The following is a 141,697-nucleotide window of genomic DNA, read 5'->3' on the forward strand; positions in this document are numbered from 1 at the left end:
CAAGTCAACATTACTGCCTCTTGTTTCATACGCAGGTCACCTGTGACATCATAGTTTATGCCTGTGTTATGTTATACCTGCATTAGCCAATGAGTTGGTTGTCTGTAGCCAATAGCAATGTAAAAAGACGTCATTTTTTTCAGTCTTCATATCTGCTCACTTTATTTGTTTTTATGCCATGTAGGCCACAGTTGTGCAATTAGCCTACCTTACTGATTTTTCCAATAACAAACAGCAATAATCTGAGTTAAGTTAAAATTTACTTTCAAAATAATTCAATGGTTATATTTTACTTGTACTGTAGGTTTACTGAAGGATAAAAAAATTCTGAAGGAAAAAAATGATTAGTTGTCCTTCGTGAAAAGCAGCCCCGATGTAAAAGATTTAAGCAGCAAGGGTCAGAGCAAGATATAAAAAATTTAGTGCAAAGTGAGGATAAATAAACAAGGTATCTAAAAAATTCTTGATATCCAGAACTCAAAACACAGACGGTAATATACAAGAATACATGAACGACTTTACCAAAATATTTTTTTAAGCGCTGTTAAAAACGAAACTCTTAAAACATATTTTTTTATTTAAAACAATGAAAACTATCAATACTACAAAAAAGTGCTCAATGCTAAGCAAAAAAGCAAAGCAGAGCAAATTAAATCAAATATAGTTATTACTATCTGAAGCCTTTACAAATTGTTTCACCTAACGGATCATCAGAAGGTCTGCAAAAACATGCAAAAAAAGTAATGAATCGATAATTCCTGAAAAGATATTAAATATAAAAGATATTAAATGAAAAGGGTTGTAATATTTAATATCTTTTCAAGAAGTACAAGTTTAAAGGTTTTTTTTTGCAGATTAAATTACAGTTGTAATATTTAATATCTTTTCAGGAATTATCGATTCATTACTTTTTTTGCATGTTTTTGCAGACCTTCTGATGATCCGTTAGGTTAGGTGAAACAATTTGTAAAGGCTTCAGATAGTAATAACTATATTTGATTTTTTTTATTTATGTATTGATTCTTTTTTTTATAAAAAAGAGCCCATAATGCAGTGAAATAAAAACGTGTAGGTTTCAAATCGCTGGCAAAGTTGGTCCACCTAAGCATTGAAAACAAATCGAACTTCACTGTCCCAAGCAAGGCAACATTTGACAACAGCTTCAAGCCATCCCTTAACATGAGATTTTGTGTTTTTTTGTTAGGTTGCCATTTTGTCCCAGAATTGTGACTGCCCACCGAGACGCTCGACATACCTAACATTGCCATAGCATCAAGTTAGCATCAAGTAGTTTATGAATATTTCCAACATCAATTTAAACAAAATAATTACTTACGATTGCAAAAAACATTCTTGAAGTTACCAAATAGATTAAAAATAATAATAATACTTGTTTTTATATATGACAGAACGCGTTGCTCCCCGGCGCTTATGCGCCATGCAGCCGTAAAGAGGCGCAACTGAGTACATTATTACCCGAATCTATTCCATTGCTCAGTGCCAGGAATTAGATTCAGTACCATTTTTAAAAAGTCTTTGGTATGACCAGACAGGGTATCGAACCCATGTTTACCGATTCAGAGGTGGACGCCCGAACCACTAAGCCACCGAGCCGGTTTAAATGTTGTAATAAATTAAAAAGAAGTATTGTTTGAGCCTACAATAAAAAGTCTTTTCAATTGCTGGATTGTACAACGCAATAGCAAATATTATAACTTAATACCATGCTTAAAGCTAAACCTTTCTACTTTTTAGACAAGTGTAAATATACATCTATGTTTGCACTGGGTCAAGTAATAAATGGAAGCGGAAAAGACCCCAACATACGGAGAGATAGATTCTTCTTCTAGTTTCACCGTCGAATATCTCAAGTCTCGTGCAGGAATTCTTAAGATAATCGAAATATTGTTTGGATTAATCTGTTGGTCTCTGATCGCCGCGGCTGGTGGGTGTGATTTGTCGGTCTACCAGTTTGTTCTGTTTGTATCTGTGACGTCATGGCTGATGACAATGTAAGTTGACGGTGTAAATTGTAATGTTTTATTATTGTAATCTGTTTAGTCATAAAGGAAAAGTTCAGTAATAAATCGAATCAATTAAATAAAACTAAGAAAACTTTAAATTTATAACTTGAACTGTGCTTTACAGAATCAGCATTGGTATTTTTTTGTTTGGAATTCCATCTGGAGTTGGAGCTTCTTTACCCTGGCTGATCATTGAGTTTGGCTTCAACGCTTTTTGGGCTTTATTCTATTTCATAGCTGCTTGCGTACAATCTTCATATACTTGTAGAAGTTCATACCTTCTCGTTGCCTCAATATTTGCTTTCTTCACCACTTCCGCTTACATCAGTCACGCCAACTTGGCCTTCAGAGAGTGGAAAGGGCACTTCCCCTGGGACTCGTCTGGTAACTCTGGGACCAATGTGCCTGCATAACCGCGTCATCATCAAAAGGCCATATTAGGCTAACTTTTGCAAAGTTTGTTAGCCTATATTTTGAGTGCATGGCAACGTTTTTATAGGGGTAATGTAATTGGGTATTACTATTCGTAGCGTTTTAGCCTACATATGAAAACGACTAATATTCAATTCATTACTTTAGTTGTACCGGTCAGAATATAGACCAGTGGTTCTCAACCTGTTTGTCTTGGTAGACCCCTTTTGGTGCTTTCAAAGAGGTCGCGGACCCCTAAAAATTTATAAAGCCTCATGTAATGAATCGCAATGATGGCATCTCTTTTCCTGCTATCTACAAAAAACTATTGTAAGTGGTTATTTTACGTTTTTTAAATTGGTTTCACGCTGATTGTAAAACTGTGCAGTAGTGCGTTTTTTAAACTCGTTTCATCATGACTCATGCCGTTCATCCTCCTCTCTTGTCAGTATTTCAGTTTCTTCCCTGACAGCAGAATCCATCATTTTTACATTGATTCAACGTCTGCGGACGTTGGGTAGATGTGAAAATGACAAATTTTTGTCTGGGTTGTTAATTGTTAAAATTTAAATCTTTCCTTTTTTCTAACTTAATTCAAACTTTGCGCGCGATAATTTTGTCTAGAGTTGAATTTTCATTTTGCGTGTTTAGTTGGTTTCAACAACGTGGTCCTGTGTTTTGCCATGCTAGACAGGTAGTCACTACCTGATCTAGCCCCTGAAGAAGTCAGTCGTGTCTGATTGACGAAACGTCGGAAAAAAAGCAAATTGTCACTGTATACATCTTGTGATAGCTTAGCTCAATTTGCACCAGTAGAACATCTCCTATTATTTAATTTAATGCCTGGTGAACAGCCTCATTCAATTTTCAACACTTAGAAGAATTTGCTGAATTCGCAACGCACTTGACGATTGATGAAATTACCTTATGAGCTATGTTGGCACACGCCACACAGGATCAAACATCAGTAATCTATATGCTCATTTGATGTTTTTCTATAAATTTCATCAAAAGTTAATAGAATACTTGCGACCGTTACAAAGAATTTCTCCCTTTTTTAATTTGTAATCAATATTAATTCGTTATAATCGCAGTCATTGCAAAACTGTGAGTGGTGATAGACTGCTGACTAACGTTTGCATCTCTAAGTAAATCATTGATCGATAATCTGCTGTCTCAAAAGAATTAAGTTGTACATAGCCTTATTAAAGAGTTTAATTCATTTGTATGATATTTGTAGTTAAGAAACCAAACCTTTGTGCCATGTCCTTTGCAATTTTAAACGACGCACCAGTGCGTTGCAACGTACAGTTTGAGAATCACTGTAGGCTAATACATAAACAAAGCACAAACAATTTTTAAGTTTCGTAATTTATCAATCATGCTGAAAACTCGGAAACTTTCGCGGACCCCCTGAAATCGCTTCACGGACCCCTTGGGGTCCGCGGACCCCCGGTTGAGAACCACTGATATAGACTATACAAAGTTTGGAAAATATAATTTATTAAGAATCCTGTGATATCTTGGTTAGCCCTGAGTAGCCTACATGATGAAGTTGTGGGATGACTGTTCATATACGTATATATTGGTTCTGAGTGGTTCATACACGAAACAAAATCGACCTTCACTGACCAGCCTCACTACAAAATTAATTTTGAAAAGACGCAAATGTGCACCCCAGTTTGAAAAAACATTTTTATTTTTAGTGCAATAAAGCGTAAAGTGCATACATTATATTTTAGTTCAATGAACTTAACGTGTCAAAATGTGCAATATTCATAAAGATTTATAATTTAACCGCATTAGTTTTATTGTTAGCAAATATGTCGTGTACTTCCTGTTTAGTTTGCACTTTGATCTGAGGTAATAAAAATGATTCGTCTACTCTGAAAAACTCCGTTAACCTTGTACGCAAACTTGTTTTGATCATGCAGCAAAGTCAAGTATAGCCTGGTGATGCGTTAGCTAATGCTCCGGTGGTTTATTGCTTAATGGAGGATCGAGTAGAAAATGGTTAGGACAACAACTAGCTTTAGTTTCACAAAACAATGTTTGTAGAAAAGAGGGTATTATTACCCAAGTGCTGGGAACAAAAGATCAGGGGAAAGCCTGCAGATAAAATACTAAGTTTGAAACAGTGGGCCTATGTTAAACTTCAGAGTTAATCGAGACAAGCGCGGTCGAAAGGGCCCTGATCCAATATTTGCAACGGTACTTTTGAAAAAAATTTTAAGCAAAGAATGGTGTCCATTTCTACTCTTGCTTGCCAAAAAAAGAGCGGTTTTCCGACTGCCAAATTTCAAAGTTTGTGAAGTAAACATTAGAAGCAGCAGGCCATATGAATGCAAAATCTTTAGCTGTTTTCAATTGTCTGTTGGATACCATCTGTAATTCGTTATGCAATATATTGAAGAAGAATATTGGCCATTGAGAATAATACCCAGGGCCTGCACCAATCAATAATATCCCATACCCAGGGCCTGCACCAATAATATCCCATATCCAGGGTCTGCACCAATAATATCCTATACCCAGGGCGGTACCAATGAAATGTTCGGGCTCCAAATCAATACATTATATCCAAAAAATACGCGGTGGTTTTTCAAGTTTCCCGGCCCCTTGCAAAAGTTTCAGGCCTCTGAAATCATCTTGGGTCCAAAAGTACCTCCTGGACCCCCCGTCAACGCTACTAGCAACACCTTACTGTGTGTTATCAGGGTAGCAGCAAAATAAAATCATTCTTATTCTTGTTTCTCTTGTCAACTGCAGTCCAGTAGGGTTTTTATAATAGCGTTACTGCGTTTGTTAGGGTTAGGCCCTGAAAGCCTCGTCCATGAAGAGTTTACAGCCAAGATACTGTCTACAACGTATTGCTTCTGCATTATTTGATCAAAAAATTTGAGTTCCGACATTCAGTATAATTACCATTTAAAAGACTTAAATTATTTTATCCAACTCTCATAATTAGATATTCAAATGTAGTCCTGAATTGTTTCTAGTTAGGTTCCCAAACGAGACCATCAAGCAACATTACTAAAGCATTTATTGAGTTCCATTAAGGATAGGGGATCTCCTGACTACGAAGCAGCAGGCCAGCGATTCTCCATCAAGTATCAGTTCAGTATCTTTTATTAAAAATGCATGGAAAATCAGCAGAGCCCTATTTATGGCATATGCACTTCGACTGTAGAGCATCATTAGTGCCTTATTCAAATAGAATCTGAAGAATAGAATCTGAAATTTACTGAAGCAGCTATAAGTAAAGCATTTATACGCTAGCTAGAATCTTGAGCGATATGAAAATGATCAAATCAAGTTCTCTGCGATGCTACCATGGGTTTAATTACGTTGTCACAACGTACTATCAGGTAATCCAAGTACGAATCGTGAAGGAATCGTTTCAAGATGTTTCAGTTTCTATTGTTTATCCAGTAAAATTGTTGCTTTTTTGCATTGAATCAACGTCTGCAGATGTAGAATTGATACAAAATGACCTAATTTGCACCGAAATAATTTCCTGAGTATTTTTAGACTATTTAGACTGAGAAACCTTCTTTGAAAGCCTTATCCGGGCAGTCTTGCATACTTGTAGAACAGGGGTGGGCAAGCTTTTTGGAACACGGCCAAAAAACTTCTTAATCTTTGACAAGTGGCCATGTGAGTATATGAATGGATAAGAGTGTACTACAGTTTATTAACAACATTGCTTACATTAATTATTTAACAGATTTATTTCATAAACCTGTTAAAGATGTAGCCTAGTGATAAGCACATCTGAGATGGATCTAAATTACCAGAAATTAGATAGGCTACTAGCTTATTAAAATCACTCTTAGAAACCAAGAATCTTCAAGATCAAGCGGCGCTGGTTCGACTCTCGGGGCGTGCGCTTGAGCAACGCAAGTAAAGGACTGCTCTCCATTCAGCGGCACCTAATGGATGGAATAGTTGCCCGGCAACAAGACTTCAACAATCGGAAACTTCACTCTGTCAATCTCGGTGACCGGGCCTGTGTCAATGATTCAAAGCCTCTACAAGTGTGCGAAACTGCCAGGATTAAGCTCTGCAAGAAGATTTCCCAGTCCGAGGATAAAGAATCAACTAATCAATAACATGGCGGGAAACAGATTACATGAGCTGTAAAATACGAAGTTATTATATACACAATTACACATGACTAAACTAAATGAGTTGCTTTGTTTTGTTTGTCTATGTTTCAACCAGGTTCAACAAAGCAAACTCTCTACCAAAGCTTTGTAATTTACAAACCATCAAAGAAAATTTCTATGACAGTTAAGCATGATGAACTGCACTCGACAAATAAAGCTGGGGTGAGGATGTTGTTTTGGTTGTGTAAACTAACAGTAGCAAAATGGCCAGACTAAAGTTAAAAATTTGATGTTTTATTCTGTGTTCTTTCTTTACAGATTGTTATTTTCGAAATCGGCAACTCTAAAGTACTCTTTAAACTGCAAGTGAAATTTATATCAAGCTACCATGACAGAAATCAAAGATACGATATGTTAATAATTAACAAGGCTCTCTAGTCATAAGATGCTAACAGTCATGCCTTTAAATACATAGCTCCAAGTAGAACGCCATGTTTAACCTTAGTCTTGAAAATTATAATTTCGAAATTTGTAATTTTTAAGGACGTAAGTTACAGCATATAGGCTACGAATTTGGTATCAATCGAGTAACAACAAGTGGTTTAGGTTAACTGGGCTTCTAGTTATCAACTTGTGGAGACAGCGCGTAGTTTATATTTACCAAAGAGTACATTTTTGCCAGTGCTTGATTCAGAATAAGTTGTTTTTAGTTTATGTAAGCTGTTTTAAGACAACTCTAGCAGGTTTTGTTACGAAGGATGAAGATATTGTGCAAAGTGTTGGACAGCAGACTTGTCGTAGCCTATATATATCGTATAGAGTAGACGAAAAAGCACAAGTCAAACTATTTTTATGTTTAACCCAGGCTAAAGCTTGCTTATTTCTTAAGAAATCAGAAACAGTATTAATTTTTTGTAGCCTTCCTGTCATTATGGAAGAACAAAACACAACAAACGCATCAGCTGCGCCTTCCACTCCAGTCATGTTCAACTTCAGCTACTTCAAGACTCCATCTGGAATTCTCAAGCTTGTTGAAATAGTGTTTGGGGTTATTTGTTGGGGCCTGATTGCTTCAGCCTACTACTGCAACACATCTGCTTTCCAATTCGTCATGTTCGTTACTGTGACGTCATGGATTATGACACTGTATGTATTGGTATTGTTTATATACATATTTGTGTGTTGTATTTGAAAGCTTTAATAATATCAAGAAATTATTAACGATTTTCTGTGCTCAGGTCGTACTACAAACATAGTTTTAAATGTATGGGCGACATAAAGAAATCTTACTTTCAATATGCTAGTAGCTCAATGAAGCAATGTAGGTGTATGCTCATGCCCACATCAACACCGGGTTTGGCATCATTAAAACAGTTGCGTTTACAGTGGGAGCTGATGACCATAGAACAGTGGTTCCCAACCGGGGTGTCGCGGCACCCTGGGGTGCCATTTGCATTGCTCAAGGGTGCCGCGAGATATTGAGATATTGCAATACTGCGGCCCATTCTTTATTTTAACTTTAACCCGTTAAGTTGCGAAATTTATTTATTTATTTAAACTCTTCTTCGTCGTATGAGCTGTTCTTCCGGACTATATGTTTGGGCATGATGTCATCAGCCACTCGACAGTCTCGTCATCCAGGGCCTTCAGTCCAAGCGTTCCATGTGGTGGTTGATGGATTGGGCAGTCATGGACGACATGATCTACTGTCTGGTCTGTGGCGCCACACTCGCATCCCGGTGAGGGAGCCAGGCCCCATCTGCACATGTCTGAACGAAAGCGACCGACGCCGGTTCGTAGGCGGTAAAGCCGGACCCACGCAAGTCTTGCGAGGGACATTCCCGGAGGGTGGGGATCGACGTCGGGTAGGAAATCACGGAGTCGAGAGGTGTTGTTTTGCCACTCCATGTTCCATGTGTAGTTCGTCCAGTGTGCCGCACTTATTCCAAGATCTTCAACGTTGTTCAGAAGCTGTCGTGCGGCGGGCACAAATGGGCGTCTTGATTTCAGTCGCTGCTGTCCTCCAGGTAGACGCTGGAGTGTACTGTGGAGGAGGTGGTCGGGGTCCAGTGCGCGACGAGCAAGGGAAATCATGGCTCCTTTACGGCGAAGCTCAGCAGGTTGGATGCCTGCAAGGATGGGAAGGCAGTCCGTTGGAGTGGGACGCAGGCATCCAGTCACACTGCGTAGTGCATCATTGATGGCGGTGTCAATGTAGCGGGTGTGAGAGCTGCGGCACCACACTGGTGCGCAGTACTCAGCGGTAGAATGGACGAGGGCCAAGGTAGCTGTGCGAAGGGTTTTCGCATCAGTTCCCCAGCCGGAACCCGCCAGCCGCCTCAAAAGTGCAACGCGCGCCGATAGTTTTTTGCGCAGTGACTCCAGGTGTCGTCGGTACGTGAGTGACCTGTCCAGGGTTACGCCGAGGTAGGTGGGTTCGGCGCAGTAGGGGAGGTGTTCGTCATCGGTGGTAATGTTGATCTCACGTTTTGCTTCCTTTTAAACTCTGATCCGCGGTAAGCCTTTGTTTTCTCGCAAAGGAAAATCAGCGTGAAAGACATTTTGACTCGTTGCTGTTCTTTCCATAAAAACGCTTGAAACGCATCATTATTGCCAGGATTCATGATTTTATTTTGCATTTCACGGCGCACAAAGTCAATTTGCAGTGAAGGATTATCGGATTGTATGACCCAGCCCTATTGTAAAAATTGCACGATTGTTTGGGAACCATTATAAAATTGGAAACTTTTTTGGATAAAAATTTGACGAGTTCTGGATACAAATTCAAAATGAATATCCTTGCGTTGGAAAGAAAGTTATTGTGCTTTTGCTGCAGTTTTCCACGTCATACCTATGTGAGAGTGGATTTTCCGTAGTAACGAACATAAAAACTAAAAAAAAAACGAGAACGACTGCTTATAGTCGAGGACGAAATGCGGGTGGCTTGATCGAATTTTCCCCCAGATATTAAGAGACTCTGTGCAAGAAATCAAGTGAATTTCACACTGACTTTTGAATAAATACATTTATTTACGTGCGCTATACTGTACAACTCATTCTGTGTTATTTCAGACAGTATTTGAAATACAGAAACCTCATAAAATTGATCCAGTTTTGCCAGGGTGCCGCAAACTATTTATTTCTTTGATAGGGTGCCGCAAGGCTAAAAAGGTTGGGAACCACTGCCATAGAACCTTAAGCCAGGGGTACGCAAATACTTGTTGGCTCGACCCAAAAATCAATCGTTCTAAAGCTTCGCGACACAGACGTTTCGAAAGCATATAAATTTGCCCAAAATGTTTTGTAATTTAATATCAATTTCAATACGGTCGTCTCCGCTTATTAAGCCCACATCCGGACTGACAATTTTGGGCTTAGTACGCGAGGGAAGATTCTCTGTCACTCCTATACTTTCAGTAATTCCGGAAAGTACCAAATTGGGCTTAGTAAGCGGATGGATCTATTAACTGCGGGCTTAATAAGCGGCGACTAGGCTACTACCATTGAAAGTACAAATTTTCTTGTACAAAATTATATGAAACTTACCACATCACAGAGTAGGCCTATATGATTGTATTTATTTTTGCCAATCAAGTTGTATTGATGGTAAGTTTAAACTGTTTTGTGACCCACAGTAAATAGTCTCGCGATCCAAATTTGGGTCGCGACCCACTATTTGCGGACCCCTGCCTTAAGCCATCGAACACAATATATGACGTCATAGTTCCACGTATCATCAAAGTCACGTGCTCTGCTTTGTAGATTGTATTGTAAACAATTCAGGTATGAAAATCATAACTCGGGCGTCTTGGATCAAGAGTCAGGATTCATCAAAATTGTTTGTGATGCTCAACAGAGCCATCCGGGACCAGTAATTCTCCTCCTCCTCCGCAAAAATTGTATTTATAGTGAAAACCTTTCAAAGCACAAATTTACATCGGCCGTAGTAGGTGTGCTGTTGATATCACAGCAACAGTAACTTCTAACTTTTATTTTGTTTTTTTCAGAATCAGTATTTGCATCTTTGTGCTTGGAATCCCTTCAACGGTCGGAGCATCATTGCCCTGGTCAATTATCGAGTTTGCTTTCAATGTATTTTGGTCAATATTCTACTTCATAGCCGCCTGTGTGCAATCAACTTACACTTGCCCTGTCTATTTCAACCCTACGCATTCCTACTTGGTCGCTGCCTCTGTATTTGCTTTCTTTACAACAATAGCGTACGTCGCGAACACGATCGAAGCCTCCAAAGAGTGGCGGGGCGCTTACCCTTGGCAATCCGGCGGAGAGTCAGGGTTTACGGTCAAGACTTAATTTGTTGCTTGTTATAGGATTAAAAACTATTTGATATTATACGAAGCTTTCCAACGGATACTAAAGTATTGTTTAATCACACAAGAAACCGATCAAGTTGTGACGTAGCTAGAAAGAAAAATTTTGGGAGCAAAAGTAACTGTTGGGAGCAAAACGTCACCAACATGATTTATAACGGCTTTAAAATGTTGCAATAGTATTAAAGCATAATTTATTTGGGTGGCCAAATAAAATTTTGTAAGGCGATTGCCTCCCAAGCCTCCGTGGCTACGTCCCTGAAATTAAGTTGCCATTTCAAGGAGCTATTATTGCTAACAATGTTTCAATGGTCAAGTGTAGTTTAAAAAAATTATATTTTTGGAGGAAAATACTTTTTTTATAATTCTTATATTTTTTATATGTTTTGATTCATGTACAATCAGCTGCAATGAAAAATCTGGTTGAGATTAAACCGTTTGGTAAATTCGAATCTTTGGTACAGAAATTACTTCATTGTTGCCATGTGGCTTATGCACATGTACAATGTACATCATGTATCTTCATCATAGTCATCAAGTGCATTATCGCCGATGCGTCCTTTCATGAACTAAATGCTGAGATCGTAAATGTACGTACATACACACCCTGTACATATGTAGGCTAGACTGTACACTACAGCATAGTATGCTGTATGCTGAATTCTCAGCAAGCAAATTCCGTCTTTTTTATCACAGACGTTGAATCAATAAAAATGGACAGAGTTTGTTAGCAGGGTATCAACTATGGAAACTTCATCCGCTTTTGGCTTATCCGCAACACTAGAAGTGTTACGTTTTTTTTGTAATTTACAAAATATTGTACTTTTTATGGGTTATATAAGAAAAGTGAAGTTGGTTTTAAAGTAATTTAAGGTTTTTAGTTGAAATCAAGCCAGCAGTAAAGCGTAAAAAAATGTCAAATTACCAATTGACCCTTCTAATGTTGAAGGAACAACGGAGTTGCCCGTCCCGTAAGGTACCGTCCCTAGGTATCAACGCAAACGCCAAAGAAGCTTCAACGGAATGAGCTTTAACACATTGTATTAAACATGCCGCTCTCGTTTCATTCATCAAATGCTCGTTTCATCGATTTAATTTTTCTGTTACCATCAAATAAAGAAAATATTGTTATAAATTTATTATGAAATAAACATCTTTGAGAGCTTTTGGGTGATGATAATATTTGACGCTCAATTGCAATGAAAGCTACAAAGTAAACAATGAAAATTTGTTTGGTCATGTGTCGTGACAGGCTAATCACTTTTGGTACTAGCCTCGTGATACAGTGGTGTGATGTTATGACGAGAATATGGTCACTTGACTGATTGGTTTTCAGAGGAAACGCCCCAAAAACATTCAAGAATATCTATACAGTTTTGGAAGCTGTCTCCAGCATAAAAAAAAAACAATATTATCTTGCTTTAATTGCATAAAGTCGCTAAATTTATGCAAACGTGTTATGGCAAGAATGAAGCTTTCTGCAATTGGCCTTGTGACGTCATACGAATGTAAATGAATATAAAACAGATGAACAGTTGCAGCATGTTGCAATGTCTTAGTTTCTGCTTCAGCGTAACATCAATGCATTTGTTTGCAAAACTATCCATAACAAAGTAAGTGCAGCAAACCTAGGCATGTAAGTTTCTGAGATATTGCTTGCTAGTGCTCAATGTGAACATGCAAAGTTGAACTTTTTTCAAGGTAGCCTATGGCCTAGCCCTATACAATCAATTTTTTGAAACTGACCTTTCACCTTGGCTTTTTAAAGTCGTGTTCAAAATTTCCGAGACAAAATTTGACGCTGTTGACATAAAATCAAAAAGTAATTCTGTTCGATGTTTTGCCTGGACGCTTCTCTGCTTTTTGAGCAAAAGGAACTCCGCTTTTTCGGTTAAACGGTTTGCCTTTTGAGCTGACTTTGTGAGTCATGTGGCCAATGCCGGAAGCAACTGCTGCTTCATGAAAAATAAACAAAGTTTCGATTACAAGTTAACAAAGTTCAGCTTCCATTAGTTGATATGAAGCGCCAAAGAATAGTAGGCAGCAACTCATCTACGCGTGAAGCAGATTGCGCATCAACATGAGTTATCAGCAGCAACTACCTGGCAGCAAATCAATATTTTTTTACATTGATTCAACGTCTGCAGTCGTAAGGTAGAGCCTCGGTTTAGACAACGTTTGTATAAAATCAGCTTTTGACCGATCTTGCATTCATAAATCAGCACAAGTTTGTTTTCATATTTTGTTATTAACGAATATTAATGGATAGCGTGGGTCCATCAACAGCAATAAACAAACACATTTAAACGTAAAAAAAATTGATAATTTGTAATTAATTATTATGTGATAATATAATTAGTATCTCTGTATTCTGTAAGATGATGTAATTAGGCTAATGCATAATATTTAACAATAACAAGCTTTAAATAATTGGAGGGTGAAATGGAGAAAAGGGGTTAAAACAATTGCTGCGCGGAAACAATCGGCCACCCCCACTAGTGGGGCACAAACCGACGATGTATTATGATGATGATGAACAGGCTTTAATGTTTCTCGGCAGCCGATTGTAGCAAGGATTGACAGCGATAAACACCGTGTATCGCCCATGAGGCTGGGCTCGTCAGTATCGTACCACTAATTCTGCGACAAAAATATTCAACCTTCGCTTTTACTAGTGAGTGCTCAGCCTTGTGCTGATAGCCGGGAAGAACGCCCCTTTTTTCACAAACAGGCTTTAATTATATTAAACTATTCTGCAGCCACCAGTTTGGTGAGGATTAGTTTAAAATTTGTTAATTAACTTGCAACAAAGGCACTTCGCTTAAAGTCCACTATAGTCATCATTGACTTAAAACTTTTTAAACAAAATTGATTTTATGCAATGGATCAACCTCTTGGAAGTCAAATGCAATCTGAATCGGGCAATTTACATGTCTCTTCATCAACATCAAAGAAACTAAAGATTGCCGAAATATTGTGTGGAGGAGCGTGCGTTGGGGTCACAGCTCGTTATTTTCCTTTTTGGGCCTTCGGAGTAACAACCGCGGTTGGAGGAGTGATTTGGCTTACAGCATTGTGAGCTGATTAGGCTACAATTACTATTGTAACTGAATGTAATTAGTTACACATTTTTATGGAATTGTATTAAGTTATTGTAATTGAGACTTTGACTTTGTGTTGTTGTGTATTTGTAATGGTAGGCTAACTTTTAAAACATTTTAGTCCCAGTTACAATTAGACTCAGGGTTAACCTCAACAGTCAACATCAGTCCCAGCAGAAAGACCTTTTTAACAGCTGGTAACTTTTATACCACAAAAAAGAAACTTAGCCTACTGGGGTAGCTACAAATAATTTTTACAACTTAGGGGTGAATCCCATACTTGATTCAAGCATCGAGGGATGAGAAAATAAAGTCTTCATTATACTCAGCTGTCGGCACTAACGGGAGTAGGGTGGTCAGTTCTTTTCTCTCGGCCGCCTTTCCTTCAGCAACTACGCCCACCCAATTTATTTCACCCTGGGTTGAGGTGAGCGGTGTTTTTCAACAACCAGCTTTAAGCCGTGAGCCAAACCAGGATTGCATGATTGGAAAGCGAGCGCCTCGTACTAATATATATGGCACCATATCATCGTCAGATGGTTGAGCTCAGACAGCTAAGTGCCCAACTTTATGAACGAAGCTACAAAGGCTCGGTTCAATTAGGCAACATTATTATGCCAAGCTCTCATCCAGACAGACGTGTGCTTGAGAAGGTCTTGCGGTCCCAACACCGGACGTCTATTTATAAAGAAATGTCGATTAAACACAAAGTGCAAAATATAAATTAGTCTAATGATAGCCTTTGCTGTTCAGTAACTAATGTTAAAACGATGGTTCTCAAACTGTGAGAAGCTACGCGTTCCACAAGTGGTGCGCAAAAATTTTCCAGGTGGTCGCCTACGTTAGCAACTCGCTAACGTCAACCAGAGATGAAATAAAATTACAAAAAAAAATTCTGGAACTTTCATAAGTTATTACACAACGGACATTTTTGTGTGGTATTTATTTTCTTTCCGAAGAGTTCAAGCATTTGTGATGCAACAGGGGTTTTTGATAGCTACACTGCAAAAAAACTTCCGAATAGTACGCGAATCGAAAAATTCAGAGAATCACTGTTTTTAAACATGTTCTTGCTTTTTATTCAGGGCAACACTGATGTCGATGAGTTCATCGCGTTCCAATTGCCACTACAAGTTTGAGTTTTGGAGCAATACTATTGCGGCCGTCTTGTATTTCTGGCTGTCTGGGCTTCGCACATTTTACTTTTTCACCCAACCTGAGGTTATATCAGGCTTAGCACTTTCAATCGCAACAGCTTTCTTGTACTTTGGCCATAGTATTTATGCAGCCATGGAGTGGAAAGCGATGCAAATGATAAAGAAATCTAAATCCTCTGAGATTAACTTGTAGTTTGTTGGAATCAACGTTTGACTGTAAATATAGCCCAACACGGCCTTACCTTGTACCTATGGGCTAAATATATGTCTAGTCTCGCAATACTAAGATGTCCAACGATTTTCCTTGAAAACCTTTGCCCAGTCAATACGTGTAGGCTTGTATATAGATCTTTATCTTTTTTTTTTGCGCAACGCTCAGAGTTTAAGATGGATACCGCCACTTCACCTTGCAAATTTAAGCTACATTTTTTGCTCCATAGGAAAAGGTGTAGGCTAGGGGTACTTAATTGAATCTGATCACACCTACATCCATCCAGGCTCATTGTAAATGCCAGTTTATCATTACGTTTGAAGCTTAATTCTCGGACTGACACAAAGTCTCTGATAGGTCATTTCTGAGAGTTTCGCATACTTGTAGAGGCTTTGCACCACTGACGCAGGGTCGGTCACCGATATTGAAAGAGTGAAGTTTCCGATTGTTGTTGACTGTAAGTTATTCCATCCACTAGGTGCCGCTGAATAGAGGGAAGTCTTTAAAAGTGCGTTGCTTAAGGATACACTTCAAGAGTTGAACCGGCGACGCTTGATTTTGAAGTTCTTTTGTGCAGAAAGCCAAGCGCTAAACCACTGAACTATAGGAGCGGCTGGTGCACAGGAGTGCCACTGCTTAGGGGAACAATTGAAAACTTGCAAGAAAAACTGGTTCCGCGTTACTATAGCCTATTTAAATAATAGTCTAGTGACAGATGCAACGTTTGCAGTACAAGTATGGCTGGTGAGCTGCTTCAAGCTTTTTATGTTTGTCCAATCGCAATACTTCAATTAGTCTAAGTTGCTAACTATACCCGTTTAAAAATATCGTCATTTGTTGAAATATATCACACCACTTAGCCTAATTGTGATTACTACCTTGATTAGTTGTAGGCAGCTTATCTTCAAAACGGGAATAACGATTGTCAGCTTAATTCTTGCAGTTTGTGGAAGCTTTAAACTAGGCTGCATTGCCAAGTGGTGAGAGCTCTGGAACGACATTCGAAACCGTGCAGGAGCATGTGGCTGTGTCTTTGGTAAGACACTTAAAGGTATGCCTGAAGGTGGTCACGAAGATTGGCTTCCTTGCCTTCCCATCCACTTAATATAAATCTTCAGTCACCGGGCGTAAGCCTGGATACGACAAACAAACAAAAAACAAACCAGGATTGACACAAACTTGGTTCTGAATCCTTATCCTCGGCCTGACAAAGCCTTAATAGGTTATTCCTGATAGTTCTGCACCTACTTGAGGCTTTGAACTCGTGATGCAGGCCGGTTACCGAGATTGGCAGATTAAAGTTTCCGATAGTTGTTGAAGAGTTTTTACCGAGGAATGATTCCATGCCCTAGGTGCCGCTGAATGAAAAGTAGTCCTGCAAAATGCGTTGCTCAAGCGCACTCACTGAGAGCCGAACCAGCGCAGCTTGATCTTGAGTTCGACGCTTAACTGCTGCGCTGACCGATTGTTATAGCCTAACTGAGCTAACTTACAGTCTGTGACAAAAATTTAAAGACACTTTGCGTTGTTCAACAATTTTGTGTGCAAGCCACCATGATTTTTATTTCAGCCACTGCTTTCACATAATTCATTTGTTGTTGGTTTATCAGTTAGGCTACTTAGAGCAGGGGTCTGCAAATAGTGGGTCGCGACCCAAATAAATACAGTAGCCTATAACTTGCATGGCAAAAATAAATACAATCATATACTCTTTGATGTGCTGAGTTTCGTACAATTTTGTACAAGAAAAGTTCCCAGTCAGCAAGGGTTCGTGGGGCCCACGTGGGATTTCCATGGGCATTCGTGGGCTTGTGGGCTTAAGGTGAGTTTATCTGATGTTTCCGATTAGGCCCCAAGTGCGCGGCTTACTTCATATTTTTTCTTTACAACCGATTCCCGACATCTTTTATTGAATTTATCTTAATAATGTTATCATATCATGAAAATGTATCTGGGAATTTATTTTTATTTCTTGAAATAAACTTTCTGGGCTTTCTGTGGGCATGAAGTGGGCTACCCACCATGATGAAAAATTATAAAATATACGTTTGCACCGGTCCATTATGCTATATTAAAGTGCAATAATCATAAAAATTGAATATATACAACGATACAATGCGACGGCGGTTTACATTTTAATAATGGTTTCATGGTAGGCTGCCCACCCATTAGACGTAGGTGGGCTGCCCACTTGGGACATTTCTGCAAACCGTGGACACATAGGTACTGGGGCCCACGCAGTACAATGTGGGTAACCCATATGCAGCCCAAGTGGGCCCCACGAACCTTTGCTGACTGGGTTATAAGCTACGGTACTTCTGATTGTAGTACAGTAGTCCCCGCTTATTAAGCCCACGTGACAAAACCTAGAAGACACCTTGAGCCAGGACATAAAAACACTCTCAGCTTATCTCCAGAACTGGCGACTGAAACTCAGCGAAACCAAAACTGTGGCAGCAGCTTTCCACCTGCACAATCGGGAAGCTTATCGTGACATACATGTTCACAACAAAGGAAAACCTCTGTCCTTCTGCCCCGAACCAAGGTATCTGGGGGTGACAATAGACAGATCGCTCACATACCGCCACCGTTTGGTGTCACTGCGTAAGAAACTGACATCCTGCGCTGCGCTATTCAAGCGCCTGGCATGCTCCAGCTGGGAGGCGAGAGCTGACACTTTGTGTATAGAAGCCTTAGCCCTTGTCTACTCTTCAGCAGAGTACTGTGCACCTGTTTGGTGCCGCAGTGCTCACTGCCACGACATCGACACTGCCATAAACAGCGCCCTGCGCACAGTGACCGGGTGCCAGCGACACGACGACGATGCCAACGGTTTTCCACCCAGTTATTAAGGGCCAATTGGGTCTATTCCGAATTATTCAAGGTATAGGGGTGGTAGAAAATTGTCCCCTGTTAAGTAAGACCAAAATCGTCCGGTCCCGATGTGGGTTAATAAGCGGAGACGACCGTATTGAAATTGATATTAAATAGCAAAGTATTTTGCGCAAAATTATATGCTTCTGAAACGTTTGGGTCGCGAAGATTTCAAACGATTGATTTTTGGGTCGCGCCAACAAGTATTTACGGACCCCTGACTTAGAGTAGCCTATATAAACACACAACAAGCTTATTAGTAGAATTGAAAAAAGTTTACATTTATTAATAGCCTATTTTGTGTGACCGCCCTTGTTTTTGATCACGTGTTGCAAGCGACGTTTTATGCTGTCAGTATGTTTAGAGCAAAAATTTGAAGAGATTTCTTTCCTAAACTTCTTTTATTGCTGTTTGAAGTGCATCAAAGCTTCTCAGGGATGCTTTCTTGAACCTTTCTGTTTGATAAAGTTTCGTAAGTTTTCTATCGGATGCAAATCCGAAATTTTAGCTATCTGTGGCCACTCCAACATTTGAATACTTTTTGCTCCAAGATTTTCTTTACCACTTTGCTTCGATGGCATGGAGCACCTTCATTTATGAAAATCTTACAGTTATGGACTCTCATATGAAGTTCCAACTGCTCTTTAACAAATTGACATATTTTTATTATTCCTGGTAGTTCTTTGGTAGAAAAATAAAGTCCAGCTGTCCCAATGGAAAACATTGCTCTCCAAATCATTTAGCTAAGGGGGTGTTTTGCAGTTGGGTAGTGCACTTTTCTTCGTAGTGTACTCCAACAAGCCTCCAAAACCAAACCGATATCTTCGAAAAGATAACTGTGATACAGAACACTAGTCTGAAAAAACTAGGCTACCTATTTCCACATCTGTGGGCTATATCCTTTGTAGCATCTTTCTTGTCGTTCAGACGTTTCTTCTTCATTGCCTGAGTCCTGGTTTTCTGGCTGGCATGCACGATCGGAAACTAAATTCCAGAGACATCTGCGTTAAATCGTAGTGGTACTGACTACTGTGCCAGTTTCCATCCACTTCCACTGAATTTTTTGAATGAACTCATTGAAGAGCAAGTAACCATCCTACCCAAGATGCGGTCTTCTTTGCTGCTGGAAACCTTCGGTCTGACAGATCTTTCTCTGTCTTCGAAAATGTCTTCATTTTAGTATTTTATGATTACATTGTGAACAGCAGTACGGTAGCCTATTTCTAAATTTCACCTACTTTGCAAGTTGACGTAGGCTATAACAACGTTAAAATTGCAAAAGGTTACAATTTGAGCCGGTTTTTCATGCTGAGTGATGGTTTTTCGCCCATTTTTACGCCAATAAAATTTAACTTTGACTAAAATTCGCTCTTACAAGTAGCCTACTGTAACTTATTGAGCAGAAAATAAAACTACATCACAGAGATCTCAAAGATTCTACATCCACCCAGTAAAATAATTATGCATTGACATGAATACTGAAAATTTTGGATGTTTATCAGGACAATTATCGTTTCTAGCAATAGTTGCAACGTTCATCTGATGAAAGTGGCCAACCTTTAAAATAATGTGTGTTTCATTTTTTCTTGCCTTCAACCGTGCTGCAGTCGGGGCTGCAGTATATAACTTTGTAAATTTTATTTTTCATGTTATTCGCTCTGAAAATTGGTAGCCTAAGATCAGGATAGGATCTTTTACATTTCCAGAACCAGCGGATCAGGACAGGATTACAATTTTAGAAAAGGGACGTCCGAACATCTGTGGCATTTAGATGTTTTAAAAAAAATGTTAAAAGCCTTTTTATGGATCGATTAGGCTACGCCTAGTCCAGTAAAACTCTAAATTAAATGAGTAGCCTAATAAAATGAAGAGGTAGGCTACAATTACCAAAAAAGTGCCGCTACGCTTTTAGTAGCCTACTTGTAGCGGTAGCGGCGCTACATTTTTCTTGGAATAGCGGCTACAGTAGCGGCGCTACTTTTTTTAATGCAGCAGTAGCGGAAACGCGCTACATTTCTTTCAGTCGCACTCCCGCTACCGCCTACTTTCCAATTTAAAGTTTAAAGGCTCATTTTTGAAAACTTTCATAAACAATGAAGAATGCGTGGAAAACATCTAAGAAAAAATCATTCGCCTATTGCGGAAAACATCAAGCCATGTTGATACCGACAAGAGTGACACCAACACCAGTCACGACCCCGAGCATGCATTTTCCATCCCATGCATCGTCGGTACGAAAAGAAACGTCAATTGTGAAGGCTTTTTTTAAACAATTTTAACACAAATAGGCTACAACTCCCCGATTTGTCAATGCTGCGTAGAGAGACTTTTGTCTGTTGGAAAAAGGGTGCCGGAGCCAATGGAGGCAGGAATCAGCGACTCAACTTTGAAATGCTCGTGTTTTTGAAAGATGCGTTACCAGTGGCGATCCTCATAAGGGTCTGCGGGACTGCAGCCCCCCCAACATTTTTGTGCATATGTGAATTATACATATAGATAGTTTTGCCATGTTTTATTAAATTTATTTCGCTTGAAGAATTAAACAATTCTTAATATTATTTTTTTTTGTAGTAAAAAAAAATAGTATTACAAAAATTAATTGGCAACTCTGGGTCTGCAAATGTTGCAGATCCGGTGTTGGTAACGACTAGAACATCACACAACTAAGGCGAAAGAAAAAATTGAAAAAAGAAAACTAATCGGGAAAAATGATAGTTTGCGAAAATGAGAGAATTGAAAGTAATCAGTAGAACTCGGTTAATCCGGATTCGATTTGACCGGCGATTCCATCCGGATTAGGCGAAGCTCCGGATTAACCGATGACGGTTCTATCAATCCTGACTCATTTGTACTTCCAGTTTCATCCGGATTAGGCGAAGATCCGGATTAACCGAATCCGGATTAACCGAGTTCTACTTAGAGCCAAAAAACTCGAGAGTGCGATGTTTCAACTATTTCCCGATTAGTTTTTTTTTTTTCAATTTCCTCTTTCGCCTTAGTTGTGTGATGTTCTAGTAATAGTCGTTACCTCCGGTCAGAGGTGGGCAGTAGCGCGCTACTTTTGTAGCGGCGCTACTTTTTTGGTAAAAGTAGCGGTAGCGGCGCTACTTTTTAGTTGGAGTAGCGGCTGCAGTAGCGGCGCTATTTTTATTCCAAAGTAGCGGTAGCGGGAGAGGCGCTACTTTTTTTCAGTCACACTCCCGCTACCCGCTACTTTTTAATCTAAATTGAAAAAAATGCTTGTTTTTTTGCAATACTGGCGTGGTCAAGCAGCTATATAACACTGGTCAACAGCCATATAATCGGCTTGGTTGCAAAGTTTCGGTCTTTTCTAGCTGACGTCAACTTCTTCGGCGAATATCTCCGTGTGATGAAGCCTATCTGCCAGGCTTTAGACATTCTCCAAGGCGAGTCCAAAGCATATATTACGGAGTCTTGCTTCCAACCATCACAATTTGCGGAAAGAAGTTGACCAAGATCAGTGATCTTGTGACCTGTGAGGAGCTGAAAGTGAAAGTCCTTCCTTGAAGCGGTGAAGAAACGATTCAACAAGTGCTTCAACAACATGAAATGCGTTATGGCATCATGTCTTCATCCCTCCTTCAAGACGTCGTGGCTAAAATTTCTGCACTACATTTCCACGGATGATGCTGACGCACTGCGAGAAAAAGTCAAGACAGATGTAATTCGACTGTTGCGGGAGGCATCAAGCCTGGTTGATACCGAGTAGAGTGACACCAACACCAGTCATGACTCCGAGGATGTATTTTTGGAGTGTTTGCGCCATCCCGTGAAACGTCGGTGCAGAAGGAAGCAACAATTGTGGACGCCTGTTTTTCGGACAAGAGCAAGTCCTTGAGCTTTTCGAATACCTAAGTTAAAACATCAAAACAATGAAAACTATTAATACTACAAAAAGTGCTCAATGCCAAGCAAAAAGGCAAAGCAGAGCGAATTAAATCAAATGTAGTTATTACTATCTGAAGCCTTTACAAATTGTTTCACCTAACGGATCATCAGAAGGTCTTATTCAAATAGAATCTATTTGAATTTTGAATTTGGATTTTGAATTTGAATTTTGAATATTCTATTTGAATCTATTTGAATTTGGATTCTATTTGAATAAGACCTTCTGATGATCCGTTAGGTGAAACAATTTGTAAAGGCTTCAGATAGTAATAACTACATTTGATTTAAGTTAAAACATCTGTTCATTAAATACAACACCCCTATTCCTTCCAGTGCTGCGGTGGAGAGACTTTTCTCTGTTGGAAAAGATGTGCTTAAGCGAAAGCGAGCAGGACTTAATGACTCTCATTTTGAAATTCTCGTGTTTTTGAAAGATGCGTAACAATAAATTTTCCTTAGAATGTGTTTTCTATAACGACGTCAAAATGACAGCATAAACGAATGACAGTGACGATCGGTGAGGGAAAGCAGTGCTTACCTTAGCAAAAACTATGCAAAATATAATGACTTAGTTTTAGGTTTAACTTCTTATTATTTTTATCACGTCCATTTTAACTTGAAAATTACTGTATTCGTGACTAGAATTACTCGTAACGCTTGTGAGTAGTCCAAGTCCTCACCAAACCGCATGTCTTGCCTATAAATGCCAATTGACGCAAAAGCTTCTGTCAGAAACAATCACTGAGGCTCCAGGTAAGCAACTATCAAACTTGCTTTCCCAGATTCAAAAATGTCAAAAAACGCCTTCGTTTCATCCAATCCTTACTCGTTTTGCAAAACGTCACCAGCTGCTTAGCCAATCAGATGTGTTATGGTTATGGTAAGTTAGTTGTGCTTTCCCAGTGACGTCAATGCGTACATTCGCTAGAGCGACTAGACTAACTTGTCAGAATGGTCTCTCGTCACGGTACACGCACAGCATCATAATGGCGAAAAGCTCGTTGCTGTTTTTTGATGTCTCCTCGCCATGTAGCCTACTTTAGCCTACAGTACTAGCTTTCATAGCCACGCCTTTGCCCTTTTTACAGCGTTGATATAACGTTACTTCGCCAATGAACGTTCAGGTGCGGATGCAATATTTAGTTCGTTAAGCTTCTATACGCAGGAGGCAAACTTATCCAGCTTTTTGTACAAATTGCTTGCGGTTGTAATGTTTAGGCCTAAGTGTTAGTTTTTGTAGTGTAGGCCTAACTGAATATCTGAGAATGAACATTCATGACGAATTAAATATTTAGACAACTATTATTCCATGTCTAACACTGGATTTTGGTCCTGCAACGTTAAAATTAAGATTGTTCATGACTTCTAAACATTGAATGGATGTATGATCACGACTTAGGCGAAGCACAATTTGACAGATTTTTATTTTTGATTTGTATTGGAAATGCTCTCAGAGCGCACCAAATTGGAAGTGTTTTTCAAAAATTTCTGGGGGAGGCCCCCCAGACCTCCCGCTGGAAGTGTTGCCTTCGGGCTTCGCCCGACGGTTACTCCCTTCGTGCCTACTACCTTGCTGCAGCATATTACCAAGTTGCTTTCCCAACGGTTTAAGCCACCGAACGTCACTGACAAATGATAACATTCGTTTTCAAAGTCATTTTTGCGTCACTAGGGACTTGAGTGTTTCCTAGTGTTATTTTAGACAAAAGTAGCGGAAGAAGTAGCGGTAGCGCGCGCTACTTTGGCCCGAGTAGCGGTAGCGGGTAGCGCGCTCCTTTTGTAAATTGGTAGTGGGTAGCGGTAGCGCGCGCTACTTTGGCCCAAGTAGCGGTAGCGGGTAGCGCGCTACTTTAAAAGTAGCGGGTGCCCACCTCTGACTCCGGTGTTGCTTGTTCTTTTTTTATGACGTAGGTTTTTCAGAAAAAAGTTTTCTAGCATCACGGTAACAACTACAACATCACACAACTAAGGCGAAAGAGAAAGTTGAAAAAAGAAAACTAATCGGGAAATAGTTGAAACATCGCACTCTCGAGTTTTTTGGCGCTAAAAGTAACTACTTTCAATTCTCTCATTTTCGCAAACCATAACCATCATGAATTTTTTTACTTTTTGTGTTGCTGGAGCCTGGAACTGGAAGTTAATAGGATTCAGTATTCTGGATTCGATTCTGGATTCGGTTTAGTATTCCGGAATAATTCTGGAATAGTGAATTATTCTGAATTGCCCATCCCTATGCGTGATGGCAGTGTCTTATGTCTTAAAAACTATATATTTGTATTTTAGGCGAAATTGCTTTATTTAAGGTGTTTTAAATATCTGGTAAAATTTTAGTTACTTTTGGTGCCAAGCAGCTTCCAGCATCTGGCAACACTGCTCCCGTTTGACTGGCAGTTATTTAGAATGCCTTCATATGTTGCACTGCAACAAACATTTACTTTAATTGTGTTGCTTTTGTGTCTAAAATTGCAAATAAACATTGCATGAATTTTTTTACTTTTTGCGTTGCTGGAGCCTGGAAGTTAATAGGATTCGGTATTCTGGATTCGATTCTGGGTTCGATTTAGTATTCCGGAATAATTCTGGAATAGTGAATTATTCTGAATTGCCTATTCCTAGCTATATTTATCAACCTTGATAACGTTTAAACTGTGATGTTCTGCACACTGTGACATAGCAGTAACTTCAGGACTGCTGTAAGAGAAGTTGTCCTCTGTTACTTAGTTTTAAGCTAAATGTGAACAGACAAAACATAAAATATCATATGGTTTTGATTAAAAGCAATACAAAACATACAAATTAAACAGAGCCATATTTTATTTTCTGTTTCTCTTAGAGTGCATACCGTTTCGTACCACATGCAGAATGCTCATAGGTTACCGTAACTCTTACCGTAAGATGTTTCACTATGTAGGCAAAATTATATAACTATCCTAGTTACTTTAGTCAGATTTACACCAAAGTATTAAAATTCCTACTTCCCCATATAGGTTACACTTACACTAGGCCATCAGCCCATCACAATAGAAATGGTACACTGTCAATCCAATCTGTAAGCTCAGTGGTTAATGCCTGCCTTTGTACGTACATACTACAGTACACTTAGGCTACTCGATAGAATAATTTACAGACAACAAGTTTGCCAATCTCGGTAACTGGGATTGCGTCAGTGGTTCAAAGCCTCTGCATTGTCTGCAATTATGCAATAGTGACAAGAAAAATCTATCTCCCTAAGGAGTTTACAGTCTCTTATGACTTTTACTGAAAAATGGAAAAAATTGAGTGAGTCCCTGTTATTAATCAGCCCGGGAATTAATGGGTAGTATGTAAAATATCATAAGTTCAACAGTTTGTACCAGAATGTATACTACTTCTTCATTCGAGAAGCTATTTTTGAAAATTTTATGAATCAGCAAATACCCAGTGATGTATGAACACTTATGATACCGGTATATATATCATAACTGCTTTAAAAAATTTGGATTTTATTTTTTGACTACTGTGTTTGACTATTACATCCATTATCCTGTTGTAATATTTATTGGGCCTTAGTACTATTATATTGGATTTGCATTAACAGATGATTTTTTTTCATCTTTATATATATAAATATATATTCAATGTTTTTTTATTCTGTTTCTGATAGGTTAGGATACCTTACATGAATGGAACGACAGCTCAACTTATGCAAGTTACTCAGAATCTCAGATAATTTATTAGATCAATAAAGTTGGATGAAAGATAGCTGTAATGGCTTTCAGTTTTGCTGCATTCTGTTATATTCTAGCACTTGTATTTACAGCGCTTCTGATATTTTTTGCAATATGGCAGGTAATTGCTTGGCTTGTATTTGAAATTTTTATGGTTTATTTGTACTTGCAATGTGTGATTTTGTTAGTTTTCTTTATTACGTGTGTGATTTTTTCAACCGTAACTTGAATAGACAGGACAGGAGTAAAAAGACCCGTTATTAAAAATACCACCAACCTTGTTTTCTTCATGCAATACTTTAAACTGTTCAACAATCAACATCTTGGTGTTTAACAGATTTTTTTTTAGATTATTGCTTTCGATGAATTAAAAACCGACTACAAAAATCCTATTGATCAATGCAACAGCTTAAATCCTGTGAGTTCAAACTAGACCTTCATTAGAATGTGCTCGTGGTTAATGAGGGTGTCCGACGTTTTCTTTGTAAACAGTTCTTTGTAAACAATTCTTCATAAAATTAATTCTTTGTAAAACAATTCTTCCCAAAGCATTTCTTTGTGCGTGCAATTGAGATTTGATGTATATATATATATATATACGAAGAATTGTTTTACGGATTTCATTTTACGAACAACTGTTTACGAACAATTTGGCTATAACCGTTAATGAGTATACTACACTGATGAAAGATTCATAATCTGTTTATAGTAAAACTTTCTTTTTCTTTCCTTATGTTATCACTTAGTTGAAACAAGCTCAGAGACCTTTCAGGGTAATGACGATTCTTATCTATGATGCCTCTGGGGCAAAAGTTATTTCTTTTGTGCTCATAGTTATTGATGGGTGGTAGACTGGTAGTGATACAACATAGGCTAGCCATGTAGGGCTGCTACTATTCGGTGAGTCCGATTCGGTGAGTTCCTAATCCCTAATCCCTAACTCTAACTCCTAACCCCTAATCCTAAAACGGCAATGATAATTAGGCTACGGTACCCGATAATTTTTTAAAAAAATTGAAAAAATCCCCTGTCAAGGAATCAGACTCACCGAATCGGACTTACCGAAACGGGCCATTTCGAGCCATGTACCATACAGTTTTATATATAAATGGTTTAAATTGAATGTTTAATTGTACATCGAGTCATTATCATTCACTTTCAACATTTTTATTTTTACACTTTAAATCTTATGATATCAAAAGGTTAATTTATTAAAATAATGATTGCAATCTTTGAGATTGAGTGATATTTTTGATTTTGTGTCAATATTTTGATGTTGATGGAATTTTAATTTTGCTACTTGATCTTGCTACTTGTTTTCTATCTTGCAGCTGGTTTTACCTGAGTATGGTATTCTCATCTTTTTCAACCTCTTGTTCTTGTGGGCGTGGGAATGGCCTTCTGTTCTCTTAAACCTTCCATTAATGTGCTACAACATCTACAGGTTTGCTGCAGGCCAGTGATTGTATTGCGATTAGATGTGAATAAAATGGTGGTTGGACAAAAGTATTAAACTTTTCTAATAGATGTAATATCTACTGCCATAGATTTTTTTGGCTAAAAATACACAAAACATTGACATTATTCCAACAAACTGACAATGCCAAAATAAGTTTAAATATTCTGACAAGTTCTTATGTAACTTGTTAGTCCACTCTGGCACATTTACACTTTAACATTGGCTCTTATTTGTAGATACAGCAAGCGTCCTGTGATGAGTGCACCTGGTTTATATGACCCAACCACCATCATGAATGCCGACATTCTCTCATACTGCATGAAGGAGGGATGGATCAAGCTCGTATTCTTTCTGGTGTCCTTCTTCTACTATTTGTACAGGTATACATGACTTTGTCAGGTTAAGGATGATGTTCGATTGGTCTTTGTATCCATGCATTGCGATACATGACACCACACTTACGTTGTGCCACATTATATTTTTTCACTCATAAGTATGTAAAGGCGGTATATTAATTTTATTCTTAATTATAGTTTTATAACTATATATCATTATTTATAAAAATCGTATAAAAGTATGATAGTTGTTTTTGTTCTGCGTACCTCCTATGAGTCCCGGGGGCCAACTTGCTAGTGGCGACGTCACCAATGGTTCATCTTTCCAATTAAAGTGACGTTTACTTTCATCTGCAGGATGATCTACGTGCTGGTGACGTACTAGTGACGTGATGATGACGCTTTGTGGAATAAAAATGATAGAAAACAGATGATTTATGTAACAATAAAGTAGAAGGATAAACGGGATAAGCCTTTAATTTTGTGTCAATTCTATTTCCTCCAACGTTGCTTCGATGTTATGTACCAGTTGCCGTCCTGGGCGTTTCCTGTCTCTCGATGCGCCAGGAAATCTTCTCCCGAGATTGTTTTGGTAATTTACCAACCTCACGTAGATTTGAACCAATGATGCTAACCCTGTAATTGAGTTTGCTACTTTGAATTTTTGTCACACACGCGGTGGATGCTGTTCTTGATACTGTTTCATTATACAGATGACAATGTTGACAATAAAATCAAAGCTGGCTTGGCTTCGATCGGTGCGCTTTCTTCAATATTATTTGCAATTATTTGTGTAATTCCATGTATTTACTTCACTGTGTAGATTCTAACGATCTCGTATTTGTTACTACCAGTTGTACTGTACATGGATGTGTACTTTGATTTCAGTTATTTCGGTTTTGACATGTGACCCTTCTGCTGCAGTGCCACCTAGCCGGTGCAAAAACGCTTTTTATTGCCCGCCAATGACTTTGGTTGATCTTTTTGGTAATTGCTACAAAGTGCCGTGAGTTAGCTTATGAAAGCTCAGCAGCTATACAATTTATAATATCCGTTTATTGGGCTACAACGTTGCAAACGTGACGTTGTTTTACAAAATATTAACAAAAATGTAAAAAAGGATACTCTCAAATTATAAGTTTGAAGTTTTGACTCTCTTGAACGAATTAAATTAAACACGTCATAAAACATAGCTACCAAACTGAAATTGGGTCACTTCCCTAGATGCCTAAACCCTTTTTTACTCTGTGTAAACATAAGCCAAACACCCTTCCAACTAGAGATGTACCGATATATCGGCATCGGTATCGGTGATATCGGCCATTTTTTGAGTATCGGTATCGGCATCGGTATCGGCAAAATTTGGCCGATACTGTGGCCGATACTAAACATGTAAAAAAAGACGTTTTCTGCGGATTTTCTGCAGAAGCAAAGATATAGATTTTTTAAAGTAGTAACTAACGTCAATGTCGTCACATTGATGTAGAAAAATAACAACCTGATCAAATTTTTGATACCTCACACTCCCATGACTTCATGGGCGCACCTTTTGGCATTGTTTGCTTACAGTGATTCTTTCACTCAATCAAAACGTTTTGTTTTAGCAGTTTTGCGTTGTTCGATTCTTAAGTTGTGAAGGAGACTCAATTTCTCCAATGTTTATCATTTGTGTTTCTTTTTTACTCTCAGCAGAGGATAAAACCAGGCCAAGACTACCCAGTACCCAGGTGGCGGGAATGTGTAGTTTTGCATCGTGTTTGCATTGCTGGACGTTTGAGGGACCAGTGTGGCTTGGTTATTTTGGTGGGCTGGTTCTGTCAGTTTGTGATTTGGTTTCCGCCTTTCGTTGTGGTGGACTCACCAGGCTTGAACAATGTCGTGGTGGATTGGGTGGGCTCGGGGTGGGGGCGGTGGGACTGCGAATCCTCACTGAACTAATCAATAAGTGGTCTTGTTGCGCTTGGGATGACAGCCTCATTGTGGGGGGAAGTGTCCTTCCCTGCTGTCGGCACAGGGCTGGGCGCTTACTGGTGCGGCGGGCTGTTGCGATTCGCTGGCCATAACGGTGTAGCTTCCACACTAGGGTCATTCCATGCCAAATGAGCAAATGGGTTACACCACATGTCATAGATTTTTTTGAAATTTGGCATACTTGTAGATGTCAAAGAAATATGAAGAATACAAAAAAAAATTTTGAAAAAGTTTAAATATTAGCAGAGTTATGGTCATTAGTAAAATCACCATTTTTGCCTGTTCCGCTTCAGTGATGTTGTCCAATTTCCTATAGTATTTCTAATTTCTTAACCTATGATCAAACAAAATGGCTGAAAATTGCTAGACAGACATTTTAAGATCCAAGAAAACCAAAAATGTAAACTAAAAAGTTGACAGAGAACTTCTTGATATGATTATAAAGGTTTCAACTTGCTACATGCATTTTTCGGAGGCCAAACTTTGAGGGCCTATAAAAAAAATGGGTATAAAAATTAAGAACTGAAATTCACATGTATTGGACTTATACCAATACTCTTTCATGTCAAATAAAAAAATTGAATTAATTTTGATAACTACTATGATAAAAGCTAGATTTTCTGACTTGCAAATTTTGACCTTTTTTACACTCATTGTTCAAGATTTTTGTCTATGACATCACAATTTACATTATTGCTTGTGGATGACATCACAATGTACATATTGTTTGTCATAATGCAGCTCATAAATGAATTGAATATTGGTAATACACTAAGGTTTAACGTTGTAGGCCATGCACTATAGTAGTTATCATATTATTAGTATAATACTACATTAGTTTTACAATAACACAATTGTTATGGATTCATCACAGCATTATGACATTGGAAAAAAATAAGGTATTGTACCATAAAAATTCACTTTGCTAGAAGCATTGGGTTTTTGGACATTGGTGGACTTGCAGAAACAGATGAACATGTTTATTATGAACCTTGACATTTCTCTGCTTCAAGCAGGTAGACAGGCTTTGAACACTTGAACAGTGGGAAAAGTATCTTTTCTGGTTGCAAGATCTGTGGAGCATGTTAGGAATAATACATTGCTAATAGGACAACCTAAAATTGAAATCACAGTTAAAAGAGTAATTAACTCAATAACTCTACAAGTTACCACTACTATGGTGCATGGCCTACTGCACTAAACCTTAGTGTATTACCAGTATTCAATTCGGTCATGAGCTACATAACAATTGTCATGACAAACAATATGTAAATTGTGATGTCATCAACAAGCAATAATGTAAATTGTGATGTCATAGACAAAAATCTTGAACAATGAGTGTAAAAAAGGTCAAAATTTGCAAGTCAGAAAATCTAACTTTTATCATAGTAGTTATCAAAATTAATTCAATTTTTTTATTTGACATGAAAGTGTATTGGTATAAGTATAAAACATGTGAATTTCAGTTCTTAATTTTTATACCCATTTTTTTTATAGGCCCTCAAAGTTTGGCCTCCGAAAAATGCATGTAGCAAGTTGAAACCTTTATAATCATATCAAGAAGTTCTCTGTCAACTTTTTAGTTTACATTTTTGGATTCCTTGGATCTTAAAATGTCTGTTTAGCAATTTTCAGCCATATTGTATGATCATAGGATAAGAAATTAGAAATATGACAAGAAATTGGACAAAATCACTGAAGTGGAACAGGCAAAAATGGTGATTTTTCCAATGTCCATAACTCCACCAATGTTTAAATTTTTCAAAAATTTTTTTGCATTCTTCATATTTCTTTGACATCTACAAGTATGCCAAATTTCAATAAAATCTATGACATGTGGTGTAATTTTTCCAAAAAATTTGCTCATTTGGCATGGAATGACCCACTAGCCATTTAGACCATCCAATCAACTATATGTTTCTCGGCAGCCGTTTTGTAGCAAGAATTGACATCGACAAGAATTGAAATGGCTAGTGTGGAAGCTGCACCGTTGTGGTTGGCGAATCGCGGTAGCTCGCTGTGCTGGTGAGTGCTCAGCCTTGTGCTGGTGGCCGGGGGGGATGCTCCTTTCTTCGCAATGAGGTTGTCATCTTGGGCGCAACGGGACCATTTTGATTGGTTTTTTGAGGATTTGTGGCCCCATTGCTTTCTTTTTGGGCCTACTTATTCTGCTGTGACATTGTTTGGGCTTGGTGATTTTGTTGCGGCTAAGGGTGCAAGTTGAATTGCCGACTGGTGGAGCTGGCTTGCTGGGGGCAGCCGAGTTGCACAGGTTTTTTGAGCGTTTGGCGGGGTGGGAGCGATGCAGAATTGTGCATTTTTGCTACCTGGGTAGTCTTGGCCTGGCAAAAGCTTTTCAACCAAACGCCCTTAGGTTGCACATTACTTGTCGAGTAGTTTTTGTACGACTACACAAATCACTTGGTTTACATTTTACATCTTATTATCAATTATGATAGCCTTATTTGGAGAGTTTGCGCAAACATTTTATTAATTTTTCAGAAACCCCAATTATGATGTAATGTTTCTTCCCTTGTACCCCAATCCTCAATTACGGTGGCCTTTCATTACTAAAACCTACTATTATGACACAACAATGTGGTTGAGATTGGATTCTTGAATCTTTAATAAATTATGCCAACCCAAAGTTTTTTTTAATAGTTTTATGCAAATAAGGTAAAACTTAGCATTTGATATATTTCCTTGCAAATACCAAAATTGCTTCTTTTTGTAACACTAAAGTATCGGCCAAAATATCGGTATCAGTATCGGTATCGGCCTAAAAAAGTGATATCGGGATCGGTATCGGCCAAAATATTGGTATCGGTACATCTCTACTTCCAACCGTTAACCACGAAACACCAACATGTCCCGTTTGTGTTCACTTTATTCCTCGGAATATCCCTAACTCCCAATCATTCGATGCTTGATCTGACGAGCAACGAAGCTCTTCCATGTTTCCAATGTGCAGTGGACGCTTTTAATGATGTCGCCCAATTTCGTGTTTTTAAAAGTTTGCAATTTCATCGCTTGTTGTCTCACATGCTCATCCGCGAAAGCTTCTATGACGTCACATTGCCTTGAAGACAATTTGCAGGCATCCCGATGTTAGTTTTGAAGTTTCTCTCTTCGACGATTTGAGCTGATGTTGTTAATTACATTTTTACAACCAACCTCTCGGTGTATTATTACAAGAATCGTTTATATGACTTGGAGGAAAAGAAGGTTTGAACTACGAGGAAACATTTTGATAAATCTGTGGATATTCGAGTCAGTTATGCAGCTTGCACTGAAAGGAAAGGTTCGAACATCATATGACGTCTTGTGGTGGGAAGGGCAGCATGAGAATAGCATCGTCATGTAATCCTTAAACTGACTCAATGCGATAAAGCGTTTGTTAACTTTTTTACCTCAAAGTGCACCTGCAGACAGGGCGTAGCAACAAAGAACGTGGCCCCTTCCGAACATAAGTCCGGGGTCCCTTCCAACGCAGAAACTGGAATGTGGTATTTATTTTACACAACATGCAGGGTTCATATTATGTATACACAGTAGAGGGCATAGTTCCACTAATTAGCAAAGCGAACGCTTTGGTTAGCGGATTGGCATTTTCGCTAATAGTTAGAAATTTTAGCGGACTCGTTAGCGAAAGTAAATTTATTGGAAATCCGCTGATTTCTTTGTTGAAAGCTAACTTTTACATTAGCTGCGCCCACCACTGTGTATACACAGGTCTACAGTGAAAGTGTGGACATATATTCCATAATTACGCAAAGCGCTTCTTTCGAGCCTTGTTCTGCGCAAATTGTAATGGGTCATAGTCCAGGGGTTTGGGAAGCTTGTTTTCGATGGTAATTGCAAGAGCAGAAAGCCTGTCATCTACCATGGTTAAGCGCAGGATATTCTTGATCAGTTTTATTCTGCTGACGGTCCTTTCAGCACAGGCGACAGTAACTGGTGTGGTCGGTCAGAAGAATTCTGATGCTAATGCAAAGATTCGGATATAACCTATCTCCTGAAGGCTGTTCTTGTACATTAAAAAAATGCTTGCCGTGACAAGTCCTCTCTCTTTCTCGATGACATATAGGGCAGGCCTACAAAAACGATTCAATTCCATTATTAGTTCGTTGGCATCAATGTCTCCCATTTTTCTTTTAATTTTTTTGCAGTGATTGTCCAGTTCCATTGTCCGCCCCATTAGATCAGTGGTTACGTGCTCGCTCAAGACCACGCGGCGCAAGTTCAACTCTCGGGGTGTGCGCTTGAGCAATTCATTTCATTCAGGACTGCTCTCCATTCAGCTGCACCTAGTGAATGGAATTTTCATCGTAGGGCCGAGGGTCTATCCTTTTACCACCCTAAATATGCTCTCTCTGGCAGTAACTGGAGTGTAGTGTTGAGATTAGTCTCCTGTAAAGGATTAACGGGGATCGCCACGTGAAGGCTCTCAACATGATCCCCCAGGAGAGAAGAGAGTGGTGCTGCCTAAACAGAGCCCGCTGCGGAGTCGGGAGAAATAAAAGCAATCTTTTCCGATGGAAGATGACTCCTGACCCATTGTGTGATTGCGGCCTAGACAATCAGACGATGAAGCACATCCTCACCAACTGCCCCCTTAGCCTTCATGTGATGACAACGACCTCAAAAACATCACAAACAATGCTCTTACCTGGCTCCGACACTGGCGTGACAAGCTATGAATGAATGAAGTGAATGGAATAATTTCCTGTCAACAACACTTCACTAATCGGAAAACTTCACTCTGCCAATTTCGGTAACCGACCCTGCGTCAAGAGCCTATGCGAAACTACCAGGAATTACCAATCAAGGCTTTGTCAGTCCGAGGATAAAGATTCAAAACCAACCAACCCAACCATTTTCTCTGAGACACTTCTTCAGTCTGCTAGTGCTAGCGTTGTACAGAAATTCAAGCAACTTGTTCCACTCCACGAGTTGGTCCACCCCGATAGCTCAATTGGTTAGCGCGTCACTTCTGAAACGAAGAAGCTTCAAGATCAAGCGGCGCTGGTTCGACTCTCGGGGTGTGCGCTTGAGCAACGCACGTTAAGGACTGCTCTCCATTCAGCGGCATCTAATGGATGGAATAGTTCCCCGGCAACAAGACTTCAACAATCGGAAGCTTCAATCTCGATGACCGGGCCTGCGTCAGTGATTCGAAGCCTCTACAAGTATGCGAAACTGCCAGGATTAAGCTCTGCAAGAAGCTTTCCCAGTCCGAGGATAAAGATTCAATCAAGCAATCCACGAGTTGGTCAAAGCGCAAAGACACAGAGAAGACATGGCCTGATCAGTGAGAACAAGAAAAAATTGCGATTTGAATTTTTCTTCAGAAAGACGACTCGAATCACCAGCACATTCGTAACCAAACATTCTCTTCCAACGTCGCACCTTGTTTTTTGAAAACACCTGCTCAATGATACCAATAAGCTCTGCTATTTCGCGTGCGTTTGTGACCACGTGGTTATATCCTGTATTTCGATAGTCTTCCAAAAACTTCGGCGAAGGGGCCCTCATTCCTTGCGGGGCCTCCTCCGATCGGAGGGCGGTTGCTACGCCTCTGCCTGCAGACCTCTCTGAATATGTGGTGGCGCACCAGGCGAGCGAAAGTGATTGAAAAATTTTTTGGAATACCAAAAATTCTCTTGAATTGCTTGAAAGTTTTATTGCATAGGCCTCATATAGCTGTATTATCTATAAAGTAACTTAATACTCAGTGGTTAAGCGCCGGGCTCAAGATCACGCGGCGCTGGTTCGGCTCTCGGGGTGTGCGCTTGAGCAACGCATTTTAGGACTCTTTCCATTCAGCGTCACCTAGTGAATGGATTAATTTCCCGGCAGTAAAAAACGGAAGCTTCACTCTATTAATCTCGGTGACCGACCCTGCGTCAAAAACCTCTACAAGTATGCGAAACTACCAGGATTAACCTATCAAGGCTTTGTCAGTCCGAGGATAAAGACTCAAAACCAACGAAGTTATGAGAAATATTTTGTAATACTAATTCTAAATAATAAAAGTACACAGCACAACCTTTGATTTATTCTTTTTCATTTACCCTGCGGCGCACCTGATGGCATTCCATGGCACACCGGTTAAGAATCGCTATTGGAAGCTAAATTTTCTCAGCGTGTGGCGCATCTTCAGATGTGTGACAAGATTATGGTTTAGTGCAGCATTTTGAATTTCATATCTATCATTTACGACCTGAAGCTAGTTGGGATGAATGTGGACGGCTAGATTGGAATGGATGTATCTCTATTTGTCACTTACGGCCTGAAGCTAGTTGGGGCATATGAATGAACGCCGACCGGCACTGTGAACGAAGAAACTTCCAGCAACGATTGTTCAAGGAAATCTTTTCAATCAGCGACACCTAGTGGATGACATAGATGACAGACAACAAGCGGGAGCTTCAGTGGTCGATCTTAATAATTGAACCTGCGTCAGTGGTTCAAAGCCTCTGTAGGTATGCCAGACTACCAAGAATGTTTCTCACTACGAAGAAATAACAAAAGGGGCTCATACGCAAAGAGCATAATCTCGGAGAAAAACTTTTGACACGAAACCATCACAATTCGTTGACATGAGAAACAAACCAAGTTGAATCCGCTACTGACGAATAATTATGGACTTGAAAGTCAACAAGCTTCTAAGAGAAACGTTAACCTGAGGTGGATGATTGAAGGGATCTTTATGCTCGGAATGAGCTTCTTCGATAGGTTATTCCTGGCAGTTCCGCAATCCGCATACTTGTAAAAGCTCTGAACCACTAACGCAGGGCCACCGGTCACTGAGATTGGCAAAGTGAAGTTACTGCTTGTTTGTGAATTATTCCATCTACAAGGTGCCGGTTAATAGAGATCTATTTTTGAAATGCGTTGCTCAAGTGTTCACCCCGAGAGTCGAACCAGCAGCGCTGCTTGAGCTGCTTCTTCGGTTACAAAGTCGTGCGCTGTTTACAAACTGAGCTATCGGGCGGATAGAATACAAACATTAAGTTTATTCTATTAAAATAAACAACTTTACTTGAAATTACGTACAGAGAACGTCATTGTGATGCAACAAATAAAACAAAACGTGCTTACATGGCAGTGGAATAATAAGTCGGAATTTCATGAAAATAAATTGTTTCAAAGATTGTGGATTAAAAAATCAAACTACGCCTAATCAAAAAAAGAACCATTTTGAAAACACAGAATCACAAATCACTTGGTAATGAAAACTCTTCACGTTTCAACGCCATTAAAGAATAACCAAACACATTGACTGGTAAACTATCCCGGACCTCTATGGCCGTGACGTCACCGAGTGATGGAGCGAAACTTTCAAAATCATTGTCAGCATTTTGCTTGGAAAGTTTTTGTCTTAATTTCTCGTTATAGCGATATTCGCGAATGCGCTGAATGTCCCAACGTTTTCGACGCTTTTCAGAAATCTCTAATCTTCCGTGCCGCTTCGAATATGCCTCATCGTCGATAACTTCTTTGACCTCCTTTCCGTGCAGCTGATGGGACAATGGAGTGCATCTATGAACCCTCCATGTCGGGATATTCAAAGAGTCGTCTTTCCCAACCTGGCAGTCCAGATCGGTGAAACGATACGCGTCTTGGTCGCGCAAGTTATTATACACGTGATAATCATAGTCAGCTTCCATCAAGGTTGGGGCTTCTGAGGATGCTCCGGCTTCCATAGGAGGTTTTGTTGTTGCAAAATCATCATGTGACGATGTAGAAGCCACTTCGGGGCAAGGTTTAGCATTTGTAATGGTAACAATGTGCTCAGAGAGTGGCATAGATGCCTTCACCCCGGCTGCCATCACAGCACACTGAGGACAGTGCTCGCACACTTTAAGTGTTATAGATTTAGGAGAAACATAATCACGAATACAAGGTGTAGATAATGAAGAAACATCTTTGTTGTCTGGAGAGCTCAATGGGGCCAACTGATTATAACATCGATCTATGAAAGACATCGGTACAGGAACATACCCACTAGCCGCATATGCAGATTGTATTAGTGAAGTTGGTGAGGTGAACTCTAACTGGCTGGGAGACACTGCGTCATTATCATCAGGTAGTTTACGAGTCTTCGCATCACTTTTAGCTTCCGCAAGTGACATTTTTCGTTTATGGGGAGTTGGTGCAAAAGACAAGGTTTTTTCCTCACTTGAGCGACCACAAAGTTCAGAGCTGTCATTGAACACTTCAGTTTCTGTTGGTTGATTCGACTTTCCAGTTGCAGAGTTTGATGCAGTGTATTCTAACTTTGACTGTGTAACTGAACCAGAAATATCGCTATGACGTCGTGACAATATTATTCTTCTTTCCATCCTCTCTAACCGGCTTTTGTAAGATTGTGTAGTTGTTTTCAAGTGTAAAATTTCTTTATCTCTCAGTTTCAGCAAATCTTGTTGACGGCTAATAAGAGACACCTGTAGCATCATTAGCTCTTTTAGGCGAACAATCTCTTTAGCTGGATCTGAGCTTTCAGGAGAATGATTGACCATGTCATTCGCATTGACAGACAACCTTTCCAATGCATCTTGACTGGAAAGATTGTTCAATTCACTTTCCATTTTTTCAAGCAGTGATGGTGAACTACAAAATTTGTTATTGTTGTGTTTAGCTGTTGTCACCGACTTCCCAGCTTGTGAAACATTGTGTACAGACTCTGAAGATGTTTTCACATCATCCGATATTGCGTTCTCATGTGGAGTAGCAAGATGGTGTTTGGTTTGATTACGGAAATCTTGGGATTTTGATTTTCCAGGTAAAGTAACAGATCTTTTACTAGAGAGAACAGGACTTCCTGATATTCCAGCACGAATACGAGGCAAAGGCTTAGCAGCCATTTGCTCACAGTCAATCAGATATTCCAAACAAAACTAAGTGAACCTTGTTTTTAATCAAGCATTTTCATTAAAATCTTACAAATGTGAGCAATCACTCCATTCCTGTAAAATGAAATACATAATTTTAAAAACTCATGCAGCAAACTTGTAGTTTAACAAGAATCCTACTACAGCAGTTGAATAGCATAACCCAAAGTGCAATTTGCTCAGTTTCACCCTTCTAGCTTTTTTTACATAGGCAGTGGCTATCATCATCAACCAATTTTGATTATACAGGCCATGAATTAATCCCCATGTCGAGGGTGTGGCCTGTCTGTCGAGAACGAAGCCTTCCGCTCCACACCTCGCGATTTATTGGGTTGACAGAGTCCATGTTCAGGGCTACAAGGTCACGTTTTACAAGTTTTTCCCAAGAAAGCTATAGCTACAAAAAAGGCTAAATAGGCCTAGTGAAGTCACAAGAATCATACATTCCAGAACAGATTTGTTAGTAATAACAACTAGAGCTCGACCGATATATCGGTCAGCCGATATTTATCGGCCGATATTAGGAGCAGCTGATATATTGTATCGTATTTTTTGCCGATATTCATCGACCAGCAAAAGCACACTCAAAATCAGTCATACATGCCTTTAGAAGAAACACAAGTTGCTCAAACACAAATGTAGTAAACTCTCTCGTTATAATTACATGCAAGTGCAAGCGGCTGCACACAATCCATTTTTGCATGCAGCACGTGGGTATGCTTTTGAATGTCTTATTTTGTGCACATGGAAGGGCACTCTTATAGCTGCCTATTTAATTGGTGCTGCCTGGTTGTGCTTCTGTTTATCGTACTAGTGGCGGTGATACCGGTCTTTGTGCAAATCCTCGCAGAAACTCCTGTCGTGTTGGACTGATTTACGATGACTAAAGATGTTCTCTTCTTGGCATGAATGCTGAGAAACTATGTTTTTGAACTACAATTTGAAACTGTTGAACTTTGATTATTGAATTGAACACAAAACAGCATTGCATTTGGTTGTTTCTTTTCTGTTTGGTGTTTTTTTGTGGTTACTGTTAAGAATGATTTTTCCATTACAGCAACCAATGCATAAACTTTTTTGGACTGGTTTGTTGCTAAAAAACTTTGTTGGTAACATATTTTTCGTAGTTGATATATATCGGTTGAAATATATCGGTATCGGCCTAAAAATTTCATAAATATCGGCATCGGCCTGAAAAAGTGATATCGGTCAAGCTCTAATAACAACCACTTCCTTTGAAAACACACTTATTGCTTTTGTCATTTCGATCACTTACAGTGTCAAATCTTCTCCCATAAACCTAAACATAGTTTAGCTCGTTTTGGTTTGGCTAGTTGATTAAATACAGTTAATAAGATTCGTGACCAGAAAGAAAGAACAGTGAAAACTTTGCAAAACAGGATTTATTGAAACAAATTATTAAGCTTGTCGTAATATAGCCATAATAGCATTGCCAGAAAATGAATTCTGCTCTAATCTGAGAAAATTTAATCCTAATTCTGGCAACACTTATCACAAGCAACCATTGTTACAAGTGTGTAAAAATAGCCACTTCAAATTATTATGACAACCAAACATACACCCTTGCAATGCTTGCAATGCAAAATCCCAGCATAAATTTTGTGGATATCATGAAGCATTTTAAAATAAAATAATTTTCTGAAATGCATAACATTGAAACACTTTATCTTACATGAGTGCAATGTTCATCTCATGCAAACTAAGTTCCAATTGGTTAGGTATCCTATGTCTGCAAGCAGCAGTAGAACCAATAAACGCAGGCTGGCTGATTACATATTTTACTAACTATGGTTTATTGAAACTTTTGTTTAATCTTAGGCAGTATCATGCATACATGGATCTACTAGACCAATAAGATCATACCGGTATACGTAGATTCTAAAATTTTGCTAGGTTTGGTTTAGTTGCTGTACTTTTTTAATTTTCACATTATGAATCGGAAATTTAATTTCTCAAATAAGATGTGCCAGCCCAGTGCATTCAAGATAAAAAATTGTATGGAAATATCCGAAGCAATACATCTGGCATACGCCAAGATTGGGACATGTTTGTTGGACTACTGTCCATGAAAAAAAATGGTGATCAGAATTCAGAAAGCAGAACCTGGAAAATTTAAAAAATGCTAAATAGGCAACTGTGCGATAACAACCGCTGGCTTTTATTTGGAAAATTAGGCTATTTGCCTACACATAAAAATTGAAAGTTCACAGGCTAAGGCTACACCTTGATTTGTACTGTTGAGACTTGATTTGTGTAAGTGTTGCCAGATGCCTACAAGTCAATTCCTCACTGACTTGAACATGTTCTTTACCTCACCAGCTCTTTCTCATTGCACTGCTTCGATAAAAATACGTAAATTTACCCATTTTAAAATTCAGTTGTTTATTAAACTTTACGTGACCAAAAATGGTCTTTATTTTTACTTTGAGTGTTGTTAAAATTTATCTAATTTAGAGCTAGAACTGGTTATCTGGCTACACTGAATTGGTTTCCTTTAAACTAAGCATATAAAACTCTTTATCGCCAAATGTGTCCAATTTTATTTTAAATTACAAAGAAAACTATCTAACCAGAAAAGAAAAGCACTTTTGAGCAATATGAGCCTCGTTTTCTCTTAAACTTTATTTCGTTGGTGGTGACATGACCAGACAATACCTTGATGAGGTGAAAACAACTATTGAAAAACAATTTTTTGGTAAGCCAAAACAACACTATTGCACTAAACACTACAGTGTAGCAGGAACAAAACTGGTGTGGTGTTTTTTACAGCACTAATCTATATTTAGAAAAATAGCTTTTCCAAACCTAGTGTAAATATTTATGTCTATGTTGCTTGACAGACAGAATAACATTATTTAATAACACTTTTGCTCTCGTTCAACACGATATGCATGCCTGTTGCCTGCCTGAAGGTCAGAGAACTGTCGCATTTTCCCCTCTAAATCTTTCAATCTAGTTAATTTCAGCATAGCTTCACGCACAATAGCCTACATGGTAACTATTTATATAGCCTATTCTGGGCCTATTTAACATAAACTATACAACTTTTATTTAGCCTATGTGAAATCTAGCCTATCCAAGGGGCACCAAACAACACATATCGTCATGCCTTTACCAATCTAAATAAAATTCAATTGATAACTAAATAATAACTTTGCTTTGCCACAAATATCAAACACACACTAGAAAAAAATTACTGCAAAAACAAAACAAAATCCACACACAAAAGCATTCGCCTATACTCTCTCCAAATCCGGAACAACATTCTGAGGATGCAACTGGGGGCACTGAGAAGCCAAAAAGGTTATTTAATTCAGATAATCAGATGTTCCTCATAAGATGTGAATAGACAGCGCGTGGAAAATATCCACTGCAACATAGGCTACTTTACAAATTTTGAGAACTTGCAAGTTTGACAAATGATGAAGTCAAACAATTGAGCAGTGAGCACGCTTGAGCCCAGCCAAAAGTACATTAATTGTGGCAGGGTTGGCATACAAAGGGCACGTACATTGAAATTAATTGAATGGAATCGTGAGTACGCTTCCTCAACACTCGAAAGGGCGAAAGATCGATATCACTTCAGTCCAGAGCACACGGTTCTTTTTCGGAAAGACAGCGCCTAATGACATGCCAAGACTATGAGTTCAGTTAATTGTATAACGGCATATCTCTTCACTGCTCCGACTGCTATGTAGCATCTTTAATCGCAGAGTGGACTTCGGCAACTATGTCGTTGCAATGGGTTTAATATAGGCTAAGACTGTCAATATTTTTATCAGCCTCTCGACAAAACAACACGTCTGAAAGATTTGGTACTTCTATAATCAGATAGTTTATGCGGTGGAAAACCGTAAAATGTTTAAGGTCCAGAAAAGTTTTCATAGTCTGAGCATTGCTGTTTGTTTTTTTTTGCAAATGAATCATTGAAAGTTTCGTTGCCGTTGTTTTATGACTTTCAAAAAGCTTTTAACTGAATTGTGCTTCAACAACTCTTCCCATGCACCACCTACCGGAAAGTATCCGCATAAAATATTTACCGTACGTTGATGCACCGTTCGAGCGGTTTCAAATATCTTTGATTTTCTCTCCAAACCTTAAAGATTTTGATTTGGATATAAAACTTGAAGTTTGGCATAGTTTATCTCACACTGAAAGCATTTCTCTATGTACTTTTGAAGAATTAGGCTAACATCTGTAACCGTAACAAAATGTTTTTAAACCATAAAATGTTGTGTTTTCTTCCTCTCTCTTCGCTGTACCAACCTGTTTATTAATTTGTCTATTTTTGTGTCAACTATTTTTGTGCAACAACTACATTTTTGTGCAACTACAACGGTAACTTATATTTGCATAAAGTTACCGACAATTAAGCGATGTTAAACAGCATGTGACAGATGACATGATAGAAATCTATTCAAAGCATGACACCCAAACGGCTTACCACAATGTGATAGAAAGTTTTTCAAAAAAAAGTTTGTTTTTGATTCCCCGCCTGTAAACGTAACCTATAACTTGCCTGCAATCCAACCAAAGCCTACGAGAAGTAGCCTAATGATTGGATTATTGAATGATTGGATTATTTGAATAAGGCTCTCGGTAGAATTAGGTTATTTTCAAATATTTCAATCTCCATCAGTGGCAGATGCAAAAGGATGGTTGAGATGCTCTCTTTAACATTGTAAAATTAAAAAATGACTGATTTTGCTGTTTGGATAGGTAACATCTCATCAGTGTTGTACGTTGACGCCGTCAATTTGACGGCGTCATTTGACGGCGTCAACTTTTTGTTGACGCTGAGGCTAGCGCCGTCAAATTATTTTTCAGTTAACGGAAGTGATAGCGCCGTCAACTATTTTGCCGATTTTAAGCGTCAAGCGCTAAGCGTCATTTTTTGTTTTCATGGAAAATCTCGTTTCACAATAAGAGTTTCACAATGTATTCTGGCCAGCGCGACTCATCCGAATTACCGGCTTTTGCGTTGGTTGGAATGGCTCCCTGGAATACATGCGGAAGAACTTCGCCAAATGGTGATCACCCATGTATTGAGAACGAGGGATCAGAGACAGAAAGCGAAAAATCCATGAATGGCATCGCGGACGTTGAATATAGCCTACTTTATTTCAAGAGCTCTATGCCCCTGAAAAGAGCGATGTTGGTGCAGTGGACCTCGTTAAAAGATTTATGCATGCTAAACTATCACAGCACGCTTGGAACAGTGATACCTTTCCAACTAAACGTTTTCAACTTGTTTTTGAAATACAACACACCAATACCAACCAGCGCTGCTGTGGAACGCATGTTTTCACTTGGAAAGGACAATATGCGCAGGGGCGCCGGAAGCGGGGGGGAGCGAATGCCCCCCTGCCCTCAAATTTCTGTGGATGGGGAGGGAAGAGGGGGCAATGGTGCCCTTTTAAGGTCATGTAAGCTACTGCACACTTTGCATTATAACAATTTATGCTATTCGCTATTAGCCTAATTATAATGTTCTATTTTTGCCTCAAAATAATATTCACGACACAAAATTCTCCATCACAGTAAGTTATATTACATCATTATAAAACAGCATTATGCCCTTCCGCGCCATTGTTCTTTGTATAGCGGCCACTTGTATCATTACTCGACAATGAGCTGATAGATGAGCATTATCGCTAGGCTATATCTTATCTTAAAACTTACAAAAAAAATTGGCCTTTCAGCAACAAAAGTGCCCTTTTTTCATACTCCTGCCCATCCAGTCAAAAATCGCTCCGGCGCCCCTGAATATGCGTTCCGAACGCAGCAGATTGTCAGACAAACGTTTTAAAATGCTTGTTTTTCTGCAAGGAAATAACTAATAAGCTGAGCAGCTAATTACAATACAGTCTCAAAACATAATACCTGCTCTTTATTTATAGCTATTGTTAGGCTGAACTTGGTTGAAATATTTCCGTTTTATGAGACGCTGGCAAAAAATAGCGCTAGAAATTAGCGCTGACGCCGTCAATTTCTTTAAGAGCTTACGCAGTCCTTTACGCCGTAAAGTTTTTAGGCAATTCGCGCTGACGCTGACGCCGTCAAATTATTTCAATGACGCGTACAACACTGCATCTCATTTCCTATTTATTGCTACTAGTTTTTTGTTTCTTTTTTATTCTTCAAATGTGTTTGATTACTTTTTTAACGTAAGCAGAGTGTTGCGCCCTGAATGTTTAGATTTATTTTGCTTGGTTTCGTTGTAGTTGAAAGAACATTATTTCAACGTAAAAACTTGCTGTCCATGTCATCTCTTCTTGTAACAGAAAATTTGCTTCATTCCTCAAATTATGTGGATTTAATACCGAAACCATATGGAACAGAAAACAAACCGTTGAATTGTGTTCTTGTTGCAAATCTGGGCTACGTATTGTGATGAGGCGTTTCCTATTTCCTGATAGCAATTATTAAGAAATGTACGGGATGATCTACCGCGTTAATACAGTGAACTGGCTGTTATGAACCGTCGTCAGTTTAACTTGTTTTTATTTGTAATCGCCACAGTGAAAAAACTATGCATCCTACAAGGTCTAGAAAAAGGTAGAAGGGAAAAATCGATGTGGAGGCTCGCTAAACACCGAAATAAAACAATTAACTGTCACGATTGCAACAAATTCATCTTCTTCATAAGGTTTGTTACATGAACAATGTCAGAATCTTTTGTGTCAAACAATAAATGAGCGATCTGTGGGATTGCTTCTTTAAAGCTCAGTAGGTTACAGCAAAAGCATTGACACCATTTTGCACGAGACAAGCAGGCAGAATCGTAAACAAAGATATAATCTTGGTATCTGCGCTGTAGCCTATTGCTTTACAATGTAAGACTGCCATATTTAGTGTAGGCCATGTTACACAGATTGTCTAAAGATTCCAGACAGCAAATCAGTCGTTTGCAAACGTTGAATCAATGTAAAACACGACTGATATGTTGTTTGAGATGTGCATGGAATAGATTTAATTAGTATTAATGAATATAAAACGATTTAAATCTTTATATTAATTGTGTTTGGAAGACAGATCAGGTGCTTTTTAAAATGAAAGAAATCAAAACAGGAAACTGCTTCATATTGTATTCTTCAGCTTGTACGAACTCGTCATAATACGAAGACGCTGATTGACAATTGAATACCTACGTGAATTTAAGAAAGGCCCAATTCATACAAAGGTGTTTTTGAAATAAATACGTTAGTTTTGTAGTGGAATTTCGATGAAGATTAAATGCTTAGACATATAGGTAAGAAGTAATATGTCTGAAAATGTTACTCGGTGAAAATTCTGTGGAGAAACTATGGAAAAATTAAGGCCTAACTGCTGGAGTTGGATCTTTTTTAAAATCAATGAAAATATTGAGGGAGGTGTTTTTCATGTTTATAGGCTTGAAAAAATTGGCCTTCTTTCAGTTATCATTTAGAGGACACTGACAAGAATCGGAAAATCACAAAAAGTGAAATTTGAAAAAATAGAATTGGGCCCTTTTTGAATTCGTTCTTCTTCGTCGTATGAGCTGTTCTTCGGACTATATGTTTGGGCATGATGTCATCAGCCACTCGACAGTCTCGTCATCCAGGGCCTTCAGTCCAAGCGTTCCATGTGGTGGTTGATGGATTGGGCAGTCATGGACGACATGATCTACTGTCTGGTCTGTGGCGCCACACTCGCATCCCGGTGAGGGAGCCAGGCCCCATCTGCACATGTCTGAACGAAAGCGACCGACGCCGGTTCGTAGGCGGTTAAGCCGGACCCACGCGAGTCTTGCGAGGGACATTCCCGGAGGGTGGGGATCGACGTCGGGTAGGAAATCACGGAGTCGGGATGTGTTGTTTTGCCACTCCATGTTCCATGTGTAGTTCGTCCAGTGTGCCGCACTTATTCCAAGATCTTCAACGTTGTTCAGAAGCTGTCGTGCGGCGGGCACAAATGGGCGTCTTGATTTCAGTCGCTGCTGTCCTCCAGGTAGGCGCTGGAGTGTACTGTGGAGGAGGTGGTCGGGGTCCAGTGCGCGACGTGCAAGAGAAATCATGGCTCCTTTACGGCGAAGCTCAGCAGGATGGATGCCTGCAAGGATGGGAAGGTAGTCCGTTGGAGTGGGACGCAGGCATCCAGTCACAGTGCGTAGTGCGTCATTGATGGCGGTGTCAATGTGGCGGGTGTGAGAGCTGCGGCACCACACTGGTGCGCAGTACTCAGCGGTAGAATGAACGAGGGCCAAGGTAGCTGTGCGAAGGGTTTTCGCATCAGCTCCCCAGCCGGAACCCGCCAGCCGCCTCAAAAGTGCAACGCGCGCAGACAGTTTTTTGCGCAGTGACTCTAGGTGTCGTCGGTACGTGAGTGACCTGTCCAGGGTTACGCCGAGGTAGGTGGGTTCGGCGCAGTAGGGGAGGGGTTCGTCATCGGTGGTAATGTTGATCTCACGTTTTGCTTCCTTGTTGTTTAGATGGAAGGCCGCCGACACTGTCTTTGCCTTGCTGAGCTGTAGCTTCCATTTCTGGAGATATGTTGATATAGTTGACATGTCCTGGCTTAGGTTCCTCTCCATTGACTGCCAATCTCCGGCTGGATGCAGGAGAGCCAGATCGTCTGCGTAAGCATACTTCCTGGAGATGGTGTCAGGCAGGTCATAGATGTAAGTGTTAAAGAGGAGGGGAGCCAGGACAGAGCCCTGTGGGACGCCGTTCCTGAGTCGACGTAGTCTACTTCGTCGGCCGCTACCGGTGGAAAGGGTAAAGCTGCGGTTTTGCACAAGTTCCATAATCATATGGACCATGTGCCTGTCAGGAAGGAGACGAAGTAGTTTGCAGGTAAGGCCGCTGTGCCATACAGTGTCGTAGGCAGCCGTGAGATCGACAAACACGGCGCCAGCCTTCTTTTTTGCCGAGAAGCTGTCCTCGATGTCTTGGGTCATCAGAGTGACCTGGTCTACGGTTGATCTTCCGTGGCGAAAGCCGGCTTGTTCCCGAGGGAGCTGAGGGTCTATTATCGGTTCGACGCGGGCGTAGATAAGTCTCTCGAGTATCTTGAAGGGGATACAGAGCAGAGAGATGGGACGGTAGCTCTTCGGATCCCCTGGGGGCTTCTTCGGCTTTGGGACTGCAACCACTAGGGCTCTTCTCCAGATTCTTGGGATGCGCAGGTGACGCAGGCAGCAGGAAAGGAAGTCTTTTAACCAGGACCTCATAGAGGGGGCAGCATGGAGTATTAGTTCCGGGCATAGGTGGTCAAGGCCCGGGGATTTGCCTGGCTTTAGGTGCTGGAGGGCGGAGGCAAATTCTTCTGGGGTAAACTCACCAGAGATGTTGCCCTCGACAGGTGTTGGGACCTTCCAGAGGTCCGTCATTTCCTTGAGGACGGACTTGTCTGATTCACGGTCTCTCGTTCTGTGCACTCCATTTTTCACAAGTTGTGAGGCGATTGCATTTGCCGAAATGGGGCATTGGCGACGAGAGGCACGTGATCTGCCAGTGAGGTTGTTGAGTGTACTCCATGCTGTGCGGCTGGAGTGCGTGAAGTCGATTGAGTCTATGGCTTCTGTCCAGCGCTTCTTCCTCTTTGAATCCAATCTTGCCAGCAGGGCTGTTGCTGAGTTGGTGGTGGCGGTGCCCTGGGGGGAACGGAGGAAGTCGCGGTAGAGGCTGTCGCACTCCACATCCCAGCAAGGTATGTAGTTTTTCCGTCGACCTCGCGGGATGGAGTCTTTTGCCGCAGATATGATTGCATCACAGAAGTCCTGGTAGGCTTCATCCACTTTGATGGTGTGTGGAGATGGGAGGTACTGCGTAGCTTCGTTTGTGAGGAAGCTGTAGTATTCCCAATCGGCCTTTCTGAAGTTCCATCGCTTGACAGGCTTGCTCGGAATAGGTGTGGCAAGCAAGGGGGCCGTGATTAGCGAGGGTCGGTGTTGAGACCTTGGGAACTTCTCTAGCACACGTCTGTCCGGCTGGCGATCATCGGGGTCATCGCTTGCGAAAGCCAGGTCTGGGTTCGTGCCAGTGTTCCAACGACCGGAGTGGAAGCTCGGTGCGCCCTTAGGATCGTATAAGAGGGCGAGGTTGTTGTTGGTTGCCCAAGCGGCCAGACTTTCTCCGTCGTTGTTGATGGAGTTGTAGCCCCAGTCAGTGTGGTGGCAGTTAAAATCACCAGCGTAGAGGCTGGGGTGGGGGAACACTGGGATGGCTGTTGATGTTATCCGCGAAGGTGGGGGCTTGTAGACATTGACGATGTTGTAGCCTGCTACATCTACACAAAGCCACTCGATCTCCGATTGAGCTTGGGATTGGTCAACCAAGGACCAGCTCAGCCGGTCATGGACAAACGTGGCGAGGCCGTGTTTCCTGCTGCAGGTTGCGCCTGCGAGTGTGAAGTTGGTTATTACCAACTTTTCCACAGACGTACAGTGAGTCTCCTGGAGGAGGATGATGAGGGCTTGATGCTTGGTGGCCAGGTGCTCGATGATGTTGAGCTTGCTGGCCGTGATGCCCTCGGTGTTCAGCTGCAGTACGGTGGGTCGTCGGTACTTTTCGACAGTACGAGCACTGCCGTGCCCTGAAAAGGGCATTTCCCTACCCACCCTGTGCTGAACAGTCTCATTAGCTCTTGTTTGACAAGCTTCGTTTCGCATACGTATTTGTATAATTTCGTATGTTACTGACGGGGGGGACCACGTGAAGGTGCTTGTCTTCCTCCCCTTTGAATTCGTTTATTCGATTGTACGATCACAATTTATTATTTTTCAACCAATAGCCACCTTGACGGCATAATCTACATTATTGCAAGGTAATATGTCGACAGAACCAAACAATTCATTCAAAGAGCCAGAGCCCAGAGCATATGTACAGGTAGTAAAGCTACTATCATGATTCATTTTATCGATTTGTGTCTACATGAAAGAAATATTTAATTTAGGATTAAACAATAAATACTATTAATACTACAAAAAATGCTCAATGCCGAGCAAAAAGCCAAGCAGAGCGAATTAAATCAATGTAGTTATTACTCTCTAAACCCTTGACAGCCTGTTTCATCCTAAAAGGGATTCTATTTGAATAAGGACCTTCCGATGATCCTCCTTTTAGGATTAAACAGGCTGTCAAGGGTTTAGAGAGTAATAACAATATTTGATTTAATCTAGGATTAAATTTCTGATATATAAAAATCATCGGAATTGCAGCAACTAGTTGTAGAAATCTGGAGTCCAAAACGCAAATAATTTGGTTAAAAGAGTTTCTCATGTTCTTGATTGATTGCAGTATGATGAAATATGACTGCTGTTACAATTCTTTTAAATAATTTTTTTTGTAATTTTCACATCGTTTCGATGTAATCCTATCTGCATAAAAACAAGATGACGTCACACATCAATTATCTTTGGGAGACAATTTGGTGCCAAAAAGCAATATCGAAATTGATTGAAATCGAAAATGCCATGCGGCTGTCCTGCTAAAGCAATAAAGAGGGCGTAAGCGAGCTGTAAAAAGTTTTACTGATGTTAATTACATTCAAGTTATTTTTCACCCTCTCCGTTGAGAAATCAGTTTCATATGGAAAATCAAGTTTTCCTTATGTTCATTCAACATCTGCAGACGTTACATCAATGTTAAAACTATTTGTTGGCTAGGTGTTGTTTCCTTGATCATTCACTATATTTATGTCAGCGTCCAGTGAAGACTTTGCTTAATTACAGAGTTTTTTTTAGATTTGTGCCGTGGCACACTGGTGTGACGGGACCACAAAAAGAAGTATCGGCCCAGAAAGTTGAATCAGTTCAATTTTTAAAAGTGTCGCATTTGTCAAAATTTCAAAATTTTTAAATTTTACTTCTGTTTTGCCTTAATCGTTTTGCTCTTTGTTTAGATATGAGCTTTAGCTGCTTTCACACAAGGCCCTTTTATTCCTCTGAGATATGAACAATATATCGCAACAATGCACGAGTCAGGCGTATTGAAGGTTTGAATACAGTAGAGTTCGTGGAGTTGCGGTAGAAATAGCAATGGCTTTCGCCAAACGTTTTGGTACAAGAGTAATTTAAGTTTCAGCCTAGGATTTACTTCACAATCTTCACATACATCATATTAACATTGTATTGAAATACTGATAGGTCAATGAATCAGAAGTGCTCTTAAAAATGACTATTTTTAAGTATTTCACACTTAACAATGAAGCTATTACGAACGGCGTTCGTATTGTGCCACAGCCGTATATCAAAGTAATTCTTTTCAAATTTAAAAGTTAATTTCTGGCCGCATTACCAAAAAGCGCTACATTAATTTTTGTTGAATGATTGTTAGAGTAACGATAAGCCGTATACTTGTAGCATATCAACCTTTTCACGATTTTCAATAGATTACTGACAAAGCGAAAGATCCCAATTTAGCAAATCAGTCATTTCGTACATTAATTCAACGTCTGGAAATATTTAATCAATGTTAATAGGCTAATAACTAATTTGCCAACTAAGTTATCGTATATCCTAAGTTAGCCAACCGAGTCGCAATCCACAATTTTTTGATAATATAACAGCATATAAATCCTATACTAAAGCACATACTGAAAAATAACTGTCGATTGCTGGTGGTCCGATGCAATATTTCGTGTTTTTCAAGTTGATATTTATTTAATTTTACCACAAGATGACGGTGGGAATCAGAATACTTTAATTGTGATTGTGGCACAGATTTCCATACTGAGTTGTCACCGGTAACGCATCGAAAAGAAAACAAACACATTTCGTGTATCTTTTACAATATACTTTTCTTATATATATTACAATATACGTTATATTACAATATATTATTACAATATATATTACAATATATTACAATTTCTTATATCTTTTACAATATACGTATGTTACTTTTCAAATAAAACGTTAAAGCATCTTCGTTTTACAGGGCACATTGAATGCTTTGAGGATCGCAAACCGGTAATAATTCATTTTAATGTTTTCCTGAAAATAATTGACAAAGCTATAAATTTAACATGGAAGCTGAATCACATACAAACGGTTTAACAGGTTGAGGCATAGATCAACTGTCTGTGAGGTGCAACAAATCAGTCAAACGCTCGCTGTGAAGCACCTCGCTGTTCTAGTTTGTCTGGGTTACAATAAAGCACAAACACTACTTGAAATTTGGAAGTGAAAATGTATTAGCTATCTTTTCATATGGTAATAAATCTCAAAAGAAAAACGAGTTTGTAATATTAAGTCAACATTTCATAAGAGAGGGGTGTGGTTACAGCTCATTCTATCAACCTATATATCAAAATAATTCATACCAAGTGATAGGTTTATCATAGATAGGAGAATTTCCTCAAAACTGATTGGGTAAACACCACATGTGAGTTATAAATTCATAACGTTGCTTTATCGTTAGGAAATGTTTGTTAGCGTTGCATTATTATGACCAGCCTCTGAACACAAGGAGAGATTGATAAGATAAACGTTCACCAGGGTCGAAGCCGCTTTCCACTGCGTCACAGAAATGCACTCCCCGATCATTTATCTTTGGTCAGTTCTTCAAACATCTGCTGCTTCGATAAGATCTGTTTCCTGATTTACATGCTGCCACAGTCGGGGAAACTGCTTGTTTTCTATCTAACACAAGGTGTAAGTACAAAGTTGTAGTTAAACGAATAATTTGCCAGGGCACAGCAAAGACGTGTTCCACCACAAACCATCACAAGCGACGAAACTGATTCTTTGGGAGAGAACAGAATGAAAGGAGGAGATGGCGATGTCCGGTGTGTCACACATACTTATGACCTCATAAGACGTTATTATGATAAACGTGTTTTTACAAGATGCTTCAAATTGCATCCGAAACTTATTATTTTTTATAAACGATGCAACATTTTGTGAATCATAAAAAACTTAACCTTTTTAGTGTAGGGGCTAAGCCTAATGTGGATATAGTTTCAATTCCCATGAGGTGAAATGTCCAATCTTAAGCCTACTAACAACTTTTCCTAATTAAAGACAAGTCAGTCTATCTATCTTACTTGCAAGCGAAGTAAACCAGACAAAAACTACGACAGTTAAAAACTCATGTTTTTTGGGTTAAGAGAGCAGGGGGGAGAATTGTGATAAAACAGTAGCTGTAACCGAGTCACCTTAATGAGTGTTCTTGTTCGCCCTTCTGTGTGAGAATATAGCTCTTCTTGAAAAACTTCACTGTAGATTTATCAATGAACCATTACAGTGCAAACCCGGTCGTCATTGGGCAAATAACACGTAACTTAACTCAACAGTCGTGAGGACAAATATAGTCTTTTAGTTCGTTCTTCCAAGCCATAAGAATTTCGAAAGCAAACAACAGAAAAATGGTGAAGCACCACTTTCAATGTGCTTCAGCGCAGGATTACAGAGCAGAATGTTCTATTGTAAGCGAGTGACCGGCTCTATTGTTAGTTTACTGTGACATAGAATTTGTCCGTCTTTACATTCATTCAACGTCTGCAGACGTTGAGTTCTGATAGTGGTGGCTCTAAACCACCGATGAAGTTACTGAGCTTGAGAGTGTGCAATTTCCCCATGTTGTCGAAGTGTTGTCAGCTGTAAAGTAATTTGTGCACAGAAGGTACCGCTGAACAAAGAGTTGTTTCAAAATATATGAAGTGCACTATGCCACTGCACATCGCTGCTTGATCATGATAATGCTTAAGAAAACATCTTCGAATGCTACTTCGAAGGATTAGGAAGTAGAATGAAGACCAAATCCAATCCTATATTCATCCATTCTCGTCCTAACATCTCGAACCATCATCTGGTCTCTACCGAAAGAGGGTTTCAAATTCCTCTGCAGGAGTGCAGGGTAATCCGGCTTTTTCCACCCAACCGCGCACCAATGGGGAGTGATACCTTCCTCTTCCTGTGAGTGCATCTTCCTCTTAATATAAATATTACTTCACATTTTAATTTTTTCTAATATCACTAACGAGGAAAATCATCAAAGTCATTTTCCAATTTGCTCATCGACCATGAGAAGGTCTATCCCCGATTACCCTTCCAGCCCGCTCTGAGTCATTGTTGCGCCACAATGATACAGTTTTTGTGACGTAGTTTTGCTCACAAACAAAGTGCTTTGGCGCCGCGACTCACACCTCGTGGCAGACTCGTAAATGTCACTCCCTCTGGTAGGTCTGGGTTCGATTCCAGGCTGAGTCATAACCAAAGCTTTAAAAGTATAAGCTTCCCAGAAAACACAGTGAAAATAAGTCGATACAATTACGGATCGCATCGCAAACAGGATGCAGATTAAAAATATACAAATTTCAAACTTTTCATTTTTAGTACCGGTTTTCTATTTCATATTATTTCAATCCTAGCGATAAAATTAGTCCTTTTCTAGATTGAATTAATATCTGCAGAACGGAGTGATTGGCTGGGACAAACAAATACAAATCTTTGTTTGTTGTAGAGCAGTTGTACATAAACTATAAACATCATCATTATTCTAACATGATTCCGAGGTTCAACCAGAGGTTTAACCAAACCAGAAACAAATCTCTCACCAGCCTCACAAAGTTTGCATCGAAAAAAGCAAGTTGCTTTTTTTCTTTGTTGAATGAAATAGTTCCGCATTGATCAACGACGCCGCGGGTTGAAGGGAGAAAATCATTCACGAAAAAGAGTTTCGAAGTTCGTATCATGCGAGATTCTGCTTGGGTTAGTCACTACAAGTCAGGACATTCAGTTCTTGTACTCAGTTACGTTTACAATTGATAAAAAAGTTACTTTGTTGAGCCATGAGCTATTTTATGTTAAGTCGTGGTACGTTGTTGTTTAGTTTTGTTTGTTGAAAACGAGACAGAAAACAACGATCGCAGTGTAAGTAGCCTACTGTAATAACAAAAAGGGACTATCTCAAAGTATATCACACAATTGGATGCCTGGTGAAGTTTAAAAGCAAACAAGTAGCGAGGATGAGGCCTGAAAGCGACACCGCTTAGTAGTTTCGTGCCTCACCCGTACTTTATACTTGCTCATTGATTTCTGTGTTCGCGTTATTTTGAACCCTCCTAGTGAATTATAAGCCCTCCTAACTTTATGGGTTAAACGCGATGGACAGAATTGAAACTAATTTCATAATTTGTTTTGAAGAAACAGTTTTTAGTTTCGTATCTTTTGTGACGTCATGTTTATAAACTTTTCGATGACGTTGAAATAATTGTTTAGACAAAGTCACCGCTAATATCAAAAGCGTGGTATACTTCAAGGAGACGTCACACTGCTCTCGCCTGCCATGTTTCTTGGCTATTTTAATCAAGAAAACGAACTGATGGATTGATTTTGATCATTAAATCATCACGTCAAGTTACTTTTGTGCCAAATTCCAAGACCTTTGCTGTAATCGTCGTTTTGTTTAGAAACCCTTTGAAAAACCTTGCCCTTAAAAACGCTTGTGTACTTTACATTTATAATAACGAATAAATTTTAACAAATAAAATAACGGAAACATCGTGAATCTGGGGCGGTAAAAGGATAAACTCTCGGCCCCAGAGGCTCACACGACGAAGATTTAAACTAAGGTTTCATTGTGCTACAAAGTGTGGTCAATTTTAGCCAACCATAGAACTAACCTCAGGTCGTTCCTCATTTTGATTGGTCTCGTATTCTGAGTAACCGCGCGACCTGGGGATGAGAAACGCTCCGGTTTTATTACGTCACAAACTAATGTTTTGTTGTTAAATCAATGTCATGACACGTTGTTTTAACCTAAAACGCACAATTTGATGAGCACCGATTGTGACAAAACAGACAAGACACGATTCGTCTGCAAGGCTCTCGTCTGGCAAGTCACCTGCTTGTTTCACACTCGTCATAAGACGTGCTGGTGCACGCGCGGTTGTTCTGAGCCAATCGCTGTCAAACGGGGTCGTGTCTTTGTTGCTTCTGTCAAGGCCACAAGAGAATGGAAGATCGGAAACGGCAAATTAGATTTCCAACTTCTATTTTAGTTTTTATTCTAAAGAACGTTTCGCTTTTGTCATGACTTGCTCAGATGATTGTTGTCAAACTGCGGGGAATATTTTTATACTAAGTGCAGTCTCATAATGCTTTCTGTTGTAGCATAAAGTAAATATTTTCAAACAAATTACAGTATGGAAATATCAGAAAAGCAGTTTTAATTTGATTTTTTGTCTTTTTTATACAAAAAATATCTAAAGTTCAAACAACCAAAAAGCACAGTGAATTTTAAAAGTGTTGTTTTATAGAAACCTATTGCAACAAATTATTAAATACTTTATTGAGTTGGGCATCTGAACTGATATATTTCGTGTAAATTGTTGCTCTCCGAAATTTCCCACTCTGTTCTTTCTAACGTCACCCGTTTATTAAGTCACAAGCAACGTTTCATCGTCACAGTTCGTAGTCCACGGAGTCAAAATATAGGTTTCCAAAAATTAAAATCATTTGGAAAATGCTTTAGCATTGAAGGCAGGCCAATTCGGTGTGCCGGAAACTCTACCGGAAACGCAACTGAGCAATCATGTGCTGTAGTTATTATAGTTGTTCGACATTATATCTTAACTTTAAAATGGCATCCACTATTTTACTATGCACTGTCATTTGCATGGCCCTATGAGAGGTTAGCATGGGCCCAGTAGCGTTGACAAGGAAGTCCAGGGGTACTTTTCGACCCGGGCCCGGAAATATTTTAAGGGCCTGTAATCTTTCCAGGAGGCCCGGGATCTTGAAGGAACCACCTGGTATTCCTTGGATATATTGCGTTTGTCTTTAAAGTACCTTGATTTGTGCTCTGAGGATCTTATTGGTACTGGGCCCAAATTATCCTCTGCATGGGCCCGATATTGTCTCGACGCCAATGGGAACCCAAAGACCTCAAACAATTAAACTCCTAAGAATTCGCGGTGTTTTCTTCATTCCCGGCCCCTAGAAAGATTCCGAATCCTTAATATCATCCCCTGGCTGGGTCCAAGACCCCTTTACCCCTAGAGCCTTTTTTAAAGCTCATAGTTAGTTCTTAGAAGTTCAATATCTGTACATAGTAGAAGAAGTAGCCTACGTGTCAAGCAAAATGTGAGGTATTGCTTCCAAGTTTCGATGCTGCAGAAGCCGATGTTTGTCATCCTGTCGTTAGAATTCCTTCTTGGCGGTGAAGATGTTCTACGTCATTTTTATTTCCAACAAACAAATCTAAAGTTTAGCGCATGTTGTTCTATTTGTTGTGGTGCTGACAAAGTTTAGTTTAAATAAACTATTTTTTTTTCAGACGTGGCTTGTCTAACTTTTCACGTGACCGGAAGCGGGCTTTAAAAGTTAATTCTTTGTCTTGGCGTTAGCCCACAAAATATCGAATTCGGAGACTTCTTCAAACCTGTGATATTTGTGAATTATATTTTTCAAATCTGGACGTAGAAACAATCAAAGTGGCAGTCAAAAGGGCGCAAAGTGTGGCCCATTCTCCCAGATCCCCTTTGGAAACTTTTATTTGTTGCCCAAGGTGGACAGCCGTGAGACGACATAGCCTGACCAGCACTGGTATGGGATCAGACGAAGTGTCGAAGGTTATTTGCCAAAGCGTATTGGAGAAAAAGTGTGACCATAGGGTGATTCCCCTCGGTCCCACATGGAAGAGGAAATATTGCGTTTTGAGTGCGGATGCCTTAAGAATTTACAGAAACAAATCCAAGTTTGTTGGAGGCTTTTCACCACTTCGAACTATTCCCCTTTGTCACATCAACAGTGTTGCCAGGCTTTATGAAGACGACGAAAACAAAACGAACTATTTCAAATTAGCGATAGAGCAAGAAGAAACCTTATTGCTCCGATACAAAGGCGACATTGGATGGGTAGCTCAGATCCAAATACAACTAATACACTACAAGGTAAGCTCTATTTTATTTACCTATTTTAAACATTCTTGGTTATTTCTTTTACATCCTTTCTTTTTGAATTCTCTTTACCATGAAACTTATTTTGGTTGCGTGGTAACAGAGTGGACAATGAAATGTGTGTTGGTAATCATGACGTCATACGCTTACCCTGTTTCAAACCAAACAATTTTATCGCATTGCGCAATCGTTGGAAACAGTTGTCTTGTCCAATTTCCCTTGCTGACAGAGGTCCTTACAGTCAGAAAGAAAGCAATTTGTACTCAGCAACCGAAATTGTACTTGTGTGGTTTCGTCCATGGTTGGATTCGAGTTTTTGTTTTAATTGAAAGCAAACTGTTTGTAGTTCCAGTGTTTCACCTATGTATCTTTAGAGTGGAGATGACAGACTGGCACCAAAACATGCGAAAAACCTTCATCAAAGTTGTTTATTTTTGAAAGGATATGATTCTAAAACAAAGAGCCCAAATTGTAGTTGACAAACCCATGCTTAGCAAACGTTTCTGAAAACTAGACTGTTTTGATCTTCAGTACGATTGAATAAAAACAGTAAACGAGCTTAACGTGCGAAAGTCCCTTACGAAACTACAAGTAGCCTACTTTCATTTGTGATTCAAGGGAAAATGATTTAAAAGTTGAATTACTTGGTTGCATTAAAGTACGCATCGTAGCCTACCGCAAGCGAATGATCACCAACACAGGTTAGTAGATTTTCTTGTATCCGGGTTTACGCCCCGTGGTTGAAGATTTCAATTAAGTGGACGGGAAGACAAGGGTACCAATTTTCTTGTCTACTTTCAGGCATTAAATATCTTGCCTTGCCATAGACACAGCCACATGCTCTTGAGCGGTGTCGAACCAGCGCCCTTTTAAGTACCGCACTAAGGTTATGTGGACTCGGCTTCGCAGACGACTTTATAGAAATAATTGCACGTGACAGCTTTTTTTATGAAATAAATTGCAAATTTAAAATGAAAACTTGCTAGCAAGTGAACCAAACTGAGAATAGCCACTACAAGGTTGAATTGTTTGGAATCATAATATCACGACCTGAGGTTTGGGAGAATGTACCTCGAGATTGCAAAACAGGTTCTTGTTGTATCTGGTCAACAACTGCTTATGTTCTCATAGTAGTGGATTGTTTAAGCCTACACACAAGGTGTTGCAATTCAGGAGAATGGGGCTGATTTCTAACTTGATACAAGTTTGACTTATTGATGCAATAATGAGATAAAGATTTTGGTTCGATAGAATCTAAAGGTGCTAGAAATGAAAGTAGCTTGAAATGAAGTAAATTTTCACTTTTGCGCCAAATTTGACTTAGCTAGTTTGCACCTGATCTAACATCAAGGGTATCACGGCTGCTTGAAGGGGGCGTGATGGGATTCTATTGTGCACTGCCTGCCGATTTGTACGTGCTATATCTACTGTACCGGTACTTCTTGCTTTACAGCTAGTTGTGATTGCTTTTATTGATTGAGTTAAAAATGTCACGCTTGCAGTTTAGGAAAGGTAGGCTACTGCGTTTATTTGGGAACCTTCCTGGCAGTGAGGTTGCAAATGGCTTGAAGCAATGCTACATTGTTGCGTCATCAATCGAAGCGTTAATATACCCGCCTTGACTGTTGCAAGACGTTGATGCATCAATTGTTTAGTAGCAGACGGATGGATTCTATGATATGTGATCCATAGGCGCCTAACTATTTTTTTGGCCGTGGGGGCGAAAGCGTGTTTCACCAGCAGCAACGTAAATTCAGCGAAATGTCATGCAGATGGATGACGTAATTATGTCGTCACACTAGAATTGCTTTTATTGCCACACTCGGAGTTATCGCTACGTTCGACCTACCGTTAATTATTATAAACAAAACTCGACCAAAACACATGCTATGCGTCTGCGTTGGCTAGCGGTTGATGGACTGCAATTCTTTAAGCTAAGCACAACATAAAGTTTAGCAACGAACTAGATTTATTAGCATGAAACAAGAGACGAAAAGGTTTACTAAAAGGTATTGTCTGTAAATGGAATGAAAATACTAACTTGATCATACGCTTGAAAATATACCTGTTGAAAGCAAAACCATTCATGTTTACATCAATTCAACAGCGAACAGCACGTCACCTTGAATAAATTTAAAAGTTTCTGACATCCGTAAACAGCCCTTGAAAAATAGTTACGGAGAGACGTTTGATTAAGTTTTCGACTTGACATTGCTCCCTTTTCACTACAATATCGCAACTTATCGCAGACCTGCTTTCAAGTTTCAATTCGCTGTGATACGCCCGTTTTCGTGTTGCAGATGAAACAAAAGATGCGCATATTCCCCGCCTTTGATCGGGTTTCTATGGCAACGGTCGTGTGTGCGCCATGCAGTTTGCGCGAGTCCATTGTTGCGTTGATTATGCCACGTGTGCGCAATGCGGTTTGTACCAGCCCTTGTTACGTTGGTTAGTGGTTACCTCGGGCCGAGACTTCAAGTTCATTTTCACAGCAAGCGATTCACTGCCGCGACAATTCTCTGCAGAGGTTTCGACTTTCGAAAGCGACATCGAGTCTGTTTGCAAGCGCATAAAGCTAAACGCACGCTGCGTCAACGTAGCAAATTATGTTGCTTTTGGGTGCATTCAACATCTGATGACATTGAATCGACGCAATATGGTAGATTCTTGCTATATCTCAGGCAGCAAAATCAGTCATTTTACATTGATTCAACGTCTGCAGACGTTAAATCAATGTAAAAATGACAGATTTTTTTTGTTTGGTGTGGGATTGTAGCATCGCTACTCGTTCTAGTGATTATTTAGCGCGAAGCTGTTGCGGTTTGCATTTAAAAATGTTTTCCTGCTGCCGATCGCTAGTTCATCTATTGTTTTATGTATCAATGCAGCATAAAAAGTTGCTCCCACGCATAAATATGCGTGGGGGCCTGGCCCCCACGCCCCCACGGGTTAAGCGCCTATGATGTGATCTATTTTTTCTGTTTGATAACTAAACATCATTATCTTGGGGTTGTATTATCCAACCTCACAGAACCGTACAAGTTGCTGTACTGCGCAACTTTATGGGTTCACGAATAGCTCAACAGGAAAGCTCATATTGCTCGATTAGAAGAACATTTCCTCTGCTGTGAGCGTTCGTTGGATCTCCCGCCAAAAAAAGTTCGATCTTATTTCTCTTCTACTTCGTTAATTCTGGTCAAACCAGCACTACATGTGTTAGACATCCTCGAGATTAATGATTACGATACAATGCATCGCGATATTCGAGAAACATCTCGGGTTTCTAACTCGGAAACATATGCCAGTGTTCTTTGTACATCTTTAATCATTGGAACGCTTTGCAACAAAGAACTTGCTTTCAGAATTGAAAAACCTCATGGTTGTTTGTAAGCATTGATGAATTGAAAAACTTCTGCCAGGGTCCCAATTTTTACTTCTCGTTTTTCTGGGAAGGAAGTTATCTCCTATGTCTTGTTAAAGCTAGTAGCTTACAGGGGGGGTCCAGACTCCAGGGGGTTGTTGAAACGAGTCTCCTACAAGTCATCAGTTGTGAACTGAGAAAGTGACATTTGAGCAAGTGGGTGAAGTTGGTAAATGATGAAACTGAAACAGCTCTTTGCGCTTTAGATTGTTTACGTGACAATGAGAGCATTTATGAACAACCTTTTAATAATTTCTGAGCGCCTCGGTAGAGCAGAAAATGATGTTGAAAATATTTGATCGCATGTCTTCAAAAGTAAAATAGTTATTAAACAATGAATATATCTATAGCAAACCTGGCAACTCTGTGGCTAAGTATCTTTTCAGCATAAAGTTTTCTCGTTTATTGCTCACTTGATGCAGATATTGGCGGTGTTTTCCTATTCCATTCATATCGGCCCAAGAAACAAAATCGGTTCTTTATGCATTGATTTGACATTTTCGGACGTTGAGTTAATATGAAAAGAACCAATCTTGGTAGCTGGAAAGTTTATTCCATTGTCAGAACGTAGCTTTCCACTGAAGTGATCTAAGTTGGTTTGTTTGTGTTTTGTAACCGCAACAATTGGACCTCGCGATGCAATCGCTGGGCAGACAAGAAAGGATTACCACACCTCTCTTCCACATAAATATTTTTCAATAATTGCCGTCATTAAACGTATCATAACGTTAAATCAACGCAACCATCTAAAAATTGTTGAAATTGTGTTAATGGTGTTTAGTATCAAAGTCCACTGGCTGTGGTAACACCATTGCCTTCCATTTACTGCAAGAGGACTTTGACTGGTGGTGTCTTGGATAGGTTACGTTTCACGGGAGTTATACCTGAGTTTGGTTGGAACACCTCACGGCTTGAGAAATTCTTAAAATATTAAAATAACTTTGAGTTCACCTTGATCTGAGATCGCATAACAATCGTGTTCATAAAACAGAATATTTTAATGGAAAAATAATAAGTAATAGTGGGAAGTTTATTTCACACTCATTTGGAATTTCTCCTTTAAATGCGTTTGTTCGAAACGAATTACTCAAGTCGAAACGAAACGAGGTTTTGCTTCATGATCGTTCGAAACGAAACAGAATCAAGACAAACGAGATTTGGCTTCTCGTGATTACATTGTGACCGCTCTCGTTATGAATTACAGAGTGGGTTGTTATCTTTCAAGTTTCAACATTCTTGCGCATTTTATTTCCGATTTGACAAGTTTCGAAACCGAACGAAACTTTCCACTGAGATAATATTCCATTCCAGTTCCTTCTTGTTTTGTATAAAAAACTAGTTTGATTTTGAACATGGAGTTTCATATAAATTCTACTTGAATACGTACGCAACTAATAAACGTCTTGGAAGTGTCGCCGATTACTTCCCATTTTTCTGCCAAAAATCGCCTTTCAAAGGAGATAATTAATTGAAAAATAAAGATTTTATTTTCCCCACAAGTTTCGGTTTTTGGTGTTTAAAAAGTTGTTTCGAAAACAAAACTCGTAATATCACAAAACCCACAATCATGGTGAAACCGATGCTGTACTGCATTTCCTGAAAAGATTTGTCGGTTTTCCTGTTTTGTCCTCTCCAGCTTGAGTTGTCATTCCGCAAAATTCAGCCACATTTATCAAGTAGCCTACTAGGACTATACCGATCAGTTTGTTTTTGTTGATCGAAACGATTGATTGAAAACGCATTTGATCATTGAAGATATCGTTGATGATGGTGACATAAACACAGGGTCTTGTCGCATTCTTGCTTCATGAGCGAACAATGAAGTTGCGCGTCGTAAAAATTTATGAAGTAACAAAAGATGTTTTAATGTAACGATGTATGGGTTTGCAGACCTATGTATATTATTTGCATACCTCATAAAAGCTGTGCCGCAATAGTTGAGGGGGTTTTGGTAGATGCAAATCATTGTAGACCGCTATAGAATCTTCTAAGTTTTTTTTTTTTAATTTTTACTTTAAGAACAACGAAAGTGGCGTTTTCAGTCCAAACTATTTTTGGCAAATCAAGCACGCAATTACAAACTAATGCCAAAACAAACTCCTTGCAAGTCTGCATCTCATAACTTCTCACTCGATAGAATACGAAGCGCTTTGTAGATGTTTTACGTCACAAAATAACCTTCTCAACCAGTAAATCAGTCTGTAGACGTTGAATCAATGTTTTTAAACGGTCTTGTATGCCGGCTGGTGTGTTTCGCCTTTTGCAGACACTTGATGATCGGAAAGTTGGCAAATATTTTAAGTTTATTGAAAACTAAATATAGTTATTGCTTTTCGAGATATTAGCGGCTCGCCTGCTCAACAAACATACCTCGCCCCCTCCACAGCTGACCAGGCATTTGTGTTCACAGCGAACTAACGCGATGGGCATTCTTTTGCTTCTTTGTTGACGGCAAATGTGGAATGACTACTTTATTACGTCATGCATGGAACGTATAACGTGCTATAATAACAAAAAGGGTTTTCATTACAAATTTTAATTCTTACCTCACTTGCCGAGATATTTACATCTTAACGAAATACAGCTCGTTATAAAATCCTTAAACTCATTTTCAGCCATTTAACCCACGCAGCCTGTTGTAGATCCTTCACGGACACTAACAATTATGATATCATATTATATTGTGGATATTTATTATATTATTATTTTATTATATTGTCATAAAGTAATCATGATGATAATGATAACGACGATTATTTCATTATAATATATTAGAGATGATATCTTCATGAGACTAAAAATACGCTGATACTCTTGCAAATTACACCAATGCTTGAAAGGCATTTTCAGCTAAATGTTAAAAGAATGTTATGTTTATGACACTAGTTGTCGTATCGTTCTTGGTCGTCTATTTAGGGTTTAAGGAATTTCCGATTATTTCACATCATTGAAACATTTGAATATGAGAAATCATATTTCACATCTGTACCCAATGTGCCAGTGGTATGTGTCACCATGTCATTGGTGTGTGTCGTACGTGCCAGTGGTGTGTGTCAGTGGTGTGTGCCAGTGTGCAAGTGGTGCTGTGTCAGTGTGCCAGTGGTGTGTGTCAGTGTGCAAGTGGTGTGTGTCAGTGTGCCAGTGGTGTGTGTCAGTGTGCCAGTGGTGTGTGCCAGTGTGCAAGTGGTGTGTGTCAGTGTGCCAGTTGTGTGTGCCAGTGTGCAAGTGGTGTGTGTCAGTGTGCAAGTGGTGTGTGTTAGTGTGCCAGTGGTATGTGTCAGTGTGCCTGTGATGTGTACCAGTGGTGTGTGCCAGTGTGTAAGTGGTGTGTGTACTCCTTGCGGAAATGTCTTTCTGTTTTTCACTTCCTCATTTAATCAATAAAACTCTTCGAAGCAGAAATAACGCAGATTGTCAATGATGCTTGTAATTGCGCGTTATTAGTGTGACTTGTTTTTGAAATATTTTCCACCTGTCATTGTGATCTCACATTGTCTTTTTTGTTCACAAGAATCCACCGTCGTGTAGGATAACGTTAAGTTACGATTTACGCGTCACCAATTGTTGTCTGGTTGTTGCTATTGGTGATTGTTGGTATAATAACCAAACAATGCGAACAAAAGTATAAAGTTAAAAAAACTACTTAGAATTTATAGAATACATTTGAGATCTTAAGACCTCTCTACGTGGGCGGGACAAATGCCTCAAAACTGGGTTTTCAAAATGTTAAATGCCAACATAAACAGAGAGACAACAAGTGTAGCCTACGTTTTAGCTACGCCGGTTTAAGTGAGGACAAAAATGAGCAAAAGCCGTTTTTGGAAATGAAAAACTGGCATGAAAATTAAGTCGAAACTAACGCCTTTTTCACGTCACGGAAAACGTAGCTTTTGATTGATTGATTAGTTCGAGGTTTCAATGGCAATGGCTGAATTTTGTTAGCAGTGGCTACCGGCGCAAGCTGTTCAGAGAATTTCAGTTTATTACGTCACCAGTCTCGAAGTCACACCACGGAGGTTATTAAATCACAAACAACACAACATCGTAGTTGTTACATCACAATAGCCGATGGCCATTAAAGGATATGTCGGCTAACTTCGACTGAGAAACGTGGCATATGACTAACAGCAAAATAATGAAGTAATTTTATTATTAAATTAACGCTTTCAAAGACGTTTCTCATTGTCCACATCATGCCCATCTGTCAGTGGCTTAGAATGGGTTTCCAGCATCCGGGTCCACAACAATTTTGCACCCCCTGACAACCATGTATGATCTATTGTTGTGAGGCGAATCAGACGCCCCCTGCATCCGGGAACAGATCCCCCTTGCCTTTCCCTGCCCCTTTTTCTCCCAAAAAGAAAAAAGACTCAACTGAACAACTGAACGTTTTGCGAGAATTTTAGCTTTACCATTTTGAACGTTAATTAATTAACATCCAGTGATGGCCTGAAGGAAATGTTCCTGAGGCTGATCAAGACACGAGTGTTACTTTTACGTTGCATTTATAAAAAGTCAACTCACCTTTGAAATAACAAGCAAACAAAATCAGTCAGATTCGCAAACTTTTAGAAATTTTTTCACCTGACTATTTGCTTGTTATGTTTAATCGTTCGGTTGCATTCTATTGTAAATGAAGGATCCTTGTATAACTTTGTTGGTTGGTTGGTTTGGAATCTTTATCCTCGGACTGACAAAGCCTTGATAGGTTATTCCTGGTAGTTTTGCATAATTGTAATGGCTCTTGACGCAGAGCCGGTTACCGAGATTGACAGAGTGAAGTTTTCCGATTGTTGAAGTGTTGTTGCCAGTAAATTATTCCATTCACTAGGTGCCGCTGAATGGAGAGCAGTTCTTAGAATGCGTTGCTCAAGCGCACACACCGAGAGTCGAACTTGCGCTTGTTCATTGTTATTGAGAGACATCAGCGTCTATTTCTTACTTGACCTTTGAAAGTTCGCAATATTTTCCTTTGTTGTTACCCTGTTTTAGGATTGGTCTAAACACACTAATTTGGAGTGATGCTTTTTACAAAACAGTTGTTAAACATTTCCTTAAAACCATCTCATTTTGTTGGCTGAGATTCAAAGGTAACGTGATACGCATGCTTGCCTTCAGCGCGCATGAACTATGACGTCACTATGAGAATCGCGCTACAAATTCTAAAACAACAAATTATATGCAGACTTTTCCTTTCAAGGTAGTTCATGGCATGCTAAAAAAAACGTTTTAATCAAGGCGAAGATGTTAATTTTCTATGAGGATGTTTTAATTTCCATATTTGCTGCGTTTTCAACCCAATAAAACATGAAACAATCGCACAGGCTTCTATATAAGTATATCACGGGGTTTAATTTGAAAGTTGAGGTTTAAACCATGTAGATGTCACAGAAGTTGCACATGTTTAAAATCTTTCAAATCAAGGACGGTTAGTTAAATGAATTTGAGTTTTGACTAATCAATGTTGCAAATCCGAAACTTGGTGAAAAGGACAAGATGACAGGTCGTCTTGAAAGTTCTTTGAAATTAGAGAATGGTTTTTCTAATTATTTATTGACTTTTCAGAATCGCCAAGACATCTTGCGGTACAAACAACTCAACAACAGCATGGCTGCTGCGGAAAGCGCCATCCAGCGGCTACGTGCATCCAACCCCAACAACACTGACCTCAGTGCAATGAACTCACATAAAAGAAACCTTAGTTCCACCACTAGAGGGTGCAAAACAGTGGTACTGCCCATCCACAGGAACAGCGGCGTGGGTGAGACATAATTTCCAAAGTCGTTTCATTCGTTATCAATATGTTCCATACAAAGAAAAAAGAGCTGAGTCAAACACATACTTTAAGTGAGCGACGTAAGCCACGACAAAAACCTCAAGTAATAAATGAAAATGCTGCACAAAAATATCATACGTGTAGATTCTAAACAAAATATAACAAGTTTGCTTCAGTTTTTAACTTTAATATTTTACCATAAAACGTAACAATGCGCGTTCTGGAACTCTCAGGAGGCCTAGTGCAATGCACTGGCTGTTGCTACAATCTCTGTCAAGGAGTTTTGAATGCTTCGTGATTGGCTTTGATGTTTCTTTCATTGCAAGCTAAATAAGAAGTGTTGGTTTCAGCAATAGGTTATGTAGAGAATCAATTTTGCGTTATGATAAAAACAACAATAAGAGTTATTCTTGAAATATGATCTATCAGTATGGCTGCTATTATGACATCAATTGCAAAGATAAACAGCTCCAAAGGGTGGGTGGTCATCTACTGTATGTCTCGCCAAAACGATGTGTCGATCATTTTCGGTTGTGCACAGTGCACACTACACTTCGACTACACCTCCTGCGTGGTGCACAGGCAGAACAAGTTGTGGTAAAAGCCTTGTTGTAAAGCCTTGTTGTCTGAAGTAATTGTAAATTGCTTGGTCAACCTCGGTACAAATACACAGCCTGAAATTTCAGAAGCAAATCGAATACTTGCAAACAATTCAGAAACTAAACTGTTTTCAACTCTGTAGCGCAGGTGATGAAAACAGTTTCGTTTTGTTAACGTTTGCTAACGTAAGTTTAGATTCTGGATTTTGGACTTAGTATTATTTACTAAAATTGTTACCTGAGTTGCTGCCTTAAAACCAAGAAAACTAACCTCTAGCTCTGCATGTGTGATATATAATTATACATAACTAGAGCTAATATAATAACTTTCATTGCTATTGAATTTGCAGGCATTGGCATCACAGTGATACCTTTGTACGATGGAAGGATCGTCGTCAACCGCGTCTTGGAAGGTGGACCAGCAATGCAGCTCGGAGTGATTCAACCGCGTGACCAAATCATATCAGCTAATGGTCATCGAGTAACGAGTGTTGAAATGTTGTCCGAAATTGTCCGAACTTCTCCGGAAACTGTGACGTTGATGGTCAAGCCAAGGATAGCGAGATCGTAAGTTAGCTTAAGTGTGCAAGCTGGCTACAAAGTTGTCGTTTATATGTCGTTTCAACGTTTAGTATAGTTAAAGGTAAAGGTGGTCCCATACTTGATTCAAGTATGAGAAAATAAGATTTTCATTGTACTAAGCATTGGGCACTAAGGAGAGTGGCCAGTTCCTTTCTCTCGGCCGCCTTTTCTTGAGCAATCATGCCCACCCAATTTATTACACCATTGGTATAGTTAAGACGATGTAAAAAACAGCTGTGGTGGGCTGGTTGATCCTGGAGGGAAGTTGCGACTCCAAAAAATCGTGACTCAACAACATGGCTCGTTTCACTTTCATCGCGATGAAATGTGGGATTTTGTTCAAGTTCATATCTTTCGGAGTGGCAACTTTACTTCTCGCCAGGTTTCCACTGTTTTGACATGAGCTTCTGATGCTGTCAATCCTAATTGGAACTCGCAACGCGAGCCAAACGCTTTTTTGTTTACATTACTGCGTCGTGGTTCTCTTGATATACTGTAAACACATCCGTTTACTTTGACTTTCTTCAAGAATGAAATATTGTCTCATTTGCATACAGTTAATTGCACTTGAAAATTTGGGAGAAGGTCTTTTGAGCAAACCGATAACCAAAACCTGCTGTTTTCATGTAGTTACAACGCTTAGCGACACTGAGGCAATGTAAAAGTGCAGCTATTGCTACGTGGCAAAGCGCTCACGTTGTTGGATCCACCCTGTCTTCGCTGGCTGAATAAAATAAGCACTTTGCAACAAGATTTAAACGTTTCAATTGTTAGGCTGTTAGTTGAACATGGTAAAATAAATAACATGATGCGTTCTACTGGTGCAAATTAAGTTAAACTATCACAAGATGTATAAGATGATGTGATAATCTGCTTTCATTCCGACGTTTCATCAACTAGACACGATTGACTTCTTCAGGGGGCTAGATCAGGTAGTGACTACCTGTCTAGCATGGCAAAACACAGTTTAAGACAAATTATCCGGAAAAGTTATAATTGAGAATTATATGGGTCTTCGGGTAAACTACTGGCAATGGGTTGGGGTTTTAGCATTCCAATCAAAGCTCCAGTCCTCTTTGTATTAATCCCGCGTCCAATTCACTTTGCTAATCTGCCCCTGATGAGAACTGACCTTTCAAATCACCAACTTCGATGAGAAGCCGAACGGGCCAATGCTGAGGACCGGAAAACTCCACAAACATGAGAAACTGCCGTAATTGAGTACATACTATTTTTCACTCCGAGGGCAGATATCCATTCTATCGATGTCCATAAAAAGTATTGCATAAAGAATAATAAAGATCTACGATGAAAACCGAGATAATTAATTTACATGATACAAAACACACTTCTCATTTTTGTCTTTATCAGAAGCGACAATCAAGGATCATTTCTATTATTATCCCGACCATAAACATTATAAAGTTTTTGTTTCGTGGTATTTCCTCTATTTTAAGTTCGATTGACGTCATGACCTTTATCTTTGTGACATCACAGATCCTCGGATTTGGACGATCCAAAGAAACTACTGAAGCAGAACGACCATCTTCATCAAGAGTATATCAATACTGACAGTTCAGATGGAACTGCAATGCTTCTCAGCAAAGGTACAGGAAAAAAATACAAAACAATTCTTGCTGCTGTGTTAAAATGACATTTAAGTTTTCAATTAGGTAGTGCTGAGAATATCTGTCCATAGAGTGAAAAAAGGCTTAGTCCGGCAGTGTCGCAGACTTGTCGAAGGTTTTAACCACTGACTTATGCTCAACCACTGATAACGACAGTGAGGAATTCTGTTAGAAAAATGTGCTGTAACTAACAAATAAAGGAGCCCAAAATGTAGATACTAAACTGATGTTTAGACAACGTTTCGAAAGCTATACCGTCTTTATTTTCACTGCTGTAAATGATAGTGCTATAAAATAAACATTTATAACACTGAACATGAAGACAGTTTAGTTTTCGAAGTTCGAAGCGTTTGCTAAACATGAGTTTAAAATTTACATTTTTATTTTTTGATTAGATTAACTAGGCGCTCCACCATTTTGCTCCTGAGATGGACTCAATTTCACAAGGAATTGTTTATATCTATTAGTGTGTTTTCAAGTGACTTTGTATTTCGTGGCAACTGAATTGCTGGTGACGTGGATTTGATAAGAATTTTGTGATAAAGATTTTATCACATTATACTCTCCTCGGCGCTCTTCTAGTGTTTAAAGTGCTTTATACGAACATCGCCCTTACGTCTTCAACAGTGATAATGACGTGATAATGATAACATCACATAATGTATCGCCGTTCGGGCGAAAGGTGGCGCCAGTGACTTTCTCCTCGCTTTAATGTAGGTTCGCCTTGTCCGAAACATTCTTTCAAAAGGAAAAAACTCTTATATGTTGGTCACGTTATATTTGACCACGACATTAACGCACCTAGAAAAAAACAACAATACCAATGACAGTATGAGATACATCAGCACAATCAAAAATAAAAGTTGAAATATAAGATGATGGGGATACAGTCTCTATGATAACAACATAAAATGAAGAAGATAACAAAGATAACAAAATAATAACAGAAAATGGTTGTGAAAGGACAAAAACTTCAATTTTCCATAATACTAAATAACATTTTCACAATTTTAATTAAAACGTTTTGTTTTTCAGGGTTTGCAAAGCAGCGTTGTCGTTTGAGTCAATCTCCTAAGCATTTTAAATTTTCATAAGTTTTGCTCATGGACCCCATCTGGCGGTGCTGATTTTTGAGAAAATCCGTCGGTCATGATGAATTGATTCAAGATACGCTCAACCGCTGATAATGAAGCTTTGATTGTGACGTCACACAAGTATCATAGGATCGTCACACAATCCCTTGATGAGGCGCGTTTGAACTAAAGTCGAAGTTTCAAGTCTTTGTGTTATTTTTACTTTCGTTCAAGAAGCATTATGACGACAGAAAGCAGAGCTTTGTGGTGTTGTACACAAAGAACGAGTCGTTCAGACATCGACAATCATGTCTTGACCCTATGCTTTTGTGTGTAAGGATCTTTACTTCAAAATGCGATTTCTTACAAAAACTATTATTTAATCATAACGATACAACAGTCTGGTCACTGCGGAACCACAATGGGACAATTGTTTCCTCACTAATACTACGCGATTCCTGAAGTCATCCGAACAATCAAAAGATTTGTGAAAGTTTGTAGAGTGGAGAATGTTTTTAAAATCTCTCTTTAGAAGAAAATTGAGATCCTTGCAACCCACAAAGTCATCGAAGAAGAACTCAGTGTGTCTATGGTAGTTCAAAGCAGTCATTCTGTAATATTTCAATGTTTATGAAAGGAAATGTCAAACTATTTTCACATTTTAATAACAAATTCATGTGCAATTTCAGTGCTGCCATTGTATGTTAGGTTGTGCTTTTATGTTATGTGTGTCTTTCTGTTATAGTGTCTGATTTCATTGCTTGTGTACGCAATTCTGTTGTCTTTAAAAACTTTAGCAACTTTAGTTGTCTCTCTCCATCAAACGCTATCCATTACCAGACAACGCTCAATGGGAGGTTCTTGGATACGCAGTAACTTAATTGCTTTACATTGACGTAACGTTGCAAAACGTTTAATGAGAAGAATAGTGTTGTAGATTATTCTACAACACTCAATAGAACACTCAACAAGCTCAATAGATTCATCTTGACTGCTAAATGTGCGTTTTTATGTGAGTGAGACATGAAATCATTTTCGTAGTGTGCAAAACGCAATAGTAGAGATACACTCTTAAAGAAGTACACACGACATACATATTGCATATTAATAATGTCGAAAGCAGCAGGCATGTAGGCCTAAGTATTATCATCAACCAATTTTGTTTATACAGGCCATGGGTCCTCATGTTGGAGGCGTGGCTTGTTAAAGCAAAAGTAACACACACATCAAAATAGGACCAACGAAGTAAATGTGCTACCAAGTAAATGTGCTACTTCACTCTCTGGTATTTGATTGTTGGTGCTTTATAAAAAGATCAAGATATATTAGACATCTGGTTTACAAAGTTCATTGATGGTCCCCTGGAATATACTAACGGATGCTATTTACGTAAACGGTGTTTTTTAACCAGTGAAATTTATTTAAGTTATCCAAGTTTGTCACTTTAGTTTTTTCTATTACTATTAAGCTGCTGTGATATGTATTCCAGTTTTATATTCAGCAACACTTGCAAAAAGACAACAAGATGAAGCTTTTGATCTCAAAGTTCATGCTTTGAAATGCAATTGCAACTGTTATATTATGTGGAGCAGTCCATGAGTAGGCTACTGTAGATTAGAACTGATAATGTGCGACTTGATCAGACATAAGCTACATGTTTTTATGCATTGCTTGTTCAAATGTTCAATGTACACAATCGTATTTATTTCGTTTCTCATTTGTTGTTGTCTGTGTGTGAAAGTAAGTATGTCTAATAAATTATTGACAAGATAGATAGGCTACTGTAGGATATATATCATTTAGGCTACCATTTGCCAGGCTGTGAATCGGCCATGTGTGCTGATACGCCTACAAACAATCGAGTTTATTTTCCATGGCTGGCACAAGAAATAGCTCAGTTAATTAACCACGGTTTAAGAAAGTGAAATGTTTAGTAGCAGAAAATAAACTAAAGAAAAATATAAGTAGCAAGGAAAAGTCACTCTTATTTTCCTTACAGCTTAGGCTATTGCAGATTGGTTTTGAACTGGTTAGGCATTCATCTTATTTAGGCTACATCTGCTTAACATAATAGCCTAATTGTTTTCTTGACTCTTGTGAAAGTGGCCATACGTTTTTCCAACGTTCATTTGGTAAAACCTTGACAAATGCTGTATTCTAGCACTCAATTATATATTGGTGGTTGATATAAAATGTTGGTCGCTGGTCAATTTTTTTTCTTGGCTAATTTCTCAGTCTGAGGATGGAGATTCGAACCAACAACAGTTGTTTCTCAATGTCAGTGGTTAAGCCCCTTTTATACTTTGTCTGCACATTTAACACAATCTCGATAACCGGCCCTGCGTCAAGAGCAGATTGAGCTGTTTCGTGCCACACAAGCAGGGATATCTAGAGAAGGGGATATGAAGGCTCGCAGCGATTGCCTTATTCTCATGACACTACCAGGGCGGTTGTTGGTAGGCTAGTGCTTTAAACATGTGGTTCTTTTTAAAATCGTAGGAAGTTTTGTAGTGCAGCTGGTACAATGAGCTACAGAAGACAGTTAGCAAATGTTACGTAGAGTATATTTAAAGAATACTTGTTTACAAAGACAGTTGAAAAGTTACCAATAAGCTGTTTTTTATAACAAAGCCTTTGCAGGAGGCTAGATGTAAAGCAAGTACATGGGTAGTTGATTTAACAAGCAACCACGAGCATGCTGTGAATACCCAGGCCTGATGTTAATAGCGCAATGCAAGTTATCATAACAAGATTTATTAAACTACTATCGGTGCCAATTGTCATTTTACGATAAACACAGATTATTTACGATAAACAATAGCCCTTCTATTGTGAGATGTAATAAAAGCCTTCGTATCCCCTTCTTTAGATATCCTTGCACACAAGTATGCGAAACTACCAGGAATAATCTATCAAGGCTTTGTCGGTCCGAGGATAAAGATTTAAAAACCAACCATCTTATCCGACCAAATACTATTAGCATACCAAAGGCAAAATAAAAGACCAAATGTAGATCTAGCGCTTTGCTCATTGTTAGGTTGTCAAACTTTTCCGATATTGAAAAAAGTACAATCTTGAATGGTAAAAACCAAAAATTGATAGTGATACCAATTAGTACCAAATATTAGGCAGAGTACCAAATCATTTTTAGGGTTCCAATGCAACTAAAATAGTACCATTTTTTTTACTTTTTGGTACTCTGGAGTACCAATTGGCAACACTTCTTTTGATCAGGTTTCCAGTTGATTCAGTCAAGCAGAACATACAAAATGTAGGAAGCGTTGCTAGATGGATGTTTTTTTTCCAGATTTATAGAAACTATCAAACTAATAAAGTAATAATAATAATCATGCTTTTATTTGCGCCCATTACGATAACATACAGTACACTGCGATCACAGATGCGATACAACAGACGACAGGAAGCAGCAAAGTGACATTTCGTCTTCGAGTCAGCTGCTCCCTTTATTTCGGCTTGCCTTCAAGTGTCTTTCGCTGAGACACAGCCGCGTGCTCTCGAGCGGTGTCGAACCCACGTCCTTTCGAACGTCGCGCAGACGATCTCACCACTCGGCTACGCAGCAGACAAGAATTTAAAGCTCCTGCTTAAACTTGAACAATAAAATTGCGATTATATAAATTTGATAGTTTTTACCAAGGATTGTGGCCGAAGAAGCCAAGGAACGGATGAGCCTCTCTGAGCAAAAACACCATAGAATTGCCTAAGTACGGTACGGTACTCATTTGTTTAATCTGGGAGAAAGAATTTCTCCAATGGCTCCATAGTTATGAAAAACCACTAAGTAGTGGCCGAAATTATGGAAAACATACCAAGTTAAACAAATTTTAGAGCACTGCTAGGGAAATTCGCTGGTAAGTGGGCAAGGTTGTAACTGACTGATTGCTTTACCCTGACAAAAACTTTAAAAAAACAAGAACCAAATAAAAACATGATATTATATTGTTCTTTGTTCAGTTAAGCCGAGAAACATAATTATTATTATTAGCTGTGACATTTTGATGATTTCAATCTGGCTGCATTTCATGCAATGATTGTACACTGTACAGCATTGCCTGACAGTGGAAGTGTTCCGATTTTATGAATTGCATGCACAAACTGCACATAGTAAACTCTCAATAGATACTATTGGTCAGCTTCATTAATTTATTTTTAAAGGCATAGTGTCCCATGAAATTGAAAGATTTTGATTTTAAATAAAGTAATTGAGTCTAAGCAAATATAAGAAAAAGCAAGTTGGTGATATTGAATTTCAAGTTGACAACTTGACATGTTTATGAGGCATTGAGGCTACTTTAGTAGTACTGACTACTGTCGTAGAAGGGCTCCCAATATCAAAGTTCCTGCAGTTGGCTGAATAGCCAGGCTAGCTATGATGGATACAATGCAACATGTTTATTATTGTTGCAATGTTGAATTTGCAGTACCATACTTAATCTTTATAGGATATTAACAAATTTTTCTAAAAACCTAAAAGTTTTGCACAATTGTTGTGAATAACATGTTATGCAAGCTGCAAACATTCAACTTACTACCCAAACACTTTTTATCTAAACGTTTTTCACCTTTTCCATATTGACGTGTTGGTATATCGCTTGTAATAGCAAATGGTCTGCTGGCATTTTTGTTTCAAGTAAAATGACAAAAAATGAAATGATTAGGTGAAGAGATAATATTTTCATGCATGAAGTTAGAGTGGAAGATGCAAAACTGAAGATCAGAGAAACAATGCAAGTTGTGTTTAAAATTAGGCTAGACAATAATTTTCAGATTTATGATGACAAGAATAGAAAAATGTTTTTTGTATCTGAGGTTAGTCACATAAGTGTGAACGTCATTACCCAGAAAAATCCTCATTGCCATGTTGTATCTTTCTGTTCGATTAATTTGGACATTGAGTTAGTTCATCCTTGGCTTGGTTGGTTGTGATTAGCATGCCAACGTTGCAACTTGTTTAATAGTAAAGTTAGTTTTATTCTTTGATTGCAAGACAATAGTACATACTTACATGGCAAGATTTTTAAATGATATATATATACATGTTATTTCATATCACTTTATATTGTTGTAATTAAAGTTACAGGTTACTGCTTCTTCTCCCATACCTACTTTCAATACATTAAATCACACTAACATATTTATTACCAGGGTTAGAGTATGGTGTGTGTGTTTATTCCTATAGTGTTAGCTTATGTTTATGGATCATGGACTGGCAACTTGTCAAACAAAGGCTCAACAGGAAACTTTGTCCAAATAATGCCTTAAAGGAACAGATGACAAATTATTCAGGAACAACGTGAGTTACCATGGTAGGCCTATGCATTTGCAATAAGTATAAAAATTAAGTGTTATGTTTTATCACTCAGTGTTTAAGTGCTGTTCTTCTTTTTCGAATAAACCTTTTTTTGCCACTCCATTCCAAGGGTTGAAGGACTCTGCTTTTTACCACTCTTGAGCAGTGGCAGCAACTCGGTCTAGATATTCTGGCAGATTTAGAACAGCCACTAACTTGATTCAGCATCTAGTTTACACAGACCACCCACACCATTTGGTGCAGTTGCAGATGGTGTATTCCCCATGGCACACTCACAGATCACTGATGGAGCCATCCAAGCGCTGTTTTGTATATAATATTAACTGTTTCTTAAAGTTTTAAATTATGCTGGTGTCTCATTTTGCAATGCAGAGATGTGTAACTGCATATCATCATAAATCATATTTATTGGGCATATTTATAAATCATGTTTATTGGGCCACACACAGATCTATTTGGAACAGTTTTAATTACTCTGATAAATACGGTGACAAAGTAGCATTATTGAAACATTATGCAAAATTCCACAACAGTGAACTAAAAAAGAAACCAGCTCTGGCAGACTGCTTTGTCGTTATTTTCGCCGAACAACCCAGCAAACAATATTTAGACATAGCTGAAGATAAATGGCTACATAAAATTAAAGCCACCATTAACATACAAAAATTGATTCGACCAACCACTTAGGGCGGAATTCAGATTTGTGTCTCAAAATAAGTCAGGTTTACGCTTAAGTCGGACTTATATAGGCCAGGCTTATACGAGAAGCTTATTTGCGATGCAGAATCTCGACTTATGCGTGACTTATATAAGACCGCGCTAAGCCTCTCTTTTTTCGCGCGAAAGAGAAGTTGCTATAGCAACTCTTTGGTTGAGGTAATAAAGCGTAAAACTGAAGGCTGTTTCGCTGAGCTACATTCATGCTGAATCAACAAACAAGGCAATGTTGTGCTTTAAACTCCCAACTAGAAAAAAGTCCTTTTTTGTGATGTTGAAATACGTTATGATATAGTTGCATCAGCAAGTCGTTCGTTAACTAACGTAGATGCCAAGTAATCCATGACGCAACAGATCTGGCACAAAAAGTTCATTCACAAGCAAGGAATACTCATTTATATGCAATATTATGCAAAAATATACTGTGACCTAAGTATCAAACCAAAACCTGTGTCAATAACGCCATGTTTCAGAAGGATTTACTAACCCTAGCTTTTTCAGCTGATCTGTGATCCTTTCAGTGGAGCTGTTCGCGTTAAAAAGTTTAGTTAAATCATTCCACGCTTGATAACTTTTGGAAAGGCTTTTTATTAGTTTTATATTTATTTTCCACCACTGGAAAGTCTTTGATGAGGTCAATAAGCAGTTGGCGTTCAGAATCGTTGTATATAAATCCTCTTGGCATTTTTATTGAAATAAGAAATGATTATGCAAATTATTTCAAAGGGTTACAGGAATTTGTATAAACTATGTTTATCTAAATACGCAGTAAACTCGCTAATCTCGTTGCCCACTGAATTTAAAACAACAGTTTATATCTTAGCAATAATTATGGCGTCTGAAATTGCAGTACGATCAAAGTTCTTTTCAATAGCTCATTTAATAGGTGCGATATTTTGAAACTGCTAAGTAATTCTATCTATTAACGTATAAAAGTGACGCAAAGAAATGTTTGCGTATAGCTGAGCTATATTCATGCTGAATCAACAAATAATGCAATGCTGTGCTATATAAACCTACAACTAGAAAAAAGGTCCTTTTTGTGACGTTGAAATAGAAACGTTATAGTCACATCTAGAGATGTACCGATACCAATATTTTGGCCGATACCGATCCCGATACCGATATCACTTTTTTAGGCCGATACCGATACTGATACCGATATTTTGGCCGATACTTTGGTGCTACAAAAAGAAGCAATTTTGGTATTTGCAAGGAATTATATCAAATGCTAAGTTTTACCTTATTTGCGTAAAACTATTAAAAAAAGCTTTCAATTGGCATAATTTATTAAAGATTCAAGAATCCAATCTCAACCGCATTGTTGTGTCATAATAGTAGGTTTTTGTAATGAAAGGCCACCGTAATTGAGGAATGGGGTATAAGGGAAGAAACATTACATCATAATTAAGGTTTCTTGAAAATTAATAAAGTGTTTGCGCAAACTCTCCAAATAGGCTATCATAATTGATAAGATGTAAAATGTAAACCAAGTGATTTGTATAGTCGTACAAAAATTATTCGACAAGTAATGTGCAACCTAAGGGCGCTTGTCGTTTGGTTGAAAAGCTTTTGCCAGGCCAAGACCACCCAGGCAACAAAAATGTACAACTCTGCATCGCCCCCACACTGCCAAACGTCCAAAAAACCCATGCAACCCGGCTTCCCCCAGTAAGCCGGCACCACCAGTCCACGATCTAACTTCCACCCCTCGCCGCAACAAACCCACCAAGCCCAAACAATCTCATGGCAGAATAAGCAGGCTCAAAATGAAAGCAATGGGACCACGAATCCCCACCAAACCAATCAAAATGGTCCCACTGCGCCTAAGACGACAACCCCACCGCAAAGAAAGGAGCGCTCCCCCCGGCCACCAGCACAAGGCCGAGCACTCACCAGCACAGCGACTCGCCAACCACAACGGTGCAGCTTCCACACCAGCCACTTCAATTCTTGTCGATGTCAATTCTTGCTACAAAACGGCTGCTGAGAAACATATAGTTGATTGGATAGTGTAAATGGCTAGCGTGGAAGCCACACTGTTGTGGCCAGCGAACCGCAACAGCTCGCTGCACCAGTGAGTGCTCAGCCTCGCGCCGACAGCCCAGGCGCAACAAGACCATTTATTGATCAGCTCAGCGAGGACCCGCAGTCCCACCGCCCCCACCCCGAGCCCACCCACTCCGCCATGACATTGCCCAATAGGGTGGAGTGAATTTCACTTAATGTTTTGGATTTTGATTTAAGGTGTTGTAATGTTGTCTTCGGGCCTAAAAAATAATCCCGAACATAATTTTGGTTCTCCTACCCCTAAATTGACCCTCCTACCTGAGGTCAAAGGTCACGCGAGGTCAAAATTGCTCTATCTCCACTTCTACTGGTGCTAGAAATCTGTTTAATGGCTTAAAAGATTCATAAGACCCATATTTCTATCTGTTCTAAGAGAACTTTTTCTTCTATTGCTATTAGAATTTGACTAAACAGCAAAAATATAGTTTTGTGGTATTTTTGCTTATACAACATTACAGTTAACGAACTTCAACAGCCAAAATAGTCAATTTCAGCAATTGGTTGGATTGTTATTTGAGAATCACAAAGCTATCCACAAATCACTGGAAAATACCGACCTGCAGAACAATTTGCCAATTATAGGCTCAGATGGAACCGCAATTATGACAGGTAAACACCATTGCAGCATTGCCACATTAGAAGAGTTGCTGCAAAGATCTTCGCAATAGGTCATCTATCTCCTGCATACCAACGAACTACCTCTCAGGCATGTCTTTGAGCACTTGGATGGAGTCTCTTTATACTCCGGCTCGTTTTCAGGCCCAATTGGCAAAGAGCTAAATGGTTTAGTGTCTGATTGGCATGTGGTTAAGTTTAAGCCATTATCTTCTATTGAATTTCTTCAATTGCTAAAAGAAGTTATAAAAAGTTTGAGTTTCGATCAATTTTATGCATACCAAATTTGTTTGGCTGTCATTTCTGGAAAACTTGAGAATGACTTAGCACAGTTTGAAGTAGATGGCTTGTCACATGGATGTCGCATTTTGAGATAGCCTACTACACTTCCCAAACAAATCCGAGCAAAAATTTGAGAATTCTGGTAGAATTTTGTTTAAAAGTCTACTTCCTAAGTTGGTTTGATGTCAAGCTTAACTCTAAAATAAATAAAGTAGCTGTCAACTATTTTCGCATGCACAAACGAATCAACCAATTTCTCCAGAAGCAAGCAAGAGACATTGCATCAAAAACTTTGGTACGTAATGGCTTCTCAGCTCACCCCGAAAACATTTTTCTTACGATGATGGCTGACGATGATGATACAATTCGATCACAAGCTGTCAATATTGTGTTATTGCTACCCAGAAGCAAAGATGTTGAAATGACCCCAGATGATGAAAGTGCAAAGGCGAAATCTATTGCAGAGAGGAGAGTAACTTCAAAAATTTATCACACTGGAGATCAATATCAACGCCGAGTTCTCCCACTACAACATGGTCAATTTTGATGAAATTCATGTCACAGAACCTCCCGCAACCAAAGTCATAAATGATGATGCAATATAAAATTTCAAAACAAACAAGCTTGAACTTGATCACCCACACAAATGAACATGCCACAATCAAGCTGTAGAGCGTCATGTGAAGCTCGTAACAGAAACTTCCATGCATGTGGTTAGGTTCGAAAGATGCCTGGGATGGTGTGATCCGCAAAAAGATCAAATCCCGGAAGTTGATGACCTGTTTTAACACCAAAAAGCAATTTTACTGCAATAAAAACCACTTGTTTTTTCGTTATAGTTACCAGGGGCATAGCCGGGACGTAAATATGAGGGAGGCAATATGTTTTGTGACATTTTTGAGTGTCATTTTCAAGCATGGGATTTCCATTAGGTGCTGCTTGACTTGAAGACCTGTCGGTGGTCCCTTCGCAGCTTTCCCGTTGTTGCTGGTTAGTTCATGCTCAATTTAAATTTTGATTGTTTGTGTAATAATTTTATTATTGTGCGTAATGTGACTTGTTGGCAAAAAACTGTATCATAGTGTACGGTATCTCTCTCTCAATAATTGCATGCCTTTCAACCATTGAAATGTCATCTTAAATGCATCAAAACATTAATTACATACTTAGTTCAAACTTCAGTTCCTCATCAATACTACAGATAAGAATATTTCGATGTTCAATACACTTATTCTCGAACAACAATCCAACCAATTGCTGAAATTGACTATTTTAGCTGTTGAAGTTCGTTAACTGTAATGTTGTATAAGCAAAAATACCACAAAACTATATTTTTGCTGTTTAGTCAAATTCTACTAACAATAGAAGAAAAAGTTCTCTTAGAACAGATAGAAATATGGGTCTTCTGAATCTTTTAAGCCATTAAACAGATTTCTAGCACCAGTAGAAGTGGAGATAGAGTAATTTTGACCTCACGTGACCTTTGACCTCAAGTAGGAGGGTCAATTTAGGGGTAGGTGAACCAAAATTATGTTCGGGGTTATTTTTTAGGCCCGAAGACAACATTACAACACCTTAAATCAAAATCCAAAACATTAAGTGAAATTCACTCCACCCTATTGCCCAAGCCCGGCGAGTCCACCACAACAAAAGGTGGAAACCAAATCACAAACTGACAGAACCAGCCCACCAAAAACAACCAAGCCACATGGCTCCCTCAAACGCCCAGCAACGCAAAAACGATGCAAAATTATACATTTCTGCAACCTGGGTAGTATTGGCCTGGTTTTATCCTCTGCTTCTTCTTCTTCTTTCGTTTGAGACCAGATCAAATCAAATTTCAGGGCAGGTGATGGAGAGCCAGGTAAGTGTAGCTTCGTCCAGCGTTGCTATACCATGCGTTCCATTTGGTGCCTTATAGATCGGACATTCGAGAACGACATGGTCAGCAGTTTGTTCCTCCGCGCCGCATTTGCAGGCCGGTGAGGGAGCCAAACCCCACTTGTGCATGTTGGAATGGAAGCGACCGACTCCAGTTCGGATTCTGTTGAGCTTGACCCAAGTCGGCCGAGGCAGGTCCATACCAGGGGGGCGCGCCACCGGGTGAGGTATAAAACGATGTAGTTTCGTGTCGGTGGCACACCACGCTGCATTCCAATTGTCTTCCATGAAGTGTGCTGCGCTGATGGCATGATTGCTGAATGGATGTAGTAATTCAACAGCAGCTGGCACAAAGGGGTATCTTGACTTTAATTGCCGGGGAGATTCCTGAGGTGGGATGTTGAGTTTTGCATCAAGCAAGTGGTTAGGATCCCCCGCCCGGCGAGCCAGGTGTATAAGGGCTCCCTTTCGGCGAAGCTCAGCAGGTTGGATGCCGGCGAGGATTGGTAAATACTCTGTTGGAGTTGGGCGCAGGCATCCAGTTACAGTTCGCAATGCGTCGTTGATTGGGCTGTCGATGAGACGGGTGTGGGCACTGCGGCACCAGGCAGGGGCGCAGTATTCAGCAGTGGAGTGGACCAACGCCAGGGTTGCAGTGCGCAAGGTGTCAGCACCTGCACCCCAAGTTGTGCCTGCCAAACGTCTCAGCAGGGCGACGCGAGATGTAGGGATGGGCAAAATAGAATAATTAGCTATTCTAGAATATTCTAGAATACTGAAACCGAATATAGAATACAGATATCTATTCTAGAATAATTGACAGTTTTTACCATCGACACATTTTAATGATTTTACGACTTTACAAAAACAATGAACATCACAAAAATTGCTTATCGCAGTGTAACAAATTTAGGCTTTCTAAATTTTCACCAGTCAAACGAGATCTCAAATTGGTGGCAGTTAAACCTGCACTTGAAAAACATCTCTCTGAAGAAGCAGATGTAGCAGGTACACAAAAATATTTTGAAACTAACTGATAGAAACAAGAAAATTGTTTTTTGTTTTGCTTTCCATCAAACAAGGGCGTTTTGAAGTAGTGGATGCTTTCAACAACGTGAGATAGGTATCTATTTCTGAAGCAGGGGAAGCCAAATTTGCTGATTCATCTTCACTACTGCAAGTAGCATCTTCAATCCCACAGCGCAACACGTCATCCATGTCACTGTACTGGCATACCGGTAGTACAGGCCCGTAGCCAACCGGGGGCCAAGGGGGCCTCGCCCCCCTGGCAAGATCCCAACATTCTCGAGCAACAGCTACAATTATAATGATTTTGCCCATTTATATTTTTTCGCCCCCCCACTAAAAAAAATTGCCCCCCTTGCGCTGCGGTAGAAAAAAAGTTGCCCCCCCCCTTGCTCTGCGGTAGTGCAGTAAGACAAAGCCAACTACCCGTACGTAGTTCTGCAGGGAGGGTCGCTAATGCGCACACCCTGTGGTCGACATTGCCTTGCATACGAGAGTGGTAGCTCACGATGTTGGGTGGCTAAGCGAAGGCAAGTTGACCCTTATATTCTCCCAGAAACAACTTAGGTTTGTGGTACCGAAATAGAGAAAAATCCTGAAAGTGGATTAAGCTGTTTCGTGCCACACTTCCGCAAGACTGTGAGGACTACAAAGCGCTTGACAAGAAAGATCTCTTTAATGCGAACAATGAAACTCGTGCGTTTTTCCGACGCCGCATCACACTGAATCGATAAACAATTCTACTTTCGCTGCAGCGAATTCGTTGCGATCAAACGGACTAGTACGAAGTAGATCGTTAAAGCGGTTTCAATTATCCGATTTCATATGCATTTTGAAACCGGTTAGACTCTGCAACCGGTTATTCTATATTCGGTATTCTATTTTGCCCATCCCTAGCGAGATGTCAGCTTTTTGCGTAGTGACTGTAAATGGTGACGGTATGTGAGTGACCTGTCAAGTGTAACCCCAAGGTATGTAGGTTCTGGGCAGGGCGGCAAAATTTTGCCGTTAACGGTCACTTTCAGGTCACGTTTTGCCTCCGTGTTGTTGAGATGGAAGGCTGCCGTCACAGTTTTACTTTCGCTGAGCTTCAGTTTCCATTGGTGAAGGTATCCAGATATGGTCGTCATGTCTTGGCTCAACGTCATTTCTAATGATTGCCAGTCTTTCGCAGAGTGCAAGATGGCCAAGTCATCAGCATATGCATATTTGTCAGATGTTGTTGATGGTAGGTCATGCATATAGACATTGAAAAGGAGGGGAGCCAAGACTGATCCCTGTGGGACACCGTTTTTGAGTTGCCGCAGTCTACTTGGCTTTCCGCTTCCGGTGGTAAGGGTAAAACTCCTGTTGTGGATAAGTTCCATGATCATTTTGACCATGTGCCTGTCAGGGAGTAGGCGGAGTAGTTTGTAGACTAGGCCACGGTGCCAAACAGTGTCATAGGCTGCTGTTAGGTCGATAAAGACAGCCCCCGCTTTCTTTTTTGCGGAGAAACTCTCCTCAATATCCTGAGTTAGTAGTGTGACTTGGTCTACAGTTGACCTCCCGTGTCGGAATCCAGCTTGTTCTTTGGGAAGCAGTGGGTCAATTATTGGTTCGACACGAGCGTAGATCAGTCTCTCAAGGATCTTGAAAGGGATGCAGAGCAAGGAGATGGAGCGATAGCTCTTTGCATCGTCTAGTGGTTTGTTTGGCTTAGGGATCGCGACGACCAGAGATCTTCTCCTGTTGGGACTTCTGGCTTCTTTCTTCGAACTCTGGGGCCGAGGGTTTATCCTTTTACCACCCCAGAGACGCCCTGATGCTTCCGATCCTCTGCTGAGAGTAAAAAAGAAACACAAATGATAAATATTGAAGAAATTGAGTCTCCTTCACAACTTAAGAATCGAACAACGCAAAACTGCTGAAACAAAACGTTTTGTTTGAGTGAAAGAATCACTGTAAGCAAACAATGCCAAAAGGTGTGCGCATGAAGTCATGAGAGTGTGAGGTATCAAAAATTTGAACAGGTTGTTATTTTTCTACATCAATGTGACGTTAGTTACTACTTTAAAAAATCTATATCTTTGCTTCTGCAGAAAATCCGCAGCAAACGCCTTTTTTTACATGTTTAGTATCGGCCACAATATCGGCCAAATTTTGCCGATACCGATGCCGATACCGATACTCAAAAACTGGCCGATATCACCGATACCGATATATCGGTACATCTCTAGTCGCATCAGTAAGTCGTTCGTTAACGTATATGCCAAGTAATCCATGACGCAACAGATCTGGCACAAAAAGTTCATTCACACGCAAGTAATAGGCCTACTCATTAAGCACTGAAACAACGTTATGCCAATATGTACATGGCTTTCGTTTGCAATAATTAGGGATGGTAGAAGTAGGGGATTGCTCACTCAAAATGATGGTGGACAACTGGAGGGTCATAGTGTAATGACAAAATTTGGCACAACTGCAGCTTGATGTCTACCGCTATGTGTTGCATATCCAGATGCACCATATAGGACCTGGCTGCATGTGTACAAAGTGTGTATTGCCAAAATGAATGTATGGAAATATGTGATATTATATCATGTTTATTTAATACTATTCCAGTCATAATAATGCAGCGATGGATTTTACGCTACAGTGGTAACGGTAGTTAGCTTCACACTGCTTTAGTAAGGTTTTGCCGATGTTCTAGCACTCAAAATTTTACGCAAAATATAGCATTTCATTCGCTAAGACTGAATTTACGTAAAAGCAAAGAAAACTTTTTGCAGTTTCGCCAATTTTTGAATTTCGCAGTGACCCTCCAGCTGTCCATATCGTAAAAAAATCAGTAAAGTGAGTCGTCCCGGTATTCCACTGTCCCTAGCAATAATTCATCAATTTGAAAGAATCAGATAACTCAGGTTATTTTTGATGCCTTGAAAGTTAAAAATAGTACAATTCTAGAAATACTGTCGCCAGTTTTTGACTAAAAGGGCGCATAGACTCCCTGTAGTCTGAAAACTGTCAAATGTAAGATAGTTAATAGACTTGTTTTTTTCCTGGCATTGCAGACAAAGGAAAAAGTATGACCAATCACAATTGTATGTTTGCAAAATTGATGTTACAAGCAGTATTACTAAACTGCGTATCAGCGTCTGGTTATTCAACAACACAAAATAGGCATTTCAAAATTTACACCACCAGCAATAACACTAGTAAGCTACTATTGTCAGCGTCTGAAAGAAGTATGGTCATTCAACAATAAAGCCAACTGTCAGACCGAAACTCTACCCGCAACCTGGTTAAGATAACAGGCACACCTGTTTCACATTAAAAACTATCAAAAAAGTTTCGTGCCTTTGCACCAGACGGTCTATTTAAAAAAAAAAATGCTGTGACAAACCTCCTATTTTCAATACCTCCAGTATTAACCAAACACTTTTTCCTTCAACAGAGGCTTAAACCACCTCCGCAGGTGGCTTATATCTTTTGGCTTTTAAGCCGAGTATCATCATCATCATTGTCAGCCATTGTTGTTCTACTGCAGGACGAAGGCCTTCCCCATATCTTTATAATTTTGTCTGTCTTTGCACGTTTGTGTCCAGTGTTTGTCGAATTGGTAGAGTTCGTCTCGCCATCTTGTTTTCTGTTTCCCTCTTTTGCGCTTATTGTCAAGCGGTATCCAGTCAGTAGCTCTTCTTGTCCATCTGTTGTCAGTTGTTCGCATGATATGTCCTGCCCAATTCCACTTTAAACTTTTTATTGTTTGAATGATATCTTTGATTTGTGTTTGTTGTCGTATCCATTTGGCTGGTTTCCTGTCTTTCCATGTAATGTCTAAGAGTACTTTTTCATGTGATCTTTGTGCAGTGCGTAGTTTGAGTGTTAATGCTTTCGTTAAGCCGAGTATAAGCCTTGCTAAAGCGTAAGTCTGTTTTCTGAATCGCAAAATCGACGCTTAACGCCGACTTTTGTCCAGACAGACTTAAGCCACCTTAAGTCGGGTTTCTGAATTCCGCCCTTTGTCTGTTTTGTTACTTATGTCATCAGCAACCTCCTACCCCTGCAGTGTAGATTATTCAACCATGCCCATTCACACTTTATTCTTTTTGGCGTTATATCAATGTAAACTTATGGCAGTGGACTGTAATCTAAATTGCGTTTTTCTTTGTATTCGTCTTGTTGAACGATTGTAATTTACTTGATGGATGATAATGTTCATGTGTTCTTGAATTTTGTACTAGTATAGTGTTGAAAATCGTGGCAGAACACCAGTTTAAGATTTAGGCTTGCAGGTTTTGATTTTAATTTTATGTAACCATCTATTTAAAAAATTGAAATAGAATTTTATGCATGTTGATAATATCGGAGTTTGCTTTATTTGTTCGTTTTACGTATTTTCAAATTTTCTTTTTTACATGTGCTATAGCGAAATCGATTCTTACTTACTTAATAAATAACACCGAATAACACTAAGGGTCGAATGCAGAAAGGTAGCTCAAAACTAGTTTTAAGCAAGCCGGGCTTAAATAGTGGCTTGAGCCGAGTTTTGCGCTGCAGAAACTATTCTTACTTTAAGCTTAGCTTAAAACTCGTTTCATTTCAGGTTTTGAGCCACCAATTTAAGTCGCCAAAAATGGCGACTTAACAGCGGCAGATCTTGACTTAAGCATTTTTGCAAACTGGATTTCAAAGGATTCCGGTGAAGTTGTGTGTTCGGTGAAAGTTCCTGGCCATGATGCGAAAATATTTGTAATGCGTAATTTTGCATCAACAATGCACTGGGTATTTATTGAGAAATAGCCTTTCCTGTTCCAGAAAATTTCAGCGTTTTCACCAATTGCATCTATCACACAAGGAAAATAGGCAATACCATAAAACTTCTGTTTGGTATTTAGAATTTCTGCTGGCGATGATGGAAACTTTATGTATGTGTTTTTTCTTGCAACAATATACGCTGAAACTTTTTTTACTGTACGCAGGGCCGTAGCCAGACTGCAGAGCAAGGGGGGCCCAAATTTTTTTAGGGGGGGGGCGAAAAAATTTAAATGGGCAAAGTCATTATATCTGTAGCTGTTGCTCGAGAATGTTTGGATTTTTCCAGGGGGGCAAGGCCCCCCTGGCCCCCGGCTGGCTACGGGCCTGACTGTACGGCATACAGTCGTTTGGTGACATTGAATCAAGTCACCATCACTCAGTTTAAAATGTCCAGTTGCATAGAATTTTAAGGTAACAAGCAACTGTAGCATTGGTGAGAGGGATTGACTTCGCTCTGTGAAACTATCGGATAGTTGCTGGCACAGTTCTACTACAACAGCTTTGCTAAATCTGTAGCGTGCATGAAGCTGGTCATCATCGTAATAATCAAATGGATTTTGTGCATCCCTAATCATCCTGCGTGATAAGTTAACCGTTGGTTCTTCATCTTCAATGAATCTTTCAAGCAAGTCTAATGTATCCATAAAGTACCGTATGTTATTGCTGAAAAGTAAACCGTTTTCTGGTAAAAAATAAACAAACGTTTGTTATCCTCCTTTTGCTAGCAAACAAAATATTGGATGCATGATTAACCAATGCTTATCACTTCGGCAATTTTATGTTTTTGTTGTAAAAACTATTTCCGAAGTATACCTGCAGAGGCTGTAGTACAGCATGCAGGTAAGCTATTTTATGGCTATACATTCAGTAAGATGAGGCTCTGCCTTTCTACAACCATTTTTTATCAACGAAGTTCTGTAGATATAAAAGAAAAAACTCTACAGTACTTGTACAAGTTGCTGTTTGTTCATACTTGCTAGTTGATTTTTTGGCTCTCATAAAGAATCATCTCTCTCTCGCCATTTTGTAGACTTCAATAATACTTTTAATTTTTATTAATAGCCTACCCCTCCCTATTTAGCCCCTTGACAAACCTCCAGATAGTTTTGGTTCACTGCTATTTTTCAGTTACAATGTTGTTAAAAAACAACTGCTACTTGTAGCCTACAAATTGTTGTCTACCACTACATGCTTGCTAGTTGCTGTCAACATGCTTTGTCAAAAATCACCATGGCAAGTCGAGTGACGTCACACTTTGCGTCAAAAACGTGGCTTAAAACCAGTTTTATTATGAAGCGCAGCTTAAAGAGTGGCTTGGCCAAGCGACCTTGCAAATTAGTTTCTGCATCGCGCTCAAGTTTTAAACCGAGCTTGACTAAAACTCCGCTTGCCTGAGAAGAGCTTGGCGTTAAGCTAGGCTTATTTTGAGCTACCTTTCTGCATTCGACCCTAAGAGGTTAGATTGTTGTGCAAATGCCAGCATTTGATGAATGCAAAATAGCAGTATCATATTCATTGCATAATAATAGTCACAATGACTACAATCAAATAGGCTAATTTAGTAAGTGTAAAAGTTCTATGTCAGTTTCTTGTTGAGCATTCTCATAGAAGGAGTTAACACCAGAAATAGTTTACTTATATTTGTCCTGTTTTTAGAAATAGGGATGGACCAAAGTTTAATTTTGCTGCCCATATTTGAAGGCTGCTTGTTTACTTAATCTTGTTCTTCAATTTTGAGAAAAGTTTTTCAATTGTCACAATTTCTATTATGTCGGCTGAGTGGTGAGAACGTCTGTACAGCGCTCGAAAGGGTGTCGGTTCGACACCACTCTGGAGCACATGGTTACTGAATGTTCTCGATGAGACACCAATGAGAAGCAGCTGCTGCAATGACTATATATGTCTCTTTGCTGTCTCCTGTTCTGTTGCACAAAATTAAACATGCTCATTATTGTATTCCTCAATTGAAATCTCACCATTATTATTGATTAAGCATGGCCAAATGAATGTATCCGTTGGACCTAAACAGGCAAAGCATTGCAAGCTGCACTCCTCCTGTTTCTAAATTCGCATTTGTCCGCCCCGTTAGTTCAGTGGTTACGCGCCTGGCTTAAGTTCGACCCTCGTGGTGTGCGCTTGAGCAACGCATTTCAGGATTGCTCTCCATTCAGCGGCAGCGAGTGAATGGAATAATTCCCGGCAACAAGACTTCAACAATCGAAAAAACTTCACTCTGCCAATCTCGTTAACCGGCCCTGCGTCAAGAGCCTATACAACACAAGTATGCGAAACTACCAGGAATAACCTATCAAGGCTTTGTCAGTGCGAGGATAAAGTCAAAACCAAATTTACGATTACACTAGCGCAGTTGTGTTAGCTTTTTTTTTACACGCAATTGCTTACTATTTTTACTTCTTTGAAGAAAGTAGATTATGCACTCGAACTGACTGCGGCTATTCGTCACTTTACTTGTCTAATAAACTTTATGCATTTAGATCGGCTGTTCTCATCTGCTTGTTTTCTTACAACGATGACGTATATGTGATGATGACACAACGGTCTGCAAACTTGACGTTCATGCCAAACGATGCGTGCTTTCCTGGTGGCAAGAAAGATGAAACTGACGAAACGTATATTGACACAGCATTAAGGGAAACGTACGAAGAGATCGGCCTTCACCCATCCCATGTTGAAGTCTTGTGTGAACTTATTCCGATGTTTACGATATCTCAGATTATGATTGTACCAGTTGTTGCGGTTATAAAGAATTTGAACAATGTCACTCTTCGCATTAATTCTAGTGAAGTTGCAGATGTATTCGCATGTCCACTAAGTTTATTTCTAACCGACCCAAATTATAAATGCCGACATCTGAATTTCGGAAAGAAAACTTGGATAAGCCATGAGTTTGTATGGTCTAAAAATGCAGCTTTGTACAACCGGAGTAAGGGAAATTCGCTTTGCAAGCGTGTATTCGTTGATCTCCGCCATGAAAAGTTCTCCATCTATGGACTAACCGGATGGTTTAGTCTACTTGTTGCAACTACAACTTTTGACATGCCTGCCGTGTTTGAGTCTTGTTCCTACACTGTGGATGGGATTGTAGAAGCACAAAAGCATCTTCCCACCTACATGTTCAGTGCCAAGTTGTGATGCGAAGATGTTGTAATAACGGTTTTTAATTATGGTGCAATTCTGTCGCATGTAAAATGCTATTTACTAATTTATTCCATTATTCTAATGTTCTTGATTATTGTTATCTTTTTTACTGCTGTTTCCCGACTGTCTGTTCTATCCTTGTTCTTGCGCAGTATACGTTTGGTTTTGAATCTTTATCCTCGGACTGACAAAGCCTTGATAGGTTATTCCTGGTACTTGTTCGCATACTTGTAGAGGCACTTGACGCAGGGCCGGTTACCGAGATTGGCAGAGTGAAGTTTTCCGATTGTTAAAGTCTTGTTGCCGAGAAATTATTCCATTCACTAGGTGCCGCTGAATGGAGAGCAGTCCTGAAATGCGTTGCTCAAACGCACACCCCGAGAGTCGAACCAGCGCCGTGTGATCTTGAGCCCGGCGCGTAACCACTGAGCTATCGTCTATGCAATCTCATTCGATCTCAACACGTTGCCTCCTACAATTTAAGGTTTTACACCGTTTCCCGTTAGTTTTAGTCTGATTTCGTTGATTTGTCGTAATTAATCGCGCAACTACATCTGTTGTGTTGAACGATGCCAGGATTGAGTTGTATCCACAAGTTCGTTTTCAAGCAAGAAGTAGATTTTGATCAAAGAAGAAAGAGCCCGAAACGTAGATACTAAACTCATGTTGCAATTAGATGGCCATCTACTTTTTGGGCTCCCTATTTTTTGTTGGAGTTACCGAGCATTCTGAAGTCTATCAGAGTTGCCATTTTGCTCCTAAATAGATTTTATTCCCCTGACTTGTATCAGGCCGTGTTAGTCGAAGCATGCAGCAACGTATACAAACTCTAGTATTTCAAACATTTACTGGAAATATTGTCTGCAGACGTTGAATCAATGTAAAAATGACGAATTGTGTTGTAAGTATCGTCTGCTTCCAAACCGACTTGCCCTTAAAGTGAGGGGTGAAAGCACAGGGTATCGAACTTCTAAATCACAAGTTGTGATCAGGGTCCAACACGTCATTCCGTCAAAGGGAGATCGCGATGAACAAGAGAACTGATATGATAGGTGCTTTTTTACTCCATGCCGGAAAGTATAATTGGCATGCCTTAAAACTCAACGGGGCGGAAATACACACAATAAGACGAAAAGCACTTCACTCAAGTTTCGTGAAACTACGTTAACAAATTGAAGGCAATGGCGTGACACCCTTATCGAATTTATTCATCCACATGTTTCACATTCATTATCACAATTGAGACACAAAACCTCGCCAGACAAACATCACAAATTACGGCAATTACAATTACGCTAGACAAACATCCCAATGGTAGATTTGTGAGTGGATCGAAAAGTCACGCTGATGCAAACAACGCCATCACGTGTCGCTTCATGAATGGATCGGGACATCGCTAGAGGGCAACAATCGAACTGGGGATGCTGGAAATAAAATTGCGTCAAAGCGAAATCTTTATCTTGGTTTCGACATTCCACCAAATAGCCGCATGCGGGTCGTCTGTGCTCTAGGGTGGTGAGAGTTAACGATCAACATTCGAAGGGCAACTGGTTCGACGCCCCGTCCACGTAACTAACTGGCTTTGACAGCACATCTCCTGCCTGGTGGCTGCAAGTGTAGTGAAGTATCCTGCTTGGGAGAGTGACGATCACTTTGCCAAGTTTGAAAAACTCTTTTGTGGCGGGAAGTAGCAACCTCACAAATCGCAAGACGAAGAATTGGATCATGTCCATGATGCGACATTGTAGCCTTTCACTGAAGACGCCCCGCAGTAAGAGTTTGCAATTCCTGAAAATAACGTCACAAATTCCTGGTATCGTTTCCAGTTAACATGCAAGAGACGAGCGCCAAACAGTAGCGATAATATTTTACTTGGTTTTCACTCAGCACCTCTGCACGAATTGTTTGGTGATGAATTGCGCAGCTGTAGGCTAAATGATAAACTAGTCAAAGGCCCTTATATTGTGGTGTTGAGTTTACAACTTCTATGTAGGCTAGTTTCAATCCAGTCCTATCTGAAAGTAGCTTCATTATTCTTATTTATTTTGTGTTAAAATTAAGGGCACAATTCCTGCACAATATTGTTAGGATTGTAAATGCAGGCGATAGATGGAAAACTGTCTCACCACAAAGATTTTCCCCTATCTTAATGTACAAGTATCCTCCGTCGCCAAAATCTGTTCCCCAAGAGTTGCGAACGATCCAGTGTGGAGTGTCTGCATTGAAAACTTTGAATAAGGAAATTACGATAGAATTAGTTCTTTATTTTTATATTTTTTCTTTTAATATTAGACTCTGGACGGTTTGCTACAGACAAGTTGACCTTAATGTTTCGGGATAGAGATTTTGATTGAAAAACTTTGAATAAGGAAATTACCACCAGGCTTCAATGCAACATTACAGAGAGATGTCTCTTCATGTATTGGAATGTTTTCTGAACACAAGAAGTGTTCCCTGGCTCAACAAAGGATGGGACATTGGGACAACACAGATAAAACAGCATCATGAAGGCCACTCACCCGACAGATTGTAGCCAACTAATAGTACGGCGTGGTTTGGTTTGTTTGCTGAACAGTGATGTTGGATGATTCCGCTGATGTAATCCTAACATAGAAACAACGTTATGTATGTTTTCGCAATATATTTATATTCGATAAACGCAAAGATACTGATCTGTGTCAGGCATCACTTGTGGGAGCTGCGGAATGAAAATGAGACTAGTTTGAGGCCATTGAGGATGTGACCATAATTATCTCATAATATTTAAAATTTCCTGCGCAAAACGTTCTTCATTAAATTATTAGGCTATCAAGCGAGTTTGAAGTAATGAACAGTCACAGGCGCATTGCATCAACTCAGTCCATACAAAAATAATTGCGTCAAACTTAAACACGTTTCGTCCTTTCTGCAAAAAAAATCTTTTAAACTTGATATAAACGAAACTAACAACACAAAAACGAGCGGAAAAGCTCTCAGCCTCTAACGAGACGGCCAATGGTGACCCACAGTTGGTTGGTTTTGAATCTTTATCCTCGGACTGACAAAGCCTTGATTGGTTATTCCTGGTAGTTTCGCATACTTGTAGACAGAGGCTCTTGACGCAGGGCCGGTTACCGAGATTGACAGAGTGAAGTTTCCGGTTGTTGACGGGGAATTATTCCATCCATTAGGTGCCGCTGAATGGAGAGCAGTCCTGAAATGCGTTGCTCAAGCGCACGCCCCGAGAGTCGAACTTGCGCCGCATGATCTTGAGCCGGACACGTAACCACTGAGCTAACGGGGCGGACTTACCACAGTTAAAAGGCTTACCTGCCAATTGACAGCATCCACGAGAATGGAGAGTGGGCCGGCGTGTAGCAGCGTGGGAAGCATCTTGTTCATTTCAAGTGGAGCGCACGACTTCCAACACCTTGATCATGAATGACGTGATGATAATAATTTGGTCACTTCAAACATTTTGAGGGCAAGGTAGGGTTTCTTACAGTACGTTACCTTTGGATCTGTAATCGGGTTTCTCTCCATCACCGCTTCACTGGGCGTGTAGTCGTTCTCTAATGTACGTTAAACTGCTTACCCCATTATGTTTGTAGTGCAATGTTACGTTTGAAATTACTTTCGGTGCAAAGATTGCAGTCACTCATACGCACTTGTGATAAAAGTATCCAGTAACACCAACTCCAAATGCGTTCCTGCAAATACAAAGCAGACAAAATAATAATCGACAAAATATGATATTGTCACACCGGCGAAGGCTTGTGGATTAAAGTGAGAATTAACGTGAACCACACGAGTCAAACTACTCACATAGTTTCATTGTAGCAACGTTCTTGGCGTCCCTCGTATGGGTAGATGGATTCCTTGACTAGTTTCACATTGTTCTGGCAATTACATCAAAAGTTGCATACTTGAAATTGAAAGCGACCATTCAACAAACAGAGACAAGAATAGATAGTTACTAATATGGTGGCACACGAACATGATAGAAAAGCTGTACGTGAGGTTGCTCACAAAACATTAATAGAGTTATTACATTTCAGGCTACAATGTAGCATGAAGAATTGTACAGCACACTAACTGCAATAACATAACTACTTGCGAATTTATAGTGATGAGAAAGTCAACATCGTGCTGCTCAGATAATGTTTGAAAGAAATTAGCTCTTTGAAATGCTTATTGTTTCGTAAAATTCTAAGTTCGAAGCTAAACAACCGGATAGCCACTGAAATCTCGAACCAATCGTAAGTTACGCTCACCGTCAGTAAGATTGGTTCGAGGTTTGAGTGACTGTGGCAGAATTTATTCACATTAAAATGGCCATCGAGCAACCGACCTTCTTCATCCATCCGAGCGTGCCGATTGGGGAACCCCCCTTGCAGCCGTAGTTTTTGCTGCAATCCAAAAGTTGTTGAGGGCTGAGCTCAACGAGGTCACCACTGAACATGGCCCACTTGCTCTCAACCTCCTCCACCACACTGAACGCCCTGGGAAGGTTCAAGGAATAGAATGTGAAACCGTCAACTTAAAGAAGCAGCAGCATACAAAAAACACCTTTACATGCAGCAAAGTGGGACTCAGCTTGCACCATGGCAGTTAATCCTCACCACACTAGAGAACTAGAAAAGGCCGCAACAACCCAAGGACAAGAAGCCATCACAGACGACGATAACTTGAGTGAATCACTTGTTTTTTGAAGACTTAAGTTATGATAAAGCACGTTACGGAAGCAGTACGTGAAAATCATTACAAAAATGCAGCTGTTGAGCAATAGCACTGCAAAGTGATGTGGCAAAAGGTCGTGGCTCTTCTACAGCTCTCACTAAGGCAAAAAATATTTCTTTTTTTCACATTCCAAGATCTACCTCGTTGTTGCTGAGTTTATTTGTTTTTGACTTGTCTTGCTACGTAGGACGTAGAGTTTACAGAAAAACTTACGTTTAATTCTAATAATTTCCAATTCACATACACAATACTATAGCGGTAATCGTACTGATAGCGTTTTGCAAAGCTGACACGTTGCAAAGCTAGTAGCCTACTACGTAAGTAGTTAAGCATATGCTATATAAAAAGACTTTTCTTAAGTATGCCAGTGCAGTCTTGATGGTATTTTTTCATAAAAAAAAAGAGCAGCAGCGAGTATTTACTCCATTAGATGATTACCACATAAGAATGACAGTAAGCTACATAGTCTTTTATTTTAACAAAATGTTGTTACTAGAGAGTCTAGAGATGTAGGCTACTGATACCAAAAGTTTCGCCGATACTAATATCACTTTTTCGGCCGATACCGATATTTTGCTGATACTTTACTGTTGCAAAAAGAAGCCGTTTAAACCAACTCACCAGCAGCTTCCACACTGCAACCAATAAAAAGAAGTTATTTGGCATTATTTACTTTCTGTTACGAAAATGAAATCTACAACCTGAATATTTCAAGTGCACGCTTGCATGCAAGAAACATTTAAATACTATGGCAAATGTTCTAAAGTGAAAGTATTGCTTCAAAAGCACAGCAGCCAGTACCGGTACCTGGCATATTTGAGGATTAATTGGGCGATGCTGATAAATTAACAATTTTCTGATGATACAAATACGATGGTGCAAATCTCACAAATATTTATGGCAACTCTGACATGAAACATAATTGCTAAAAAGGAGAAAAAGCAATGTACATACCAAACAGACTTAATGCCATTTAGGATTTACATCTAAAAACCTGTCTACCTTGTAGCCTACTACTTCTATCTACAATTCATGGATTTACTCTAAGCTTGTTAATTTTTAGAGCAATAATTTCACAAAATGAGCAACTTTCGAAAACACTTGTTTCTCAACTTAAACCAAACAAAGCACAAAAACTTAAACCAACAAATGCCAAATAAATAGAAGTTCAAAAAACTTTTGTATTGATTGACATTGCTAGCCTGATGTTTCAATGTTAAAAAATCAAGATTAGTTGGCAACAAAAAAGAACATTTTGGGTAAATCTGGTTGAATGGTAATGCTTTTGAAAGGTATATATAGTTTGTCTTCTAACAATACAAAGAAGTCAAAGAAGTTTTTTAAATATCAAGTGCTTCAAAAAGATTTGCTACCAAAACTTCACATAATTTACTTACTTTTGACAAAATGTACTTGGTTACGGTATTCACTGGTTTCAGTAAAGAAGTTTACAACATTTTGAATCAAACACAGAAAATTGCTTTCTTTTAAAAGCAAAAAAAACAAATTCTAGAACATAGCACCAAAATTTTGTTTAGTAAAACTATGGAATGTAGATATTGGAACCCATACATTGCCTTGATTCCGAACAGGAGTCACCACTCCTTTGTCTCTCCAATCAAAATGCTTCGGTAAACTAGAAATATTTCTTGTCCAACTAGTTGATTCTAGAGAGGGTGCAGCATCGCTGTCAGTGACAAAAGTAGTGAGATATATTTCTAAAAAACAGACCAATTCAAAATTAGAATGCAAATGACAGAATAGAATATATCATACACTATTTTCCAAAGATCATATCAAAATAACAGACCATACACAACATGCATCAACAACCACCTTTGAACTCTGATGGTGAAAAATCTGAAAATCTGTTGATCCCATATATTGCATCATCATTTTTCCGTTGTGTTGTGTCTACAAAAGTAGTGCCTAAAACATTGATTCTTTTAAGTGTTTCCTGAAAAATATGTAATAAATCCTCTTGCATACCGTATGGTAATGTGGATTGCTGAAAAGTAATAAGCTTTGCACAAAGCAATGAATATTTTAAATGTTTAAGATATGGTACTTCTTATGATTTCATAAAACATCGTGGGTAAGCAGTTATAAGTTGAAATATATAGACAATAACTTTATGCCTGCTGTATCATACTTAGTGTGGCTGAACAAAACATGCTTTGCAATTATGATAATTATTTATAAATTATCACTTTCTTAGATGTGTATATATAATATCACTAAGTAAGATTATGGATGGCAAGTAAAAATTTAGCCATGGGCATATTATTGTTGCTCCTACATACGTCGTTGCATACATGCTAGTCAAACCTTTCAGCAATTCAAAAGTATAGACATTGTTCTCAGGTTATCCCCACTATCGTGCTCGAGATGTCACTGTACCAATTACAGCTCTCTATGGACGGATTACTACTAACAGTGCCATTACAAAAAAACTAATGTTGTAGGCTAACTGACTAAACAATGCTGGTAATATTTAGATAATATTTATGACAAATAACCAATACTCATTGTGTTGTAAGTTAATCTACTATGCTGCAGTGGCGTTGCATAGCCATTTGATTAGGAGTTCACATTTTCAGTTTAAACATATAGTCCAGTTGTATTTGAAAACAAAAAAACACATAGTGGAGCTTTTTCAAATACAAGTAGACTAAACTTTTCTGAAACTAATCACTTTTCCACACAACGCCACTGCAACAAGTGAATACTAGCCTAGTCATTTGTCATAAAATATTATCCAAATATTGCAAGCACTATTTAGCCTATAACATCCTTGTGATTAATTTTTGACGTGCCATTCACATTTCTATGAATAGGCGACACACCTGCAGCCACAGCCTATATTATAGCCTGTAAATATTGGCCTGCCATTATTAGCGCATCACTTTGGTGTTTTGAACTTAACCATATCTTGTGTATTTTAGCTTTATTCTGAGTCTTTCTCATAAATATCACAAGTTGCTCATATTTGCATGCCAGGAAAAAAAAAACTTTAGAGTTAAGAGTGATTACAAGTGCATATGCTACTATACTTACTTGAAAATTTCTAAATCTTCTGGTGTACTCCAAGCTTTGTTTGGTGTAGGATTTGTTGAAAGTTCTTATGAATCTGTTGAATGCTTTTTCTTGATCACTTTGTGAAATGTAAAGTATCTTTTGACTTTCCTCAAACAGAAAGGTGCTCACAAAAAGCACTTGAAACACCAAAACAAAGCAAAAATTGAGAATAATCATCTGCTTTTGCATGAAATTAGCATTGAACACAATGCCTTTTTTCCGCAAGGGTTCGTTCAGTCTATAATGGTTGTGACAAATTCTCTTGGTTTATGGCAAAGCAGACAAACTCATCGCATTTTTCATTCTTTCGACCCAAAACTGCCTTGCTAAAACTAAAAGCCAAAAGGTTTTGTTTTTGTTTACTCTTTTAAGCAGTGTTGCCAGATTTCAGAAAAATCGTTTATGACTGCTAGTTGAGAATGGCTCTAAAATTACTCCATGTCAAGCCTTCTGTGGAGAAGTGTGGAAAGACATGAACACACTGAAAAACGTAATTCAACATGTGGTTTGGAAATGAGTTGAGAGATTTCTGCAGTGGCTTATGTTGCGGTGTTTTACTCATTTTAAGCTGCAATAACTTGGCTTTCTATCACCTGCCCTAATACTAACAATTTTGTCTCATACGAAAGAAGTCATTTTGTGGAACTTCGAATTTTTTCTCTTATAAGACCTAAACTATTTTTACTGTGAGAGAAAGAGAAAAAAGTTTTATTTCGTCTGTTGTGATAATCGGACAGTACATGAATAATCAGTGTGAGAAAAACGAGCACCATGAAAGCTGAATGCTACTTGGTTACCGTACATGCTCATTCAATTCTAAACGCTTGCTAATATTTGAGACATCTCCTACCCATGCCCTCTAAACGTTTTTTTACAATTAACGAAGCCAATAGATTGCACCTATTGTATCCAGTATCGTTGAAGTCCGCGTATTTATAATCTGTATGTCACTGCAGTAACCACGTGATATTGTATCTTTCTTGAAACTTTTCAATGAAGTAAATTAAACGAGTGAAGTGATTCGGTAAACGCAGACAAACATAATGATTTGGTCCCTTAGACTTGGGGAGGTAAAAATTTTAATGACGTGAGTTCGATTCCCACCGCCGCCATTACTTTTTTTCTTTAACAACCAAACTTCAATGCGAGAATCAATTCTCTGTCTGGGTGCTAGAGGTGTCACCAGGACTGCAGTCATCCAGTTTATAGGCTACGGAAAACCGTCGTATCTTTAAAGTGTCTACCGGTGAAAACACTCCATCTGCTGCAGCGACCTGTAGATTACAAATACGCTGACAGTCCAGGGGTAGCCTACTTTAGAGTCCGGTAACTTAATGGATATAGGATACGGTTCCGTAGTGCGTTTTTCTTAGAACTGTCATGATTGTAGCCCGAGAATCTTATTGGCACCGGGCCTAACTTATCTTCTCAGCGGCCCAGATTGTAAATATTCAACAGACTAAGGTTTCCGAGTGCAAATACCAATCAAATTATTGGTGAATTTAATGTTTCAACATGACGTCACGAAACTTTCACTTCCATCAAAGAATAATATTTTAAGAACAACGTTGCACAGAAAACTTAATCATCAAACTGATCTAGTTTCATGTCTTCAACCGTTGTAAGACCAAGGTCGTCGAATGTTGGTTGGAGTTCTTGCATTATGTAATCGTAGATATCTTTTCGATCATAGCATTTGGTCTGAACAAAAACAGATGGTGATAAGTTATACACTTTCAAAACCCACTAGGAAAGGTAGCATGAGAACTGAAGAATTCAGCATATAATATTATAATATTCACTTTCCATTGTGGCAATATACAGTTTTTGTGATTTACCACCTAGAATAGGCCTACTTCTACTTGTAGCAACCATAAACTAGACATGATACAAGCATCAAGTTTTGTAACAGAATTGTTGTAAAATCGCACCATCGGTCACCTGACTACTCTGGCAACGTGAGTGCCTTATTAATATCAACGATCTCATTGTCAGACTAAAGAAATATCAACGATCTCATTGTCAGACTAAAGAAATATGACCGGTCGTCAAATAATCAATTTCCGCCTTTGTGAAACGTCACGCTTTCACTACCGCATTCTTATATAAAGTAACACACATTGACAAGTTTTCGAGCTGGACGAGCTTCTCTGAATGCTTTGGTCGAATTGACTTTCTCTACAGGCTGGTTACTGGTTAGCCCACAAGCAATCGGGTTAAATCAAGCAATTGACAGTTACAATTCACATTGGTTTACAACATAAAAATGCTGCCTAATTTGTTGATCAGCAAAATTCGTGTCAACATTACTACGATTAATAGAGACATAAAAGCTACCAGGAGAAGTAACAAACATATCATAAATAATCTTCGTTTTTAGCACTAGTTGCAACGTACATCTGATGAAATTGAAAGTAAAATTAACAACAAACAAGATGGTTTATTGCTTCACTTGTTTGTTGTTAATTTTACTTTCAATTTCATCAGATGAACGTTGCAACTAGTGCTAGAAACGATAATTGTCCTGATAAACACCCAAACTTTTCAGTATTCATAAATAATCTTGCAGCATAGGGCATGATGCACCAGAAAAACTACAAATTGGTGAAAGTATACTACATATTGTAATTTATAATAACTTGCGAGTTTTAACTAAGTTAAATTTCATTCCTTTATTATTTAATTAAGAATAAATTTAGAAGTTCTAACCTTGACCATTTCCAGCACGCGCATAGCCATAGGGAAGTTGTCCACGCGCCTGCAAGCGTACAACGCTGCCTGAACCACTTTGGGCTCCGGCACATTGTCTTTCTTGTACAAGTTCATGAACGCAACAATGAACTCATATGTGTCCATGTTCTGCAAGAAAATGTTGTTTGAGATTAAATTCCAAAATTTAACCCTGTAAAACAAGTGTTAACACCTTTGGTATCTGTTCTATGTATTTGCGTGTGTATTCAGGTCAGTGCATGTTGCAGTTATTTGTTAAGTCACATATTGTCATTATTTACAGATTTATTTGCCGTTTTGTTTAAACGTATTAAGAATTTCCTGATGAGAGCAGACAGTTCTTGCTGAAAATGTTTGAATTTATTCTGTTGTTAGTTTGTTAGTGCATTGTATTTGTTTTGAATAAATGCTATTCAATCCTATTGAGTTGTTGTCAGTCATCTGTTTAGGGTATTGCATAACAATTAGGAATCTCTTTTTACATGAACACTGTTAGTTGAAAAACAAAAAATTTAGATTATATCTATAAGCAGTTTTGCAGAATTTGTATTGAACAAGGAACATTTGGAAGTTATTTTTATAAAAAAGCAAAATCCAACACAACTTGACTCAAGACACCGTCTTGCCTATGTCCTATGTTGAAATACCTACTCTACACTTATTATGTATTTTAAGTTGGCTGCCAAGCCGAGTGATAAGAGCCCTGATTTGACACTGCTTCAGAGCATGTGGCCGCGTCTTTGACAAGACACATAAAGACATGCAGTCGATTGCGGAGTGGCTCCCACTATAGCCCTTGATTTCTCTCATGATTATGAACAAAGAACAGTACGCTGCTCTAGAGAGAAATACTTACTGCGTTTCTTAGGGCTATGGCCTGCTGAAGTGATTATCTTTATAAAAATTTTCAAAAGGTATAAATATACTTTTGAAAACATGACAAAAGTCACAACATAACCCGCTTGTACTTAAATTAGAAGATATCTTTTGTGAATCATTGGTTCATGTCGGTGGAACAGGGACTAAATTATATAAGGAAGGTGCACACTTGTCACTTGTCAAGGCTTTAAATCACCGACACAGGTGCAGTCATCAAGATGTATAAAGTGAAGTTTCCACGTATTGAAGTATCGCTGCAGGAGAATCATTCCATCAACAGTAGGCGATGATAATAATGATACATTGAGAGCTATCTTTGAAATATGTGGTGCATGCGAACAAAAAAAATGATACGGGAAATTTCAAAATTTATACCAAGAATAAATCAATAGGAAAACATTTCATAAAAAACTTTCAAAAACAAACTTGATTAGAAAAAATTTCTATCCATGCTGCGTCTTCTTCTTCAGGGGATATTGATAGGGGGGTGTTAACAACTGCAGATGTGTACCTTCTTACAGCTCCAACATTCATAACTGAAACAATCACAAGCAAGAAATTGTTAAAATAGGCTACTATTATTTATGCATTACAGGGTAAAATTATTATTTGTAAAACACTAGGCTACTGTAGTCCCGCTTATTAAGCCCATGGTTAATAGGTCCACCATCTGATTAAGCCAGGTCCGGAATTACTCCTATTCATTTCTATAATAAAAAAACCCTATTAATAAGCCTAAAACCAAGCTTTATAATTATAAGCCTAATTTTCGATTAAATTTACTTAAAATTGTATAAAAAGGCATCACAATTAACTATAATATTTTTCATCTTGCTTTTGACAGTATTATGCTTTATCACACTATATTCATTTTTTAATGTTTTGTGATCATTGGGTTGTACAAAACACGGAGCCTGTTACTGACATAACTAGCAAAAATAAATGGCTTATAACAGGAAAAAAACGACTGTTGTGTGCAGTTGTAAACACATTCAGCAACTTGTAGCCATAGTACAGCCGGCCATAATTAATTATGCGTCTAGGAAATAATGAATAAGCTCAAAATCATTTGGTCTCGAGGTGGGCTTAACCGTATCTGTTACTGCTTCCTATCGGCGGCAAGAGTTACTGGCCGAGACCATCAGGTCTACGTCTCTCTTATTGCTAATTACTCCGTCGGCTTATATCAAATTACAACAGGAAAAAGTATGCCGTTGGTCAAAAGCCTATCTATCACTTCAATCAATTTATTTCACAGAATATATTCGTGATTGTGTATTTTAGGTAGAAAAGGTGATAAAGACTTGGTTTTTGACCTATTTTCGCCATTTCTTGGTCAAATTTATCAGTTCACAATTTATTTTGAAAGTCTTTTTGCGTTGAACACAGAATTTCATCAATTTTTTTTTTTCCGTTTCTGTACAAACAGTATTCCATGCACTGTTTGCACTATAAAGCAATTTGCGCAAATAACAAATTACCTTCCTAATTATTGTCTGCCAGCAAAGAATGACTCATATCGCGTCAGATCGCGACTCCCTACCCAGACAGCAAAATCGACATTGAATCAATGTAAAAATGACGAATTTTGCTGCCTGGGTTCAGAATGGAATTTTAGCGCCGCTGACAAACACAAAATGAAACCGCACGCTAATAGTAAACTATCAATCAAGCTATTGAATATCAGCAAATTTCTTGCATTTCATAACTGGCTGTGACAAAAGGTTTATTGTGAACTTCACAATTATCCGATACCAACATAATCGGGATTAAAAGTTGGGGCAAGAAAAAAAAAGTCAAGAAATCTCAGGTTTCTAGTGTCACTGCTTCTATGTGAAATTGCTGAATTAGCAGAGGGCGAGACCATAGGGTCTCGTAACAGGGCCAGTAACAGGTACGGTTAATAAGGGGAAACTGCTGTATTAACAAAGACATTCCAACATTAACTTCGCTAACATTAAACTCAAAGTTCTTTGATTTACCTGGAGCAGCTGAATTAGATTTGATGCCAACATTTTGGGCGACTCTTGCAGTTGTCTGAGCCAATCTCATTAATGATCGAAACATTTTTGAAACTTTTCACAACTCTAAATCTAAAAGACTTAAAAAATAGAAAATGTTTCAAATTGTAGCATGAAGAACAATCAATTATCACATCACAATGAAAATATATTATATATATACCATGGTGCCAATAACAAAGAACCAAAATAAAACAAGTTGCTGCACTTTTAAGAAAAGCCAAGATGGATCTTCTATTAAAACATGATATAAAAAAACAACTTTATTGCTATGCTACTACATTGGCTGTTGTACGGCTAAGTGATAAAAATATCTGACCTCCATTCTCAAAATCACTGGCCACTGCAAATATATTAGTAACATAATTGATCTATTTTTTGGTACACAACATTGTTTCAATGATGCACAATATCAGGTAACATTTGCATGTGAAAAAAGCAGGATTATGTGCCACATTTTTGAAAACAAATTATATAAATAAACTTTCAAGATTTGGAATGCTGACTCAGCCTAGCTGCACAATAGATTTCATCGCTAAAAGAATTCCAATGACCTTGATACACCCACTTGATAAGTGCAATGTGGCTTGATCCAGAAATAATACCTTAAGCTGTTGCTTATATTTATGTCATAAAAAGGAAGGGGCTATACCTACAAGGCCAGGCGCGAATCTAAGAGTTTTTTTCGGGGGGGCCAGAAAATTTGAAAATCAATTAAAAAGAAAGAAAAAGCTAAACAGATATATATGAACAATGATACTACGACATATACGATATAATATGCCAGAAAATAGACATTAAAACAACCATTTTCATCAATTGTGATGCCGAGGGACTAATATCAGCTGTTTAGAAGCATATCAAACCATTTGATGCGGAAACATACAATTTTTCACAAAATTTCGGGGGGGCCCGGGCCCCCTGGGCCCCCCCCATAAATCCGCGCCTGTACAAGGCTATAAACTACGGTACTGTTCCAGCGGATCAATTGCCCTCATTTGGGTTTAGAATGGTAAACGTTGCTTTTTTGCTCTTTCACGTTTGTTTTTGTGACATGGCCTTGGCCTGCCTGCCGACCATAGGTATTTTCACTTTATATTAGCGTTTACTGCTTGTCAATCGCCATTGTGTTGAAACCATGTACTGTTTTGTGTTGAAAAGCCAGTTAGTATTCCCTAACAAGCACGAGAACGACAGGACGCCTTCCTAGGCAATTTAGGGTGGAGTGAAAAAAACTTTTTCTGTCATATTAATGAAGAGGGGTGTTAAAAGGGTGTCATAAGGTCTAATATTGACTTTAAAATTATTTTTTTGACCTGGCACCCAAAATCGAGCGTGCCACCCAGCCCCATGGGTCACGCAAAGGTCAATATCCACGAAAACAGCGTAACTTTTTTTATAATGCTCCTAGAAAGCTGGGAGTAGGCTTAAAAGTTGCAGAACAGCTATGTTCCTATATGCTCTAAAAGAACATTTTGTTCTAAATGCATCTATTGAGCAGATATTCCAAAAAAACGTATTTTTTCCATTTTCGGGGCCAAATTTAGATGAAATTGCATTTATTTGATACTTAAATACATTTTTTTACTACACTTTGTTCATTTATTTTGGGTGTTATTATGGAGTCTACATATTTGGACAGATGGGAACCTTGGCTATTTTAATTGAATAGTTATGGTTGGTTACCTATGACGGTAGTTTGTTGGTAGGTAGGCCTACTATACCATACCGTCCTTAGCATTAGCAGATTGTAGCGGACTTAATGAAGCAAGCGAATACTATCTTTTAATTTGATATTGTTATACATTCATCAACATTATAGAGAGTTACTTACAAATTGAACAGGATATTTAGAACAGCACATATCTAGGTATTTAAATTAAAATAGAAAATGCACAATCAAACCATAGCTAAGCCACAATTCGACTGACCTGCCACCATCCCCAGACCACAATCGAACAATTGTTCAATCTGCAGGAAGTTTAATTTAAAGCAACAGTAGTCAGCTTCGAGGAAATACATGCATATAAAACAATTGTACAGTAAAACCATAAAAAGTGTTACAAGAATAGTAGGTATTCAAATCATCATAATATTAGTCCATTAAGAAGCAAAATGTTTCTTGGTGTCGAAGCGTTTCATTAAACACCGAGAGTTAATTTTTGCCTGATCAATCCGTCACGTCTTTCATAGCCAGCAACTGAAGACGATGCCTCGGTAACAAGTTTAATGTGCCTTTCAACAGCTTGACTATGACATGGATGACACAATGGGGTGGATCTTACTTCTTCAAGCTGAACATTATTCAAGTGTGTGATTGCCGGATGTTTAGAGATGTCAGCCACGTTTAAATTGACCATTTTAAAATATTCTTTTGCTTTAAAGTTTAGCTTTGGCACCAAGAATCGTCGCACATCAACATTATCGTTGCTTAATTCACTTCCCCATCTGATTGATCAACAAATCCACCTTCAAAATCACCCATATCCACATTTTGAGTTGCCACTACGTCATGTTTTTATGGCTTTGGATGGAACGACAAAAAGCCCGGATACCTTTTCTGGAAAAATTGGAAAGGAGTAAAATAGAAGTGTATTTGATTGGCCAGTTATTAAGTTTAAGCCCATTTTAAACCAAAAGTTTCCGTTGCTCACAAATGAAATTGTGGATAATCTCAGCACTGATCAGCATTATGCCTATAAAATATGTTGGGCGGTTATTCTCGGGCATGTGGACTATGATTTGGAACTTCTAGAAATTGGGCCAATATTTCACTCCCAGCGGTTGACTCTCGCTTGCAGAATAATGCGGTATTATGTCTCAGTCGAAAAGCCATCTGCAATGCTTCAATTATTGACTGAATTTTGCATAAAAGTATATTTTCCAAAATGGTTTCAAATTAAGCGAGAGAATCGAATTACAAGTGGTGCAACAAATCTGTTTGGCCTCGTTTAAAGGATCGTTAAATTTCCAAATAAGAGAGTCAGGGACATTTCACTGAAGGTTGTGCAAAGAAATGCATTCTCTGCTCATCCTGAAAACATACTGTTAAGCATGCTATTGCTAGCAGATGGAAATGAAGATGTGAGGAGGATGGCTGTTAACAAGATTCTATCAATTAGAGGTTGTTTATCGAATTACACAATTGAAAATATAGATATGGGTGATTTTGAAGGTGGATTTGTTGATCAATCAGATGGTGAAAACGAATCAAGCAACGATAATGTTGATGTGCGACGATTCTTGGTGCCAAAGCTAAACTTCAAAGCAAAAGAATATTTTAAAATGGTCAATTTAAACGTGGCTGACATCTCTAAACATCCGGCAATCACACACTTGAATAATGTTCAGCTTGAAGAAGTAAGATCCACCCCATTGTGTCATCCATGTCATAGTCAAGCTGTTGAAAGGCACATTAAACTTGTTACCAAGGCATCGTCTTCAGTTGCTGGCTATGAAAGACGTGACGGATTGATCAGGCAAAAATTAACTCTCGGTGTTTAATGAAACGCTTCGACACCAAGAAACATTTTGCTTCTTAATGGACTAATATTATGATTATTTGAATACCTACTATTCTTATAACACTTTTTATGGTTTTACTGTACAATTGTTTTATATGCATGTATTTCCTCGAAGCTGACTACTGTTGCTTTAAATTAAACTTCCTGCAGATTGAACAATTGTTCGATTGTGGACTGGGGATGGTGGCAGGTCAGTCGAATTGTGGCTTAGCTATGGTTTGATTGTGCATTTTCTATTTTAATTTAAATACCTAGATATGTGCTGTTCTAAATATCCTGTTCAATTTGTAAGTAACTCTCTATAATGTTGATGAATGTATAACAATATCAAATTAAAAGATAGTATTCGCTTGCTTCATTAAGTCCGCTACAATCTGCTAATGCTAAGGACGGTATGGTATAGTAGGCCTACCTACCAACAAACTACCGTCATAGGTAACCAACCATAACTATTCAATTAAAATAGCCAAGGGACCCATCTGTCCAAATATGTAGACTCCATAATAACACCCAAAATAAATGAACAAAGTGTAGTAAAAAAATGTATTTAAGTATCAAATAAATGCAATTTCATCTAAATTTGGCCCCGAAAATGGAAAAAATACGTTTTTTTGGAATATCTGCTCAATAGATGCATTTAGAACAAAATGTTCTTTTAGAGCATATAGGAACATAGCTGTTCTGCAACTTTTAAGCCTACTCCCAGCTTTCTAGGAGCATTATAAAAAAAGTTACGCTGTTTTCGTGGATTTTGACCTTTGCGTGACCCATGGGGCTGGGTGGCACGCTCGATTTTGGGTGCCACGTCAAAAAAATAATTTTAAAGTCAATATTAGACCTTATGACACCCTTTTAACACCCCTCTTCATTAATATGACAGAAAAAGTTTTTTTCACTCCACCCTACTAGGCATTTGTGATATTAGTTTAATTTAAAACTGTATGTAAAGTCCTTAAGTTTATATCTGAAAAATTAAGTTTTTATTCCCAATTGCAGACTCAAGTAAATTAAAAAATAAAGGATTGGAAGTTATGTGTGTGACAGTAGAGCAAGCAAAGGAGGGATTGTATATACAAAGGCAACAAGCCCCTACACTTTATAAGAACCAACTACACACACACTCAATAAGAATTCCATAAATTTATATATTTGTATAGAACAGCTATGTAGGAGACGAAATAGGTTGAACCCTTCTTAAGGGTTAGGGTTAGAAATAGAAACATTTCCAACCCTAACCTTAAACCTAACCAATAGGTTAAATCCTTATTAAGGGTTAGGGTAGAAATAAAAACATTTCTAACCCTGACCTTAACCAATAGGTTAAATCCTTACTAAGGGTTAGGGTTCGTTCGTATGAAGCAGAAGCCTTCTACATTTAGCTGTAGCAGCGTGATACCTTCCCTTGAGGTGTTAGAATAAAACAGGTACCTACACTAACAAGGGAACATGCTCAGGGGAGGCGCAACGTATATCAGACTTCTGGATTAGGGTTAGAAATAGAAACATTTCTAACCCTAACCCTCAATAAGGATGCAACCTATTTTGTCCTTAAAAACTGAGCTATTGGGACAAACATACATATATGTATCCTATCCAAAGGGCTACAATTCCCTAATTCAGAGACACAAATGAACAATATATGTTTTTCTTCATTACTTTTAGTGACAAAATCATCACTTTATGTCTACTCTACTCCATTTTATTTCTTAATGACTTATGGTACTGAACAATTTCAAGTCAAAGGAAGAATTTAAAGTTAGATCAGGAAAAATAAGAACTTGTTAGATAATAAACTGATACCCATCTTGTTAGTGTAGGTATTTGACTTTGGGACCTTTTGGTCTTTTGCTGCCATCCTTGTTGTGCGACCCGATAGCTCAATTGGTTAGCGCGTCACTTCTGGAACGAAGAAGCTTCAAGATCAAGCGGCGCTGGTTCGACTCTCGGGGTGTGCGCTTGAGCAACGCACGTTAAGGACTGCTCTCCATTCAGCGGCATCTAATGGATGGAATAATTCCCCGGTAACAAGACTTCAACAGTCGGGAACTTCACTCTGTCAATCTCGGTGACCGGGCCTGCGTCAGTGATTCAAAGCCTCTACAAGTATGCGAAACTGCCAGGATTAAGCTCTGCAAGAAGCTTTCCCAGTCCGAGGATAAAAATTCAATCAATCAATTATTTGTGTTTTTGTATATTTTTGTTTTTTATTTTTCGCTAACAAAACAAAAATAAACTGAACATCCACTTATTGTCCATCAACCTCTACACAACCACTGAGACACACAATTCGACAGAAACGTTTCTGCTAAACGTGTTGAGTTCCTGTACTTGAATAGACCTTGATCTCAAAAAACCAGCGACTCCGACAATCCACATAAGTTAATAAATGTACCCTTTGCAAAACACAGCCAACCGAAACCACAGTCTCTATATTACTATAATATAGAGACTGTGCCGAAACAAGTAAATTTGACCTTGCGTTTTTTGAAGATAATTTCAATGTTGCAAGGATGTGAGAGAAGTCCGCATTTTTTTAATTTTCATAATACTGTAACAGCAAACAGTTTGTTTTGATTTTAACTACAATTTTTGCCGTAGAACTTGAAATACCAGATCCAAACACATAGACAGATGGAAGCAGCGAATATAAAGTCTTCGGTTTGACCCCACTTAAAATCGATCTGAAATTTAGTCTTACCAGCAACAGCAACAGAGCTGGATGAGATAACCATTCGGCCTCTAACCTGGTTTCATGGAAAGTTTCATTCTGTTAAACTGGAATATACGAAGCCGCCAGTAATTATTCTCTTAGATTCTTTTTCAGTTCTAGGAGAAACACTCAAACTAACCAACCAAAAGTAGTTTGCAAAGAAAAGCAATGGCCGAGTGGTTAGCGCGTTGGGCTCGCAGTCGAGAGCCTGCATGTTCGACTCTAGCCACCCGCACTTGCTGTTGTTTCTCTGGGCAAGAAACTTTACGATAATTGCCTCTACCCAGTGATCGATTTCGAGTAATGGGTAGTACCAAATTTAAGTCATAAGTAAAAGTAGACAACCGGAAACAGACATTGCCGTCGGCTGCAGCGTGGGTCAGGTGTACGTCGGAAGGCGTACACCGATGCATAGCGCTCAAGTCCGCTTTCCCGCAATGCAGGATAAAGATAAACAAACAAAAAAAAAACCCAATTGCTTAAGGGAGGTGCGGGACCCATGAAACGGATTTGTTTTTTCGGTGATATCGTTTGAACAACAACTCAAAAACACTCGCGGTTATTTTCTTTGGAAAGCTTACATCTATGGACATCTACAAGTAAAATATAATTGAAATCTCAAAGGTCCTTCTAATTTTTTTTTAAATATAAGCAACATCACTTTTTGTTCCATCGGTCCCACCCAACAGGACCTATGGAACAGAGCATGTTTGCATCTAAAAATAATGCGCTGAGTATTGCTGAAGTGCATAACTGCTCAATTAATGTTATAATAGACATAGTGGCACAAGAAAATGTATTTACAAGAATGAAATAACAAACACATGGAAACATGCACAAATGCAGAAATGACATTTTATTTATTCATATAGGAATTTGCAACCCAGGTTTATTATATCAATTTGAAAAATTTTAAATTTGCAAATTTACCTCCATTTTACCCCAAATCAATGGTCACATTAAACTGATCAAATGGAGTCGGTTTGCATACTACCAGGTAGGTTTATTCATTGCACTGAAGACAGATCTAAAGCAAATTCAAAGACACCACGTAGTCGTTTGGTTTGAGCAAGTGGCTCAGGTGGAGGCAATACTTTAATTATGTCTGCTTCGGATATTGAGGCTATGTCCCGCATCTCTGGAAAATAATTCCATATTTTATTTTTCTTGATCATTCAATTTCAAGGTACGGTACGTCGGTAAACTAGTATCGTAGTCATTGTCTTCATCAGGACCATTTAAGATCTTACCAAAAGCTTTTCACTACCATCGAAGGAATGTATCTTTCCAACGACAAAGTCTCCAGGCTTTGAGATCGCTCATTGTTTAGTGAGACTTTTGTCATTTAATGCATCAATAAATGTTTCATATTCGGTAATGTCTGCTTTGACTGGTGTTTTTTTTTTCTGATGTGGAATCAGTTTCAAACCAATCAAGTTTATTTCGGCATAGCTCCACATTCATTTTCAATATACATATCAGGAGATATAACAAATCGCTTTTTTAATATGGAAACTACACCATGGAGGCACCGAAAAAACCATGCGGTTATTTAAGTCAAGGTGCCCCCACGATCGTCGTCGTCGATCAAACAATCGTCCAGAAGCTGTTGCATAGCTGCAATGTAGCCTACCAACGCGGTGGAAAAGGAGGGGAAATCTTGCAGCGTGTAGACTAAGACGTGTCTGAATACTTGTGCTTGTAGAATTGTAGGCTATAGCTAATGTTTACGCAGCTAACACGACCACAAAAAGTATAGCAGAATTACACATGCTAATGCAGTGTTTGTTAAACAAAACAGAAGAATGGAAGATGTAGGCCTATTGAACTGAATTTCAAAAGTGACTTTGCTAGCTCAAATATTGTTGTGGATGAGCACTGAGCAGTCATTATGATAAGATGGAAAAAGAAAACTGCTTTATGAGCATGGACCTAATAGAAACCCATCTTCAGGCAAAATCCGGTTTCGATCTGGTTCTGGAGAGCTGGACTCTTTCCATGGTCAGACTGCACATCACACAGTAGGCTTGCTATCATAGCCTGAGTCGTTTATTGACACTCGAAATCACAGATTTGCTCGAAATTGCGAGTTCCAGTTCACTTAAATTGTTGTTTCTCGAATTGGCGAATGGTTATATTGATGATCAAAAGGATGTTGTGTCTGTGTGGTAACTGCGCCGTCCTATTAAATTTGCAGTGGTAAATACAAAGCTCCATTTATTTAGACGTAGACCATGGCCGGATTTAGCTGATGGGGGGCCCGGGGCACTTTTAGATCGGAGGGCCCCCAAGCAAAAAAAATGTTCGCGCCTATGGCACGAAAATCCACCTCTACGTCTACAATAGCATTAATCCAGCACTACATTTTGCAGAAATTTCAAAGGCTGAAAGAAAAATATAATAATAACAACATAAAATCACATTTTTTCCACGTAGGGAACCCTTCAAAAGTTAGGGGGCCCGGGCACCTGCATCCCCCTAAATCTGGGCCTGACGTAGACCAGTCTACAATACAAGAAGCAGTAGCCTATAGTTCCGTCTGTTTTGGGCCAATTGTTAGGAACCGTAGCCATAAAAAAATCGGGGGGAGGGTAAAGAGGAAGATAAGTAGCCTAGGCTATTTGCCCATGTCTAAGAGCGACGTGTTCGCAAAGCTAAAGCATTCAGAGGGAGGTTGGGGGCTTCCCCCAGAAATAGTGCGCAATCTGAGAGTAGGGTCCTCATCATTAGGCTTAGGCTACTGCTATATTTTTGTGACTTTAAAACGGGACGCCTCCAAAGACCAAGACCACTTAGCTGTGATTTTTTAACTTTACATTTTCCGATATTATTAGGCTACATAGGCCTACATTTAAGGTAGGCACTTTAACATTACCCACTCGTCGAAAAGGTACGCAATCATGCGTGACATGTTCATTCGCGATTCAGCTGATTTCAGTCATGTCACTCGACACGTGATATTCTGATCGAAAAATTTTGATACAAAGAAATTTAACTGAATGCTTCACCACAACCACCGTTGCCTAATGGTTAGGGCAGAGGAGTAGTAATTTCGATTTCGTGGGTTCGAGTCCCATTTCCCTCCCTCTGCTAATACTATTTTTTCTTCTGCAACAGAACTGAGTGCAAGAAGGATCTTAATGGTAGCCACTTTAACAAGTCGAAATTGTGACTAAAACACAAAGCAATTTCACATTGAAAAGCAGGCACTCTTCGACGAATGGGTGATGTAAAAGTGCCTACCTACATTTAAAGCCATCCCGGCTGTCTTCATTGACCGTAGTGTCATCGAGAGTTCATGCGCATATTCTCTGTCTAAATATCGGTTTCAGTTCGAAAAATAGAAAGAAATTGACGTTAACGATACAAAATAATTCGAATTAAAACTTTTTCTGTAAAGCAAAAGGAAGAAAGAATAATAAAATAGCCTGCGGTTTTCAAATCGATAAGTAACTCTCAATTGCACGCACAGGTCTGACACGTAACAAATTGTAATCCGCTAACAATGACATAACAAATACAGTAGAATTCGCCTATAACGGCTTCGTTTATAACGTCAATTCGCCTATTACGTCACATTTCGCTCGGTCCCGGCAGAATTCCTATCTTTTACATACATTGTAGTTCGGCTACAACAGCATCGCCTATAACGTCAATTCGCATGTAACAGCACCCTTTAGTGGTCCCCAGACGTCTTTTGTTGGTTTATAACGTCACTTTAAGCCATCACCTTCACCACGAACGGTCAGTCTTTTAATCCAGTTAGCGCTGCTGCTTGCAAAATGTCTTCCTTTATTTCGCTACGTCGTTCTCAGCAGGGACTTTAACTGAATTAACTTTTTTCCGGCGTGAAAAATTATCACGTGTAAAAAGCAGCTCTACAGCTGACCTTTAAACAACTCAAAGCAATAGTTGTACAATGTACGTGCAGTACTGTATAGGCTAAACTAATTAACTTTTTTTCCCGCGTGAAAAACTATCACGTGTAAAAAGCAGCTCTACAGCTGTGTCAAATCCGAAAAAAAACGAAACAGCTCAAGATCAATGCTTTTTTTGCTAATAAACAATGAACTTTTCTACTACTGTATGTAACGAGCTGTATTGCGCAAATTTCCTGTACCTTTCGCTGTAGGTTATTTTTTTTAAACAATATCTTTACTGAATTTTTTGCGTGCCTTTTGTCAGTTTGGTGGTACCCAGTAACCCTGATTTGATTAAAGAAAGAGGTGTATAATCCAAAGACAGTTGTGGAATAGTTTGCGGTAGTTCGTCTATAACGTCAATTCGGCTATAACGTCAGTTTTTGCAAATCCCCTAGAGGTGCCGTTATAGGCGAATTCTACTGTAACAGTTTTATCGAAAACAACGAAACAAACAAAATCACGCATTCACCTTCAGCAAGTAGGCTACCGGCACGCTACACCTTCAGCAAGTAGGCTACCGGCACGCTAACACAGCAACAACAGTAACGAGAACATGCTAATTGGTAATGTTCGTGTATTATGCTGGCTGGCTGAACGCCCAAGCGGGACGTTTGGCTGACCGGTCGGGACGCCGGGACAAGACGTTAAAAAGCGAGACTGTCCCGCCTAAAACGGGACGTATGGTAAGCCTACTCATCATCATTATGTTCCTTCCTCGTATGGAGGGTTGGATACAATACAATTGTTCTCGACCATGAGCGGAATTAGGCTACTATATCAGCCTAATTCCACAAAACTTTGTCAAATGATGCTGTTACAAAAAGTGAAATGTTTATTCAAACCATCTTGAAGAGGTTTAATGCGTTTTAGAGTTGCCTTTCCCGGGGTAAGATTTACCAGGTGGCGTTGATATCTTTATTGCAGGTCGTGAGTTCAGAAAATTTACTCGGAGGCACCATTGTAACATTATTGGGATTGCCGGTTGAGGCTTCTGACTAAGGGTGGCTGACAAGTGACAACGACACTAGATTGTTGAGATCAGGAAGTACATCTTGTGTTACGCCACGTGTTGAAGCGATCAAGGCGGATTTAGAAACGTCACGTCATTCCATCAGAAGTGTGTTGATTGAAAAGGAAGATTACCACACCAGTCTGTTTTATAGGCGAAATCAGTCACCCTTGGCAAGTGCTGCCAGACGCAATGCTAAAAATATTAAAACTTGAAAGTAGGCTAAACAGTACAGAATTATGAGAACGTTGGACTGCAGAATATTGGCTAGTGACCAATATAAGACAGCAGTCGGTACAAACACATTCAGATGCTTGTGTTTCTTCGTGGAAATTCAAAATAAAACTTGTTTGTTTCGAGTGGTTATACCGTGTGAATTTTTGGCACCTAGCAAACAAAATGAGTTTACGCTAGTGTATGCGCTGACGCCGCCAACTTTTTTTACAAGTTGCGTTGACGCATACGGCGTATGATTTTTCGAACGTTTGCGTTTACGCTGACGGCGTCAATATTTTTTGTATGCGCGTACATCACTGAGGATTATTAACAGGGGGGATTAACTAATTAGTCTGGCCGGAAATTTTGAAACTAATGCGGCCCACTACTCTCGAAGAAGTTCAAGTTGATAACAAAAGAAAGGTCACCCCGCACAGATTTGAAGGTTTTAAAAAAGGTCCGGTCTGCCAAGGCAAAAACGTTGAAAACCAATTGCTAGTGAGCTCTTAAACTGACGACATCCAAAGTGGCTCACTGTGACCTTTGTGTATTTGCAGTTTGTGTATTATTTCGTTGTTTTGGATATAGACAGCTTTGTCTGACGCAAATAAAATAGAGAAATGACTACAGCCCTTAGGGCTATGTCCTGCTGAACTGACTAACTACTTTCCCACAAAACTTTATACAGTAATCATAAACAAGTCTGTACTACAGAAACATAAACAAACAAAAGAATCAAACTGTTTCATAAAAATACGTTCGTCAACATAAATTCGAAAGAATTGTCCATGTTTAAACATAGTTTTGACAACCGGGACAACTTTCAAATGTTGTAAAATGCATAGTGAATAAGTGTAAAGGTCCACAAAGGCTGGTGGTGTGGTGTTTGTTTTGTACAACAACATTTCAAGCTGATTGTTTGTTAACTTCACCATAGATCTGACATTTAGGCATTCATAGAGTTGTTCTGCAATTCACAATAATGTTAATTGTCGGAGAATAATCATCAAAAATGGAGATAAACCATACATCATTTTTTCAATATTTCAACAGGATGAGTTAATTTATCACAGGTGTAATATGCAAAATTGTTGCCTTACAAATAATACAAAACACAGCAGCAGTGACTGAGCTATGGTTCAGATATTCTCAAAATCAGGAGATAAATTTTTTTTCTTAGATTTGGTATTTTTGCTTTTGTTGTGGATTTTCATGTGCTGTGTTAGATTTTGGGATCGAACAAACCCTTTCCCACAAACACTGCATATGTAAGTTTTTTTACCAATGTGTAACCGTTTGTGGCTTTGGACGTCTTGCCGGGAACGAAACGGTTTTCCACACATTTCACAGATGTAAGGACGGTCTGTTGAGTGAACTCTTTGATGAACTTTAAAACTTGTGCTTCGACTGAATGTTTTGCCACACACAGAGCATTCAAAAGGTCGTTCCCCTGTGTGAAAAGATCTAATATGTTCATCAACTTCTTGTGGAAATTTCATCCGCTTTTCACAAATTGGACAGCACACTCCATCAAAATTATGGAAGGTTTTATTGTGGCGCCTTAATTCTAAATGAGTGCAAAACAACTTCGTACAGTAAATGCAGGGGAAGCGAGCAATTAATTTGAAAGATCCATTTGTACTTTTTTGGGTTTCTACTTCCATGTTTTCTTCCTTTCCGTCAGTTTTAATCTTGTTAGTACTTGTATGCACACTTGTTAGTACATTAGTTTTATCGAGATTTTCGTCTTTAAAATCACTGTATATTTCTGTGTTGAGATCCTGCTCACCAAGTTCAGATTCATTCAACAGTGTCACTGGTTTTGATTTTGTGGAGGTTTCCAAATCTTTACCAGCTTCCTCGTCATTACAGTCGGACACTGTAATCTCAACATCAACTACACTCCCAATATTCTGAGTAAGATCAAAACAGTCATCAATGTTTTCTTGAAATGTTTCTAACACTTTTTGCATATCGCTGTGCATTGTCTTAACTTCATCAATGATTAGTTTTCTAAGGATCGCAGGAGACACAATGTAGTTTTCTAATGCAGCTAAACTTTTTATCCCCATAATTTTTTGTATGGTCTTTCGAAGCAAATTTATTTCTTCATTTATATTATCTCGAATTAAACAAATCTGTTCAGGGAGGATTTGTATAGTTTCCATCTCTGTTGTTTTTTAGTTCTAAAAAAACATCAAAACAGAATAAATCGTAATAAAGCTGAATTGGGAAAGAAGTCCATGTGCATATTTACAATCATTTTTTTCAAGGACATCTGAAAATCATATTTGCTAACATAAACACTATATGATAACTTTTCTTTTATTAAAAAGGTATTTTCACACTGTTAAACATGTAATAAATGTGGTGATATTGTTGTGTGTAGGCTATTAAAATTATATACAAGAGCGCACTTTGTGATTGTTGTTTTAATTCCAAAATGCTTTAATTCCAAGAGTCTCTCAAAACATCACTGCTATTCTGCGCGATCCGCGTAACAAAATGATTCGTAAAAAAACCTACGGCAAATAAGGCGATGACAGCAACAAAACACGGATCCTGATAAATTACTTCTTGTTTACATACTTATTTTTATGCTACTTGAAAGTCAGGATGCCATTTTTATTTGTTTTTATAAAAAACAGAGTTTTTCTAAAAACATTATAGGAAAACCAAAAAATACAAGTCACATAGTTAGCGTCAAAAGATAATACTTACACAAGTTGTGATAAAATTATTGATAAACTGTTGAATTTTTTTCTGTCAAATATTTTCAATTGCAAAATATTTATAAAGTGGACGTAATTACATCAATGGTTGTAAATATGCACATGGATGTTAAAACAGTACTATTTTTATGTAGAAATGCATAACTATATTTGTAACAACTCTCACATACATGATGTATCCTACATAACTTATGTGTTTGAAACAAACCAAACAATATAGCTTAATTTGACACTATAAAGTTGTTTAGTTGTTGTGTCTTTGGTTGTGAATTATTCACTAATTATCCACTCGGTGCTGCTGAATGGAAATTGTCCAGTATCCTGGAAATGCATTGCTTAAACATACACCTCAAGAGTCAAACCATTATTGCTTGCACCACACACAAAATCATGCATTTTACTGACTGTGCAGGGAGGTGCTTTTCCTTTGTGCTTACCAAACAGTCTTGATGTACAGTATTTAGCAGCCTGCAAGTTGCACCCAAGTGTGGCTGAATTCTTATAAGATTACATTTTTGACACACAAACTTCTCCAGTCAAGCACAACAGCTACACTGGCTAATAAGTTGCTAAATAGGCTACAACAAGGGTACCCTACTGTAGCTTTTTCAATGTTCAATGTTGGTCTGACTCTGAGTCTGACTGGAGTGATCCAGAGTTGCCGTAGCCTACCTAAATTTCAATAAAAAAAAGTGTCAACTGTCATTATAAAACGAGTCAATAATGTTGTTGGATGCTTTTTTTCGATGCAAAATGACATGTAGAAGGGGCTATCCACTTGACCCTGAAATAATACGTATCGTACCGGTAACGGGTAAGTATTGTACATTCGTACTCACTACAAAATTAAGCATTTTGATTTGCTAACCATGCCAATGTTACCTCCACGATGGCCATGAAGACTTTTGCAATCAATGTTATTCGGCAATCAAGTGCACAAAAAATTGAAAGCGAAAGACACATGTTTCGCCAATGACACTGGGCTTATCATTATCAAACCACCAATTCATGCCACAGAGCTCTCGACCGCTTCTACACCGCTCATGAGTGAAAAACATGTTTATCGCTGTCAATTTTAAGTAAACTCAACTGTAGAGAAACATTTGTTAGTTATTGGTACAAAATCTATACGGCTACACTGGTAGGCTAGTCAGTGGCGTATCTATGCAAAATGGCGCCCATGGCCAAGTTTAAACATGCCCCCTTTTTAACAAATTATGTTAAATATTGTAGGCTGTACAAGTCCTTGATGAACAAATCACGAAGAAAGTAGATGTGTTATTGCCGTTTTATTATGTTTAAAAGCAGTCACGTGAGATTGTTTCGTCGTGCAAGTTTTGTTCTCTCTGTGGAGCTAATTAATTTGATAGAATGCTGCGCTTTGTGCTTTCTTTTCAAGTTACAGTATTTCCCACATAAAAACTAGCTAATGCTTCTTCTTTCTTTTTCATCTGACACTGTGTATACTGTAGCCTAATAAGTTACCAAGTGAATTATTGGACATAATCAGACAGAAGTTTGTTATGACCTTCTTAATTACTACTGTTTGCTAATGTCTTTGATTTGTATCGTATGTAGGCTATCGTTAATGTCAATTATTTTCTAGTGTCATACTGGTCTTGTTTTAAATACAGATTAGGCCCTACCCAGTGCTGGATTAATCAAGTGCGGGGCCTGTAGCAGATTGATTTGATGTACAGATAATGACTGGGAAGTAATTGAATATTTTATAAATTTGACATTTTGTGATTATACTGTAGTGTAGCCGCTCTTGCCCCATCGTGTTTCGTATATTATAAGCTAGTTTTTAATCAACTTCAATTTTGAAAATGACCTCTCTCCACTCTCCAGTACAATTAGTTACTATCATACATAGATAAATGCGTAACAAATTGTCAATGATAGGAAACGTGGTGTCAATATTGTTTTCTTTAATCGAAGTGAAATAGTTAAGTTCTGGAGAGGAGCAATCAATATCAATGTTCAGTTCAGTTGTTTTTTTATTTCTGACCATCATATCAAAACAATACACGTCAACATAGCAAAGGTCGAGAAAAGGGTAGAAGCGACAAAACGCGAACGTTAAAACGTGCTTGAGACCGAAGTAAGTTATTGATTTGAAAGAAATTTGGCACGGCCGCAACACCTTCAGAAAAATTTAAGATATAAAGGGAAAATAAAAAAAGAAAATGTTACAAAAAAACAAAAAACAAATAAACATCATATATTTATGCTATAGCTTTATGTGCTTTGCTTTGCTATGTGCTTTACGAATTGGTGTATGCCTTGCAACGTTGCTCCAGCGCAGATTGTAGGGTGTCCAATAGGCTACTGCAAGAAAAACTTCCACCGGGAATCTGTTTTTAGTTGATATCCATTGCATCTCAAACTTAACTGCCACTGCCTACATTCTCATCGTGCGTTCGATTTTGGACAATTCTTCTTGTGCTTGTTGGTCGGTAATCCGGCACTTGAGTCAGCTTCTGCGCCTCTGACTCAAACTTAGCGAATTGTTCTCTGAAAGTCTGTAAGGATCCTGCCAAAGAGGCACACAACGCTGAAGCAATGTTGAGATTTTGCTGCTTTGTTTTTAAGAGAGGCTTGACTTTCCTGGAAGGGATCGGGTAAGCTATTTCAAAAAGCCACTACGATTCCAATTTCGACCAACTCCATTTTCTCGAGGAGTCCATTTGCCTGCTGTCGACATTCTGCCTTTTGCACTTGGTCATTTGAAAGTTTCTCCAGTGCCTCTTTTTTGAAAAGAAAACGTTCTTTAATTACGTTAATGGCATCAGCTCTTCCGGACCATCGTGTTTCAGAGAGCTTCTTTAGCACTCCACCACCTGAACACTCCAGAACGGACCACCGGTGTGTTGAAGCAGCAAAGAATAGCCTACATAACTTAGATATTTTCAACGAAGTCAAAAAACTGAACTGTTTCTGGACACGATTGTGCAGCGCATACACCGACTAAATTCAACGAATGAGCATAGCATGGAACATATTCTGCAATATAGCACCATTTTTTTTTTGATAAGTGTTTGTAGGCCTACTCCGTTATATTTTCCGCTCATGTTGGACCCGTTGTAGTAACTCTGTCCAAGACAATCGGCAAGATTGATACATACTCTTCTCACTGGTGTACAGTAGGCTACAGTCGAATAATTAATCTTTCAAACAACTAGTACGGTAGGGTCGTGACACTCGATCAGGCAGTTGCCTCCAGCGGAAATTACCGTTTTTTAAAGTTTACAATAATTAGGAAGGGATAAGACGTTGGGACTAAGTAGGCTAATTTAATCCTACAACTATAATATTCTCCCATGTCATTCCAGTTTGCAAGCCAAAAATTACTTACCAACTATGTTCGACAGTTTTTGCCAAAAAAATGTTTTGCTCATCAAGCGCGGGGCCTTGTGAAGCGCGGGGCCCGTAGCAGCTGCTACATCTGCTACTATAGTTAATCCGGCACTGGCCCTACCGCTACAAACCAACAAAAGCACTTCAATCTACTTGTCCCCAAACGAAGGGTTGAAGCTTATAGTATAGTGGTTTAAACCTCGATTGACCGTGGCCGTAATAAAATGTAGGCTATTCCGCTTAAACAACAAAATGAGCAAAACTTCTCAGCAAATTAAATCATTGTATAAAATATTTATAAGGACCATAACATCTACAAATAGGCACATTATCATACGGTAGTATTGGCTGTGTTGATGCAACCGGCGGTGACCGACCTAAAGATACGGGTATTTTTGTCGGATAACTGTGGATAAAAATAAAACGACCCAAGTCCGGCAGATTTTTTCAAAAACTAGTATGAATTAATTTAATTTGTCGCTGACATTTGTTGGCATGTCGGCGGATTTTGTGACTGTTGGGTTGTATGCTAACTATAGAGATTAAAGAGACTGATAGCGAATCATTCCCAATATTGGTGTGTTCTACTACGAATTGCGTTTATTTTATCCGTTTGATAACTTGAGGAAGTTAGGTAAAAGTACGGTAGCTTACCGCACATTCATAAAGCACAGCTTGTGAATGAACCTCAAAACTTCAGACTGCTACTTCTAAGCTTCAACTAATCGCTACTTAGCGACTTCCAGTTGTTGCAGACTGAACGCAAATATGAGCCAGGAGAGGTAGGCCTACAATGTTGCTTTTGCAACGCCACAATTCCATTGTTTAACAATGGGTGGCTACAGTAAAAGAGAGACTTCTTTTTGATCTTTGTATTTTATTGGGCGCAAATTAGATTTTGAAGAAAGTGTAGCCTAAGTCACAAATTTTAATTTTTACCAACTGATTTTTGCACCCCTATCAATGTGGCGCCCATGGCTCGAACCATGTCTGCCATACCCTAGGTAGCCTACGCTACTGAGGCTAGCCTATTGATTGATAGTCATTGACTTAGATAAAACTCGGGCGAAGTTTGATGTTTGGGCATTTTCAGATTTCTGAGCAGTTTTTAAGTGAATTTTATCGTATGTGAATAGTGAGCAAGAGCGAATTTTAATTGTTACTTACTTAAAAGTTCAAAAATGCATTGCTGGCCGCACAAAACGTCCTCTCGGGCCGCTTGTTTGAAACCCTTGATTAACATAACGACCAACGTCCACAGTTGTAGGTAGTAGGCTAGCCTATAATCTATACAGTAACCACATCAGTAGTGGCGTACGTCACCTCAATAACAGAATCTACACGTTGTCTTACGTCCTGCTGGTGTTGTCCTTCTGCTGTAGGCTATAGCCTACCGGCCAACAGCTCAACACCTAACACCAAATTAAAGGGTAACTTTCAACGAAACGTTGACCAAAGAGAAGTGAGATGTCAAATTGTGAACTTAGAGGTTCGAAATGAGCAAATGCTCGAACGACGACGAGCTCAGTACGAACGACGACGACGACGACGACGAGCTCAGTGGTTACGCGCCCGACTCAAAATCAAGCGCCACTGGTTCGGCTTTCGCGGTTCCCAGTGGATGAAATAATTCCTGACCGAGCCTGCGCCAGTTGGTTCAAAGCCTCTACAAGGATACGAAACCGTTAGGATTAAACTCTCAAAAAAGCTTTTCCAGTCCGAGGATAAAGATCAAATCAAACCGCAGCCTAGCTAAATCAGATTCAATTTTCTCAATACCTGCAATAACGACTGGAGACCGATGCAATTTTGATTTCGAACTCGAAGCTAAACTTACGCTACGTTTTTTTTTTTTAATAATAGGCCTATAGTTATAACAAACCAAATTGCAAAAGTTTAATCACTCAATCACATTATTCTTAAAAAAATCCTTTTCACCGGTGTTGCTACTGTAGATGCTAAATATAAATAAGAAATAAGTTTTCTTTACTTATTTCATTAAATGGATCAATCGAAACAAATATATTTAACTTGTGACTTTGATGATGTGCTTTTGACTAACACTGATCTGGCAACTTTGTTGATAAGTTTGTGTCAACAAGTTGGTAACGCCTAGAACATCACACGCCCAGGGCGAAAGAGAAAATTGAATTGAGTCCTGTCTTTGGCATGAGTTACCATGGGGGGAGTGGGGGACAGGTTATACCTGGCCCTGGGACTAGTATATAAGTCCCCCCACCCCCCTTGGTAGCTCATGACAAAGACAGGACTCAATTCAATTTTCTCTTTCGCCCTGGGCGTGTGGTGTTCTAGTCCAGGGGTCACCAAACTTTTTTCTCTGGGGGCCGGATTGCTGCGAGATTAACAGCTGCGGGCCGGATGCAAATTGTGAAAAGATATACAACTATTTAGAATCTCCATTGACTTGGATTGAGCACAATAAATAACAAAGTCAGCGGTGGAATAGAAAAGTTGTGATGAAAATCGAAAGGTTGCTGGAAAAGTTATCCCCTGCTGTGATACACTACAACAGTGGCGTAGCCAAGGGGGGGGGGTTTTGGGGGTTACAACCCCCCCTTTGGCACGCGTATGACGTCACGATATTGAGAATGATGCTTTCAGTCTAAAAAAAAATTGCCTAATTTTAAACAAAATTGCATTAAAAGAGCGAGTTTTGCCAATACCAAACATTCAAACATCTCAGCCAGGAATTAGCAACAAGAAAACACAGAGACTTAGCTTTTTTTCCCAAAAATGCCGAAGAAAACATGATCTTATCCTTTTGCTATGCTACCGGACAGCACCATTTTACAGGAATATTCGTACCCACATTTTTGTTGAAAATGCTCTCAGAATGCACCAAATTCAAAGTAATTTTTCAAAACTTTCTGAGGGAGGCCCCCCAGACCCCCCGCCGTTGGGTGGCCAAAACCCCCCCCTCTTTCAAAATTCCTGGCTACGCTACTGCACTACAAGGCATCATGCTCTTGAAAAAACATTACATCTTTCCAAGTTTGGCCTGGGCTGTCCCCATTTACAAGGAATGGGATGGGATGGAATGGATGACAGATTTTGGGATGGAATATGGAAAATGTCAAGGATGGAAAGGAATGGAAGATCTTGATGATGGGATGGAAGACAATCTTCCATCATTCCATCCCAATTCCATCATTAACTTTCTAACGCTTTATCAAGACATGCAAAATATTACGTTGCTTGCTGAAATAATTCGATTTTCGGTTCGTATTAAACCAACGCCTAACACCAAACGGTACGTAATCCTTAGGAAAATGCTGCTGTTAAATTTTTAGCTTAAGTTTAGCCTGTGGTTTTTAAGTTTATTTGTGGCATATTCAACGTGGAGATCACAAAATCTGAAGAAGAAAGAGGTTTCTGAGATGAAATGGAAGATTTCTAAGATGGAATGGAAGAAAATTTCAGGATGGAAGATGGAAGAAACGTCTTCCATTCCATTCTATCCCCTGCCCATTTGTGGTGGCCTAATAATAAAAACAGAACACCAACATGTACAGTAACTCGGCAGCAGTGGCCGAGTGGTTAGCGCGTTGGGCTCACAGTCGAGAGCCTGCGTGTTCGACTCCAGCCACCCGCACCTGCTGTTGTTTCTCTGGGCAAGAAACTTTACGATAATTGCCTCTACCCAGTGATCGATTTCGAGTAATGGGTAGTTCCAAATTAAAGTCATAAGCAGAGTAGACAACCGGAAACAGACATTGTCGTCGGCTGCAGCGTGGGTCAGGTGTACGTCGGAAGGCGTACACCGATGCATAGCGCTCAAGTCCGCTTTCCCGCAATGCAGGATAAAGATAAACAAACAAACAAACAAACAAAACAGCCTGCCTGGTGGAAAAATGTACAAATTCAACATACAACAACGAACTATAAGAACGAACAATTTTAACTAAGAAGTCTCTATTACACATAAAGGCAAAGCCAAAGACGGTTGCTAATGCCAAGGGAAGTACATGTACAGAATTGTAGTGCAGCTGTAATTTCCGCAGCACGTGGCGGGCCGGATGAAATAAGTTCGCGGGCCGGTTCTGGCCCGCGGGCCGTAGTTTGGTGACCCCTGTTCTACTCTTTTCCCAACAAGTTAACGTCGCTAAAAAATACCGTCAATTTGCCTTTTTCTCGTTTCTCTCGTTCTCAATTACATCATCAAAGGAGATGCTTTTCCAGTGGTTAGTGAGTGTAGTGTAACACTCAGAGTGTTTCGCATTTCAGCAAGCCTTCGTAGAAGTCAGCTTGGTTGTTTACTTTGAAATCTTTGTATGGTTTATGGCAGTCTGACGAAAGAATGAGTCGTTTTTGATAGTTTTGGTTTTAAAAGTTTTTTGAAGCCATTTAGTGTCACAGGAAAAGAGTGTTGATCGAATAGTTTGTACCGAAAAGACGTCATACAGTGCTATTGAAACCTCATTGAGGTAAGAACTAGTAGCCTGCCAAATGTACAATTGTACATAGAAAACTAGTGTCATTTAGTTGTTTACTTTGACCAATACTGCAAAATCTCATCACCACCAACAAACGCTGTTGCCGAGAAAAGGCTGCAAACTTAGTGCCAGCAGAAAGTCTTTTCAACTGGCACTTAACCATTTGCACAAGTCGAACAATGGTTGGCATTTTGTACACGTAGGCTTTCAGAGCACCGTGTCAATACCACACTTGGCTTTTTGTGTGTTGGTGGTTTCACTTGCATTGATTGTTTGTGGAATAAAGGGGTCTGAGTCTTTAAACTCTAGTAGCTGAATTATTGCCAGTAGCCTATTGGTTGATAGCATCAGGAAAGGTAATCACTGAATTGCGTACACCAGCCTAGAGCCTACATTAAGTATTGAATGTTAGATCCAGAATGCATTTTAACCTATCCCAGTTTTAGGTTGCTGTGGTTATCTCTGCGTATTAAAATTTAATGCTTGTCTAGCCACTAACCTTGTGATAAATCAAGTGACCTTGATTGGTTTTGGCTCAATCCATGAACAGCGGTTGCACTTTGCACTAAATGCGTTCTGCCAGGCGTATCATGTTAAGGCTGTCAATGAAAAGATTTATAAATAAACGCCAATTAACTATTTATTGGAAATTGTTTAGTCATAATTATTGTAACTACCAGTATTGTGCAGAAGTTTCATGCTTTGTCTACCAATGTCCAAGGCAAAGTGGGATTAAAGCATCGGTTTTGTTCTTTGTTATTCTATAAACAAAGCTTGATGCTGTTAGTCATGGTTTTAGTGAATTTTTTTTGTGTTAAACATTGTTTATAGGCCTATAGCAACTTTGGAGTAAAGTGGAAGGTGTAAAGTTCTTCGAAAAATCGTCTGCCGATTGTATATTGTCATCAGTTACAAGCAGGCGCGGATTTATGGGGGGGCCCAGGGTCCGGGCCCCCCGAAATTTTGTGAAAAATTGTATGTTTCCGCATCAAATGGTTTGATATGCTTCTAAACAGCTGATATTAGTCCCTCGGCATCACAATTGATGAAAATGGTTGTTTTAATGTCTATTTTCTAGCATATCGTATATGTCGTAGTATCATTGTTTATATATATCTGTTTAGCTTTTTCTTTCTTTTTAATTGATTTTCAAATTTTCTGGCCCCCCCGAAAAAAACTCTTAGATTCGCGCCTGGTTACAAGTTTGTGTTAAAAACGTCGCAAATTCAACTAAAAATTGCTGTTCCGATACGCATTTTCCAGCCTGGTTTTGAGTAGATTTCCGTCGTCAGCAAGTCGCGCTTTTTTGTGAGGAGCATGGTTTCAGTATCTTAAATCGCCCACTTCTCAATGTTCTGAAATTTGCCCGATTGCAACACCCACCTTACAATATCTGCATTGAAGATGATTTGTGTATTTTAGAAAAGTAGTTGCAAAAATAGTCATTCGTTGACCCACAGTGTTGGTGTTGAAAAAAGTTAAAGCGGAAGACTTTGAAACGCAAACGTTCCATAAACTGAATTTGATGACTTGTGAGCAGAACACTAGCTATTGAAACAAGTGGAAGGAACTGTGAACTTGTTTGACTTGCATGGTTTTCAACTTGTTATGGCTTTTATGCATCAACTTTTGTTAAATCAGACTTGAAAACCATATAATAGGCTGTTTTTGTATTGTTTTGCAGTCTTTGTAATATTGTACACATTTTTAAATTATTTGGATTGCAAAAAGTTTAAAGGTCGCGAAGCAGACCAATGGAGGTAACAACTGCAAAAATTTTGATTTTGTTTGGACTTCTCTTCACGACTTTGTTTGCTGCGCTGCTGCCGCTCCTGTGCTTGAAGCTGTCATCTCGACACCGACGAAAGCGACGCCGAAGGCCTGCAGGCGACGATGAGAAGTCGTTCTTTGATAAGATTTGTTGTCTAAAGAAATCTTCCTACCTATCAAGCAGCAACCATGACAAAACAGCGTTGGAAAGGAATGGAAGTGTGCAGACTACAATTACCCTGCGCCAGCGAGTGAAATCTCGATCGAAGTTAATTATGAGCATGCTCAATTGCTTTGCTGGGGGGATATTCTTAGGCACCAGCTTCATCGGTCTTCTTCCAGAGATTCGTGAAAGCTTTGAAGTATTCAACATACAATGGCCACAGCTAACTGAGAGGTGAGCAAATTTTGATGAAGGGTCATACTTATTTGTTTTTTATGGTTTCTCCAAGCGCCGAGCGTTCATTTTGTTAAGCGCCTGACTTTCCAAACGAAGAGACTTAAAGATCGAGCGTCGCTGATTCGACTCTCGGGGTGTGCGCTTGAACAACGCATTTCAAATACAGCTCTTCATTCAGCGGAACTTAGTGGTTGAAATAATTCACAGACAACACCAATTCAACAATCGGAAATTTTATTCTGTCAAACTCGCTGACCGGGCTGCGAATTTTTTTTCCCACGAACTTTCTATTCTATTTGCATATTTCTGTAAGTGCAGCCGTTTTACTGGTTACCGCGCGATGCGTGTAACTGTTTATACCGATTCATTTTTTTCGTGCGGTTTTCAAAGTCGGCAGCCAATTTTCGTCCCCCACGTACTTGGTTGTTTTTATTGAGTAGCCTACTGTATTTTTAAAGATACGAATTCCTGTTTCGTTTACTGGTATGTTGCTGTTATTTCATCAGCCTGAAATTGTGAAAACAGTTTTTACTTCTGGCGAAAGAGTGTTGCAAGGGCTTCATAATTAGTTACACAAATGGCTTTGTAATGTGCTGATATATATTATAAGTTTATAACTAATGGAAGGAATCGATTTTTTTCCATATACTGTAAACCTAAAAGCACTGATCGTTGCTTAGTGAAATGTAATTGCAGTTTTAAATTTTACACACGGCACTGCTTTATTAACTTTTTGCTCGAAAAGTTCACTGAAATGCTTATTCGTTACAATTCTGCAGTCCATGGTTTCCCATTGTTGATGACATTTTCAAAAAGTTTACCAAATAAGATAATTAATGATTTTACTGACAAGTGACAAGCTGTCGTTCCAGTAAACCTCAACTATGATATAGTTTGTTGTGGAAATTTAGAAATGCGGTGAAGTACATTTTCACCAAACCCAGGCAGCAAATCAACGTCTACAGACGTTGAATCAATGTTAAAAACGAATGATTTGGTTGTCTGGGAATGGTAGTTTTTCAAGCATTCCCCAAAACATTTTGACTTTCGAGTGAAACAAAAGGTTGAAAAATACTGAGTTGATTGTTTATTCATAGACTTTGACGTTTACCAAGCTCAGAATGCAGCCGCCTGGTAAAAAAAATTAAATTGTTTGAGAAGGGAATTTTAAAACTGGCCCAAATGTTATTACGAGTATTTCAGGTGGCTAACTTGTTTTGGTAATATACAGATGCAGTCTGTTCAGTGGAATTTGTTTCACTTAACTTATTTTTACTTAGTGTCTATATTAATTAATTATTTTTAAGGCTAAGGCATTACATACAGACTATCGATTTTCAACCGACCTTCAGCGTTGAACTGATTGTGTGTTGTAGCTTTAATTATACTTCAAGTTGTCTGTGTGCTTGAAGCCGTAGTTACCTCCCATTTGTTTTACGGCCTTGCATTGTGTTGCACAATTAATTACATCAATGTAATCCAATGTAATCCTTTTACAACATTCAATTATGTGAAATAAAGACTTTAGTATATATTATATACCTTAATATTATTATCTGACTGCTGTAAATTTGAAAATGACGTCTGTTGTTTGTTCTCGCATCAATTATCATGGCTCTGTTTTTGTGGCTCGACTGAAGCGAGCATGTTGTCATCATGTGTTGACTGAATGGTGTGCTGATTGCTTTTTCATCTGATCAAACAACACTCCAAAGCCGACCAGCAAAAGTTGCCATTTTTACGACATTTCAACGTCTGTAGCTGGGTTATGATTTGAGAGGCAGCTCGATGGATAAACCTTCGAGTTAGGTTGAGATTACGGCGAGATTAGGGTTGAAGTGAAAAGAATGTATGAAGCATACTGTAAGTACCACACGTGTATGTATATATTGTATAAATTTGCCTCAATGATCTCTAAACCTCGTCCAAATCTTCATTCTTTCATCTTGACGTTGATCGATCGAAGTCGATCGCTTGACGTTGTTTTCAAATTTTATCTCTTTCTGGCTTGTTCTGCTAAACAAGTTAGGTTACTCTTCACCGACGTTGTATCGATTTAAACGAACATAGTTTCAATACCTATGTACTTGCAAATTCTTGCAGGTTATCCGTAAACTAATCTCGTGCACTTTTATTCACTATTGCGTGACTTTAACCTGTTTTGGGGCTACCAATACTGTGGAGATGGAGCGAATGTGTGAAGATAGTATCATATCATGTTTATACTATTTATCATTATTAACGTGTCCGGAACGAAAATGATAGCACTAGTTACATTATTTTGGCCACATGATTCGCAATAATTCTATTCAAAGACAACTACTAGAAGGAAAAATGAACGGAAAGCGAAATAGGGGCAGACCACCAAGAATTTGGCTAATAATATTGAAGACTGGTCAAGACTTAATTACAAAACTGCAGTAGAAAATTTTCACAACAGAGAAACTTGGCGCCTCATTGCCTCCAACCCTCGACGAGAGGAAGGAACTTAATGATGATGATGAGTTACAATAAGCTGTATACCAGCACGTCACTGAACTGGAGTACAATTGAGTACACTAAGAAAAGCACAATCAGTGATGCACGATATTGTTTAATGGAAGATGCTGTGGATTAAATTTCAAACGTGATTTTGTTAGTTCCAATAATAATATGGATAAGCAGTTATCATAGCAAGATGAAAATAAAAAACTCATCGTCAGGAAAAGCCCGTTTAAATAGCGGTTTGAAGCATAAAGAATTTGTCAGTAACACTATACAATGGTGTTGGTGATGGCCGGCGGCCGCTAAGCTGAGGGCACAACTTATCAATGCTGTGCAGTGTGCACTGTGTTCCCTTTCTAATCGGCGTTGACAATTAAACGATTAGACAGACATTAGACCATCTCCAGACAGCAAAATCCGCTAATTCTAGTAAAAAAAATTAGTAAAAATGACGGAGTTTGATGACGGATGTTGCCAGGACTTGGATGCACTGAAAAGCTAGTGGAGAGAAGCCAGCGAGGGCATGTAGGCAACTAGGCGTCTTCCACGGACCTCAAATCATCACTGCCAATCTCCCGAAAGTATCCGAGATAATGGGCGATACATGTTCAAGCAGAAGTTCCAAGTTTAAATTGGTTCTTTAATGGATGCAATAAAAGCTGTCCGCGATTTATGGCTTGTTCGGAGAACCAGTCAGACTTCCGTGATGGTTTGTGTGTTTTGATATAAATACGTTGGTATTTATTTTAGATTTATGTTGCTTTCGAAAGTCAAACAGTTTTCATCGTAGCCGTGCTTAGAAGCGCAGCCGAGTACGTTGCAACTGTACATTTTACAAGTTTTATGTAAAGTTGTCATTTATTGCACATTTATAAACCCTCTTGTGTCCCTTGTAAAATGCCACCAAGAACGGGTACTAGGTAACACCGTATCATGATCTGGTTTCTTTAGCGGTTTGACAATGCGAAGTTGTGGTTGGCGTTGTTTGGTAGCACCCCAGCTTTGTAAAAAGCCTTTATTTTTGCATTAGTTTAACGTCTGCAGACATTGAATCAATGAAAAGAGATCGGATTTCCTAGATTGAAACACGTTCAACACGTTGATGATTGGCTTATTTCCTTGGCATCAATTCTTTGAAGATGAAACTTCCTGACTCAGTGCCCCAAGTTAGCTTGAATGCTGCGTCAGTTCAGCGTGTTAACAATAATTTGACGTCAAACTAGTTACTTTTTCTCAATGAAAAGCTACTTCAGCCCCTGATTTTATGAGAAAGTTGTGGAAGTGGTATCAGTGGTACTTTATTAACATGACAATGGGTGATTTTCTCCTTTTCTTCAATTTCTTGTTTTCGTGTTACAACTCTTTAAGAACATACGCGATGATAACAGCTTATCCCACTCAACAAACCCTTATTGTTATACAATCAATTATAAAAAAAAAAACAGTTTCCTCAGTAAAATAAAAAAGCTTTGAAATTTAATAACAGATGAGGAAAAAGAACAACAATTTTGCGGCTAGCTAATGTTACATTGTTGCATCACTTCATCGTTTTGTGACGTTGCTTTTTATTTTTGTGACGAGTTGTGATTTTATCAATTCCTGTCAAAGACAATCAATGTTTTACAGCTTTGCGTGATTGCTTATTGACATGGTTATTGATCGAACAGTGCTATATAAAACAAAGCACTGTATGTGCATAACATTTTATTGAATGTTTGATAAAACTCTTCGAGTGGAATGGACAGTTTGTCGTTAGATGCGCTCTAGAGCAAGTCATTTCGACCTTATGGCTCACACCGTTACCAAAGCACGCTGGCATCTCCTGTTTTCTAAGAGCATTACTTTTCTTAAAGTATGTGCTCCACGTGTAAAGTTATGTGCCCCCCCATGCAAAGTAGGTGACACTCATCAACTTTCACGTTCATTGCAATAAAATTTTAATGTGCGTTTTTTTTGGGGGTTATACATGACCAGTATATGACACTGCAGGCCGCAGATGTTAACATTTTTGTTCCCCTCGTTTGTTTCTCCTGCTGCAGAGGATTCCTAAGGTCAGATGATGACTTGGCATCCTACTTTGCAGGCCAGCCAACATGACGGATGAGGAGAAGGAGTCAGATCCGATGCCCATAGCGGAGATGATTGTTGTTTGCGGATTGTTCTTCATCCTCTGTGTTGGTAAGCTCTACGTCATCGGTTGATGACGTTGTTCTTCTTGGTTTAAATTTTCTACTCAGAGTTGCTTTAAATGTTGGAGATAAATTTTCAATGATTTTGGAAATTTAGAAGTGCACAAATTGCCAGCAATAAAAGAAAAGTTTTTTGTATGATCTAAAACTAAGTTTTTGTGTTTTGTATTAGTTTGAGCTCACGATGTTTGCACAAAATTACAACGCACCAAAATGACTCACATCCTTAAACATGATATACAAAAATAAAGTATAAATTGCGAACGTTTTCGGCTATACATCATGTTAGCCCTTGTCAAGCATCTGGACAACTGATATAGGCCAAGCCCTACATATACATAAGAAATGCAAAGGGGAAACTAAACATGGCTTAGCGTTAATCTCTATATGGTTACCAAAATTGTATGTTTTTATTTAGAACAAGCAGCTCATTCCTGGCATCACTGGAGATCGAGGCAGAAATCTCTTCAAACTGAAGTTGAAGCAGTCGAGATGGAGCATCTTCCTCGTGCTGATAGGCATTTGAATGAAAGCCCCATACGATTCCGTGCGCATTCCAACTCAAATGATTCCAACATGAGCGATGGAAAGCCGGGCCACGACCACTCTGGAATCCGCTCCCTAATGCTGGTCGCCACCTTGTCCCTGCATTCCCTACTGGAAGGGGTTGCCATAGGTTTACAAAACTACGTTGAAAGCGTGATGGCAATATTTGTTGCAGTTCTCTTCCACAAGTGCCTGATGGCGTTCAGCATGGGCACAAACTTAACTCGCACGAAACAAACGATAAAGAAAATTGTCGCTGCTGCAGTTATCTTCGCTTTAGCGACACCGAGCGGAATCGCGATTGGTCTCGTGATCAAATCAGCGGGCGGAGACAACAGTGGGACGGTGTTTGTTAACGCGGTGCTTCAAGCGGTCGCGACGGGAACGTTTCTCTACATAACTTTCTTTGAAGTGCTCGTCAAAGAGTTTGATGCCCACGGCAACAGATTAGCCAAAGTTTTATCTTTATTTGTGGGATACGGAGCCGTTCTGGGTTCTATCTTTGCACAACATGGGTGAGGTTGGGGACGCCAGGCAATATCGCTCTGAATGCCTGGTTCGTTTAATCATGAATTCGCGAATCATATCAGTATGGCTCTGTTGGGCAACCCTGGCACGGAACTGAACAAAGCTGCTTGAACTGAAAGAGAGGTCGTCTACTCGCCGATGGCTTCCGCATTGTTTTCGTAATAATCTCTTTGTTGAGGATCTCTGTTATCAAAACAAGTGTGAATCGACACTGGGTTATCAAGAATGCCCGTTTTGCAACTCTCTTTGGAAAATAACTTGCTAGTGAATTCTTCTTTGAAAGTCTGTCACTAAAACGAATCTAGTAACCTGATATGAGATCTTAATTTTACATTCTGTCAGCATTGTTTGACGCCAATCATGGGAGTACCAATATGAACATATCGCTTGGAACGACGTTGAAAGTTGCGGTGGAGGGTTGTGGGGGGGGGGGTGGTTTTTGTTGTTTGACAATCGCTAAAAATTTGCTTGTTTGTGTTTCAATCTTTCCTCTTGTTATTTATGCTGCTGATGGGCATGAGCGCCAAGTGCTCTGTATCCGTGAAATGCTAAAGCCAGGACTTCTACAAAAAAAAAGATTTCTTCTTTTCAGATAATTGTTTCCTTATCTTACGAATTAAGCTTCTCTCTGGTGCCCTCACACGGAATATACGTGCTCGAAATGCAGGAAATGGCTATTTTTCGAGTTTTGTTGTTGTTACAAAACTCGCACATACGCTGCAGTATTAGGATAGGTTGCAGTCGCATTTAAAATATAAAGACATACTGTAACTTTCATAAGTAAACGCACATTTAAAAACACTAGTACTGCAAAAGAATTACAAAGAAAAAAGGCACTCTATAGCAGTGTAGTATAGGATTAACTGAAGTATGAATGAAATAAGCACAAATAATAGTTCAGAACTTATGATAATTATAGCCCAATTTTGAAGAAAACATGGTTTAATTAAAAGCTCACAGATTCACTATTCATCTGGTAAGGTATATTGTTACCTTACTTCACCAATTTATTTCTGTTGAGCAAGCTATTAGCTCCTTAGCATTCAGACTGTTTGAAGTGTTTCTACGCAAGCTTGTCTGGTTTCGTGTTGTCTCAAATAAACAACAAGATTGTCTGTTAACTTTGAAACGATTTTCAAATTCTTCAGCCCAGAAACATCCGGTTTGTGATCTTAGTTTCGTTCTAACTATAACTCAATTTGAACAACTCTACTTAGTAAATCTAATACCTAAGATTCGATTGACTATAGTCGAGTGTATAACTGACTTATTGGCTAGGTCTCAATTCCGATCGTTAAACCTAAAGATTTGCAGTCAAATTGGTGGTTAATGGGATATATTCAATTTGCAAAACCCTAACTGAAAAAATAGACGCTGATGTCTCTCAACCTCTGTTCTGGTTCCTAGTTGTTATTGAGGGTGAAAAGTTATACGTCGCATCCTTCAGTTAGGATGCGACTGAACAATTATCCATGAATAAGATTTGGCCAGGTTTGGAAAATTGTATATAAAACTTCGCCGCCGTAAACGCAGCTTCTTCAGTACGGTATCTTATTCAAATATAAATAAATTAATGAAAAAAAGAGAGTTTCGACACTTTAAACCCTGATTAACGTAAAGTCAATAGAGGATCCGCGTAAATCAGATACAAAAGCATCTAATTTAGTGAAAAAAATTGAATGCAGTTATATTGACGACCTTTTAAAGTACATGTAGTTCAAACAGAAATAGAAAATGTTGGATGGAAATTCAACGTTCAGGCAAGTTTCCGAACCTGACTGAATTATGTTTACTTGCAAAACCTATGCGCTTTTTTGCTGGTTGCTACATATTTTTACGCAAAATAAAAGTCAAAAACTTCAACTATCAAAGCAGTTAGTCCAAAGCTGGAGTTTTTTTGCTGAGAATTAGAATTGCGGAATTTCTACTTGAAAAGCAGGAATTTTGTTTGTACAGGCCCGGATTTAGGGGGGGGCAGTTGCCCCGGGCCCCCCGACTTTTGAAGGGCCCCCCTATGTGGAAAAAATGTGATTTTGTGTTATTTTTTTCCTTTTGGCCTTTAAAGTTTCTTCAAAATGCTGTGCAGTACTGGACTGATGCTACTGTAGACGTAGAGATGGTTTTTCGCGCCGTAGGCGCGAAAAATTTTTTTGCACGGGGGCCCCCCGATCTAAAAGTGCCCCGGGCCCCCCATCAGCTAAATCCGGCCCTGTGTTTGTAGCATCTATTTTTCCACTAAAATCTTTAAGTTTCTCCTGAATAATTTGGTGGTCACATTTCCTCAGAAGTGGAAGTTCTGGCTCGACCACCACCAACCTTTGTTCGTCATCTGTGCCAGCACAATGAAACTGTTTGTAACGTCATGGAGTGTACGATGACCGACACTTGGTTTTATGCATCACAGTTTGTGCAATACCGAAGCGGCGACGTAATAGAGTGGCCGAGTTTGTAATCTTTTTACCTTTATCTTTTGATGTTTGATTGGGTAGCCCACTCGTTATGGAGCACTAAATATGCAAATTGGCAACCCTGGTCATGAATAACTTAGCACAAGCCAGGTCGTCGAAACTTGTGAGTCTTATGTCTCGAGGAAAGGGCAACAGTGCAACGCGGAGTAAATCAAAAACATAAAATCTCAACGTAGATACCCCGTGGCTCCCAAGTGAGGGTGGAGTATCCCGGGGGTAAAGAGCGATGATTCTTCGGGGAAATAACGTGACAACACAATCATGTTGATAATGATTCTTTTTGGTTGAACCTTTTTGCAAAACAAATTATTGGGGAAAATCGCCATAGTCTTGCTTGGTTTGTGTTGCACTTTAAAAAAGTTTGGGAGCTGCTGGTCTACATCGTATTGTCTCAAAAGCAGGCTACGGTACACTTTACTACTCTAATCTCGTAACTGATGATGATTATGTGCCTTATCTGATACATACGTTGGCGATCATGGTCTTCCAAACTTCTCTGTCATTTGCCATTCGTATAAAATCGTTCATTTTGACTGTTGTGTTTGTGGCCCATCGATTCAAGGTGTTTAAATAAGTTAATCTTTGTCGATCTCTGCTTCTTTTTCCCTGCATCATCCCCAATAGTGCTAATTTTTCCAAATCTCCTTGTCTGTGAATATGACCTACAAATTGCATCTGGCGCCTTCTAACTGTTGTTATTAATCTCCTTTCTGCTTTTGCCAATTTTATAACTTCGTCATTACTCTTCTTTTCAGTCCAAGATATCCTTAACATCCTTCTGAGAATCTCGTGACTATGAGTCTTTATTTTGTACGACTTGTACACAAATCACCGTTCAGGGATTGTGTGCCAACTATAAAAGTTTCCATTGCTTTTTGTCGTTTAAACATTTGTCATATTGATTAACGTTGTTTATCATATTGTTGAAGAACCCCTCAAAAGTGGAGGGGAATAACCTGATGCTTGAGGTGCACAAAGGCCCCTTCAGTGGATCATGACATGTTATTGTGACGTAACTTATGGTGAATGACGTGGCAAACTATTCCTTCTGGAAAGCAACTAATTTCGTTTATATATTGCTTCAAGAACACGTCAGTGGGACAATTCCATTCAGCTTCACCCTCCTTTTTATCTCAGGTCTCGAAATCATCGCCAATATATTGTCGTTTGTCTAAAATTTTCAAAAATTATTTTTACTCTTCTGAAGTTGATACCCGTGTTTTAAGTATCCCGTCTTCAGCTTCTTTTTTCTTCAAGGTAAGTCCTCAAGAACTTTTAAAAGCGTATCACAATCACTTGATGTTTCTATTTGAAATTTGATATAAGAAATATACTTTCTTTGGTATAACTGTTTGAATGAGAGAGTGCAGACTCGACGACCTCCTACGCCTTCAGGGCTACGGTCTTTCGCACGCTCTCATTGGATGCACACTGTACGTTTTTGTTTTATATACGTTTCGCATCCTAACAAAAATAAAATGACCATCCATTCATCTAGCTGGTTTTTGATTTTAGACTTGACAGCGTTTTTTAGTGGCGTTTTTGCTGTACACACCCAGTTACCCACCTGACTCCACAATTCTTCAAACAGCCCCCATCTCGAACTTTCTGCTTTTACAATATTCGTGAACACGTTTGCGTTGTAACTTCTACACTGCAAAATCCGTCATTTTTACATTGATACAACGTTCTGTTATAAAAAACGATGGATTTTTCTGTCTGGGTTGCTATTCAAGACTGGGTTGCTATTAAGTATTGTAACAATTTATATTGATTGCTCGTCGCTGGACGTCTTTTTAATAAAATAACATTATCAAATGTGAGCTGTGAAATTGAAACGCCGCCCACTGCTGTTCTGGCGTCAATTAAGTTCACTGTCTGTGGCGAGTTTTTGCACCATTGTCCCAGGGCCAGTTAGTCGCAGGTACAACCTCTTTCAGCCGTTTCAGTATTCTGTCAGTGGATTTTCCTCAAAAAATCGGCGGCGGCTAGCCCTTAGGCTTAGAGCAGTGACGATCGGTGAGGGAAAGCAAGGAAAGCAGTGCTTACCTGAGCGAAAACTATGCAAAATATAATGACTGAATTCTAGGTTTAACTTCTTATTATTTTTATCAAATCTATTTTAACTTGAAAATTACTGTGTTCGTGACTAGAATTACTCGTAACTCTTGTGAGTATCTAAGTCCTCACCAAACCGCATTTCTTGCCTATAAATGCCAATTAACGCAAACGCTTTTGTCAGAAACCATCACTGAAGCTCCAGGGAAATCAACTTTCAAAAGTGCTTACCTTACATTGAAAAACGCCTTCGTTTTATCCAATCCTCAATCGTTTTGCAAAACGACACCAGCTGCTTAGCCAATCAGATGTGTTATCTGGTGTTATGGTTAAACTTGCTTTCCCAGTGACGTCATGCGTATCTCATAGCGGCTGCTTTTGGTTTCAGGCGAAAGGAATACAGCCTCTACGCATGAGTGATTTTCGGGCTTGTAACTATAGGCTACTGAGTACGCTGAAAATAAAGCTGGTTCTCTTACCAAAAAAAACATAGATTCTACAATAAGACATGCAATTCCAAAGGGTACATTAACCAACCAGTACTGAAACAGCACAAGTGTTTTTTAAATTCTTTGGGTCAATAGACTGACATCACAAGTTCAGAGCAAACATACTTGTGTTCTTCAAGAATGGACTAGCTTAATTTATAGGCTAATTATTTGCTCTTTACTAGTGCACCAGTCCAATGCATGTTGTAAATGCTTACAGATGACATTGACAATAAGTTTTTGTGCTCAGTCTAAAAAAGCAGCCAACATTCTAGACTAGTCCCAGTTTGATTGATTGATTGATTGAGTCTTTATCCTCGGACTGGGAAAGTCCGAAGATTTTGTTTTGGAAATGCTCTCAGAGCGCACCAAATTGGAAATGTTTTTCAAAATTTTCTGGGGGAGGCCCCCCAGACCCCCCGCTGGAAGTGTTGCCTTCGGCAACACGCCTTCGGGCTTCGCCCGACGGTTACGCCCCTCGTGCCTACTACCTTGCTGCAACATATTTCCAAGTTGCTTTCCCAATGGTTTAAGCCACCGAACGTCACTGGCTTAGAGTAGCACGCATTTAGAACTGAGTAGATCAAGATTAATGATCAGCTAAGGCACTACACATTGGCTCTGTTTATGTTTTTTCGCATCTCCTGAACTCGGCTGCACAGCCGAGTAAGGAGAACCCTAGTTCGATAGGGGGGCGGATCGATACCGCTCAAGAGCGTATGGCTGTTTCTTTGGCAAGACGTTTAAAGGCATGCCGTGATTATGAACAGCAGGTTACGCTAATCTTGAGAGAAATTCTTACGGCCCTTCTTAGGAATATGACCTGCTGAACTGACCCATGAGTCACTGGCCTCTGTCCCTTAATGTGCTGAATGAAAAGGGTGCGTCTATTCCCCTTGTCCTAGGCTACATTGTTTTATATTTGCAGCATGTGTTGAAATGTAAAATTGTATTCGCATCCGGTGGTTTCTGCATTGCAATGTTAAAACTAAAACAGCGATAATATAAAACTGCAAAACATTAACATCATGTACACGTGATCTGTTAAATATTTTTTGCATTTGCATAACTTGAAACTTTTATCTTCTTAAAGCAAGTGATTGTTAAGACTGCTACTGGATGGCAGGTCAGATCAACTGGATGGCAGTTTGGATCTCGACACTTTTCACCAAAATGCACTGTGTTTAGTTGAGAAGGCTAACATGAATTTATCAAAATAGCCTAATTGTTATTGTATACATTCACACTTTACAGTAATACAGGGATTCATAGAATCACCGGATGATCAACTCTGTCTGACAAGCAAAAGGTTCGTTAAACAAAAGTGCTGCCAGATGTTTTTGTATTTTTTTTTTAGAAAAAATGACTTTAAATTTGTAAAGTAGCGATTGCCCAAAGCTTGTCGTTCACCAGCTTGAAATTTGAAGTTAAGCAAAATTAATTTAAAACAACTTTGTAATTTTATTATAAAATGAGATTGTAAATTTACTTTCAGAACTTAAATCAAAAAGAAACTTGCTTACTAGCAAACACGAAAACTCAGAGTCCATCTCAGGTATATGTGGATAGCTTCAATGTTTCAAATGCTGAAGCCTGTAATTTTTTTTTCAAGTCATAACTTTTTTGTCTAAGTTAAGATAGATCAAAATTTGCGAGCATTGTGATGGTTTTATCAGTGGAAAATAAAATCACTTTAAATTAATCTTGGAATAGTTTTTCACTCCCAAGTTTTGGGTTAAACCAAGGTTACTTCTACTGTAAAATAACAATTTATCCAAAGGTTTGAAAAGCATCTGGCATCACTTTTGTTTAACTCACCCTTCTCTTGTCAGATACCTTAGCCTTGTACGTCATCCCGGTGTTGTATGAATCCCTGGTTTATTAACTCAATGTATTTTTTGACAAATAGTATAAAAAAAATCTTTTTGTTCATATAGGCTAACTAACGTTGTTAAGAGGAAAATTATTTATACCAGTGGAGTTTTTGAAGCATTCTATTTATCTTTCAGACTAATCATTCAAACAATAAAAGCTGATTCGTTTTTCGGTCGAAAAATCTGAACGATATTCAAGCTGTAAACGTAACACACGTTTGCTCTTGTCCTCATATTGAAAGCACGCGCATAATAAAAGTCGCTATGTTGCCAATCCAGGCGACAACAATAATAGCGGGAGAGCGGAGCCGAGGCTATCCTGGCAACAATTGATGAGGAACAGATTCTCAAGTAGGTTGTTATCACCGCCGAGACTACTTGAGCCAGAGTTGGTGACGTTTGTAAGAAGCAGCAAGGGGAGAATACTGCTTAGTCCGTTGTTGCTGTTCTGGCAAGACGAAAACAACAAGAGGGTTGTGGTGCGATCCATTCCAGAGCTACCGCCAGTTAGCTTGTTTGCGAGCATCAGTGTACAGAGTGGATTGGGACTTGTATTAGGCCCCCCATTTGGTCGTGGAGGACATGGAGGGCCAGAGCAACTTTCTTGTCCGTTGCTGTTCTCAGACACAGCTGGAGGACAAACGCGAGATCTTGAACGCGTTCCGCTCCCGCAAGTCACTGAACAAGACGACCACGTCTGCCATTCCTCGCATCCGTCAGGGTCTGCAATATATAAGGAATAATTATAATCCAACCATTTCAAAATAACAGTCACAAGCATAAACACCTTAAAATGGAAGGTGTCTACACTCGTAACTCGCAATCTCGGGTTTTTAAACTTGGGTCGCAAAATCTTAAGACTAATATGCGTAATTTGCCCAAATTGCGCATACATGACTATGACTTACTGTAGGCTACTATGGCTAACTGTTGCTAAATCTATTGAAAATATCCACAACAATTGCAGTTAACGAGCAAGCAATGTTTGCCAATGAATTGCAGCACAAATAAATGATTTGTGATGAAACAATTGAATTAAGAATTTGGTCAGCAGCGTAACGAAGTTTGAAACCGTCGAAAGCATGACAAAGAAATGCGAATTGCAACTAATTGCAACGCTTTTCACAAATTGCAACTGAGCACAATAAAGAACTCTCTTTCATGAAAGAGGCGAAAATGCACGCTGGCGTGA

General features: G+C 39.0%; 11 protein-coding genes across 11 annotated transcripts; 7 read left to right on the forward strand and 4 right to left on the reverse strand.

Annotated features, from left to right (window-relative positions):
- Positions 1 to 1,763: 1,763 nt before the first annotated feature.
- On the forward strand, positions 1,764 to 2,437 carry LOC145784067 (plasmolipin-like). The gene is made up of 2 exons (XM_082595821.1): positions 1,764 to 2,012; positions 2,149 to 2,437. The coding sequence occupies exons 1-2, from the start codon at positions 1,801 to 1,803 to the stop codon at positions 2,435 to 2,437; spliced, it is 501 nt and encodes a 166-aa protein (XP_082451947.1). The 5' UTR covers positions 1,764 to 1,800.
- A 4,976-nt stretch (positions 2,438 to 7,413) lies between these two features.
- Positions 7,414 to 12,040, forward strand: LOC145784526 (MARVEL domain-containing protein 1-like). Its single transcript, XM_082596363.1, has 2 exons — positions 7,414 to 7,690; positions 10,552 to 12,040. The coding sequence occupies exons 1-2, from the start codon at positions 7,476 to 7,478 to the stop codon at positions 10,856 to 10,858; spliced, it is 522 nt and encodes a 173-aa protein (XP_082452489.1). The 5' UTR covers positions 7,414 to 7,475; the 3' UTR covers positions 10,859 to 12,040.
- A 1,716-nt stretch (positions 12,041 to 13,756) lies between these two features.
- On the forward strand, positions 13,757 to 15,482 carry LOC145784068 (uncharacterized). Its single transcript, XM_082595822.1, has 2 exons — positions 13,757 to 13,950; positions 15,062 to 15,482. The coding sequence occupies exons 1-2, from the start codon at positions 13,757 to 13,759 to the stop codon at positions 15,324 to 15,326; spliced, it is 459 nt and encodes a 152-aa protein (XP_082451948.1). The 3' UTR covers positions 15,327 to 15,482.
- A 10,298-nt stretch (positions 15,483 to 25,780) lies between these two features.
- Positions 25,781 to 29,479, forward strand: LOC145784597 (protein cornichon homolog 1-like). Its single transcript, XM_082596454.1, has 5 exons — positions 25,781 to 25,955; positions 26,184 to 26,252; positions 27,166 to 27,278; positions 27,530 to 27,673; positions 27,986 to 29,479. Exons 1-5 carry the CDS (start codon positions 25,875 to 25,877, stop codon positions 28,011 to 28,013), a joined length of 435 nt encoding a protein of 144 aa, XP_082452580.1. The 5' UTR covers positions 25,781 to 25,874; the 3' UTR covers positions 28,014 to 29,479.
- Positions 29,480 to 36,609: 7,130 nt separating this feature from the next.
- On the reverse strand, positions 36,610 to 38,561 carry LOC145784589 (uncharacterized). The gene has a single exon (XM_082596445.1). The coding sequence runs from the start codon at positions 38,467 to 38,469 to the stop codon at positions 36,817 to 36,819; it is 1,653 nt and encodes a 550-aa protein (XP_082452571.1). The 5' UTR covers positions 38,470 to 38,561; the 3' UTR covers positions 36,610 to 36,816.
- An 18,216-nt stretch (positions 38,562 to 56,777) lies between these two features.
- On the forward strand, positions 56,778 to 72,237 carry LOC145784459 (uncharacterized). Its single transcript, XM_082596277.1, has 5 exons — positions 56,778 to 57,378; positions 66,371 to 66,566; positions 67,531 to 67,747; positions 69,260 to 69,369; positions 70,426 to 72,237. The coding sequence occupies exons 1-5, from the start codon at positions 57,034 to 57,036 to the stop codon at positions 70,482 to 70,484; spliced, it is 927 nt and encodes a 308-aa protein (XP_082452403.1). The 5' UTR covers positions 56,778 to 57,033; the 3' UTR covers positions 70,485 to 72,237.
- Positions 72,238 to 75,643: 3,406 nt separating this feature from the next.
- On the forward strand, positions 75,644 to 90,923 carry LOC145784167 (putative Nudix hydrolase NudL). The gene is made up of 2 exons (XM_082595932.1): positions 75,644 to 75,777; positions 89,682 to 90,923. Exons 1-2 carry the CDS (start codon positions 75,686 to 75,688, stop codon positions 90,337 to 90,339), a joined length of 750 nt encoding a protein of 249 aa, XP_082452058.1. The 5' UTR covers positions 75,644 to 75,685; the 3' UTR covers positions 90,340 to 90,923.
- Positions 90,924 to 91,221: 298 nt separating this feature from the next.
- LOC145784166 (cathepsin O-like) lies at positions 91,222 to 98,453 on the reverse strand. The gene is made up of 11 exons (XM_082595931.1): positions 98,122 to 98,453; positions 96,901 to 97,021; positions 96,637 to 96,782; positions 95,686 to 95,699; positions 94,676 to 94,826; positions 94,150 to 94,223; positions 93,993 to 94,034; positions 93,655 to 93,754; positions 92,865 to 92,949; positions 92,472 to 92,561; positions 91,222 to 92,133 (listed from the first exon to the last, which is right to left on the reverse strand). Exons 1-11 carry the CDS (start codon positions 98,329 to 98,331, stop codon positions 92,069 to 92,071), a joined length of 1,098 nt encoding a protein of 365 aa, XP_082452057.1. The 5' UTR covers positions 98,332 to 98,453; the 3' UTR covers positions 91,222 to 92,068.
- A 1,174-nt stretch (positions 98,454 to 99,627) lies between these two features.
- Positions 99,628 to 103,856, reverse strand: LOC145784168 (cytochrome c oxidase subunit 5A, mitochondrial-like). The gene is made up of 4 exons (XM_082595933.1): positions 103,734 to 103,856; positions 102,178 to 102,287; positions 100,852 to 101,001; positions 99,628 to 99,843 (listed from the first exon to the last, which is right to left on the reverse strand). Exons 1-4 carry the CDS (start codon positions 103,816 to 103,818, stop codon positions 99,724 to 99,726), a joined length of 465 nt encoding a protein of 154 aa, XP_082452059.1. The 5' UTR covers positions 103,819 to 103,856; the 3' UTR covers positions 99,628 to 99,723.
- An 11,989-nt stretch (positions 103,857 to 115,845) lies between these two features.
- Positions 115,846 to 118,837, reverse strand: LOC145784626 (uncharacterized). Its single transcript, XM_082596493.1, has 2 exons — positions 118,726 to 118,837; positions 115,846 to 117,340 (listed from the first exon to the last, which is right to left on the reverse strand). The coding sequence occupies exon 2, from the start codon at positions 117,320 to 117,322 to the stop codon at positions 116,294 to 116,296; it is 1,029 nt and encodes a 342-aa protein (XP_082452619.1). The 5' UTR covers positions 117,323 to 117,340; positions 118,726 to 118,837; the 3' UTR covers positions 115,846 to 116,293.
- An 8,584-nt stretch (positions 118,838 to 127,421) lies between these two features.
- LOC145784532 (zinc transporter ZIP3-like) lies at positions 127,422 to 134,849 on the forward strand. Its single transcript, XM_082596370.1, has 3 exons — positions 127,422 to 127,867; positions 132,438 to 132,532; positions 132,962 to 134,849. The coding sequence occupies exons 1-3, from the start codon at positions 127,455 to 127,457 to the stop codon at positions 133,606 to 133,608; spliced, it is 1,155 nt and encodes a 384-aa protein (XP_082452496.1). The 5' UTR covers positions 127,422 to 127,454; the 3' UTR covers positions 133,609 to 134,849.
- The last annotated feature ends 6,848 nt before the right edge of the window (positions 134,850 to 141,697 follow it).

This window comes from Aplidium turbinatum, chromosome 15 (assembly GCF_918807975.1).
Source record: "Aplidium turbinatum chromosome 15, kaAplTurb1.1, whole genome shotgun sequence".
Classification (NCBI taxonomy): domain Eukaryota; kingdom Metazoa; phylum Chordata; class Ascidiacea; order Aplousobranchia; family Polyclinidae; genus Aplidium; species Aplidium turbinatum.

Coding starts and splice junctions, on each gene's coding strand:
- LOC145784459 (XM_082596277.1), top strand. CDS start 57,034: ATGGGATCAGACGAAGTGTCGAAGGTTATTTGCCAAAGCGTATTGGAG. Junction 66,567..67,530: donor CCACAGGAACAGCGGCGTGG/GTGAGACATAAT, acceptor TTGAATTTGCAG/GCATTGGCATCACAGTGATA. Junction 67,748..69,259: donor AAGCCAAGGATAGCGAGATC/GTAAGTTAGCTT, acceptor GTGACATCACAG/ATCCTCGGATTTGGACGATC.
- LOC145784167 (XM_082595932.1), top strand. CDS start 75,686: ATGGACTGGCAACTTGTCAAACAAAGGCTCAACAGGAAACTTTGTCCA. Junction 75,778..89,681: donor ACAAATTATTCAGGAACAAC/GTGAGTTACCAT, acceptor TTATGCATTTAG/ATCGGCTGTTCTCATCTGCT.
- LOC145784068 (XM_082595822.1), top strand. CDS start 13,757: ATGGATCAACCTCTTGGAAGTCAAATGCAATCTGAATCGGGCAATTTA. Junction 13,951..15,061: donor GTGATTTGGCTTACAGCATT/GTGAGCTGATTA, acceptor CTTTTTATTCAG/GGCAACACTGATGTCGATGA.
- LOC145784626 (XM_082596493.1), bottom strand. CDS start 117,322: ATGGAAACTATACAAATCCTCCCTGAACAGATTTGTTTAATTCGAGAT.
- LOC145784597 (XM_082596454.1), top strand. CDS start 25,875: ATGGCTTTCAGTTTTGCTGCATTCTGTTATATTCTAGCACTTGTATTT. Junction 25,956..26,183: donor TATTTTTTGCAATATGGCAG/GTAATTGCTTGG, acceptor ATTTTTTTTTAG/ATTATTGCTTTCGATGAATT. Junction 27,674..27,985: donor TTCTTCTACTATTTGTACAG/GTATACATGACT, acceptor TTTCATCTGCAG/GATGATCTACGTGCTGGTGA.
- LOC145784166 (XM_082595931.1), bottom strand. CDS start 98,331: ATGCAAAAGCAGATGATTATTCTCAATTTTTGCTTTGTTTTGGTGTTT. Junction 94,035..94,149: donor CGTTGCTACAATGAAACTAT/GTGAGTAGTTTG, acceptor TTGTATTTGCAG/GAACGCATTTGGAGTTGGTG. Junction 92,562..92,864: donor AGTTGGCTACAATCTGTCGG/GTGAGTGGCCTT, acceptor TTTTCAATGCAG/ACACTCCACACTGGATCGTT.
- LOC145784532 (XM_082596370.1), top strand. CDS start 127,455: ATGGAGGTAACAACTGCAAAAATTTTGATTTTGTTTGGACTTCTCTTC. Junction 127,868..132,437: donor TGGCCACAGCTAACTGAGAG/GTGAGCAAATTT, acceptor CCTACTTTGCAG/GCCAGCCAACATGACGGATG. Junction 132,533..132,961: donor GTTCTTCATCCTCTGTGTTG/GTAAGCTCTACG, acceptor GTTTTTATTTAG/AACAAGCAGCTCATTCCTGG.
- LOC145784067 (XM_082595821.1), top strand. CDS start 1,801: ATGGAAGCGGAAAAGACCCCAACATACGGAGAGATAGATTCTTCTTCT. Junction 2,013..2,148: donor ACGTCATGGCTGATGACAAT/GTAAGTTGACGG, acceptor TGTGCTTTACAG/AATCAGCATTGGTATTTTTT.
- LOC145784589 (XM_082596445.1), bottom strand. CDS start 38,469: ATGGCTGCTAAGCCTTTGCCTCGTATTCGTGCTGGAATATCAGGAAGT.
- LOC145784168 (XM_082595933.1), bottom strand. CDS start 103,818: ATGTTTCGATCATTAATGAGATTGGCTCAGACAACTGCAAGAGTCGCC. Junction 102,288..103,733: donor ATCTAATTCAGCTGCTCCAG/GTAAATCAAAGA, acceptor TGATTGTTTCAG/TTATGAATGTTGGAGCTGTA. Junction 99,844..100,851: donor GCGTGCTGGAAATGGTCAAG/GTTAGAACTTCT, acceptor GTTTTTGTTCAG/ACCAAATGCTATGATCGAAA.
- LOC145784526 (XM_082596363.1), top strand. CDS start 7,476: ATGGAAGAACAAAACACAACAAACGCATCAGCTGCGCCTTCCACTCCA. Junction 7,691..10,551: donor ACGTCATGGATTATGACACT/GTATGTATTGGT, acceptor TGTTTTTTTCAG/AATCAGTATTTGCATCTTTG.